The sequence below is a fragment of the Agelaius phoeniceus genome, chromosome Z (genome assembly GCF_051311805.1).
Source record: "Agelaius phoeniceus isolate bAgePho1 chromosome Z, bAgePho1.hap1, whole genome shotgun sequence".
In the NCBI taxonomy this organism is placed as follows: domain Eukaryota; kingdom Metazoa; phylum Chordata; class Aves; order Passeriformes; family Icteridae; genus Agelaius; species Agelaius phoeniceus.
The window spans coordinates 53406565-53550743 of NC_135303.1; the positions used below are offsets into that span (position 1 = coordinate 53406565).

A 144179-nucleotide genomic window follows, 5' to 3' on the forward strand; every position below is an offset into this window, starting at 1 on the left:
GGTGTTTTGATAATGGTGAAATCTGGGTGGATGTGACCAGAGAGGCATAGAGTGCTGTTATTAGATTTTGCCATTAAACAAACCCTTCCAGAGTAAGATTTCAGCAGAATTTAAGGAAAGAAGATTAGGAAATTTAAAAAAAAACAGCCAATAACCAAGGAACAAAGACTGCTCATCATCTTTCATTAAACTAAGTGTTTTAAAAAAATTACCTAACTGTCACAGAAAACCAGCAGATCCACCTACAAGACTTGTGCAGAAGAAAATAATTCTGCCTTTAACTGGTGCCTTGTCTTCCATGAAGTTGGGTAATGACATAGTCTGTCAAAATGTTTTTAAAAGCATAATGCTTTAGCCATTTTTGCTTGTGAAATTTTAAGCATCTCCCTGCCTATTTTACAGCTTTTCAGACTCTAATACTTGGAAGGAAAGGCTTGTTTTACAAGACTAAATTAAAACATTGATTGCTTCATTGTTTCTCAGATCATTTTTCCTAGTGGGCAAATCCTATTGTTTATTTCGAAAATAAACCTTAAAAATCAGACCTGTAGTCTGCTATTTTTCTTGTGCTTACTAATTTCTATTTGTGAATCTATTTCCTGGTTTCATACTAAAAGCAATTCTCTTCCATTTATTTTTGCAGTTATGAGTCCTAAGAGAAAAAGCATTCTGCTTCTTACCATTGCTACTTCCATCAATTTGCCTTTTCTGTATCTTGTATCTAGCAACACAGCTCAAAATTTCCACTTGGTGCAAAATAATGCAAGAATATTGTTGTTCCACACTTGCAATATCCAATTAAAAGAATCATAATTTCTGAGCATGTGGATCAAAATGCTGATGCTAGTACATTTTACATGGGAATAATGGCTTCTTTGCTACACTGCAGGACCTATTTTAAAATGCATTTTCTTCTGAAACTGTGGTTAATGTTTATGTAAATTGTAGAAATGTTCTCAAAGAGAAACAGGGCATAAGCTGAGAAAATGGTGTCCCTGGAGATCAATGTAATGATTGTGGTGAGATCAGTGCCAGGGAGAAATATAAATTTCTGTGCTGTGGTGAAAATCTTTCTTCAATTATTTAAATCTCCCTTAAATCCTATTTTTAGACCTAAATTTAATTTAAATGGGGCAATGGACCTTGTTCAAGCATAAGGAAGAATTTCTCTTCAAGAATCTGTCTGGTCTCATTTGGACATCTGTGCATTGCAGAGATGTGTATGAATGTGATTCAGCTTTTCTCCAGAGACAATCACCTACCTAAGACAGTGGTGATGAACTAACTTTTGGAATACTCTCTACAGTTTCAGATATGCCTGTAACTAATAATGTGTTATCCTCTGAACTAGAAAGAAAAGAGGGGAGTGAATAAAAAATATTAAATGTTAAATTAATTTTAAATAGAAGCACTGTTTTACCATTGCCTTGGTTTTACACACAGAAACATGTGTTATGTTAAACTAGAAGGATGAGAAACCTGAAAAACCTCAGTTCTGCCTATTTAAATCAGATACTTACATAGGTATTGAATTTTTAACTTAATTTTCTATCCTAACTTCCAGATTCTTACTGGTCTAACTTTATATGTTCAGTTTTTACAAGGGAATCAATTTTTTTCTTTTAACATGCATTGTAACTCACAGTGAATACAAATAAAAGTCTGCTAGATTTTCTCTTACTATGCACAGGAGATAGTGTACTTCAATATAAAAGGGTAAGTAGAAAAATGATAAATATGGATGAAAAAACTGGAGAAACAAGTGGAAAAATAAAGATTTCATGCTGAAAACTGTCAGTTTTTCAACATAAAACTACTAGGCCAGGGATAAACCCTGCATTAACTGACCCTGTGTTTAGTGAGCCGGTGAGATTAAAAAAGCCTTTTTCCTGAGTCCTCAAGAACTGACAATCTCTTCTCTAGATAAAGCCTTTAGGTGTTCAGAGAGGAATCTGAGCATCTTACAGCCCCTGAACAGGTAGGGTTTCCTAACATGGCCTTAGCACAGAGTAAGGAGAGGGAGGATGTAACAAATACAGTTTGCAATCTTTTTGCTCCTTCGCCTTCCCTAGAAAAGGACTAAGCCTGTCTCTTTGTTACCATTTGATGAGGATTCAAGCTTGGATTCTGTTGCTGGACTTTGGCTTCTCTATTCCATACAGAAACAGAGGGGTACGTCTGGTCCCTCCATTCTTCACCCCTGTTTGTTATTTGAGCTACTCTTGGCCTTTGGTCCACAGCAACAGATAGCAGCCTGAAGGCCAGGTCAATTGCAACTCCAGGTTAATACCTGGTCTCCTGCTCCTTTCTCCCTCCTAGTCAGGAGCAGCTGCAGATGGCTGTGCCTCTTGCTAGCTTGCATAACTCTCAAACACCCACTCCCTTACTATTTTGAGAAGAAGACCCACCCATGTTCCCCTTCAATAATCACCTGAGCCCTATCCAGCATGATAATTACACCACTCTCATGAAAGACAGAAGAATGCTTCTGGAAGCCCAGCAATATTGGATTACCTTCATGAAGTGCAGCTGGGCTGTAGCAACAAATTATTTGTCAATAAGTACAGTTTGTCAACAAGTACAGCTGAAAATAAACTGTGGCAGAACCAGACTGCACTTGAAGGTCCCATCAAGTTCTCTTCTTTACGCTCTCACAGACGAAACAAATACTTTCTAACATAGCTTCAAGAGCCCTCTCTTTTATACTGCATATTATGTTTTGGCATCTGAGCACTAGACAAGATGTTCTAGGTTGAGACTGAAAGTAAATATCTCAAACTAATGTCCTCCTTCAGAGGTCAAGTGTATCATGACTTTTTAAAACACATCTGATAAGTAGATTACAAACCACAGCTGAATTTGTGAGCAAGAAACATTCTGCATGGACTCACAGAGTTGAGTGGTCAGAAATTTCCAAGCTTAAAGTACAACAGAACATAAATCACTAAGAAGTGGCCTATTAGAGGCTACTAGAGGCCTATTGGAGCCTAAGAGGCTATTGCACTTTTGTGCATTCTTACACAAAATACCTGTCATACTGCAAACACAATCTACCTCACAGATTCTGGTCAGGCAGGAGGTTATTTCAACAGGCAGAAAGGAGAAAGGTTCAGTCCTCCATCCGTACGAACCATGGCATAGCACAGCTCTACTAGGGTTTGCATACATTTACAGCATATACAAACTGCTGTGAAGGGGAGCAGAGCAGCATCTTTATAGAAGGGAAATGTGTTTCAGCAGATGTACCCATTTCTTCCTGATAGCCCAGAAATGTGAACTCACAGCCCTCTTCTGTCCAGCTTCTCCATCTGTGTTGCTGCTGTGTCCTTTTGACCACACCAAGGCCTGCTTTCACATACCGGCCAGAAAGTAGTTTTGGTTTGGACATTGCTAGAAGATTCAGAAAAAGTTGGTGCTTAGTCTCTCAACTTAAGCAGAAAGTCAAAGGCTTGAAGTTTTGAAATTTATTACCATCTAATTGAAGGGTTTGGAGGGGGGTTTGTTTTGGTCAATCTTGTTCATATTTAAAGAAAGTCACGCCACCTTGAAGGTAGGATGACTGAAACAAATACAGCAGAATTTTACTGTCACAACCCCACACTTGTTCCAGCCAAGTTCCAACTTCAAACCAATTTCAAATTTCTTTCATGATGTTACAACTACTTCAACATCAAGCAGTTAGTTCTGTCTTTCTTCTTTTCACATGTGGGACACTTCTGCCTTGGTCTCTGCAGCTGGTCTATCCCTCTGCACCCCGCACAGTAAAATCCTCCATATACTCAAAATCTTGCATGGCCTTTTAAATGTGTAATTGTTTGAATTTCTCTTGGAGGAGGTGATAATGTGTCAACTTTGAATAGAAATGGAGATATTTTTAATGTGAATACTCTTCTAATGATAGGTGTTAATTAAGGTATCACTAAAAGCAGCACTCTTCATAAGTAGCTGCAGCACATAATATTGATCCAGGGAACAGAGTATGTGTTTTTCAGTGTTGATAAACAAAGGATACAATCAAGATGTCTACTCATTCCCCTTGCCTACCCTTCATTCTCTGCTCTCTTCACCAGATAGGACTATATGAGGTTTCAGAGAGGACGTATCTAGATGTAGATCATGGAATTTTTCTTTGGTGATGCCAACAAGATACAGCTGCATTCCAATTTATGTGGACTGCACTGGGTCACAAAATGTGTATGCATTGGCATTGCATAAGCACACCTGGAGCTTCAGAGCACCCTTTAAATATGTCAACCTTCAGAGATGGTATTCAATGGGTTATTATGTATTATACTGGAAGAAGCCAGGGGCAGAGAGACAGAGTCCCTTGCACAATGAAATTGAGATTATAACCCCCAATGTACCACTTGAGGCTGGCAGTATTGCTATTAATTTCCAAGTAAGAAATAAGCATAACCAGGAGATTGCTGCATAAATGAAAAACAACTAAAAACATCCTCTTCTATGCTTAAGCAGGCATGCTACCTGTTGAAGAGAACTTAAGGCTTTGACAGTCCTGCTAGAAACCCAAGTGCCTTTCAAAGCCAAACTGAAGTTACTGCCAAAGAGAATCTCAGTAAATGGCCTTTTTCTGGGACAAAGCCCCACTTATTCAAATAAAATAATTTCCTTTGAAAATAATTTTGATCCAGGCATAACAGTATTAGTAAATTTTATGTTTGCATGGGAAATGTGCCCTCACGTTGTACTTGGAAAAACAGTAAGCTCTGAAAAACACATCCTTGGATGTCCTGTGCATGCACTTAAGGTTATTTGTACAAGAAGGATTGGGGAGTTTTGGCTACTGCCTATACAAAATGGTTGTTTCTTGTTCTAAGAATCTATTGATTTGTCAATGTCCTACAAATCCAAGTAGGCAGAGTTACTGGAACAGCCAGTACAAACACTTCCAGGACAGTGCTTATATCTATTTACAACCTGCCTACAACTTCTGTTTATCTGTTTGAATTGTTACGGCTCCCATCTCCGTTCCTGCCCAGAGAGAAGGCAACATAAGAACACCCCTGTGCCAAGTTTCTTCAACTTCTCTTTGAAGTATTTCTTTGGGACTGTACCACTATGCTTAAATGCAGGGCTTTTGGATAGAAATAGCACCTTCCACAGCACCTTCTTCACCTGACACTGACAGCATTAACTGATATCAGAAAGTCATGAGATTGATCATTAAACTTCATCCACTAGAGAAATTTAAATGACATTGAGGAGGTAAAAGCCTTAAAAGTATTTCTCTTCAGTATTGGTCATTTTTTGTCCATCTTCACAGAAACTGACAGAAAAAAATTTACGGTTGCCCTTTTATGAATATTGCCTGCAGAGAGAACACATAACAGTTAAACTCTTACCTGGTTTTAAGAAAAAACCCAGCTGTACAATAGGCAAAACAAGGTTGTGCACAGGGTGGAAATGAAATGAAAAGCAAAAATAAAGCCCTGTCATGTATGTACCAACTGCTACTTATGTCCTGCAGAACAGCTGTTTGCAATCTAGATTTAACTCATACTTCAGGAAGAGCTATTGAGATTTTGCAGGTACTCTCTACTAAGAAGAAAAGTAAAAGATTAAGTTAGTGTTAAAAATGCATATCAAGATATCATGACAGCGTTTCAAGGAATTTTCAAGTACCAACTCTAGGTTTTTTCCTTCAGCCCAAAATATCATAATTGAAGAGTCTAGGTGAATAAACAGAGATTTAACACCCCCTTCCCCCCTATTTTTAAGCACATACATTTAAATACATCATAACACTATTAAAGTTTGAAAACAGCAGCTCCGGAAGAGGAAGAAGGAAAGCTTTTTTGGGAGAAGGGTTAAGGAATAAAAGGAATAAAAGATTAACAAAGAGAGATATTATTATTGCCTTTTTGATGTTTATTTCATGTCTGAATATGCCACCCTTTCAGCTTTGCCTCTTCCTAAAATAAGAGTCACAGGACAGCCTGCAGCACTCACCTGCAGCAAGTCTCTACAAGACTCAGGCTCTTTATCAATTCACAAAGTATCAACTTACAATCCTTGCCATTTTTCATAGTAAAGTAATTGTCCATAAAGCCTACAACATCAACATATGTACTTGTTGATGCTGCACCTACAACAAATTCAACACCACTGGTTCTTAGCAATCTTAGCATATATTAACAAGTATCACTATGCTGCTGCCTATTGTTGTATTTTTAAAATGAGGTGTTTTTTCCTCACTCTACTGAAAAAGTAGTAGTACTCACTAATATTCAACGTGATGGTGACTAAATATAGAGGGTAGAAAGTCATCAGTGAACTGAAGAATAATTTAAGAAAGTTAAAGGGACAATTATTTACATTCTAAGATGAGTACACTGAAAGTTCCATTTCCAAAGAACACACATCCCAAGTAATAATAAGCCTTACAGCTGACCCACTAGGATTTGCTTCTCTAATTTCACAAGGTATGGCTAATAAGAAAATATTTTCCACTACTCTGTACCTCATCTAGGTCAAATATGGATTATTTTAGCAATGACAAGAAAAACAGTTTTCTGATATTCCAAACACTGATGTGCAAAACCAGCAGTCCTTGATTGAAGTCACACCAAGTTTTTTATACCGTATATGTCTTTGTTTCATCATTATGAATTTTTAGCTGAATTTTACTTGGAACTTGTGTTACTCAGTTGGTGTCAATTATCCAAAGGGCCTAAGTCCATCTCTGTTACAAAATACTGAGTTCTTTCATATATGTGCATATAGACAAACAAGAATCAAGATATAAATCATCTTGAATCAAGATATCTTGGCTGAAGTAATGCCTGATATGTGATAATAGGGTGCAGTGGATACTTTTGCTATAAAAATTGTTCCACGTTCAGGTAACCTATCTTCAAACTTTTGGAAAAACTTTGATAATTGTTTTTCTCATCTTATATTTGAAATACATCTGCTATTAGGTGGTTTCAGAACAGCAGGCAGAGCTCACATCTCACTTGCACAAAAAATTTACTAAGGAGCTTAGCATTCATTAGGAAAGACCATGAATACTAATATGGTGAGACGGCACAAATTAGAAATTGTCTGTGGTATACCCAGATGTAATTTTTAAAACAGCTAAAAGGAGCACAGAACTCACAGCTCTGCTGAACACTTTCTAGAGTTATTATTTTCCATTTAAAAATCAGTTTCTCTGGTGTACTTGCTTCTTACCTACTGTGAAGTACATGTGACTTTTTACATTTCCACTCTTCAGACAATCTTTTCCTCCTCCATTACAAGAAAATTGCACAGGTTTGTTATTAAACTATACAACTGTTCACACACTTTAAAGTTCAGACCCTCTTTGTTAAGTTTTCTCATGGTAATAGAGACAATGGTGGATGGGGTCAGCAAGCCTATAACTGCAAATGGGACATCACAATAATGTTTTGTTTTAAGGCTGAAGTGGTGACCCTTCATGCAAAGAACTGTCTGCAGAGCCAGCACGCTCTGAGGAATCAGCACTCTCGGGTGCCTCACTGAAGTGCCTCCACACTAATGTGCATAGCCCAGGGGATGGACAGGCAGTCACAATTCTGGGTGCAGTTGGAGGACTGTGACCCCCTTGGGGTCACAAAGAGATTTGCGGGGATGCTACACACAACTGGAGTGCTGCAATTGATGGACGCAGGCTCTCTTGATTGAGAGCCAAAATTGAGTCAACCAGATTTCAAGTGTTAGTAATAAGTGCTTGTAATGGAAACAATAACAGCTCTGTTAAAGTCTTTAAGTTCTAATCAGCAAACACTCAGCTGGCATGGGAAGTGGGTTTTTTTTGGCTCATTAATTGCATGAATGTCTGGGCTGGGACGCCAACCATGAAGAGACAGCAAAGCAAGCTCTGCTTTGGATACAACATGAGCATTCATCAGAGAGACCTGGTATAATTGTTGATGTTTGCTTCTACATATTTTGGCAAAAGAAAAGATGGAAAATGGTTTCTTCTTAACCTGACCTGATGTTAACTTGGGTGCTAACATAATAGAACCATGGAATGGCTTGTGTTGGAAAGGACCTTAAAGATCATCTAGTTCCAATCCTGTGGAATTGGAACTTAGCTTATAGGGCAAAGTTTTAAAACCCATGGTTAAGGAAAACTGAGCAGAACTATAAATAAATATAAATAAATCCCATAAAAGTAAAATAAAGTAAAATAAAGTATATTTAAAAGAATATTAAAATAGTATTTCTTCAGTACTGACAAACAAATATGTTCTATTTAAAAGTCATGACATTTTCTGATTATTCTTGTTAAGGTAGATAAGGAAATACATGAGACATATTTCATAAACAGTAATTTATTAAAGCAAACAGTTTCATTTTCTTAATAAAATGTGCTAATCACCTGAAAAAAGTCATCAATATATAGGTTTTTTGCATTTATTTTTACTGTGTTGACTTTGCAAAGTAAGTGTTTGCATAGATTTCACAGGTTTCTATTATTACTGTCTAAACAGCCTATTCTTCTGAAGTTCTTTAGTATTATTTGGAACATTGTGCTTCATATTAAATATCACAGATAGAACAATACAACAATAATTGCATTTTATGACACTGGAATAACTGGTTCTCAAGTCAAACCCAAAACTTGTTTACAAGCAAAGGTAAATAAATAAGTCTTACCCTTCTCATTCTGAACAAAGCAAGAGTCTTTTCAGAGCTCTACCAAGTTCTCCACTATGCCTTTTCTTGCTTTATTTGTCAACATTTTAGCTGGAAAAATTCTGAAAGATATCTGCACCCTCAAGCCAGTTCCGGAAACATGACAGCCCTTTGTCTCTGATCTGCTTTCTTCCCTTGTCAGTAATGACTTCGCCAGTTTGTTTCACAATCACCAGTTTAGGAATTGCTGTTATGTTGTATTTCTTCTTCAGATCACTGTGGGAAAAAAATTAAAAATAAAACACACCATTAGGAGCATTTTAAGAAAACCCCTAGTGTCTTTACAAAGGCTACTCTGGTCAGGACACATGGGAGAGCAGAAGTGATGAGTGCCTGGGCTTCCTCAGAGTTTGAAGCAGAGCACTGGGCACTGTAAGGAGATGAACAAGGCTGTAGCTGGAAGCCTACACAGTGAAATGTAGCTCTGAGAGTTAAGAGAGCTGCAGCATCCTTCCTGTAAATGCTCATCACTGCTGCCTGCAGTTTCCACAGGAGCAGAGGCTCTTGGAGATGTAAAAGATGTCCATAGAAGCAAAGTTTGATATACTCTTCCATCTGTTTTTTTGCTAGCCCAAAACAGATGTAATTCTGGGTCCATTTTACAGCACAGGAGAAGGATCTCACTTAGATTAGTATTTGATATTCATTCCCCTACAAATACACTTGAGTGTCCCATAGTGCTACTTCCTGCAATCACCATTAAAGAAAGCATGATACATCATCTTTTTGTGTAAATGGAGGAGACTGAAGGTACTCCTTAAACTCCCTCAGAGAAACAAGCCTTCTACAGACAGAAAAGTGAGCAATCAAAATATTTGGAATAAGAACCACCTGTCTGTGTTGCCAGAGAAAAAAATTTCAACACCTCCTCTGCACCTTTAGAAGAACCAGAGGACAGACACAAAACAGGCAGTAACAGAATAGCCAAATTCCAAAACACAACATCTCTCTCAAAACATACTTAAAATACTAAATGGAAATATGCTGCCTGAGCGCCATCACCACAAGCAAGAACATTTGCTGTATGACGTTCAAACACCACAGAAATTTGAGTAGGAAAAAAATGTAGACATTGCTAAAAAATGCTTTACACTAATACATAGGCATTCTCAATGATTTCCTGGGAGGAAAAAAAATACTGAAAGATAAGACTGAAATGAAATACTGACCCAGATAAGGCATACCTGAAACATGCCTTCCCTTCTCTATTTTTCCTTAAGAGAAGAAAAATCAACAGGTGAAGCATACTGCTCTGCTGTTTTGTAGGCTGAGCAATAATGCAGAAAATACTATGGAAGCAGCAATAATGTGTATGGACCAGGTTTGCTTCCTCAGTAAATTGTGACATACAAGCAATCAACCAACAATCCCCACAGACCTTTCCAAAATCTGCTAAAACAGGTGAAAAAAACACATTCCAAAGCAAGTATGCATAGAAGCCATGTAAAACTACTATCACCTTGTTATAGGTAGATAAGGAGACACTTGCCTGTCACAATTAAGGGATGACTATTGTGTGAGTATTAAGAAAAGTTTTAGTGATGTGTAGTTATGCTATTAGAGTTTAGATGTCCTCTGTTCTCCCCATAGCTCCCTTTCCCCCTGCCCAGTATTGTGACCATGAGACAGCCTGGGTTGTCTATGTGGTAAATAGGTATGATTCGTGCTGACAAAATTGAAACAGTAATCAATATTGATACAGTAATTAATATTTGAAAATAGTAAAACAGTTAAAAGGTGTAATGCCAAGAAAGAAAGGGAGAGGAGGGGTTCCACCCCCCCACACACCCCTTTCCTGCAGATGTTCAAGGCAGGAAAAAGAAAGAGATAACAGTTACTAAAAATTAACAGAAAGGAAAATTTGGTTGGGTCCCAGGAAAATGTTAATTATATGAGATTTATTGCTTTGATGCTTAAATATAATATTATGTTAGTTTTGGCTTACATTATACTAGCTCGGTGCGCATGTGTAACTCAAAGCTGAATTAAAGGACATTGAGGAAGAGGAGAGGCCTTCATCAGAGATGACCCTCAAAGAATGATGCAACCATCTGAAAGAGTGGAGGAGATTGCGCAGTAAAGGTGGTGATGAGGGCAGAGGTAGAAATGTGATGAATCAAAAATGGGAGGAGATGGCATTGACATATGGCATAAAAGGGGGAATTTTCGCTTGACAAGCTTGTATGTGAGGTGGCAGGGGTTCAAGGACCCTGCACTCCGTACCTCACACTGTTATTTTTTTTTTTGCTTATGTGCTATTATTGGAACCAAATTATCCCTTATTTAAACCAAATTATATTGTCAATATTTCAAGTGTATCTGATTTTATATATTCCAAGCTATTCAATTAAAATTGCTGCTACCTTTAATATTGTTTGGGTTTTTTTTTTGATGATGGGATAATTGGGCAAATATAACATCTAGGACAGGTAAAAAGAAGGCTGCACATGTGTCCTTTGCATGGGGCAGTTGGGAATGGAAAAGCTTGGTGCTTAAGGGGTGCAGCATGGCAACACCTGACCTCTAATCAAGTTACAAGAAAGCACTTTCCACTGACAAATGGCAAAGAGGAGCTGACTGACAGACTTTGGGAGGGGCCAGGGCTGGCTGATGCAATGCCCAGGGGTATAAAAGACTGAGCATCCCTCTTGAAGACTAACTGGCTATATGGTATGCACATATCCCATGTAGCCAGTGCTGCAGCTTTTTCCTTAGGCAGTCCTTTGTTGTATTTTTGTTAAGGTTTAATAAACCTTTTTAAATTTTCAAAGTGAGCAGCTGTTTCTCACAACCTCATACCACCTGAATGACAAACAAGATGGGTGGAAGACTTATTGGTGAACGATAAACACAATTGTATCAATCACAGACAGAGCACAAGGAGACTGAAGATACGGAATTTGCCATGGAGACTGGAATCTTACACATCACTTTCCTAAGGGAGTGCATATATCCAGCCCAGCATGGCACCTTGTTCAGAGAGCCTTAGGGCAGAAGGTTGCCTGCATCAAACCAGACTGAAGCATGCACAGATTTTGCTCACATTTGTGCGCAGCTTTCAAGATCGGTGGACCTGAAGAAGGCTCAGAAAGAGTTCTGCAGACAGTGCTTCTTAATCACTTGGTACATAGGTACATGTGCTTACAAAAATGACTTTTTAAAAGTTATTAATATCATTTTCTCTGATAGGAACCTAAAATGTCATGATTCACCTCCACAAACCACATATGTCCCATGGGACTAACTCCAATGGCAACTCATGGTATCATTAAACCATAAATAGAAATAAAAACCCATGACATTAAGACTGAGGCAAACTGGAAGGCATAGCCATTGTTAGATCTTGTTATTCTTATGAGAAGGTTGGATGAAAGTTTCTGAGAGCACAGGTTTTGTATTTCTAGAAAATACTGACATTAGCTGGGAGCTAGTTTTCTTCACAGCATCCTTCATGGTGTGTGCCAAAACAGCACTGATAACACACAAGTAATTTAGCTATTGCTGAACAGTTCTTATGCAGCACCAGGGCCTTTTCTGCTTCTTGCGCTACCATGCCAGTGAGTAGGATGGTGGTGCTCAAGAATCAGTGAGGAGGCACAGCTGGGACAGCTGATCTCAAACGACCAAAGGATGTTCCATACCATGTAACACTATGATTAGCTGTAAAAGCTGACGAAAGAAGGGAGGAGGGACCAACATTCAGAGCCAGGAGATTTATTTTTCCATGCAGTCATTACAGGATGAGGCTATCCTGTGCTGGAAGCTGTTAAATATCTGTCAGTGAATGGGAATTAGTGAATGAATTTCATTTCTTGATTTGCCTGTGTATCTTTACTTCTGCTTTATCTATCAAACTGTTTTTATTTCAACCCCTAAGTGTTCTCACTTTGACCATCCACATTCCCTCCCCCATCCCGTGGGGGCAGGGAGTGACCCAGCAGCTGTCTGGGTCAGGCAGAGCCTACCCAGACTGAGCCACAACACAAGTCTCTTTATATAAGGGTTTAAGATCTATGGGCAAGAGCAGTCCTGAGATGAAGACAACATGGGACAGATATAATATAATCTTGGGAACATAAATGGTAAATTTTATACACGTGTGTAATGTGATATCTGAAAACACTTGAATTATAACAGCTTTCACTTGGAAGTGCAGTCATGTGAAAGTGATGGGCTTCTTGCTCATCTGCTTCTAGTAGTATGTCCTGTAATACCACTGTAAGTATTTTCTTTTAGCTGTGAAATTTCTGCATTGTTAAATCTTAAGTCATAAGCATGCATGTCACATGCTTGGGATTAAATTTTAAAGTGTCTGCTGAGATTTTGCAATAGCAATCTAAAAACTCTAAGAACTAGGCAATTGCTCTTAACTGCTCAGATAGTTAACATTATTCTATCTTTGTTTTTTAACACCCCATCCTCCCCAGTATTTCTGCAGGTGCCAATCTACCCTCATACGTAAAGCTTCCTAATATAAAATGTACATATAACCTTTTCATTTTCTTTTTATGGGCATTTTCCATGATTCTAATTTTTACTGAGCTGTACAGGACAACTCAGTAAATACCTGCCTATCTGGAAGCCTGCAAGAACTACTGTACACACCAGGCACCCTCACAAAAACTGATGCCTTTCATCACAAGATTCAGTACAAACACAGCAGAATGTCTTTGTGTGCCATTATCAAATCATCAGTCCTATTTAACACCCTTTGTTGTTGACGTTCTGTCCAACACCTGCTTTTCCTCTCTACTACCTTCTTTCTCTTCCAAGTGTTCACTTCCTACCAGGCTGTCTTCACACTCCAAGAATCAAAATACTGCACCTCAGGCAACAAAAAAATTTACATCAACCTCAGACAGTAAAAGGATCAGAAGCAGTATTTCCTAATCATGCCACAGACCACATAGGGTAGTAAATGTGCAGTCCCACCTCTGGGAAATAGCCAGGACTGACAGCATGGAAGAGTCTGGAGGTCCTGCTTTGAATTCAGTATTCTGTTTCTCTGAAGGTAGGCTTGACACTGCAGTGTTAGGCTCTACAAACTACAAGAATGAATGCTGGCTATTTCTTAAGAAAAATTAATCACCGATGCTTCTGTTCTTGAAAAGTATTTTGGATGGCGTACTTAAAATTGGTTCTCATGTCTAGAAGAGACATCAGTCTATGCTGCAATTATGTATCTTAAACAATGAAGCAACCAGCTAGGATATCTTAACCTCACTGAAGATATTAAATGCCTTCTTTACACAGTCAAAATAACAATAGCCAATTCAATTAATTGCAATGGAACTTTAAAAATAATAATGAAATTTAAAATATTATTAATACAATTATCTTACCCATTTTGTAAAAATTATATTCTTAAATAAGAATATTCTGGCCAGTACCTAGCCAGAATTATAGTTTGGAGTAGTGACTACACATCTGCACTAAGTCTATGATGATTAACCAGTACCCCTGACACCAAACTACCAGTTAATCCAGTCTAAGCACCTCGAAGAGCTCCACACAGTCCTTCATTGTTACACACAAGAAACACAACTCCAAAAACATTGCTTGTTCATATCCCTCTCCATTCTGTTCTTCAGTAACCACTGTGATCTCACATCATCGGCAGGACAAGCCATGCTTCTCAACAGAACTGTGAAGGACATTACAGGATGCCACAGAAAAGCCAATTAAACAATCTCTTTGCCTCCACTCTGCATTAGTTGAGCAAGAGCAGTCAGAAATAGACCTCTAATCCACAGAGGATGAAGCTGTAAGCACATTCCCATGGGCCATGCTGAACAGCTTGCTGGGTGTGGGGACTTCAAGGGCTGCATTTGCTGATGGAAATCTGCCTGCATTCTATTATGTTTAGTAGATATCAAATACAATTACTGCCGGGGAAGATTGTAGAGAACTATGCAAAACAATATTCAAGCCAGTGGGAAAAAGATCTAAAATAAATTGGTAGTGGGCATCCAGAAATGAGCCAGGAATGGATGAAATTGTTCCTGGCTTCAAGTAATTTGCTCTTGAGTTTGTCAAACTGCACTGGAAAAACAAGACTAGCCAACATGCTCCCTGTTGAGTGAATAGCTGGGGTGTTACATACCAGGTAGCATACTGGGGTCGATCTAGAATTAAAAGGAAAGATAGAAGTTACTAGAAGCACTAGAAAAGATTCCTTTCTTAAAATAATTGATTTGGCTGCAAGTTTTATTACCCAAACTCCATTTAAAAGTCATATTACCTTCTTGGCTGGTACCACCTGGAAAAAAAAAATTTCTACAATCAACTCATTTAAAGAGACGGGGGAAAAATCTCTTTATCAATATTTACATGTATTTCAGGACTCCAGTTACAGGCATTTCAGTAATCCTGAACATCTTACTTGTCCTCCTGTAATCCCAGTTTAAACGTATAGGAGCTAAATCAGATTTCTAAAAGTCATCCAAATGAGGCTCCATCCTTGACTTAGGTCATCAAAACACTTCTTGGTATCATCCTTCACCCTGTTACTTACACACGTGCCCTTTCCTTTTGCTGTTTTCATGAGCAAGCTGCCTACAGGAATGTCACTTTGGAAACGGAACAGCACAGGAGTTCTGCACCCCAGTACCAGGTGCAGTATGCCACCGCTAAACTCCAGCTGATACTGTATCTGTCTGAAATTCTTCACAGTTTCCTCTGCTTAAAGTAGTTCAGTTACAAGTTTTGCTGCGTCTTCATTTGCCTTTTTCCCAGAGCACTAACCTAGACAATGCAGACCAACCTTAGTAACAATTACCACCGTGCTGAAAAGCAATCACTTGATCCTCACTTGCCATTCGTTTTTACCTCGCTCATCTCTTTAACACATGGGGTCTTTACTCTCTGACTCTTGTTCACAGACCTTTTAGCTTCCAAAGGAGGTGCGCAAGCCCGCGTTCTTTACGTGTGGGACGAGCTAAAACCCGCGACCCAGCGGTGTGACAGCCAGCGGCGGGCGCACGGCCGCAGCCTGGGCTCCAGGCGCCCCAGCGGGAAGGCAGGCGCGGGCTAGCGGGGCACAGGCGGGGGTTCGCGGCAGCTGCTGTGTCAGGGCTGTCCGAGCGCCCCTCCGCTCCCTCCCGGCCCTCGGGGCAGCGGCGCTGGGGTGGCCGCCGGTACTCACTGCTTGTAGGGGTCGTGGAAGGGCAGCGCCAGCCAGTCCCCGTGCATGGCGCGCATGTAGCCCAGCATCTCCTCGGCGCTGTGGTCGGAGGAGATGAAGACGACCTCGAAGGGGGCGGGCGGCTCGCTCTCCTCCAGTAGCTCCGTGTAGAAGTCACAGAGGACGGGGGTGAAGTCGCGGCACGGCGAGCACCAGCCGGCGGAGAAGTACAAGCCCACGACTTTGTTCTGCAGGGCCTCTTCGGGGTCCACGCTGCGGCCATCCTTGCTGACCAGGAGCCGCCCGCTGAACACATCCACCATGCTGGCACGGCCGCGGGCCCGAGCGCTCCCCAGGCACCCTCCCTCCTGCCCCCGGCGCCGCCACACCGCCGCGACACCGCCGCCCTGCCATGGCAGCGCCGCCGCCGCCCCTTTATAGCGCCCGCCACCGCCCGGGCCCGCCCAGCGCCCCGCGCAGCCACGGAGACGCGGCCGCTTCCCCCTGGCCCTCCGAGCGCCTCCTCCCTCCATAGGAGCTCGGGGCAGCTCGAGGATTGCTCGGGGTGCCGGACCTGCCGTAAATTCAAACAGCAATCCCGTGCGCCTGGCCCCTTCACTCGCCATGGAGCTCACCGCCTCTCTCCTGGAGGTCTGACCACCAGCCTCAGTAATTTTGACAATAAAATTTTTATTATCAGGCGTCCTGCCCTTTCTTCTTTTTTTTCGCAGCATTAAAATTATCTGAATTCTGGATATGAAAGGAGCTGTCTATTCTCTGTCCCAGTAGATAAGAGGAATTCTCATTTTATTCCAGTGCACTTATCATGTGTTTGGGTTGAATAATGCTTTTTTCCTCCAGCTGACATTGAGTTAGAAATTAATAAAAATTGTATTACAAATAAGAAATCTTTTTTCCTGTGTAAAGCAAACTGCAAAAATGGAAATGAAAGATGATTTGGTGGTAGGGCTATTAAATTACAGTTTAATTAAAGGATCATCACGGTAGGGTGATAATCAAACTTGGTACATTTTCTCCTTTCCATGAACTGTGCAAAACCCAATTAAAGAGAATTTGTCTTAAAAAAAATTATCAGTATCCCCCAAAATAAATTCTAGTGTTTATAATGGATACTTCAAGTGTTTAATGAAGCTAGCTTAAAATTATTTCACATTAAAATGGTGTGTACAAATTCATTCTAGGATTTACTCTTCAGTTTTTCCCCTGTTTTAATCTGCAGCCTCTCAAAAATCTGTCAATTTTACTTACAGAAAAGATAAAATCGTGACAAATATGTATTATGATTCAAATACTTAACACTAGAATGGAATGGTCCTTAGTTATGAAAAGTACTTGCTTGGGTAAATTGCAACCAAGTTTATAGTGAAATTAAAGTCCAGTTTCTACATCTGATCATCTTCTGACCATAGAGTATGAACAGTGAGAACAGTGATACTTCAAGACAGAATTCCAGTTTAAATTTGCATAGGAATAAACTGAGCACAAGTATTCTCCCCTACATTTATTTCCTTTTGAGGTCTTTTTGAAACATGCTTTTCTTCCATTGACTTGACAAAAAATTTTTGTTTGTCTATGTTCTGTCCTCAGTGGAAAAGGATATGGTCTTGTTTAAAATAGTTGAAGATGTGAGAGAAAAGAGAGAAAACCCAAAGATGAACCTCAGAAGTAACACAGCAATCTTGGGGTTTTTTTCAGTAGGCTCATCAAAACTGGTTGTAGGGTCACTTTGAATTGGGAGCTGCATTCCTGCCATTTCTCTTACCCCTTATGAAGATTTATTGCTAATTAAAAGACTGTTTGTTTCTTGTGCAGAAGTTCACACATTTAAAAGAAAATAGTTCGTTCATCATTGTTTTCTAAGAGATTCTTTTGAATTAATCTTTACAGAGCAGACCTTTTTATTTATTTCCAAGTATATCTAGACTAATATGTTACTTCAATTCTAATATTCAACTGGAAAACCAAAAACATTGCTTAGGTGTTTAAAAAGTAGCTTTTATTCAAATACTGTATTTCTCCACTTTTCATGGAGAGGTAAACTATGTTTTTTCAAACCTCATCTGCTTCCAGTACAGAAGTGACATTTAAAACAATCTAGTCCTCCCATCTGTCACATCTCCTATCAATCCTTTCTCCAACTTTTGAATGCTGTTTTGTGCATTTCCCCACTTCAAAATTCCTCTGGATGTCAAAAGTAGAAGACAAAAGGAGCTTTGAAGGTTGCCTGTTCTTAAAATAGCACAGGTGAGAAATTAGGCTCGCCTGAGTTTTTGATTTGCCTTACTGTCTGCTTTTGTGAGACCATTGTGAAATAGGATGGAGACAAAGCATTTGGAGCCTGTAGAATCACCAAAAAAATGGAAAAATAAGTTTCCATACAAGTTCAGGCTACCATAGGTTCATTCTTGATATTCCTACCAATTTCTCTTTCCATCGGTGGTGAAAGTGTATTTTCTCAGGTACTATGAGTGGAAGCAATGACCCAAGGAACTTCCAACTGTTCCATCTGTACAGATTAGAAAGCTGGTTAGCCAGAAACAGAGCTATGCCATGAGAAAAGAAAATACTGAGATTGTCTTTGAGACCTCTAGGTACAGAGAAAAAAGTTGATAACTACACGCATCTCCCTGGGGAGAAGAGCTGGATGTACATGACTGTGATATTAAATCTCTTGAAGCTCATTGAGGAATAGCTACTAGGCATGAGGAACCAGACACCTTCCCTCAGGATGCTTAAGGCAATCAACTCTCTAAACATATCAAAGATTCACTGAAAATGCTGCATAACACAGAAAATCTTGTCTTGCACCTGCCATTGAATTGGCTACAGGGACATTTCTCCATGACACTAACATGCACCAATAAGAAATTCCTCGCTTTATGATTCATACCAAAGAGACTCAGACCTGTTCCAGTTAGAAATGTCTTCTAGGACTGTTCTTGTTAGTGATGTTAACACTGTGGTGATTTATTCCATCCCCAGTATCCCCTTGGACTGGAAATATTGGAGCTTCTTTACACAGAACCTGTGGTCCTGTCTCAAGGTAGTGTGTTGGCTGTGATGTGACACTATCAGAAAATCTGCACACAATGCTCATCCAGTGGAAGCCTCTGGGGAATTCCAGGATAAAATTAAACAAAAACTTCCTACCACAAAAAATTTGGCTTATGATTTTGCTAGAAAAGATCTTCTTGTTATTGAATTTACTATACTATTTTTAAGGTAACAGTATTTAGTCCTGTCTTTAATCTAAGCTGAAGACTTTTAGTTTATTTGTGCTCACTTTGCAAAGATTATCCTACTTTCCTTGTGAGTTGTGCTTCAATTAACACTGAAGTTAATTACATATCCAGATTTTGACACACAATTGAGAATTTAAAAAAGAAAATATGAAGAGTCTGAATCATAAACTCTTGCTTTTAATGACATACGGCAGCATGCTGAGATAGACCTGTAGAAGAAATGAACTGGAAGTAAAAAATGTTCAAACTTGCTGACTCCTAAGTAATATAAGAAAATACAATAAATACAATATGTGCTCAGAGCAAAATAATTCCATACACCCATGGTGGCAGAGTTAATGTCTCTGTAAGCTATACACAAGATAAAGTGTGAGAAGGTTCTGAAAGCCTGTCTAGGTCTTTAAGGAACATACCCATTGCTCTCTCCTTCATGTACCTTCTTCATAGCTGGCACAGGTCTGAGTAGTGAATTTGACCCAATAAATATTTGCAATAAAGAGTCTCTTAAAACTCATGTTATATGCATGATGCTGGATTTTTAAATGAAAAGGTATAGGGCACCAAGTTTCAATCTAGTTATAATTCTTAGGCATTCTGTAGGAACTGCCATCATTACACAGTTGATGTTGGCAGGCTGTATATCCATACAGTGAGAAGCCATGAGGCAAAAGCTGACTAAATTCACTCAAAGGAGAGTGTGACGTGGTTGAGGGCTTATTGACTCTGTGGACAATTAATCATTAATGCACCATCTAGTTAATTATAACCCGATGAAAACATGCAAATGACAAAACTAATAAAGATAAACTCTGGTTGGGCAATACTGCATGTAGTGCAATCCCTGAAGAAGTCATATTAGCAATTGGCCTTGGTGAATCCCATTATGAGTGACTATTAGCCAAACAGAAAATCAGAACAGAATAAAGGAAACACATCAGTGGATTGAAGAGTTAAATTTGTAGCAATCATTGATAAAATTTTGTAAAATAGCTGGGTTTTTTAAAATTCCTTTTCATAATACATAAAAATATGCTTTACAGGAGAGAGTTATAATCTGAGTTATTGGTGAGAAAGAGGCAAAGTTACTCACCACAGTGTATACAGTGAAAAAAAGGAATAGCAAGTTTCTTGATCTCAACCCAACACATTAACCAATGAGCTGGGGAAAGAAGCCAGTGCACAAAGAACTACTGAGCCAAAAATAATTCAATTTCACTATACACAGCTTGCCAACTAAAGTAGTTATTGCATATTCATAGCATTCCTTAGAGCTGACACATTCGGAACACCTTTTCCTCAGCTGGGTTCAGGATCTTATGACATAGTCAGCAGTGATACAGATATGTAGTGAATGCTCCCTCGTGATTGTTCTTGGAGCTGCTTCCCCTCCATAACCTCCAAACACAAAAGAAATAATACCAGCTTTTCTCCAGTAGGAAAAGTAATCAAATAAGAAGCACACTTTTTATTTTAATTACTTACTATTTTATTAATTTTATTTCAACTCTTTGGTGCCTATTGCTGCAGATATCAAGGGTTGCCTGTTAGGGAATCTTACTTTTCCTTCCTAAGAGATACTGGGATGTAGCTTAGTATTCTTACCACAAAGACATCCACCATCATCAAGAATGAATGAGAGCTGTAGCAGCTACCAAATAACCAAAACATTTTAGTACAGAAGATACTGTAAGGTATATCTCCTTTTCTTCTGTTTTCCTTTTTTTAAGCAACAGATCATTAGCAATAAGAGGCAATAATTATCAGAGAACACTGTGCTGGTGAGGCCTGACTTTGGGTCCTGTGTGCAGTTTTGGATTCCACAATATAAAAAGGCATTAAGCTATCAGAGAGCATCCAAAGGAGGGCAACAAGGATGGTGAAGGGCCTTAAGGGGAAACCTCATGATGAGTGGCTGAGGTCACTTGGTCTGTTCAGCCTGGAGCAGACTGAGGGGAGATCTCATTGCAGGAATGGCCTGAAATTGTGTCAGGGGAGGTTTAGGTTGGATATTAAGATAAGGTTCTTATCCCAGAGGGTGGTTGGGCACTGAAACGGGTTCCCCAGGGAAGTGGTCACAGCACCAGCCTGACAGAGTTCATGAAGCTTGGACAATGCTCTCATGCAAGGACAGGGTGTCCTATCCAGGGCCTGGAGATAGACTCAACGATCCTTGTGAGCCCCTTACAAATCAGGATATTCTTTAGTTCTACAATAGCAATTTTTAAGTAAACATTTGCAACATTAGGTCTGGATCCCAGTTTAATAAGCATTGTTGATGTAAATAAATAGCACATATGGAAAGGGTGAAAGAATGCTCTTAAAAATGTTTAAAAATTAGCTGGATTTGAGAGTTTTCAAGGAATATTTTTTCTTTTAATCAGGAAATACTGCAGCCTATTAACAGATTCCTACTATGCAAAAAGTCTGTGATAGGAAGTGCAGCAATAATGGGTACATTCTTTCTATTTTACAGATTTTGAATTTAGGAAAGGTGTATGAACTTCTCCTTGCAGTACAACAAGCCTGATTCAATGATCCTTTACATCTAACTTTATCCTGAGTAGTGTATCTCAAATTACCAAGTGCTAGATAGTCTAAATATCAGTGCTGTAACTTTTTGACTTCCAAATAGGTGTGCCAGGGAAACAATGCAGTGTAATCTAATACAGCAGCAGCTGCATGGCAACAAGAAACAACATTTTCACCTGCAGAAATGGAAAAATACCGTGGTAAAATTCTGCACTAGTTCATTTGAGTTCAGTCACACTTTTCACTTCACTCTAGCCTCTTGGCAGTTAATGTAGTAAAGAGGACATTTAGGGTTTTTTTTTTGTCTGAAGAGACCTCTGACTAGATGTATTCCTTTCAGGTTCAGAGTCATCCAGCACTAGATCCTGCATTTATGTGCCTTATGAGAAGTGTAAAGCTGCTTTTGAGTCTTTGTGCAGAATCTAGGTCAGTGCCCTACAGTTGCTAGCAACCGCCACTTAATTCTAATTTTTTTCAGAGTTTTGGTTGAAGAAAAATGTCAGATTGACACAATCACTCTGCTGCAAGGAGGGGCTCCATAAGTATAATAGCAGTTTCAGTTGCTTTAATGAATTTGATAGGTGCATACAAAAGTAATTGGCATCTGCACAACCTCTTCTGACAAAACTTGAATAGAGTCTTCAGTTGTGGAAGGGACAGCCTGCATCTACTTCTGCCCACCTTGTTAGCAGCCTCTCTTCTAGCTAGATTAAATGACTTCATTAAACCTTGTACTTCAGGTGATCATTTATTAGCAAAAAAAGGACTGGGTCTAGAGAAGCCAGTGCAAGTTTTACAGTGCTGAAGCTAGAATACTGTTCTGCCAATAACCAAGCTGCCAATGCAGCTGTGTGGCAGCTGGTAGCAGGAGTTCATATTGAGAGTTTTGGCAGAGCACATTCACCTCATTGCAGTCACTTTTCTCATGGGTTTGTAGATAGCCTCCTAAGACTTTTCAGTATAGCATGCTCCTTTTCACAAGAAAGCTGTGGTTTTGCTGTTTGAATTAAGGGAATGTTCTTTTAAGGCTGGCATTCACTGTCACTTACATTGTACATGTTTTATCTAGCCACTGTAAAATCCCAAAGACCTTCCCCTTACACAGACATACACAGAATATGTAACATTCTGTAGCCTGTAGTACCATGTGCTCTGATTTTAGAACCATTAGAAGCACAGAAATAATTGAGAAAGTGATGTCACTAAATAGGCTGAAGTCTCCACTAGAACCCCTCCCCAAAAAGTAGCCTAAGAAAGCCATTTTCTGTTCCTTTGGTTGACTGTGAATTAAAAAACAATGACTGTACTTTAGAGCTCTGAAATGACAATTAACTGCAGAGAATGACAGATGTCAAAGATTCAGGTTGCACATGCTTGTTTCTGTGCCTCAAGAACATTGACTTTCATGTAGTTTTCATGGCCAATCCCTGCCCATAGCGGGGGGTTTGGAACTAGATGATCTTACAGTCTCTTTCAATCCAAGACTTTTTATGATTCTATCCTTTTCAATTACATAGAAAATCATCTTGGGGCAAGGAAAAGAGAAATCATATGTAAGTTGATTAGAGTTGAGTAGAATAAATCCTTATGCTATTGTGGTGAGTTAACCTTGCACGACTGTCAGAAGCCCACTCAGTTGCTCTCTCAGTCTCCCTCCTCAACAGAACTGGGGGAGAAAAATGTTGAGAAAGTTCATCAGTTGAGATGAAAACACAAACATTCTTTACTAAGAACCATTGAAGGTAGGGCAGACTTAACCAAGGAAAAAATAATTTTTTGCAAATTAAAAATAGGAGTAGGATGGTAACAAAGAAAGACCATGCCAAAAATATCTTCCTCCCACCCCTCTTTTTCCGAAGCTCAACTTTGCTCCTGAATTTTCTAACCTCCTCCTCCTGCCCAGCTGGTGCAAAGAACTAGAAAATAGGGGTAGTGGTCTGCTCATAATACTCCATCTCTGCTGCTCCTTCATGTAAACACAAAACTGTTAGAGTTGGAGGGGACCTCTGCAGATCAGCCAGTCCTCTAGCCAGTCAGCTAGAGCAGGTGAGAGCCGCCCATCCCGGCTGTGCAGAGGGCTCGGCCGAGGGGCCCCTTCGCCCCGGAGAAGCCGCAGCCACACGAAGGACCCGGGGGTGCCGTGGGCTGCCACAGGATGCCCCGAGGGCTCCCAGACCCCGCTCCGGGGCACGGCAGCGCGGTACGACAGAGCCGCAGCGCTGCAAGGGACGGCCTCAAACTGGGGCCTGCAAGGGAGGCACCTGGGCATCCCCACTGCCCACAGGCACATCCATCCACGGCATTCCGTACATTCCCTGTGCCGTGGGGGCACGGCAGCCACAGGGGAGCCTCAAGAAGACCAGATGGAGGGGAGCAATGAGACGTCTCTTGTCTAGAAAGTGATATGCTTCCACGTAACCCCTGCCACTCTCTCCTTGTCATCCCACACATGCTCCCTTCCCTTCCCTTCCCTTCCCTTCCCTTCCCTTCCCTTCCCTTCCCTTCCCTTCCCTTCCCTTCCCTTCCCTTCCCTTCCCTTCCCTTCCCTTCCCTTCCCTTCCCTTCCCTTCCCTTCCCTTCCCTTCCCTTCCCTTCCCTTCCCTTCCCTTCCCTTCCCTTCCCTTCCCTTCCCTTCCCTTCCCTTCCCTTCCCTTCCCTTCCCTTCCCTTCCCTTCCCCCCACCACTTCCTTCCCTTTTACTATAAAATAATTTTTTTTTTTGCACCAACATCTAACCTCATTTGTTTTTAATCATGTTTTTGGGTGTATTTCCAATTTTCAAAGTGGAAATTAGATCTCTGTGTATAAAATAAATCTCTGTGTATAAATTTAACTCTCTAAGTCTCTGTGTATAAAAATGGAAAGTCTATTTTATACAGAGAGATTAATTTCCTTTGCTCTTCTGGGTTTAAACCAGATTTTAACGGGGCTCCAGGAGAACTTCTGCTCCAATGACTGGAGCACCTTTTTCCCCTTCCTTTGCCCTGGCCTTGGTGTCAGCAGGGCTGTTGCTCTCACATAATCTCACTTTTCTCTCACAGCTGTCTTGCAGCATTTTGTACCCTTTCTCTAATAAGCTTTCCAGAGGCAGCACTAATAGCTTGGCTAATGTGATCAGCAGTGTCCTGTAGTGGGACTGTTGAGGCTGGCTGTGTCCTACACAAGGGCAGCAGAAGCTGTTTTCTCACAAAGGCCACTCCTACAACTTCTCTACTCCAACACTTGACATGTACACCCAATACCCCTATTTTAAATTCTTGCATCCCAGTAACTTCATCCCAAAACTTCTTCTATGGTTGAAACAATTCAGAAGAGGAATTACTTGAACACAATCATCTTCATATTAAAGAAATTGTTAAGGCTGCTAACTATGAAAAAATGGCTGCTCCAGGCATACTTCTGGGGCTAAACTACAGGAACAGATCACTGTGAACAGGACATAGAGAAGATGCAGAAAATTGGGTCCAGGATGCAAAGACCTCAATGCTGTTTATGTCACCTGCCACTAGAAGGCTGGATTTGTTTTCTACATAAACAGTATTAAAAGTATTAAAGCCTCAAAGTAGCAGTCTTTGATGTTCACAGTAAAACCACATTTAGTCCTGCATCTCCGAGTGGCTCTGACAGACATTCTTCCTGTGAGATGGCCCTGGATCTTGAATAGAAGTAACAGAGTGAGACAGGACTTTCCCAGTACCAGAGCATCAAGACAGAGCCTTCCTTATGTTGTTAATCCCATTGCAAGGAGAGCACTAGAGCATGGGTCAGGACCAACCTTAATCTGGTCCAGTCAAGAAAGGATCACTGCTTCAGAACTGAGTATTTATACCCTTACAGCTCTTGTCCAAAGGCCAGTAAAAAGCAGGTTCATTTGCTGCCATACCTTTCAGGAGCCTCCTACCCCAGTGCCATCCCAAAGGCAGTTTAGGATTTCAGTCAGTTGGCAGGTAATTTTTTACTCCATAGCACGATTTTCTCTGGTGCTTACTATGCACCTTTACTCTGCCACTCAAGAGTACTGACTAATCCCAGTTAAGAAAACCAAAATTAACTTTGAAATTGCATTTGTTATTTCCAAAATGTTTTTAGTGATATAATTAGGTAGTTTACAGAAAAGCAGATTTCTGAAGAATTCAAATTTCTGCCTCTGGCAGGGTAGTGAATACATTTTTTTATTAATTGACTCAAAAGGACACAGCTATCAGCAATTCTTATCTTTGCAATCTTGAACCTATACTGAGTGCAAAAAATGTTTGTACTCTACAGAGGAGCATCTCAAAACAAAGAATGAAATGCACAGGCTTTCTGCAGTAATGTTTTTAGCACTCTTCAGATACTTTCTTCCTTCCACATACAAATGCATTCTTTAAAATTTGAAGCAATTCAGACCTCCATTTCATGCTTTTGTATTATCTGGAGGAGTATGACTAGATAGTATCAATTAGTAGTAATTTTAGGTAGTTGTAGTTTTGTCATCTGCTAGAGTGGTATTTGTTGAACTAAATATTCAGAATTTTGTAGAACATCTGGTATTATTTTGGGCCATTTACCTGCATAATTTGATTATATTTTAAATATGACAATTTTCATGTTAAACCAAATCTGTGGAAGCCAAAATGCTAAGAATCTTCTCCTGTGCACACTGCTAGTCTTGTAATATCAAGTTAAAGGCTAGGATAATGTTTGGATTTACAACATTAAAAAGCACTACCTATTGCAGTTAATCTTAATTTTCTTTTCTTCTCGGTAAAATTATATAATATGAGCATCTTCCTGTTAAATCTTCCTGACAGTTTTTTAGAATAAAATCTTATTCTCAGTTCCGAATCAGTAGAGAATGGATCCTTATATTGTTTGGATTTTTTCCCCCCTACCATCAGAAGTTCTGAATCAGAGTGGTTAGGTTTTCGGCCTCACTTTTTCACAAAACTGCACTATAACTCCCTTTTTTATTTTTTGTCTATCAGCTACTGAGTAGACAATACACTGAGCTGCAGTAATAATAATAGAAGAGGATTTTGTGTCAGGCAGAATGACATCCTTTTGAGGCATAACCTGAATTAAATTAAAAATGCTGGAGAATATTGAGGATTCCCAGCAAAACAGAGTTCCAAATTTCCATAATGAAATGTGTGGCATCCTATCAAAAAGTTACTTGTAAAAACTGCTGTTGCCATTCTTCCAACACTAAGCACAACCTTTTAATCACTTTATCTTCTCTAGTGCTTCTGCTGTTAGTGCTGATTTGTTTTGTTCTTACAGCTTAAAAGGTTAATGTTTCGTAATTCATTAAATCAATGGAAGTTTAAGTTAGACATCTGCCTCTGTAAGCTAAAAATAACGAGGAGCTAGTGAACAGTGTGCAAAATCAAACAAATTAGTGACAGCTTTTATCCAGTGGTAAAGGTCTTTATGAAGATAATTTAATCAGTCATCCCCCAGTCCATTTCAAAGCTGAATACATCATGTGTAGCTAGTTAGTGCCACAGGAACAAAACGCATCAGCTCAAAACTCAGATGAGTGCTGCCCTGACACTGAGTAATCTTCCATAAAAGAAAGAGAAGAATAAGACCACTCTCTCCTCAGTGGCTGTTTACAAGGAATCACTTTGATCAACAAGAATGTGTGTTTAAAGTAGTGTGAAGTTGTGTTGAGTCGGTTTTTTTTTTTTTAATAAAAAAAAAAATTGCCTCTCATCTCTCAGATCTGGGTAGAACATCCTTAGGAAGTGACAAGATTATGCAAATCAAAGTAAACATGAAGACGTCCATGTTCATTACTTAAATCAGCTTCAAACAGATCAGTCTGTAGACCTGAGGAACAAAAGCATCAAAATACTAAAAAAGGGTCTGTAAAAGTGAGACTCCATTGAATATAAACAAATTTAAGGATTAATTGCATGGGGGTGGGTGGAACCAGTGTCAAAACATAGAGGTACTTAAACTGTGAGGTTGCAAAACCATTCACACAAGTTGCATACAAGTGAAGGTAAGCAAATCATTACTGATTTCAGAAGAAAAATGTGCAGAGATCTGTAATGAACATCTGTGTAGAATAGGGAAGTGTTGACACCACCTCACTTACACTGCTGAGATCTCAGCTACTTCCTGTTATATACACACAGGTGGACATTGGGCATATACAGCTCTGCACTCTGTTTGGAAATCAGGAAACTCACAAGACAATGGGAAGAGCAGAGCTTAAAAAAAATCCTGAGTAGTTTGATAACTTCCTCAGGTTGTAAATCCTGAAATGAATTAAATTGGTAAGGTACTGATACTGGTGAAGAGGTTAAGTGATGTAACATGCTAAGGCAGGAACTTACTGAAAGAAAAATGAGTCAGATTGAAAATAATGCTTCAAAGTTTGTAAAATAGTAAAAATCTTTTATTATCTAGTGCTTGAGGATGAAAGAACACACCTCTAATTTCCTTCAGCTATTTTTACTTCTTTTGTACCCTAATGATCTTAAATTACAGCAGCCCAACCTCCTCCAAAATATCCTTACTGAACTTTATCCTTTCCAGAAAGCAGTAGTCCCCTGAAGTCATCAATGGCTCCACTGCTTATAGCATGAATATAAAAAGAAATTATGTCAAAATAAGCAACTCAGTGGGCAAATAGCTTTTTTTTCCCATGAAAATTTAACCTGTTCATATTGACAAGGAGGAACCTGACAGATGTGAAAATACAATACAGCAGCATTAACACAACAGCTCTGAGTAAGACCCCATCACCCTCTTAAATCTGAGGGACATTACTGTCTACACAGCACTGACATTTCAGATGCTTGTAAGTCAGCTTGTAAGCAACCAGCTCTCAGGAGCGAGTTCATTACTGCAGTGATAGACAACAAAAATATCCTTGCTTCTATAAGCCTTCTCTTTTTCTCTATACAGAGGAAGATGCCACCAAACTGAGGGTGGTTTATTAGTGGTAATACAGAACAGGTTCAGGCATTAGTCACAAAGTGTAAGTATCTGTTGTTAACTACAATTTAACAGACTGATCACAGAGACAAACACCTACTTTATGCAGGTGCAAAGACTTTTTGGAGCAAAGTCTTAGACTCTCCTTAATCACAGATGTACACAATATAAATCTTCACTGGGAGCAGTGTCAGAGGCAATAGGATACAATAAACTGGATGATGAAATAAGGGAAAAGGCTTGGGTATGCATGCTGGCATTCTCCATATTCTCCACGTTCTTCAGTATATGACTAAATGAGCTTGGTGCCAAAAACATGTTTTAGAATCACAGAATCATTTAGGTTGGAAGAGATCCTTCAGATCATTGAGTCCAACTGTTAACCTAACACTACAAAGTTCACCACTATACCACATCCTTTAAGTGCCATGCACCCTTTATTATCAGAAAAGTAATAAAGAATATATGTTCAATATGGGAAGCCTGCCTTAGTAATTAAACCACATCAAGTCTTCAAAACAACTTAGAAGACTTTAGAAAATCCACAACATGGTAGGTAATGTTATCTTCTTTCCTCATCACCTCCAATTTGCATCAACTTTGTTTTTTATCACCATTACAATACACTTTATTAACTTTTAAACTGCTTTAATTCAAAGTAAATTAATGTACCACCAAAACACTGAAAGACTGTGAAATGCTTCTGCAGTTCCCCACTGCTGAGACATTTTGTGTGCTCTGGAAATAGAGACTGCTTCACAGATCTGCACAGTCCCTGGTGGGGGGGGCAGTTTTCTGTGTTTATTAAATACAATTTAACAGTAAACTTTTCCTTAGGCAAGTTCCATCTTGCAAGCAAACATATTTCATAGGGCAAGTATTATACCAACATACATGGCTCAACATTAAAATAATAAAACTCTTCAATCAGAAAAATGAAGAAACTGCTTCTTCAAAATCTGAAATCACATCTCTGTGTTTTGCTCATGAGAACAAAGTTTACAGGCATAAGTTGCACATAAAGGGTTTATTTTAAATGTTTTAAGGATAGAGTTACATCATAATTATAAAAATTACTTACAGAATTAAGTAACAATTTAAAGTGTTTATACTTCTAAATGCAGAGAACAGGGAACTGTCTACATTGTTGAAAATAAAATAAAAATAAAGAAACCAAGCTCTAAAGATGAATTAATTACCTAATTTAAAAATGTGAACACGAAGACCTCTGAACTATACACATACCAAGAACCATCCAAATTGCACTAATGATGTAAAATACAAAAAGCACAGCATTTTCAAGGAACCAGAAACTGTTTTTACCATAATTCTTTTCCCTGATGCAACTAGACAATTCTCTCTGAAGACAAAGCCCCTATGTTTAAACAATCCATTTAAAGAATGCTTCTACCTATTCCAACAAAAAGGGTTTTCCCCATCTCTACTCCAACATAGTTTAGGGTTTGGCACTCAAAAGAAAGAAGAAGAATGTAGTGTTCTGCTATTCAACTGAAATTTTATTTTTTTCTTCAACAGAATACATGGTCCCTTCAAATGCTGTATGACACATACAACTGGAAAATTACCTTCCGTTGGCACTATGCTCGTCTCACCGGTGCATTTAATCCTACTAACAACCATTAAAACAGCACAATAAGCAAATTCACAAAAAACTGAACACAAAATAAAAACAGAACAAAACAAAAACCTAAACATTTTAACATGCAACTTTAGTTTGTTACATTGAATGTTCTAACCCTCTAAGCATGCAAAAAAGGATGGTCTGCATTTAAGTTGGTTTTTTTTTCCCTTTTAAGTTTTACATGGCAGCCTGACATCACACACACACACACACACAATATACAACAATACTACAGCAGGTAAATGTGAAAGGTGAATAACTTTTTATACAAAGATCCATGGCTTGTGCCATCACAAGCCCTATGTGATTTTGGAAAGTAATGTTGAACCCCTATAACAAGGAACCAACATTTAGTTACCAGGGTAACGCAAGCACTGCATGCAGATCTGAAACATGAGCCTAAAACAAAGCCCAAAGCAGATGGGCAGGGAGTGGAATTAGTCTCAAGCCTCAAAACTGTGGTTTAAGCTATCAAAAAAAAAAACCAACCAAACCCAAAAAAACAAAACAAAACAAAATATCCCCAAAGAAACCCCAAGTGAAAATATCCACACAACAGACAAACGGGGACATCCAAAAATGACAGTGAAATTTACAGTTTGTAGATTATACTCTAATTGTCAGAATACATAGTGTATTCAATAGGCTTGCAGAAAACCCACAAATGCAAGCCTAATGCTAGAAGTGTTCCAGTAGACCTAAATCTCAGATATTCCAAACAAACCTCTTACTCCTCAGATATATAGCCCCAAGCTCAGTGTGCTAGGTAATCCATGTATCTTGTGTGTAATTAATACACTCACTCATTCCTGTGCCACAAATGTCGACTTGGGCTCATGGAGCCAGGCTCAGCTTTGAGATTTACATGCAGGACTCTTAAGAGTCAATAGAAAACACAACAGATCTGCAGGATGAAAACACTGTGTTGCAAATCTGCTCACTTTGTTCAAACACAAGAAACATTTACGACTCAGCTACTTACTGCATAAGGACTGCATCAGAAGCTATTCACTGAAAGACAATAGCCTGCCTTTGGTTGCCCATGATGAAATACTGGACATAATGCAATATAGTAGCAATGGACAAAGAATTAAGGTATCATATTTATATGGAGAGTATTTATTACCATTCAACAGCGTAATGAGGCACAAGACTTAAGGCTAAAATATGAAATCAGGCAAAAAAATGGACAGAAAGGGGCTTAAACCACTGAGTCTTCAATATCAGGAATACCCACAACAGAGGTCATCTGCACCTCTGTCCTCTGATTAACAGCTCCTGCATTCTTCCACTAATGGCACACAGCTGGATATCAGGGTATTTGTTCCTTCCATCAACAGTGTTAACTGTCTTCACATTCTGTACTTCTGTGAAGCAATTCTTGAAACTTGCAGAGCTCTGCCTTACTGTAACATGACAACCTTGTTGCTGTGCTGCATTGTTGTTCCAATTCCATTGTTTTTAAAAGCTGCCACACTTAAGGAAACCCTAATTTTCATTTACAACTATCTTGCAAGATTATAACCATGAAAAGATTTTGCAGTTGTGGGCTGCTATTTACATCCACAATCTAATGCAGATGACTGAACCACTGAGACTGCCTTATAGCTTCCATTAGATAGTACACCACTGGCATGCAGAACTCTAGTGTTCATAGAATGAAATTAATGTTAACAGCATACCTCAAAGCAAGTACAATGTACACCACAAAAGGCAACAACAGGTTTAAACTGTAGATTTTTCCAGACACTCCTTAAGTGGAAAAGCCAGAAAAAGAATAAACCGGGAAGATGCCTTCTTGAACCAAAATTATTAAAAGCAAACCAAACAAAGGAATGCAACAGACTGAGCAGAAGGCAACAAATGCTTCTCTTTCTCTAAAGTTACATCTTCACTGTAAAAGGACAACCCCTCCCACTCCCCTGGTGTGAGATTGTATTTACCATGTAAAATATTAACTACTGTTAAGCTTCTAAGTCCACACACAGACATTCAGGTTGCTAGGTTTTGATTTTAAATAAGAGACTACTGATGCCAATGCGTAGTCTAAAGTCTTCTGAAGTAGCATATATACTGTTAGAGTTGTGGCACCAAGCACTTGGGTTTTGCTAAGAAGTGTGTATAACAAACAAAGAAAGAAGTACGACATTTAGGATTGAAGGCAGCCTTGTTGCATGTATTTTACTGGTTCCTACAACTTGTAAATATGGGCCATTAACCTGCATATTCTAATTAACTGGTTATACAGATTAAATGTAATTTTATAGTTTAATGCCTTTTCACTGAAAGGTGCGTAATCCAAACACTTGATATCCTACTGCCCTGTGACTAGTAAAAAATGCACAAGCATTTCCACGCACTGCAAGTTCTTAAAAAGCTAAATTTGAAATAAAGTGTAGAAACACAGCAGATTGATGTTACTTGGGTTAGGCACTCCTTGATACTGCACAAACGGTTTAAACCTTTCAAAAAAGTCACCTCTGTCCCAACCCTGAAGACAAGGACTGCCAGTATCCAAGAAATTAAATTTAATGTTACAAAAGAAGGCGTATCAAAATATCAAACTACACTTGCATGTGGCAGTTGAACAAGTGAGTGCAAGATTGAAGAAAAAGTCAAAATCTATGAAAAAATTTAGATTAATGATTACAACACTAGATCAACTTTACACAGCTTGAATTTGCAGCTGTTCTTTGCTTTTAACTCCCTCCTGCCCAAACATACTGACTTCCTTCAAGAAAAGGAGTTCTCTTACACAAAATGTGTCATGTTTGTATTACTCAGAACAAAACAGTTTTGCTGGCAGAGATTGTGGGTTCGCAGGGACATTTAAGCTTTCGTTAAACTGGAAAGCAGTCAAGTCTTTGTGTCTATAAATTTTACATTTAATAGTTCCACAAATTTGGCAAAAGTTCATGATGATGTCTAGGATGTCTTCACCAAATCGTAGACATAAATATGGAAATCATCATCAAACTTGATGAAATAGACAGATGGTTTGGCTTCAACTTGATGAATGACCATTCCAGTCCTTTTCGAGCCATCTTCTTTGGCATATTCCACTTGTTTGCCTACCAGGCTGTCCACAACTTCACCTGGTTCCCGTTCTGCAGGAGGTGAATCATCTGTAACATAAACACAGCAGGCTTTAGTAGACATTTTAATAAAATTTTGCACTATGAAAGACAACTGCACAGTCATCTTTAAAACTCATACAAAACAATTAGAATTTGTAAACAGATTACTTAATTTCATTCAGACAAGCATTTAACAGTTGCCATGCTTGTAGAAAGTAGTTGCAGAAAAAGTTTTTAAGCAATGCTGTCTTCAGTTTTATTAAAACAAAAATAGCACTTTGGTAAGAGCAGTAATACTTTGACAGGAGGTTGTATCCACAAGTTGTAGAAAATGGCTGTAGATAGCTGAATTTAAGCTATGAGCAGAAAAAGGCATTGGACCTACTTAGCAGAAAGGTACCCTAATTTAACTTCCCTCTTCCCACACACATTATTCAAAGGTTCAATACGTGCATTTAACTACAACAGAAGCATCTCTTCTGAAATGGTACTAGGTGTCAACTCCTAATTAAAAGGGACTTTTTACTCCATATTTGAGTAATTTTGGTAAAGTCTGACTGTATTATTTTCCTCTCTGGCAAAACCTAACCAGACAATCCCTATGCTAAATCTGGATTATGAAAGGTGTGATTTGTAACATGCCAAGTGACTGGATACAAGCCAATTACAGAAAATGATAAAGGGTAAAAAGTACTGTATGGAGAACTGAAAGCTAACCACATCTTCTTTCTCAACTCCTCTTCTTGGATTCCTAATTCAGATAAACTTGTAGTTTGTATTCTACAGGAAAATTTTCTAAAGCAATTGCAATATCTGATGTCGCTTTTATTCTGGAAATCATAAGCTTTTAAATTAATAACTTAGTTACAAGTTTGTATTAAGAATCCCTTACAGACTCTACCAATTTTATTTTGAGTTTTGAGAGTTGTGAAAAAACTCTCAAAGGAGAAAAAAAAAAAACCAACAGGGAATGAATAGACTGGCTTGCATTTGCACTTTGAAAGTCTTGCAAACAGAAGGTTTTTGTTTTTCAGTTCCTCTATAAATGCATTGTCACGCATAGTTATTATTCTATTAGTATGAGTTTTATATTTCTTGGCAAAGATGCAAGTTCAACTCCTACATTTTCACTTAGAAGTGTAGGCCAAGTTTGAGTATCAGATCCAGCAATATATTTTCCCCTCACAAAAAGAAAAAAGGTTAAAGCAAATTACCTATTATTTGGTCTCCTCACATGTGCAGAACCTATATTTGATAAGGGACAGTACCCTAGAAATTTTATTTATAACATTATGGCAAGTTCCACCAAATTTATAGAAGTATTTTCAGATATTCTAAAATCTGATTTTGAATAATACTACTCCAAAATACTAACATCCAATTGTTGAGTCAAGGACATGATTCAAAATATCTGGAAAGCATTCACATTCAGGAAAGGAAGCAAATACTTAGAAGTGTTTAGAAAATCAGTAAGCAATAATCTTTTGGCAAGCACAGAGGGTAAAGTGCACTAAAACCAATTAAGATTTAAATGGAAAGAAAGCATATAAGCTTTCCCTACTCTCAAGGTGGAAGAAAGCAAAGCAGACTTAAAATACATTCCTAGTCCGTTTTGATGGTTAATACAAAGAACAAGTTATTTTAACATTCAAATCTGAAAGAGCTTGTTTTATTTCTTTAAGAAGGGGAAGGTCACTTTTCTCCGTTAACATTTGTGGTGCTTTCTTTAAAGCATCAGAGATGTTGCTTTTTGCTCGAGCCAGAGGAGAGGGTCATCTAAACACAGATCATTAACACAGAGATTATGCAAATAAGTGCCACTTTTTTATTCTGCCAGTAGATCATTACCAGTGGTGCATCTGAAAGAAGATGATCTCAAACTCAACAAATTACTAATTGGATAACTGTAGTGGTTGGCTACATAGTGCTTTGCATATGTGTTAGTTACAATAATTTTCTTTAAATCCCAGATAGCTTCTATCAGAAAGGGCTTTGTAACACAGGAGAAGTAAACCCAAAGTATTCTTTATAATCTCTTTCTTTGAACTGACTATCTAAATCTCTAGAATAATACTGATCCTGTGAAAAGCCTCCTAAAATTATGGAAGTCCTGAAGAAGACTACTTCCAAAATGACAGGAAAGATACTAAGAGGAAATCTTTTCTTATTAGTGTTACAAAATGTGAGAGAAAATCAAATTTCAAAAAATAAGTACTTCTTTCTCACAAGCAACTACTGGAAGACTTCTGGCTTGTAAATTTCCACTAAAAAACCAAAATGTAAAGTCTTTCACGGTAGCACACGCATATTTTCAGCAGAATTAAGATTAATTATGAAAAGGTATTACCCTGCATATGTCACTGCTACGAAGAGTTAAATATTTCAGCAGTTAACACAGATGTTCTTTCTTGTACTACTATATTTGTTAGCTGTGATACTTTGAAAAAAAAATTAAATGGAACATCAAATATGATGGTTTGTCAGCTGTCTTGACCATAAATAAACCACAGCTAAATGTTTAACAAAAAAAGCTGTCAAAAGAAAAGAGTAATTGGCCTACTTACTTGAATCAGGCATAATGCGAAGGTCACCTTCTTTATAATCATCTAAGAGCTGGTACATGTACAAGACGGGATCTTTCTCGTAGGTAATATAAAACCACGTGTTCATAATAGGAGCTCGAGCCAAAACCATCCCCCTCCATTCATCTTTTGAGCCATCCTCTGTCTCAAACATATGTTCCACGGCTTTACCAATCATTGTGTCTGCCAGGTGGGCATCACTAATTCGAGACGAAGCTGAAACGACAGCATTTCAGAAATTCATTCAAAATGTGTCTTTGTAAAAATAATCTTTATGCTGATTAATGCACAAATCTTATTGGCAGTTAGTAAATTCACACACAAAACAAATAGTGTCCATTCCAGAGAGTTTAGTGCTGCAGACCTAAGAACATCAGAATGTTGTTAAAATAATTATGAATTATTGTACTCCCTGTGATTAAACAATCACAATGTAAGCTCACAGGAGATCAATCAAGCAGCAAAGACTCTGTACTTTAACTAGACACTGGGCAGGGAGAGGCAGAAACAAAAGGCCTATCTCAAGGCAGTTCTATGATGGTATTAATTCAACTTTGGGGATGGTTCCTCGTAACGCCACCCTACAGACTGTAACCAATTCCTTTGCAGCTAGAAGAGGCAAGAGGCTTTTTCTATTTACAAACTAGTGTTTACTTGAGTAGATATCAAACTTGGTGGATTGAAAAACCTGCAGTTTAACAATCCAAGTGCTAATTCTGAAAAACAAAAAGCATTATAACTCATCAGGTTAATTCACTTAGAAAATGTCTTCCAGCCATTATTATAAGTACATGGTGGTTGTACAAGAAAAAATGTAACCTTATTACTGTTAGACACACAAAATAGACAACACAGTCTAGATGGCTTTTGAGTTGGAATTTTAACGGAAATATCAATGTTAATCTGAAAACTACAGAACGTACTGCATACTACTTTAAAGACAGAGACAGCAACTGCACTCACTAGCATCATCAAAATTTGTTGGAATAGAAAAAAAATCAAAGCACTTAGATTACCTGCTATGAGACAAAAATGAAATTGAGCAGTAACATTTAAGTGGTCATGGGTTATCCTGGGGGAAGTCTGCAGGGATTAGTGGAAAACATTTGGTGATAAATGTCAGCCAATATGTGTATTTATTTAGGAGAAAAAACCCAAACACTTACCAACTCTGTCTGGAAGAACTTCAAGTGCTGAAACTCTTTCATCTTTGTGAAGTTCTAGTCCATACACACAATCAAATCCATCATACTTTATGAGATAGAGCGAGGGATTTACAGGAACTTGATCAAGAACTGTGCCCTTCCATTGTGTTACAGGTCCACTTCCTTCTTTCCATCCGTGCTGTATCCTGCAGCCTACAATGTTTCTTCGTGGCTGAGAGATAGGTTTGCTTGGTCCCACATTGTTTCTATGCTTTCTGTACACAGATACAAACATTAATATTAAACAGGTACATACATAATCTGCCTCAGAAAATAGCTGTATGCTTTTACATGACAATATATTTATAGTTTAGCACACCTTATTCAAATTAGGTCATCAAGCTTATCAAACTTTATTGGAAAAAAAGAAAAACATACTTAGAAGTAGTGACACATTTTTGACATGCTGTATAAGGTCAGTTTCCTAGCAGTAAATTCTAAATGTAGTTTGCTTAAGCCAAAATAACAAATCCTATCCCTTGCTACACTGAATGTCAAAAGTGAAACTCACCTGATCAAATCTCAAAACACAAGGTTACCTGGTAACTGTAGTAGTAACCTGTAGTTACTACTACAACTTTACTACCTTGTTACTCTCTGCAGAACAGTAAACAACTCCTTTCCAGAAGGAAGAAGTCAGTGCAAGCATTATGTGGCTGACTGAAATTCTTTCAAAATGTTTGTTTTCCCTAAAACAGACCTATTTTCACCTGAAGAAAATTTTGGCTCCTTCATTTACAGGTAATTTTGATTCCATGTAGTTTTAAAGACACATGACAGCAACAACACTTCCATATTTAATATGGAAAATTAAAAACTGCATGTAATGTAAATGGCCAGAGAGGGGATACTCCTTTTTGTGGAAAACGGATCAAGTAACTTTTTTGTCCTTCTGATATTTTCATGGAATTGGCATGAAAATTCCCTCTGGTAAGTAACAGTTGCTATTCTGATGAACTGTAATGTAAGCTATTTGACAGTTCCAAATCACTGAAAGTGTTATACAAGTTTTGTTTTATCCAGCTATCAAAAACACAATTTTGAACACAAATGGAAAAAACTAAGGGGCATTATGACAATATACAAAATTCTCCTGGATATCAACTAGTTGTAAAACAAATTTTTGAGCTACTGCTTGTAGCACACATCATTTCAATGGCAGTAATATGTACACACAACTAGCTTAAAAGTAACATCTAAAAGATGATCAGTTGCAGAAGGCAATATTGTTCCTTAGATTAGAGATAGTGATCAAAGAAAAAGGTCTCCAGATATGATTAATGCTCTCATAGAAGTCCCTATATGATCCAAAAAATACAGATAACAATCATACCACTGAAATCCTGGAAGCAGTATTTCAGAATAATACACTCACAATATGATATTGGAATGTTTAATGCTGTATCACAACTGTAATCATAACTAGATAAAAACAAGAAACACAATTAACTTCAGTACTTATCCCACCTCCAGACGTTAATTCACCATGAAGATCTTAGCAAGGGTATTTTCAAATTTCACTTTTGTTATCATTTGAGGTTTCCAAAGATCAGGCTGCAGTTTTGCATTCCTAACTTTGATTAACACAGATAACTGGAACAGGTTTGAGTTCCTATAAAGAAAAACTCTCCCACAAAGCTGGATCTAATTTTATGCAAAAACTAGAATGTATTTTCAGATTCTAGCTCTATTCAAGTATATATATATATATATATATGTGTGTGTTTTTAATTGTAGTAAGTGTCAGTAATAGCTTACTATTACAGAATAAGTTCAGAGATCAGGTTCTCAGCACAAAATTGAGTTTGTTTTGTATTCAATTCATTTAATTAGTGCTAATGGAACACTGCTTCATTCTGAAGGGAATAAAAACTAGTAGAAATAAAAAAAGTTTAAACTGACATTGCTTTGTCTAGTTTAAGCAGTTTATGTTGCTCATCATTTCATCTTTGAAAAAAAGTTATAATGCTATTGATATTCAACCTCACAGTCAACTTTACTTTCTGCCTACAAAGCATAATCCACTTTAATATTTAATTTGGAACAATAAGGTAGAAAGCTTTACACTCATTCTAAAAAAAGATGGAAGGAGATAACATAACTGAGTTCAAACAGGTTTAAAATGCCTCATAGAGCAAAGATTATTAGGAATTTAATTACAAATCAAGTACCAGCTACATGTACTTGTAGTTCAAATTTTTGTTTGAAGGTTGCATAACTGAACAGCTGCTCACTTCTCATTTGAAGCTGTTCATACTATAACAAATTAGATACTCAAACTAGTAAATTATCAAGGAAAACCTACTTCTTGTATCTGAACATGGTAAGAAAGCAAACAAAAGTTTCTAACTATTAGTAAGTTATGAATGTACTTCTATGTAAGACAACCAAGTAACCAAATCTCCTTTCCTCAACAGCGTGTCATTTTTGTAATAAATCAAGTTACTCAGTAACCTTCTATGATGTTCTATCCAGAACATCCAACACAATTTTTCCTTCTCTTTCATTAAAACAGTATTTAAAATTTCCACAGACATTTGCTCTTGAATATTTGAAAACAATAAGACATGTAAGAAATGAAGCCAGGATAAACAGAAAATAGCAAGTCCTGGACGTAGTTCTTGACACATCAGACATATCATCATTGTAAACGGCCCTTCGATTCCCAAAAGTTTCTGATCCTCTTCTTTATCTTGCAGGCTGTATGCTGTTAAATAAAAACCTAATGCGAAAAAGTTTCATTATCAGAACCAGATATTTTGGAAATGTTCTAAAGACTACACAGCCAGAAGGAAATCTGCTCAGATGTTAAAGCTGTGTTTATATGGTCCTTACACAAACTTTAATTTGGCTACTGCTATCTGGGAAGCCAACATATTTCAGAACTTCAGAGGACTGCTAGCAGAAAAATCAGCTATTACCAGAGAGTTGTGCTTAAAACACAAACTAGCATTTATAAAAATAGGAATGGCAATGCCCAGTAACCTACAAAGTTACTCATTTAAGTTTCGTTGATTGTTTTTTATCCTTATCATGTCATCTCAGAAAAACACCAAAAGAAAAAAAAAACAAAAACAGAAGGATGAAAGAAAATGACATCTCTCAGATATGCAAAACATGCACAACTGTGAAAAACTGGAATGAAAATGATAAAACATTATAGAAGCAGTACAGTAGCAGTGGTCAGTATGCCTTCAAATCTCTCATGGTACAAAGCAAGTTACAGAAAACAGGATACAAAACTTAATACAACTGTGATCTTATTAATGTCTATGACTAATAACATAATGGTGATCTGAGAATTGTTATTAACTACTTTTCGGAATATTCAGACTATGAGGCATGTTAATTAACACAGAAGTTTTGAAGTATATTCTGTATACTCCCTCAAAAGCAAAAAAAATCATTAAGTTGTGAATTTCAGCTCTAGATGCTGCAGAAGCCAAGAGCATGTTACATTAAAGTAGTATCAAAATGTCAAAATGTTTAAGTTCACTTGTAATAAATTGCAATTGTAACCTACACCTCCGAGTCTCTGAATTGCTGACTACAAGAAATCTGGAGAGCCTATGAAGAAAGGATTGTTTCATACCTGTGCTAGATCTTGCACTATCCTAATACACTAAGCATGGAAAGAATGACATTTGTGAGTTTATTGATTGATCTGATGCCAGTGAGGTCAGCTTCATATTGGCAGAGATCACCACTACTCAGTGACAGAGCGCTTGGAAGAACTGTCCTAAAACCACTGGAATCATCTCCAAAAGGCTCAACGGTTGTGGGCCCCTCTTTCCTTTAAAGAAAAGGGTATTGTCTGACAAATAGTTAACTACTATTTAAAGAGTTCAGAAGGCTCATCCACACTGCTCATTCCATCACAGCCTCACTTACTGAGTCATGACTTGCTCCTTCCTCTGCCATAAACCTTCTGAAATAAACCTTTAAAATCTCAATGGCCTTTGAGTACTAGTAGGCTTCCTTTTCTTTTTCCTTAAATGAGGACATAACTATATAAATAGCTAAATCAGTGACAAAGTACATTACTAACTCACAGTCGATCATGTTGGCTCAGAGTAGTGTCAGCATACAGTATTACATCATATTCATATCCTACTCATTTACGGTAAACAATAAACAATGTTCCACTACTACACCTCATTCTCAGGCAGCACACAAGAAGTCACCTTGGCTTGGTACAAAAAAACCTTAACTAAGTAATAAAAAATTGAACTAGGCTAAGTTAACATAAAACTAAGCTGGATGCTTAAGTTAAATACCTCAAAATTATGTCTCAAGATCAAAACTTCTTATGTCCCACAAAAGCTTTTATGCTAATAAATTTACAGCCTATTTAGTTATTTAAATAAGTGTATATTAACACAACAATAAAGACAAATCTAGCCACCCTCAAGTACAAAAGGCAACCCACCTCTGATAGTCTTCCCATCATACACTCCTTTCTCTGAGCGGTTGAAAGAGAACAAGAGAAATTAAAGTTTAACCAACTCTACCTGCCCTAGACAAAAAATGTTTCTCTTTGCCTTCTATGAAGATAGACAAGAATGGATAATGATGAGCTGGTGGAAGGCATCAGAGTAGTTTAACATCAAGTGCTGTCTCTGGGAAACAGTTAACATGTTAATAGTGATTAACTAGATTAATTGTGGAAAATACACCTGCCAAACAAATTGCTTGTGATTGATACACACTATATGACTTTACACTTACAAACAGCTGGTAACATTTCAAGTTTCCAACTTACCCAGCTTAGATTTCTCTCACCAGATACAGCCAGATATGGTATCTTGCTGCATGACACTAAGACCAATTATATCCAGAAGTTACCTCTACTTTCACACAGCTACTCACCAGTGTTCAGCTGCTACTATTTAAAATGTCAAAGATGGAAAAATACATGCCATGAAAGTGTAGCAAAAGCAGGTATCCTTCCTTCACATACTAACACCAACTTCCTTACAGAAGTATTTCAGTACATTCTTTATTTTTAAAAAACGAAAAATCTTTTCCAACACTACAGTTATAGTGCTATCTATGATTAGATATATCTGAGATACCTTCCCAACTGGGTTCTTAGTAAGGATGATTTGCAGTTTTTTTTGATCTTGTGACTGCATGAACTCTGTGCCAGAGAACAGACATCCTACAGTAGACATGGCTAAGCTAGGCTTGAAAATCCTTCTCTACAGATTCCAGAAGAATTTCGAAATTGTATTAAAAAATATAGTATTAACAGTCAAAAGAACATTTAAAACTTTATCTGTGGGGCTTTCTTTACCCTACTACCCTCCTGAAAGGATTAGAAGTCTGACTCTACACACATACACAGACTGAATATTATTCCACAGTTTTCAAAAAGAAGAGTGGAACAATCAGATATATTTCTAGAACAGTACTTCCAGTTACTGAGAGCTATTCTTTAGTAAATACATTAACAACTTACTTGTGGGATGTTCTTTTCTTCATCATGCTGGCAGACACTCCTGCATGACCTACAATATAAAAGATGTTGGAATTACTGAAAAATAATTTAAGAACTTACACAAAAGCCATCATATTGAATGTCAAAATGTAAAGAATCCAAACACTTCATGTTATGACTGATCAGTGAAAAGGCTCTAGAGAGGAAAAGGCTCTAAAGAGGTAGACATTGGCTACTTGCACATGAATCTGGGGTGGACTGAACTTGGCTGGATGCCGGGTACTGGCAAAGCTGCTCTATCTCTTCTCTCAGCTGGACAAAGGAGAGAAAATACAACCAAATCTTCCTGGGTCAAGAGAGGGTCAGAGAGGAATCACTCACCATTCACCATCAGTGGCAAAGGGAATATTAATTTATTACCAAGCAAGTCAGAGTAAGACAATGAGAAATACAGCTAAATCTTAAAAATACCTTCCTCACAGCTCTCCCTTCTTCCTGGGCCTAACTTCACTCCCAATTTTTTTCTACCTCCTCTCTCCCTGGTAGCACAAGTGGACAGGGAACAAAGGTGCAGTCAGTTAATCACATGTTGCCTCTGCTGCTTCTTTCTTTCTTTCTTTCTTTCTCCTCAGGGTTAGGGTTAGTTCTCCCTCCTCAGGGGAAGGACTCATACTTTTTCCCCACTGAAGTGTGGGGCCCCTCCCACAGGAGACAGTTCTCCAAACTTCTCCAATATGAATCCATCTCAGGGGCTACAGTTCTTGGCAAACAGCTCCAGTATGGATCTCTTCCACAGTGTGCCATCCTTCTGGAACAGGCTGCTCTGCAGTGAGCCCCCCCCAGGGTCACAAGACCTGCTCCAGCATGGGCTCTTCTCTCATGGGGCCACAGATCCAGCCAGGAAACCTGCCCCAGTGCAGACTTCCTGCAGGCTCAGACTCCTTCATCCACCCACCCCAGTGTAGGGTCCTCCATGCACTGCAGGGGCACAGCTGCTTCACCATGATTTTCACCACTGTCTGCACTGGACTCTCTGCTCCAGGGCCTGAAACACCTCCTCCCTCTCCTTCTGCAGTCACCTTGGAGTCTGCAGGGCTGCTACGCTTACATAGTTTCACTCCTCTCCCGTAACTGCTATGGGGCATAATCTTTCCCCCGTTCTTAAATACAATGCCCAGTGGCACTACCCACCCCAAACAGTCCCCTCATGGCATTAATTTTCACAAATAGCAGCTGCCTGGAAATCTGCAATCACTGACAGGCTCAGCTTTGGCTGTTGGCAGATCCATCTTGGAGCCGGCTGGCACTGGCTTTCTTGGACACAGGAGAAGCTTCTACCTACTTCTCACTGAAGTCACCCTTGCACCTCCCATGGCACCTTGCCATGCAAACCCAACACAGAAGCTCAGTTAACGAGTGACAGCAACTATTAAAATGGAAGTTGAACTAAACACAACAGAGACAGTAGTTGCAATGGTGAATCAGCAACAATAGTGAATCACCAGGCTGTTTTAAGCTTCCATCCTTGAGTTAGTAAAAGGAGATGCCAATACACATCATCCTGAGTTAGCAAGACCAGCACTACCTGCATCTAACACAGCACATAAAAAAGTAAAAATAAATGAATTTTTACTGAGAGAAGAGCACTGCACTCAACCCAGTGATAACTTGGGATGAATATGAAAAATGGAAACCTTTTAATAAGATGAAATGAGGAAAGCAGAAATCAGGCTTCCGCTGGAAGAGAGCTGCTTATGAGCAGCCGTGAAGAATTCAGGAGAGGAAATATGCAAGATCAAAATGACAGAAAAACACGTTCAAAAGAACACTGTACATTAAAGGTAATGTGCACAGGTAGAAAAATAAAAATTAGTGATTAGAATGAAAACTGCAGCCTCAGATCACAGTCAAAGGCCACCTGCACAGGGATCATTTACTGGGGTTGACTGAAACAGCCCTTGTTAAAGTGATGGCTGATGGTGACTACATGGCCAGAAGATAACTGACCTTGATCCTGATTCTCCCTGTCTTCCTCACTGTACTGCCTTTGAATAGTATGGAGTTAAAATTTCTTCACAGCAGCTTGTTTTGGGCTGTTTTGGATTTTTTGCTTCTTGGTTGCCATATCTAAAACAGTCTGGTCACAGTGCTGGACTGAACCATGTATAACTCTAAAGGCTCGTGTTTATGTACAAACATGCCTAGAATTTTAACTAGGAATGCTTGAATTAACATTTGCAGAGAAGTGCTTTAATTTCTCTATAGGCTTAAACAAACCAATTCTTTTAAATTTACACTATGTGCATGTTCCAAGCATATCTAGAATTACATACATATTGAAGAGAATCACACAGGAGTCAAGCAGTGACAGTACCAATAATCTTTAAAGTCTTCATAAGTATTTTATTATTTTAATTTTTGTATGCGAAATTTAAGAGGGCATACACAAAGTTACAGAAATGGCAGAATTAATATAATTAATTAATAATTAAAATAATCTTATGTTTAGTATATTCAAGCTTGCATCAAATAGTCAGGAATCTCCATTTCCAACAGTAATGATATCTGAAGTGTTCTTAATTTTTAAAAATTAGGCCTTGTCTGTCAATTACTGCAGTAAAGATCCTTCTTGCAATTTTTGACTGTTACAAAAACAAATTAAATTGAGTATTTGTAAGAGCTTAGCTGGAAAGACAAAAAAAGCATCACAAAAAGTTTGATTAGAAACCTGTAAGGCTTTAGGACTTTATTACAACCTGTAAAAAAACTTTCTAAGCATAATTTCAGTTACGTCTCTGTACATGAGGCTGTGTTCTATGATATGTAATACAAATTTTAAAAAATTATTAAAAATATGGTGATGTTTTATTTTAAAAGAAGTAATTTCTTCAAATCCAAGAACTGTTCTTACAAGATAGAGAAACTTCATCAACAGAAGATGAACATATGTACTTAACATTTTACATTTCCAGCTAATGAGAGAAAAGTAAGATTTTGGCTAAAGTAGCTCAAGTAAAAACACAGCAAAACAACAGAATGGTGCAGCGCAAGAATTTGCTTTCTGTCCACCTCTCAAGGACTCTGTAACCTGTAAGAAGGGAGATATGAAGGATTTATCTTTCAAAGTCAAGAACTGAAAAACACTAGATTGACACAGAAGGAAGATTTACTCCAACATTTGCAGTAAGTACAGAAGAGAAGTTATGCCGACCTCCGGGAACGGGATTTTGCTGATTCCTAAGTTTTCACTTTGGGATCTTCAAATTTTGTTAAGATTCAACTTGTTCACTGATGTGATGAGCTCTATACCAAAGGCAACATAGACAACTAAGTACTACTCATCATCTTAAGTCGGTATCTTAAGAGAGCTCCCAGTTTAATACATGAAGTGATGGCATTGGTATGTTTAATAAATATATCAATAGCAAGTATTTGAAGATCCTAGGTTAAACACACTCTTGTACTAACCAGATGCCAATTTGCCACAATTTGCCCTCTTAATTTGCACTGAATTCAGATAGGTCTCATAGAGAAGTAAACTCGTTTTAAGGATATATTGGGTTATACTATTGAATTGCTTGGCTACCATAGTGGGTCTAATGCTGGCCAAATGCCAGTCCACCCACTAGAATTACTTACTCATTTTCTGCCGTGAGATAAGGATTAGAAGGAGAGCAAAGCAGGCTCAAACTTCAAAAGGTATAAAGAAAACTTTATTAACACAATTAAAAGAAAAATAGAAAGAAATCAGAATAAACCTTCAGAACAGTTCACCTCTCACCACACCCTCTTTTCTTTTCCACTGGGAAAGAGACAGAGTAAAAACACAAAGCCTGGGACTTTCAGTCAGTTTACCACCTCTAAAATAGTCTTTCTTCAGTTCTCTCAGGGAGAGGAGTCCCTCTTGCCATGCCATGGAGACTTTTCCACAAGAAACAGTCCCCTCATGGCTTTAATTTTCACAAATAGCAGCTGGAAATCTGCAATCATTAAGTCCCTCCCACGTTTTGGTAGTTTTTTCCATAACTATCACCACAGGTGAGTCATTTCAGCTTATTGGGGTACAATTTTAAGGATGAGTTGTTCTAGTATAGAAACAAAAGTTCTCTTCTTTTATCTCTGGAAACAGAGGTTTTCTTCTTCCATCTCTGGGTAAAGGTTTCTCATCTGTCTCATCTCTCTCTGTTCAAGCTACTTCAACATCTGCTTGCTTCAACACTGGTGCCTCTGCTCAATGTGGCTAGAACACTACATCCCGCCAGCGCATTCCATGAGTTACAGGGGGGGAAAAAAGTCTGATCTATCAATTATATCTTCACCATAGCCATACAAGACAATTTCAGCCCAAGACTAAGGCATCTCCTCATTCTACTTCCATCTCCTCCTTTACTGACCTTGGTGTCTCTATGTTGTTTTCTCTATGTGTCTTCACCCTTTCCTTCTCTCTCACTTGAGAGAGGATTGATGACGGCAAGTTTCATCTGTACACTAAAAATGTTAACATCTTGCCCGGGCTGTGGATAGCCATATGATCTTTGCTGGGCAGTGGCCACTCTGGTTGCATGGCTGTTTTCTGGTCCCTGCTGCATTAAATTCCAGTTGCAGGAGCTGATTTCTGTGTGGGGCTGCAGAGCCATCTCTGCTTTTAGCCACATGATTTTTCTGCTGCACCAGCAGAGTGGCTCAGTGGCTCATGGCTGTAACGGAGCCTGGCTTGGCTCCATCCAAAGCCGAATGGAGCTGGCATGGTCCACTGGCCATGGTTGGAACTCGGTGGCAGCAGAATCTCAGCCAAGCTGTGCTGCAGGCCAGGCTGGCCGGGCTGTGTGGCAGAGCAGGGCCGGACTGGCCTGGCCACACCACACAGCAGAGTGAGGCCTTGCCTGGCTAGCATCCAGTAACCTGATGGAAGGCTAGAAGCAAGAGAGCTTTTCCCAGGATTTGTTCATTTTTAAACTCGTTTTCCACAGAGGCATTTTCAGCTCTTTTAAGTGGTTTAACAGGTTGTCAATATTCACACTAGCCAACTGATTGGTTTTGTCAGGTCCAAAGGAAGCTGCCAAGGTCCTTACAGGCAATCACTTCCATAGCTCATGGATTTTTTTCTTAACTAAAACCTAAACTATGTTAAACCATAATAGCTACACAATTGTAGAAATTGCAACAAGAGTTTCTCTGTCCTCTACAGCAGCTCTGGACATGGGGAGAGGACAGTGCAGAATCTTAGGTTTAACATATTCTAGTCAGAAGGTCAAAATCAGAACTATCTGCCTCCTGAATTCATCTTGGTCCACAAGAATGGAGCAGGTGGACAACATGACCCAGCCATGGGCACTCCGAGACCAGAGAGCCAAACATGTCCTGGGCTGCATCCAAAACAGTGTGGGCAGCAGGGGCAGGGAGGGGACTCAGCCCCTCTGTTCTGGTAAGACCCCAAATGGAACACTGGATCCAGGGGTCCTAGCACTGAGCAGGCCTGCTGGAATCAGGTCACAGAAGGCCACAAATATTACTGGAGGGCTGGAGCACCTGCTGTATGAACAAACGTGAGAGTTGGGATTGTTTGGCCTGGAGAAGAGAAGGCTCTGAAGAGACCTTATTGCAGCCTTCTAGTACGTGAAGGGGGCCTATAAGAAATATATGGACAGACTTTTTAGAAGGGCCTGTTGCAACAGGACACAAGGTAATGATTTTAAAATGGAGAAGATTAGCTATAAGAAGTTTTTGTACATTGAATGTGGTGAAATACTAGCACAGGTTGCCCAGAGTTGGTGGTTGCCCCATCCCTGGAAGTGTCCAAGTCTTCACTGCAACTTCAGTAGCCTTGTGTCCATTCATTGGTTCAGAGAGCACAGTGAAGCACTTTATTAAGTTCTAGCAAATTAATTGTGACTTTAAAAGGATTATGAATAAATTTTCTGTCTTCTGAAGCATGATTTCAAATTTGGGGCATAGTAATGACTGGGGATATTCTATTTTAAAAAATGACCTTTAAAAGGTTCCTTTCATATAAAACTATTTTATTTTTTTATGACTAAGAGCACGGAAACATATTTTTTGTAACAGAAATTGACCACAAACTCCAGCTTCCAGATAAAAGCAGCAGAATTAAAAATTCAACTGTCATATGGTGTTTTGTCATACTTGTGTTTTCTGAGGCTCATTAATTCAACCCCTTCCATTAAACCCTTAAAATTCAACAGCAAAACTAGAAATCATGTTTCTGAACTTTACTCCAGACAAAGATAAAGAAATAGGGTATGACAAGACTAAAAAAATAACTGTTCAGGATGTTGGCTTCAAGGGAAATATACACATCATTTCAGCTGGGGCTATAGGAGAATAAGAAGAAGGATAGGAGAAAGTTACTGGCAATGTTTTGCTATTGTGACATGAGTTAGTACCCTCCATGCAATCCATGAAAATCAGACAGGCTCTCCAGAAAACAGCAACCATATTTTACTTCTCTGAATATCTCCTATGTTTACAACAGGCAGCAAAACCTAGATGTTTTGAAGTTGTATTCCAGAATCATCAGTGTGAATAGCAGTAATTCCACTCTGTATCTGGAGACTATTTCAGAATTACTTTCAGGGACCTAAGAAACACTTCAGTGTGCTGATTCACACCTGGTATTGCTCAACCTCAACTTATGAGTTTGAAGAAGGGAGGTCTTTTAATTGAAGTAGGTCAGAAGTACAGACATAAGCCAAATTCTAACTCTGCACAAAAGATTTCACTGCAATTCTAAGCAATTCACATCCATGTTCTCTTTTCTTAGCTAATAAAGACAATACTGAAACAATTTACACTTGATTTACAAGTGGAAAAGCTACAAATGCTCATATATTATTCAATTATTATATGCCCATATATGTGTTAAAAGTTTTCTTTACTAAGAGAGTACTTTTTTGTTTTCAAAACATCTAGTAAAGGCTTTACAATTGTTCCTGACCATCATGCATGTTATGATTTGTGGTGAGGAAGCAATCACCGACAAGTGAGTCCAAATGAAATGTAATTTATTAACTGACAGAGCAAGTGATAATAGGCAAATTACAGCACTGGGTGCAGCCAGGCAGTCTCCGCTCCACCAAGGGCTCACACACACCCGGCGGTTCAGGCCTCTCTTTTATCTATTGTGGTGCCGTAGTTTCCGGTCTTTCCTGCGTCTGCGCCAGTAGTTGCTAGGGGTCTTTTTCTGCCTTCTGGTGGTTGTTTGGAGGAAGGCTCCTGTCCTCTCTCTCAGAGTTTTGATGACCCGGCAATAGCCTTTACCATATATAGGTGTGTGGCTGCATGTAGTTACATATTGCATATTCAGCTTTTCAACATACTAGCTTGTGACATATTGCAGTTTAAGCCTTATGACATTTTGCAACATATTAGCCTGTTACATTTATCTTGTGGTCTTTCATCGGCTTTCCTTTTTTTTTTTTAATAGACTTGATGAACAAACTTGAGAAATTAACCCATTACAATGCAGTTCAGGATTTGTATGCATGCAGGATATGTATGCATCACAATGCAGTTAGGATTCTGTATCTCTGGAACAACACTGCTAAGAAAGACTCCAGAGGACCATGCCTTTCACTTATACAGCACTATACAGGTGATCATTAGATTTAGAAGTGTCAATTGAGTTAACACAGAGTAATCACATCTTACTTTACAGTCGAATATACAGTACATTAACTTTTTTTAAAAGGCTGTATTTCTCTTATATTTGGGACAGCAATACACTAATTAGAGAGACAGGGAGGCACACTGCCAAGAGCACCTGTCTGATTCACAGAAACTACATCATGGAAAGCAACTCTATACTTTGACAAACTCCAAGAGTCTGCAGCCATGTACTCTACTGTTCTGTAAAAATTAAATATCTACCTTACCTTCTTTGCCCCACCTTCAATCCTACCTCTTGTTTCTCAAAAAGGAACTACATAAAAATTATGTTTCCCAGAGAGAGATTTCAAAAGCCTAGATATTATAAATCACAAATATCTCTTCTTTTACACCTAGTTAACAATCTATAAAGCCATTTCCATCTTAAGCAGACAGACAGGACAGCTGAAAATTGTCTTTATCAACAATGCTACCAACCTGCAGTTTCACTGATTGATAAGTCTCTACAACAGGATGAAATCAAAGCCAGTTGAAAAATGCTTTGTTAATGCATCAAGTTTTGCCCTATATGAATCTGTGACACTACCACCAGTTTATCTCTAACCTCCAGACTGTTTTTTGCTACCTACCCATATATGATCCTAAAATCCAACAATTTTATTATTTTACATTATTAACATATCCAATATAAAATACATAGACTATTTCCACTCTTTCACTGTATCTTTTTATTTTTTTTTCCTCCTGATAAAGACTATATTACTGCTGTATTATTCAATCTCAGATAACAGAAATTTTATAGGCAAGACTTAAAATTCTAATTTCTACTTAAGATGTAGCTATTCTGGAACCCTATGTGCTGTTTGTAAGTTTCTTGGAAAGCGGCAACCACCATTAAAAATGGAAGGCAGTAAATAAGATATTTGTATCCATAATGCTGTAAAGCTCAACAAATCTCATTAAAAAGTTACTTCTTAAAGTACAACTTTTTTTCTTTTTTAACAGCTGTTCTAGGTAATCTCAGAGATTCTCTTAAGTTTACCTAGTTCAGCCCTATGATGGGGGAAGGCACTTTTTACTAGATCAAGTTGCTTAATATCCCTTTGAACATAACCTTAAATATTTCCAACAAGGAGCCACTCACATTTGGGTAACCTGTTCCTGTGTTTCACCACACATACTCACTGTAAAAAATTTCTTCTGTATACTCAAACCTAACTGTACTCTCTGTTTAAAACAATTGCCCCATGTACTGTCACTGAAGGCTTTGGTAAATAGCCTTTCTCTGTCTTCCTTGTAAGTACCACTTAAAAACTAAAAGGATGCACTTCCTGGAGCCTCCACTTTTCCCGGCTGAACAACTGCAACTCTCAGCCTTTTCTCATGAGAGGAGCTCCAGCCATTTAGTCACTTATGGCCATCCTCTGGACCTACTCTCTTTTCCGTCTGAAGCCATTTTCTCTTGTCCTGTCATTACAAGAGCTTGTAAATAGCTCCTCTACGGCAATTTTTGAAGTCTCCTTCAGGTAACAGCGGGCCATAATTAGGTCACCTTGAGGCCTTCTCTCTCCAGGCTGAACAACCACCTGTTCTTGTGGGACAGGTGCTCCAGACCTCAGATTATCTTCATGGCCCTCCTTCTGGATTCATTCCAACTGATCCAGACCATTCTTATATTAGGAGCCCCAGAGCTGGATGCAGAACTCCAGGTGGTGTCTCATTGGAGTGGACCAGAAAGGCAGTAACACATCCATCAACCTGCTAGTCATGCTGCTTTTGATGCAGCCCAGGATGTGAGAGGCCACTGGGGCTGTGAGTGTCTACGTGACCATGACCCTGATGGGTCATGTTGAGCTTCGTATTTGCCAACACCCCCAAATCCTTCTTGTCAAGGCTGTCTTCAGTCCATTCTCTGTCCACGATATACTTGTGCTTGGAATTGCCCCAGCACAAATGCAGCCCCTGGCACCTGGCTTTGTTGAACATCCCAAGGCATGCAGGGCCCACCTCTCAATCCTGTCCAGGTTCTTCTGGATAGCATTCCTTCCCTCCAGCATGCTGACTGCAACACACAGCTTGGTGTCATCAGCAAACCTGCTGAGAGTGCACCCAATCCCACCATCCCTACCACTGAATAAGACGTTAAACAATGCTGCTCCCAATACTGACACCTGAGGAGCTCCAGTCATCACTGTCTCCATTTGGTTACTGAACCAAGCATTTAAGACTTTGCAAGGGATCTCTCCTTTGAAACCCTAGCTCTTACTTGAAAGATAACTGCATTACTTTTGGAATCAGTACATGTTTCAAATAAGTGACAGCAAATTTTAACACAGTCTCAGGTAAAATAAAAGTTTGAAAGTCTCCAAAGGGTTACTGAGAAATCCTCCAGTATCAGTTCCACTTTTCAATGAATCAAATGTGTACTTGGCAGCACCTAAATCATCTATTGCATAGGTATTTTAGAAGTTATCTGAGCTTTCCCAATTGCACTTGTCAGTTGGTTTCTTGAGAGTTTCATAAAAGCTACAATTCACAATGGTTGGTGATAAAAAATTATGTTGCTTTCCCCACACAGGTCACTGATAAATACCTTTTGACACAACACAAAATAGGACAGTCAGATCTGTACTGCTACATTTACATTTAAATTTACTACTTAATTTTTTAGTTTGTCTTTTCAAGCCATGATCTTCTAGAATAAAAGCAAATTTTCTTTTAAAACAGGAATGCTGACATCTAAAATTATTAACATGTGCAGAAAATCATTCACATATTTAAGAAGTCAGTAAAGCAATAATGCTTTTCATCCATTAAAAGCAAAGAAAACCATTCAGAAAGAACACCTCACCTGCATCAGCTCTGGACCGCTGACCTGGTGATTTTCCAAATGGGGTCTTCATTCATCTGTGTTTAAGTGAGCAGCAAAGCTGCTGGACTAGGGTGAAAATCCAGTTCTTTCCAACTTCCAGGATATCTTCTTTTTAGTCTTAGGATGAGACAACCACTTATTAATCCACCATTCAATCAACAACTTGTCCTTCTTCAAATGCAGAAGATGCTTTTTCAATTATAGTTCTCTGAAAAACAAAACAGATGAAGTTTATAAGTAGCTTGATTTTGAAACAAAAATATTCCATCTTAACCAAGTCCCACCTAATGTTTGTTTTCATATGCAACAGGATATTCCTTCATATTTTATTATTCTGAAAATATTCAGCAACATAGGACATATATGGCTAAACAAATACAAGGGCTCCTACTTTTATCTCTTAATAACAGTATATTTCCAGGTCACTATGTCAATTACAAAGACAAAGGAAAGCTTCTTAAAAACCATTGAGCTTAACACAGGGAGGTATGACTACTAACTTAGAGAAACTGTATTATCTTTACTGGGTTAAAGTACCAATCTAAGTATCTAACCAATCTATTTGGTTAGAAATAATATGCTCCCACTCACATAGCAGAATAACTTTGCCTCACACAAGTTTAAAAAAGACTGGTGAAAAAAATGCAACACAAAAGCTTTTAAAAGCACTGATTTCACTGCAATGACTGCTCATACCAGCAATTTGTTGAGCAGGTCAATAGTTCATAGATCTGATGATTCACAGATCTCTTTAAGTTTTGGCAATTCTTTCCACCTAAGATCATCAAATTCCTAAAGCACTTAGTCATCACATTCCTCTAGATAAGGGAGGTAACTGAGGACAATTTTTAAATACATTTTTCAGGATTTAATAACAGAAAATTTTTACTGTGTGAAAAAAATCTAAGCATTACAGGTTAATTTATTTCAGAATAACATTTCTGGGCCAGAAACATTTATGTATAAGAATTCACTACTTCAGTGTTGCTTACAAAAGAGGCAAGTGAGATCAGATCACTTCCTTAAGAAATGTCACTGCTAATCTGTGAGAGATGAGGTCGGTCTAATCTGTGAGTCAGCACTGTCTTCCCACTTTTACTTCAGTTTTGGAAACTGTTGTCAATTTTCATACAGGGGTTAAAACCTGAAGAATGCCCCTAACTAGTGATCTAGACAAGGGAAAAAATATAGCTTAAGCTAACGCCTTACTGAATAATGGAACATAAAGGTGACAAATCTTGAGGTATGGTAAAACTGTTACACAGAAAAATGCATTTACATCTAACGCTTGACAATTCTTTCATGAATTGTACCCATTTACTTCTTGGAACAATACAGCAACAAAGAGCAATACACCTAGGAAAAATCGGTAGGGAGCAATCTGCAAATTTTAGAAAGAACTAACTTAAGCAATTTACAGTCAGGAAGTCATAAGAACTTGTGAAATTAAAAAATTATTTACAGAAACATACCAGTTTTCCACATTTCATCTCATCCTGAAATCTACCAGTGTATACCCAACAATGCTGAATGCTACCATGGCAACAATATTCAACAATATTCCAACAGGAAACAATTAGTTTGCTTAACTACTTTACTAGAAATACAGCATAAGGATTATTTTTCTACTGAACTCAGATGTATTCTCCTATGGACCAAAACACATTAATATAGAACCATCACAGATTATGAAAAACCAACTCTAAAACTGTAGCACTTCTGTGATATAGTACCATGCTCAGTCTCACAGATACTGCATAAAAATACAAGAGCTAACTATTCTCCTCCAGAAAAGCTATTAGTTGAGAAGTAACTGTAATCTTGTATTATATCTTCTGATCTAAAAACCCCCGCAAAACTAAAAGAACATCCCTCCAAAACATAAACCAACCATCACTACCTTCACAAGTCCACAAAATGTGAAAAATCTTCAGATTTAGAAAATAATACACCCTTTTACAGTAAGCTGTTGAACTATTATTCAAGGGAAGTATTTTGTAACACCAGTATTACACACTTCCCCCTCACAAGATTTCCAATTCATAGTGAAAATATAAAGTACTAGATATTTTGATTGCACTGCTTATGCAGTTATGTATAGAAAAATAACTAAACCACAACAAAAGATATGGTTTTCTACCAGTTTTTTTAATAGAATATTCCCAAATTTGAAATCATGTTTTGGAGACAGAGAATTTATTCATAATCCTTTTAAAGTCACAATTAATTTGCTAGCAATTAATAAAGTGCTTCACTATGCTCTCTGAACCAATGGATGGACACAAGGCTACTGAAGTTAAAACCAGATCTAGCTGTTTAAACTGATTTTCTAGAAACTAAGCCAGTAACTGTTACCAGTTCAAAGCCCTACTGAAGATGAAACTCTGCTTTCCTAACACTAGTATTCTGAATTCAATACATTTCACTTGCATAGCAACAGTTTTGAAGTTACTAGCAATGAGGCATAAAACCTCATTTTCTGAAAACAAATTGATGCACTTTAAGATCACTGAATTTTAAGAATATGTAAGTTAAGTCTTTGATTACAAATACACTAAACTCTGTATAACTTAGGATTCCTAAAAGTGATAAATGACAAAATATCAGACTTAATGCCAACATGCAAATATCTTGATATCCTAATACAGAAAATCATAAAGAGAAGATAATTAAGTCATAAAATGAAAAATCTTTTACTGCAACTCTCAAGAAATGTCATGCTTCACATAAAGGTAGGAAACCCAAAACCAAAACACACTTCTGATGCACTCAGTCGCAATAACCTATTCGGTGTAGAAAGAGCAGATATTCCTTGTTTGGCAATATGTAAGATGACCTATGAAACAATCAACTTTTTAAAGTCATTCTGTTGATAGTGGCAGATACACTAAAGTAAATCCAACATAAGTAGGGGTTTTTTGGATACAAAGTGACACATCCAAATCAACTTTACAGACGAGTCTTTAAGACTGTCAGTAACTTCTGGAAGAGAAGTGCGACTGCCTGCTTGTCAGACACCCATTTCTTCAACACCCAACAGCACAGGTCATGATCAGTGCAGCTGCGGGTTTCACTTAAAAGACAGACATTGTTTCGACTTGTGAGCTGCTACTCACCAGTCCAGGTGTGTTGCTCATCTGTTTTTACAAGCCTTTCTACACAAAAGCACACTTTAGGAAAAAGTGTGGAAATTGAAGACTACTTTGTCTGATAGTAGCCTAATTATTGCAGAGTGTTTCAGAGGCTATTAAGTGTTAGATTAAAAACACTAGCATTACAAATTGTCAATCACACCAGTTCTATTTGAGAATAGTGAATCATACTATCAAAATAGTATCAAAATAGGCAGAAAGACATGATATAAGGACAGAAAAAAAAAGTCATGAAAAAAAATGTTTTGCAGTATAAAGGGAAATTATGGAAAAAACAACATGCACAGACTTCTTACTGTGAAATATCTTATCCCCTTTCTAAAAACTTAATTGTTTACAAACATTAAAATGTTTATATGAGCTTTTAACTCCATGAAAATAAGTGTAACGACCTAAATTAATTCTCTAGCTTAAATTTTACTTAACATTCATGTCTGTATTTCCATAAAATTGCATGCATTTCACTGCAACACATGGCACAATGCTGTTTAGTGAAAGCTTCATTGCTCTGCTATCCACTGAAGAGGGATGCAAGCAGACAAAACCAATGATAATTAATGCTGACACCAAGCATCACAATTTTAAGTGCCTCACTCCTAACCAGCATATTTAAATTTTACCATCATGAACACAGAAGGAAGTATTTGCTGAGGAAATGCTTTAGGGGTAGAGAAGTTTGGAAAGAGAGGAAGGGTAATTGCATGTATTGCTTGCATTTAGATGATACAATTTCTGCCGAAAGTGGCAGGCTTGCACTTTCTCAGCTCTGTTCCAGCTGTCAGAGCCACCAGTGATCAGGCCTTCTGGCACCACCTGGTGGGCTTTAATATTTTTACTTTGCTATCTAAAACACTTCTGTATACAACTCACTCAGAACTTCCACTGCTAGCTGCTCAGGGGAGGACCAGCGCTTCACAAAAATGTTCTGGGGAAGGAGTCATTCTAAACTGAAATGCATAAACTAAATTCCTGGGTAAGCAATTGTGACTTTCATAAATTAGGTCAGAGCTACTGCTATATATTTCAGATGAAGTAGTAGTATAGTTTATTCCAGCACTAACAAGCTGGATGAAGAATGTTATTCAGCATGTTAGTCTTTTATTCAGACTCCCTAATCCTTACCATATGAGCAGAAAGGATCATGCTCAGCAAGTCTCCTGCACCTACCTCTTCAAAGGCAATTTTACTGTTAAGATTTCTCCTAAGTAATGATTACAATAAAAATATGCTGGTTTTAGTTTGTTACTGTTGGGTTTCTTTTTTCATTACCTAATAAAAAAATCCTAAATGCTTTCCTGTGGTACAAGAATTCAGCAACTCAAATTACAAATTTTTGAAATATCTTACCAGCTGAATCAGTATATTAGTTATTAGGAACTTCTTTTATTCTATACTAGGGATTTGTGTAGGTAGTAAGATCTGGTGTCTGAGAAGAAAGTACAGTTACAGTATGTGGAATCTGAAGATAAAAGTGATTTGCAGCTGACAGCTATGGAAAAAATACTTTTCAGAAACATGTTTATGAACTGAAAGACCCCAAATCACGTACAACTACCACTCCACTATCATGGCCTCTGCAGTTTTACCTCTACCCAGAGAGGTGCTGTCTACAATTGTACAGAAACAAACAGCACTGATGTGCAACTGTGTATGCATATACACAAACACACCTATGCCACTGCACTGGTACTGCTCTATGGGGCTTTGACCTGGTCTAGGGAAAAAAGTCCCTGCCAATAGCAGAACAGTTAGACTAGATGTTCTTTAAATGCCCCTTCTAACACAAACTACTTTCATGACAGACATAAAACTCACAAAATTCAAAGTTAACTCCACATTGCAATGCCATAGTGATGAACTGCAGATTATTCAGGAGAAGACTAGAAGAATCTGAAATTTGTGCACACTGTCTTCTGTTGTCAAGGTGTCTTTAAAATTCAAGAGACAGAACACTGCAATTTCTAATTATTTACTAAAAAATTTTAGCATAAACAAATGGGCAAGTTATTTACCATAATGAAAAACAGCATAAAAAGGTTTGCTGGTAAGTTCTTGGGGCTGTAGGGAGGGGGTGGAGCTCAGAATTGCATGGGTGTGGCTATTCTATATCATCTACACGAGCACTGCAGGGCACAGCCCTGGGGGAAAGAAAAGGTAAGTACCCCGCAGAAATGACACAACTTTGTTTACCTCTTTTCAGAGAGGTTGCTGGAATCAGCTGAGTGGACACTGCCCTCTCTTGCCACTCTGATCCACTCCTGTCCCTGAGGAGAATGCAGCTCTGGGTGTCAAACACAGCTGAGCCCAGTGGAACAGTTAAAAGCCCTGGTGCTGCTCGGAACCTGTGGAAACCCAGGGAACCAAGCCCTAGCAGAGTGAAGAGGGCACAGGCAGAGGCACTGGGGTGGGAGTCAGCCACGGGGAACAAAGCAGTGGCATAGCACAATGTGAATGATCCTGCTTTCAGGGGTCTGTCACTGTTTTTCATTGTCTCAGACCTGCAGGACAGGGAGAGCCAACTGTGGGGAGAACCTGCCATCTTGTCTTTGTCCTAGCTGCCACAGAGAACTACATGGAGGTGGTGAACACCTGTTTTTGTCTATAATGTACCTTCTCTTCTTGTATACTTTTGTTATAATATTGCTGCTATTACTGTGCATTTCTTATTCCACTGCTGTTCGCTTTCACTAAATTGTGATCTTAACCCATAGTCTCTGTCTTCATCAGGAAGAAGGTGAGAGGCTTATTTGGAGTTTAATTTGTGGCTGGTGTCAAATCACTATTCATTGGTGTCCACTGTGAGCCACAAAAGGGTTGAAATAACTTTGATCTAAGAATCTGTCTTATTAGGTACAAAATTCGCTAGTTACAGCTGCTCTATTTGTTCATGGAGGTGTGATATTTAACCCTGCATATATTCCTATACATGCTCCCCATGATGCTATTTTTAGAGTAGGGAGAAGGATCAGGATTGCTTTGTTGCTGTACTGTGTGACATGATAACATCAATGGCAATAAAGGTCATCTGGGATGTGCGTTCAGTGCTGTTCACTGGTCCTGGCCTTGGCTGCTACCTCTGAAGATTCATTACTAATAACACCCAGCCTGTAGAAGGGCCAGAGAACAATGATTTTTCTCAGCCTTTCACCCTTTTTTCCTCCTTTGAGCCTCCTACAACAGTTTTTGAGAATCTTGAATTCCATTTGGATGTTAAAGAAAGCATATTCTAATTGCAATGTCTGCCAAATTTCTTCAGTGCAGTCTAGAATAAGTGAAATTTAGAATAAATTACGTCTACACAATGTTTTGAGTCAGCATAGACACATTTAGGGAAGCTGCTCAGTGAACTGCCCTGAACAGTCTGAGTAGTCTGGGCTGAACAGTCATGACTAGTATAGGATAAAATAAGCCAGCTTTTAAAGGAGCATGCTGCTCCAGTGGTTTGGAAGTTCACCCCTGAAAAAGAGGGGACCTTGATAAAGTGGCAAAATATTTGAAAGAAAAATGCTGTGACAGCTCCAGAGAGGTGTAAAGTTATGCAACTTACTGACACTTGTCAGACACTGCTTGTGTGTCTGACAGCATGCCCAGGGAAAGGAGAAGAAAGCAGAGCAGCAGGCAGCAAGGCAACTCAAACTGCAGCTGAACCAGAGGAACAACCCATGCCAGCAGCAGCTGCCCCTGTTCAGAAGAAAAAATTCAAGAACAAATCCAATCACATGGTGAGGGATGAGGATCCTCAAAACCAGAGGAAGAGACAGGGCTGGAGATAATCGTCTGATCCCTATCCATGGGTGAGCTCTGAGATACACAAAAAGATTACAGCCACCAGCCTGGTGAGCCCTGCTCACCTGGCTGCTTGATGTTGGGATATAGTGGCAAATGGTGCAACACTAGATGGCAATGAAGCCAAGCAATTAGGATCCCTGTCCTGGAACACAGGCATTGACCAGAGGATTTAGAAAAGACCAGAAACTCTCAGTCTCTGCAAGTAACTCCTGCCACATCTGATGGAGAGGTATTTTTGCACAGATGACCTTTTAATGCACCAACACAAGTGGAACACCATGGAGGCAAGGTATCCAATACCTGAGAGAATTAGTTGTAATGGAGGTAATCTGTAAGATTCAAATAATGAGCAGTCCCCTATAAATACTGATGAATCCAATGTGCGCAAAACATGTGGTGAAGTTCCTAGAGAGTGTGCCAGTGTCACATGCCAACTCACTGGCAGAGAAGTCATAGAGGGAAGGAGGAAAAAAAAGCGAACAATTTGGCTACCAGACTCCAGCTATATAAAGAAACTATCTCCATCTGTGAAATGATTGTCCAAGGACTTACAACAATGTAATGGGAAAATTAAAGAGGAACAACAACAATTTAAAAAAGACTACCCAAAATTTAAGGAGGAAATGTCCCATGCCCTGCCAGTACAGATCAGAGCTCCTGCTATTAGGCAGCAGGTGCTCCCCAGCTAGAGAGAGAGGGTACACACCACAAGGTAATCTGTGGTTCTAGATGCATGACCACTGAGAACACGTGAGGAAGTAGGATGGAAAACCCACCTCTGCTCTAGCAGCACTTCTGCTGAGATGAAGAATAAACACCACATTAAACTCTTTGATAATAAATGCAGCTCCCGTTTTCCTTGGTCAAGACCTCAGAGGGATTAAAAAGGCTGATGTTATTTCTGATCCTCTTGAAGGGACCTCCAGGTCATATTTACAAGAAACCAGTAACAAGTACCATGACCAGACCAAGAGATGCCCTGCCTCTAAACAGGAGGGGGAAAGGAATGATCACGTCTACTGGAATGTGGATCTGATGCCCCGGCACATAAGACACATAAGAATATAAGGCTTTAATTGGCACTAACACACTGATGCCATCAAGGTATCTTGGGGCAGAATCCATCTCTATTTCTGGCGTGACAGGGGGATCCCAACAGTTGACTGAAGTAAGCATGACTGGAAACGAATGACAAGAACAATCCCTCAGGAATCTGTGGCTCTGGGTGCCAAGAAGAGCAGAGTCCAGAGGAGTTGAGTGGAGATGTCAAAAGTAGTGTCACTGGTTCAAGAAGCCACCAGGAATGATACAGTGGTTCAGTGTCACATGGATGGCCTTGCTTTTGGGGGTGTTTCTGCCATTGTTTTCTGTTGTCTTGGGCTTGGGGACAGGTAAAGCTGGCTGTGAAGAGCACCTGCCATCTTGTCTTTGTCCAAGGAAACCCCACAGCACTGAGTGCAGGAACAGCCACCTGTCTTTACCCTGGTGGCCAGGCAAAGGTAAGTCATGGTGATGAACACCTGTTTTTGTGTGTAAAGCCTTCTCATTTTCTATACTTTTGTTATCAGCATTGCTACTATTACTGTATGTTTCTTATTCCACTCCTGTTTCCTTTCAGTAATTGTTATGTCAACCCATAGCATCTGCCTTTCCCTCCTCTCTTACTAGAAGGGCAGGGAGAAGAGACGTGTCTTATTTGGAGTATAGTTTCCAGCTGGTGTTAAACCACCACAGTTATGAGGGTAAGAGTAAAACCAGGAAAGCTGACATAACTTAGGAATCCTAAAATAAATTTGGTAACACTATAGTAGAACAATAACTATGAACAGTAATTATGTTGAAGAATTATCCCAAAGGTTTAGAACTACATGGGTAGCTTTAAAAAGGGTACTATTCTTTCAGAAGGCTGCTATCTCAGGCAACAGTTTGAGCAAGTTTCATTAAACCTATCATCTTTTAGCACATGTCCTTACCATAGCTCTCTTAAAGTTAGGAACAGTGATCAAGGTGAAAGGTGTATTTATTTTGTTTTAATTAACTTGAAATACTAGTATACTCTTACAAGATCACATGTAGATGGTAACCTGTGAATACTGCATTCAAAAGTTCTTACACACATGAAAAATAAAGATGAATGGAAAGAACAGACAGAGAGAAATCCTAGAATTGCAATTTCCATTGTTTCCTATCCAGCCTTTTTACTTTCTCAATTAGCAAAATGTAGCAGTTAGAGAACCCAGTAGAGTTTGTGCTTTACTTCCATTACATTTCCTTCATGTTATACCATTAAAGCAGCTTTCTCACTTAATCCAGTTCAGCATTACAATGGGTTTAACTTTAAATAAACTCTGACAGTGTGTATTTGGGTTAATTTGTAAATACAGCAGTAAAAACTTCATTAGAGCTGGGATTACAAAACAGTACTTTAAACAAATGGGCAAGTTATTTACCATTATCTTTTTTAATTTCAGAGACTTAATAACACCTTTATAGGATCAGAGTATTACCTTGCAAGACTAATTTTCACAATTCCCTCACTACACTTCTAAACTGCAATAAAAGCACCAGTGAAGAGGTCAGGAGGGCACAGGATTCTCAGTCCCCATGTTAGAATGCAGACTGTTCTGATTTAAGAAAAAAGCATTATAGGCTGAATGATAAAAAGATGTTCTTTTCACCAAGCTTATAAGTAATTTTTGGTGTCGACATCTACATGTATTTTAGCATACCCTTATGCTTACATATATTTGTATGCACATGTATTTGCAGTATTCCTCATCATTGTGGGAGATTCAAGGTACTAAAAATAAGAGTCTTCTTATCTGCATTAGAACACCCATTCATCAACAGCATGAAAAACCAAAAAACCCAAGGAAATAGGACCTTTCATGGTCTACTGAGAAACACCAAACATCCAGAACACAGAGTAATCATGTTAGACTCTACCATGCAGGAGAACTGCTTAAAATTACAGGAAGAACACATTAGATCACATTTGATAGCAAGAGTGGATGTTCCTTGAAAAGCCCTGGATTCCTGGGAGAAAAATCAATTTCAGAATTCTAAGCACTATGCAAATAAGGACAGGGTTTGTCTTAAAATGTTCACATATAAATATGTATTGTAGTTTAAAATGAGTAAAATCCATAGGTGAAAAAGTGCCCGTGAGATGTAGAACTTCCCCATTGTTTTCCAGCCCAATATAAGAGTCAATAGACCTAACTAGTGCCACATCACTGAAATTGATTACTGAAGTTCACCTTTAGGGACTCAAGGTCTTTCCAAACAGCAAGAAGTACTTTCCTGAAAATTTAGGTATCTAGAATCCAGTGCCTACTCTCCTGAAACATAGCAAGGGGTCACTTTCTAAAGTGTCTAGATCCTACTGCATACAAAGAATAGAATTATTTCATACTTTCTGGACAACTACGAATTAAGATTATGTCATCTTGATTTTCCTCTGACTGGCTTGATATTTTATGCCACACCTCAGGATATAGCAGAACATGAATGTGGAATTCTGGCCTCAAGAATGCTATTGTTTTCACCTGCCATTTGGGTACTCCTCAGAAAGATCATCTGGCTTGCTTCCTTTGTGGGTCCTTTAGTGTGGAAGGTAACATTTTCAACATACTTGAACACAAAACAAATAGCAAGTATATATGACCACAAAACAACTACTTTTTAGCTTCAGGGTTACAAAGGCCCAGGCTGTACCAGCCTAGGCTTTTGGGGTTTTTTCTTTTGTTGGTTTTTTGAGTTTTTTGGTTATTCTTTATAATGGGGAAATGAAAAAAAAAACAAACAACCCTTACTACAAATTGCCTAAAGAATACTAGCAAACAAAACCAGAGGTTGAAGCATGATCCATTAGACACCTGGAATTATCAGTTCCTTCCACGTGGGTAAGAATCTCAACATAACCTGTGAAAAGCTCCATTGTTAACTTGCATTATCTGTCAACATACTTGAAGAAATCACTGTGTAGGAAACTTTAATATGCAGTTATTGTAAGGAAACCCTACTCTAGAGGTTCACAGAACTGTGAGCTCAATGTACAGACATTCTTCTCATAAACGGATTTCTTTTTGAGGGCTCTTGTAGCTCAAACACAGATGGAAATTAAGCTCTAAACTACCACTTCTCTTCCTCCAACAGCTCCAATGAGAAAGGGACAAAAAGGCAGAGATTATGGATTGAGACAACAATTCACTAGAAAAACAGCAATGAGCTAAGGAACACAAACAGTAGTAGCAACAATAACAGTACAATAACAATACTAATAACAGCAGAATAGAAAAGAGGGTGATCACATGCAAAAAATGCTTATAGAAGTCCAACTGACCCAGTGTTAACACGTCCAGTGACACACAGATTCCTTAGACAAAGGAGAATATCGTAGACTTTACCACAGCCACCATCTTCTTCCCTGAGCCCAAGACAATGAAAAACAATGGTAGACAAATCATCTTGGGAAGTTTAGGAAGGAGGTTGACACACTTGAATGCATCCAGAAGAGTGCAACAAGGCTGGTGAAGAGCTTGGTACACAAGCCCGATGAAGAACAGCTGAGGGAGTTGGGGGTATTTGGCCTGGAGAAAAGGAGGCTCAGGGGTGACCTTTATCACTTTCTACAACTTCCTGAAAGGTGGCTGGAGGTAGCTAGGGATTGGTCTTTTCTCCCACAAGAACAAGAGGACACAGTCTTAAGCTGCACCAGGGGAAGTTTAAGTTAGACATTAGAAAAAATTCTTCCCTACAAGAGTGACTGGGCACTGGAATTGTCTGCCCAGGGAAGTGGTGGAGTGGAGTCACCATCCCTGGATGTGTTTTAGAAAAGACTAGATGTAGCACTCTGTCCCATGGTTTAGTTGATGAGGAGGTGTTATGTCAGAGGTTGGACTTGATAATCTCAAAAGGTCTTTTCCAGTCCAGCTCACTCTGTGATTCTGTCTCCACCCATGCTCCTTCCTCAGGCCTAAGACAAAAACCATAATGTACAAATCCCCCAGCTGGACTGCCCACACACTACTCTGTTGGCTCCTTTGCTCTCCTGAAAAAACAGAACAAAATAAAGGCAGTTCTGCATCATGTTCTTTTTTTCTCCAATTTAAAGCCATGCCCTCTAATAATGATGTGGGTGCTATAAAATAACCTGGCCCTGCCCACACAGTTCCAGGTTCCATCTCCCTCCTGGCAACTGTGATGAAATTAACTCTGTCCTAGCCAAAATTAGGACAAGTGTGAAATTAAGATCATAGAATAAGGATGGAGAATTACAGATCAGAAGTTTCAATGTGCCTTAACTGTTAACAAGGGAGGGAGTAAGGGAGAATACAGAGGATTCTGTATTGGCATGCTCTTTCTTTTATTGGTGGTATGTATATGAGCAGTTCCTTCCCATGCATTTTACTACAGTGGGAATTTTTGTCCTGATGCATTAACCAGGATGTGCTAATCAGATCTTACCTCTGCCAGGCCTAGAATTAGCACGTTCATGTCACAAATTGTCTCCTTCTGTACCTGACCTCAAGTTTCCACTGTGATGCTTTATTTTACAGACAAGTACCTTCTGTGGCCTTGACAGTCTGAGACAGGAAACTGTGCTCTTTAAGTCCTTACACCTTACACCCCGTGGCTCAAATACTGCCCTCCAGGGACTTTGTTCTTCAGGTCATAGATTGGACACAAGCGTGATGTATACGAAGCAACAGAAGAAGAAAAGACAGAAGCAATAACATGAACAGTCATACAATGTACAGTAGCTATCCAAATCATTAAAAATGCAAATCCAATGGCAATCATCACCCCAAGTCTCATTAGCCACTTCCCCTACCCTCTGAGTCCCAAGGATCAAAGTACTGACATAATCCAGGAACTGGTACTAACTCCTAGAAAACTGTCTTGGTCTTGGAGTGATCGGCAGCAATTTCTTTTAATTCTGCCTTGGGCTTTTTCAGTCAATGCCACTGCATTGTGAACAGTGATATAACATTCAGTTTTATTAAGATTTAACATTCCACATACCCCTTGCTCACTTAATAATAACATATCTAAAGCCCTTTTAGACACTTTTTTGGACTTGCAAGTTAAGGTCTCTGAACACATACCTCATCCAGTCACTGAGGGTATGTATCTTCAACATAAAAGGTTCTCATGCAAAACAGAAACCAGCTCTCATACAAAAGGTTCTCATGCAAACACATCAGTCCACTGGGCCCATACTCTATTTCTGCAGGGGACAGAGTACAGCTCCGGAGAAGGGCAGAAGAAGACAGGGAGAGGGATCCTTCCTCACTCTGGGCTTCTTGGTGGTGGGCATCCCCAAGTCGTTCTTCCAGGGGTACCACCTATATGGTCCAAGTTCACACACAAAATCACAAGGTTGGAAGTGACCTTTAAAAACATTGAGTCCAACCCATGCCCTAACACCTCAGCTAGACCATGGCACTGAGGGCCACATCCAATCTTGTTTAAAACACATGCAGGGATGGTGACTCCACCACCTCCCTGGGCAGGCCATTCCAGTACTTTATCGTCCTTTCTGCAAAAACTTCTTCCTAATATCCAACCTATATTTCCCTTGGTGCAGCTTGAGACTGTGTCCCCTGGTTCTGTCAGTTGCTGTCTGGAGAAAGAGACCAACTCCACCTGACTACAGCCACCTTTCAGGGAGTTGTAGAGAGTGATAAGGTCACCCCCGAGTCTCCTTTTCTCCAGGCTAAACACCCCCAGCTCCCTCAGTCATTCCTCACAGGGTTTGTGTTCCAAGCCCCTCACCAGACTCGTTGCCTCCTCTGGATGCACTCAACTGTCTCAATGTCCTTCCCAAACTGAGGGCCCAGAACTGGACACAGCACTCAAGGTGTGCCCTCACCAGTGCCAGTACAGGGGAAGAATCACCTCCCTGCTCCTGCTGGCCACATATTCCTGACACAGGCCAGGATGCCCTTGGCCTTCTTGGCCCCCAGGGCACACTGCTGGCTCATGTTCAGCCGGCTGTGGACCAGCACCCCTGGGTCCCTTTCTGCCTGGGCACTGTCCAGCCACACCATCCCCAGCCTATAACGCTGCAGGGGGTTATTGTGGCCAAAATGCAGGACTCGGCACTTGGAGTTATTAAACTTCATCCTGTTAGACTCTGCCCATCCATCCAACCATTCCAGGTGTCTCTGCAGAGCCCTCCTACCCTCCACAACAGATCCAGACACACTCCCAGCTTAATGTTGTCTGCAAATTTACCATGAAAGACTCAACACCCTCATGCATGTAGTCAGTAAAAATATTGAACAGAACTGGCCCCAGCACAGACCCCTGAGGGACACCCCTGGTGACTGGCCCCAGCTGGATGCAGCACCATTCACCAGAACTCTCTGGGCCTGTCCATCCAGCCATTTCCTAACCCAGCAAGGAGTGCTCCTGTCCAAGCCGTGGGCTGCCAGCTTTCCCAGGAGTGTGCTCTGGGAGACAGTGTCAAAGGCCTTGCTGAAGTCCAGGTACAACATCCACAGCCTTTCCTGCATCCACCAGGCAGGTCACCTGGTCATAAAAGGAGACCAGGTTGGTCAAACATGACCCCTTCATGTTGGCTGGGTCTGATATCCTGGCCATCCTGTAAGGGCTGTGTGATGACACTCAGTATAAACTGCTCCATTACTACTGAGTAAGGTACAATGGGTGTCACACTGGCCAGCTTCCAGCCATCTGGACCCTCCCCAGTGAGCCAGGACTGTTGGTAAATGATGGACAGAGGCTTTGCAAGCTCATCTGCCAGCTCCCTCATCACCCTGGGATGGATCCCATATGGTCCCACAGATTTATGAACATCCAAGCAGCTCAGCATTCTCTTGACTGCCTCCTCTTGGATAACAGGGGGACCATTCTGCTCCCTGACACCATCTACCAACCCAGGAGGACAGTTGTCCTGAGGACAAGCCATCTTCCCACTAAAGACAAAGGCAAAGAAGGTGTTAAGCACCTCTGCCTTCTCCTCATCTGAAGTTACTAAGTTCCCTTCTGCATCCAATAGAGAACAAAGGTTGGTCTTACCCTTCCTTTTACCATTAATATATTTGTAAAAACATTCATTATTATCTTTTACAAAAGTTACCAAATTAAGTTCAAACTGAGCTTTGGCCTCCCCAGTTTTTTTCCTACACGCCCTAGCAAGCCCCTTAAATACCTCCTGAGAAACTTGACCCTCCTTCCAAAGATGATACATCCTCTTTTTTTTTCCTTAGTTCCTTCAAAACCTCGTTGCCCATCCAGGCTGGACATTTGCGTCATAGATTCATCTTTTGGAACACAGGGAGAGTCTGTTCCCATGCCCTCAAGATCTCTGTTTTGAAGCATGCCCACCTTTCCTCGACTCCTTTGTTTTTAAGGGCTACTTCCCAAGGAACTCTCTGAATAAGTCTCCTAAACACGCCAAAGTTTACCTTCCTGCAGAAGTCCAATGTAAAAGTTGCACGTATGCATGGCAGCATACCCCCTTGAGATCTGTGTTTGACTGATGATAACTCTATGAGCAGTTGCCTTCTTTCACACACTTTGGTACAGTAGGAATCCTTGGATGCATTAACCAGGATGTACTAACAAGGTTTTGCCTCCTCCAGGCCTAGAATTAGCATCTTCTTGTTGCAACTTCCTCCATTTTCTACTATCTAAATTTGCTGCTGTGCAAGTTTACCTTATGGTTGAGGCCTGGACAGGCAATTGTGCTCTTAAACTGTGCCCTTACATTTGGGTTATATCAGAATCACTTTCTACATTAAAAATTAACTTAAGTCGTGACTTTGTATTCTTTTAAGAAAATAAGGGCTGTTAATGGAAGTAGAAACCCAATAGCATGTTTTTCATCAAGTAACATGTAAAGAATCTTGCTTCACAACATGTACGTTAAAACTATGAGACAGTTTTCCCTGATCTTATTTCAGCATACTCTGTGCTAAGAACACTGTAAATAAAACAGAGCCCATGATCAAACATCAGATCTGAAACAGGAACTGCTGTTGCCCAAGCTGTTGAAACTCCAAGATAGCAATGTTTTGATTTTAGATTTCTTATTTCAGAGCAATAAAAAAAATTGCTCAAAGAATACAAAAACTAAACACAAAACAAAGCAGCAGTGTACAATACGGAGTATCCTAAAAACAATCTAAAATACCTGAACCTGATCTAAAGATTAAATTTGAGAAAAATACAATTCAGAGATCAAATCCCTAAAAACAGCAAGCTCAAGCTTTTGCCTACAGACCCCTAGTTGATAAGTTAAAGAAGGCTTCTAAATTACTTTTACATTTTTAAAGACTTTTTCTATAGAACTCAAGGAAAATTTTCTTTTTCTCCAAATCATGTAAATCAGTATTAGCACTTTCTTAGTAGGATCTTTTAAACTTGCTGTGATGCACTGCCACTTAATAAGAGTTCAACAACTACTAAGGGGAAAGTTGAGCAACCCTTACACTTGCTTAATTCTAATTGCATAGCTTTTTTATAAAAATACAGTTCATTATTTCCATGTTCATTTGAGTTCTGCTCCTCTCACATTCACAACATTTTAAGTACATACATAATGACCATTTAAGAGATGAGGTAAGCCTTAACAGGCACACAACAGCAGTCGCTAGTGGTACCACATAAGCCCATTCAAATGCTTCTATGGAGGGTATCAGGTTAACAAGTCTGTGCCACCAGCAGCATGTAGGCTTGCCTGGCTGCCCACATTTACCATACACTGGTTACCCTTCCAGACTGGAAGGTCTCTTTACCTCTCAAAACCACTTGTCACACTACAGCCGCTAAAGCTATCTGCCACTATGAAATATTCAATTAAAGTAAGCCAAGAAGTCTCTCACTTGAAAACACCTTACTCCTCAACCACTGCCTTACATTCTCTCTTTAATCCTCTCCCTGACTTCAGCCTTGCTCTTACTTGCATTTAAGTCATTCTACCATTGCTTCACAGGAAAAATCCTTCAGTCATTTCAACATAACCAGTTCAATCAGTTGCTCAACTTTTTTTGCAGTTCCTCATACCAATAATCTTGGGATTCCTGCAGCATTTTTTTCTATCCTAGGCTGTTTGCAAAACCAGCCAAAGCTAATAGTACACTGTTCTCTGTGGCTTCTCACTGAGGGCTATTTGTCACAAATAAAATTCATAGCCATCACTCTGAAAAACTACATTTCAGTCAACATCAGAAGCATTAAAAAAACATAAAGCAGATCACAGACCACAAACCAAAAAAGTCTCAGTGGTCGTCTTCACCAGTGCAACAAGTAACACTCAAATTACAGTTGCAATCCTATTCAGCCCACACCATGCTGCACAGAAAACATGGGGATTTACTAAGCTCTGTTGCAGTGGGTCTTTGGTTAAGTATGCATAAACAAGAATTGTTCAATGCTTATTTCTTTGAGTTGAAGTGATCCATTAGCAGTTCACAAATTTTTTTCCACTTATAAAAACCTATGCCCTTAACAAAGATATATTCTTTATACTTATCAATTTCACATCTTTGATACAAAATCTGACATATTAATCAAGAACAATACAGTTTCTTTCCAAAAGAAAAAATTCAGCTTTTCCTAACTATATAATTATAAAGAAACTTAAGAAATTTTGATTGAAGTTTCATTATGAATTTTCTTTTAAAATTTTGAGGCCACATCCAGGCTAAGAAGTACTAATGACAACCACAAGCAGTCAAAAGGAACTGCAAATAAGCAGTACCACAAAATTCTTAAATGCCTGCTTAAGAACCACTCCCCAAATACACTCATCTTACTAGTTCAAAATGCAATAAAAGGAAGCCATTTTAATCCCTCAATTTACACCATGTTCTGACCAGCTCTTTTCACCATTTTGTTAGTAGACTGATGTTTCACTATGCACTCTTAAAACCAACGAACCCTTTCTGCCTTTCATCCAAGGATGTCTGATTTATAATTAATTAGGCCATACAAATTAAAGGAAGTGCTATAGCAAATATTCAGTTCATCAACTAATAATGAAAAAAACCCACAGAATCATTAGGGTCCGAAAAGACCTCCAAAATTAATTGTCCTTTGACAGAACACCATCTTGTTTGTCAACTAGACTGTAGCACTAAGTGCTACATCCAGTCATTTCTTTCACAATTTCCAGGGTAGCCTATGACTATGCCTCCAAAAGTATTTGTAGCTTAGTTCACTAACATGCATCATAGAGAAGTACTAGATCAAACATGTTTGTCAGAAAACTGATATCTGACAAGTCATGTCATACATCATTTTCCCTTATTTATTCAAAAGTTTTAGCCAGTCAACAGCAACATGCAGGGCACGCATAAGCCCATACACTGCAATTTCTTGAAATCTAAAAGAGAAAATGTTTTTTAAATATTATTTGAAGTATTACTTAAGCTGTTTTATTGCTTTTGTACTTTATATGAAAACAGTATTTTCCATAACTGTATATAAAACTCAACTGATTACACACTTGATCTTATACTACTACTCGCAACTTTCAGAACAAAAGAGGCAGTACAGAACTTAAAAGCATTTTTCAAATTTCCTTGCAGTCATCATCTATCAGGAATACAACTAATTAAAACTAATTCTGGTCAGAATGTAATGCAACCACATGCATCCATGCAAGTGAAAGCAAGAGAAAGAAATGCTCACTAGTTAATTCAAGTGATCTCTTTGTTTTATGGCTTTAAAAGGCAGAACGACTCTAAGCCCAGAGAAACTTATCTACTATAACTGACCCCAACATGCAATTATCACATGTCAAAAATTATACACTTTGCATACATTAAGCAAAAGACAGTCTGAAGCTACTCAGAATTAGTAAGGTAGCAAATATTTCTAGATAAAGAGCATGAAGTTATTTTGCCAGCAGAATAATTAAAGAGGATTATGAGCTTTAGATCTACAGGAGATCCATTCCTTTCCTATGTACACAGGGAATAGTTTCCCTTTTACAGGAAGCATTCATATAAAATTCTTCTTTCTGACTTGCTTACTACTCATTGCTTTACTGAAATATAGTTACAAATCTGTACTACAATTATTAACTACATAGGAGTTTCTTCGCTGTTTTTTGCAGCTAAAGTTCTCAGAGCAGAAATAGTTGTCTTTCTTAGGTTTTTTATTTCCAAGAGTATCTTTTATCACAGTTAAACCAAGACTTTTTCTACTCTCTAAAGCACGTAATCTGTGACAATAAAATCTACTGATATTAGAAATGCTTCAGGCATTTTCAATATCATTTCAGAGGCCAAATATTCCAGCTTTAAATAATGCACTGCACATTTAGCCCAGTTTTCCAGCAACTCAGCATCTTCCTTTTATTTTTCTGTATTGTTAAGATCTGAAGATTTAGCAGATGTCCCTGCTCTAAAGAAAGATGTGGTTAAAAAGAAACCTGACTTCTCTTCCTCCAATTTCCCAGGACACTGGCTATTAAATTATAACTTCCTGACAAGCTGGTGAATTTTATTTCCTCTATTACATTCCGTGCTAGGTTTGGCTGGGGTAGAGTTAATTTTCTGGTTGGTACCGGGCTGTGTTTTGGATTTCTGCTGAACACAGGGTTGGTAACACAGCAATGGGTTTATTATTGTTGAGCAGACTTACACAGGCCTAAGGCCTCTTATGCTTTTTGTACTACCATGTTGTTGAGGAAACTGGGGGTACGTGGGAGGTTGGGATGGGACACAGCCAGGACAGGTAACGCGAACTGACCAAAAGGATGTTCCTTACCCTATGACATCATGCTCAGGATGTAAAGGTGGGGGGTAGAAGAAAGGGTTGGGGGACATTGGAGTGATGTCATTTGTCTTGCCAAGTAACCATTATGTGTGACGTGACCCTGCTCTCCTGGGGAATGCTGAACACCTACCTGGCCATCAGAAACAGTAATTAAATCCTTGTTTTGCTTTGCTTGTTTGGATGGCTTTTGCTTTCCCTATAAAACTGCCTTTCTCTCAACCCACGAGTTTTCTGGCTTTTACCCTTCCAATTCTCCCCCTGACCCTGCTGGTGTGGGAGTGAGCAAGTGGCTGCATGGAGCTTAGTTGTATTTATTTGGTTGCCAGCTGTATTTAACCATAACACAAGCCTTAACACTTAGTTCTACTAACATGCGGGTAGTTCAGTGACCCAATACAGGAAAATAATCCTGGCCCTCAAACCAAGTTGAATTTATCACGCCATTATGAATTTATCACTTCATAATGTCCAATTCTCTTCCACATCTTCAACATCATTCAAACGTTATACTGGCTTTTCTGGGTAATAGTAGAGGATCATTTTCACATCAACACCAGCCAATAACCAAGGACAAAGTCATGACTGACAAATCTGGTGGCTTTCTACAGTTTTGGCACTTGAAGGAAGAGTGACTAACATCATCTACCTGGACTTGTGTGAAGTATTAGCTACTGTCCTGCACAGCACCCTTGTCTCTAATCTCAAAAGACATGATTTGATAGATTAGACAACTTAATGAGTACAAAATTTGCTGAAGGGCGGCACTCAAAAAGGCTGTGGTCAACAGTTCAATATCCAAGAGGACAGCAGTGATAAGTGGGGTCCTCAGGGGTCACTACTGGGATCTGAATTGCTCATCATCTTTGTCAGCAACACAGCCAGTGGGATCAAATGCACCCTCATCAAATTTTCTGAAGACTCCAAGCTGTGTAGGGCAGCTTCCCTCCATATGCTGGAGGGAAGTGCTCCATCCAGAGGGACATGGACAGGCTTAAGAGGTGGGTCTGTGGGAAACTCATGAAGTTCAAGATGGCCAAGTGCAAGGTGCTGTACTTGGGTTGAAGCAATCCCAAGCAGGAATACAGACATTGGGCAGACAATCAGTTGAAGAGCAGCCACAGAGAGAAGGACTTGGGGGTGTTGGTGGATAAGAGGCAGATCAATATGACTCAGTAATGTGTGTTTGCAGTCAAGAGAACCAATCACATCCCGGGCTGCATCAAAAGTAGCATGACCAGCAAGTCTGGGAAGATGATATTACCTATCTAGTCCACTCTCACAAGTGGACTAGAGAGCTAATACCATCTGCATGGTATGCACCTGGAATACTGCATCCAGATCTGTCCCCCAGCAGAGACAAAAACACAGACATGACCTGTTGGAAGGAAGTCCCAAGGAGGGCCACTGAGCTGCAAGGTCAGGCTGAGAGAGTTGGGGTTGTTCCGCCTGGGAAGAGAAGGCTTTGGGGCAACTTTACAGCAGTCTTTCAGTAGCTGAAGAGGACCTACAAGAAGGCTGGAGAAAGACTTTTTATCAAGGTAAGTAGTAACAGGACATGAGAGAGTGGCTTCAAAGAGAGAATAGGTTTAGATTAGGTATCAGGAAGAAATTTACTTCGCAGATGGTGAGGCACAAGAACAGGCTGCTCAGAAAAGTTGTGGATGCTCTATCTTTGGAAGTGCTCAAGGCCAGGCTGTATGATGCTTTGAGCATCCTGATCTAGTGGAAGGTGGGGCAGGGGGGGGGAACAAGATGACCTTTAGGGTCCCTTCAAATTCTGTGATTTTTAAGATCCCTATAGCCTTATACCATAAAAAACCTGCTATGCCAAAAAAAAACCCCTCTAAATTAACTAAACCGAACCCTCAGCCCAGTTTTCTTCAACATCTTTATTAAAGACTTGGATGCATGACTCAAATGGATACTAAATAAGTTTGACAGGGACATTAAATTAGGAGATGTTGATTTCCTCAAGGAGCGAGAGACATCTTGACAATTAGAGAGGTGGGCGATCACCAAACCTGTTAACAAGGGCAAGTACTGACTTCTCCACCTGGGACAACCCTGGACATGTGTACAGACTAAGGAACAAGAGGCTGGAGATCAGCACTGTGGAAAGGGACCTGGGGGCACTAGTCAAAAGAACTTGAATGTAAGTCAGCAGTGCCCTGGCAGCCAGGAGGGCCAGCCTGGGGTGCATCAGGCACAGCACTGCCAAGAGAGGAAGGAGACTGCCTCACTCCGCTCTGTACTGCACTGGTTCAGCCTCACCTTGAGTGCTGTGTGTAGTTTTGGGAGCAACAATATTAAAAAAAGACATTAAGCTATTAGAGAGCATCCAAAAGAGAACCAGAAGGATGGTGAAGGGTCTGGAGGGGAAGCCTTATGATTGGTCTTTTCAGCCTGGAGGAGACTTGAGGGAAAACTTCGTTGCAGTCTACAACTGTGGCATGAGGGGAAGTGGAGGAGAAGGTACCAACCTTTTCACTCTCATGACCACAGGCAGACCTTGACCAAACAGCAAGAAGCTCAGCCAGGGGAGGCTTAGGATGGATATCAGGAAAAGGTTTTTCCTGATATCCATCCTAAAAAAAAGAGGGTGACTGGGCACTGGAACAGACTCCCCAGGGAAGGGGTCACAGCACCAAATCTGTCTAGTTCAAGAAGCATTTGGACAACTCTCTCAGGCAAGCACAGGGTGTGATTCTTGGGGATGGTCTTGTGGAGGGCTAGAAGCTGGATGTGATGATCCTGATGTATCCCTTCCAGCTCAGCATATTCTAGAATTTCGTGATTTAGTTTTATCAGCATTTTCTTTTAGTAGCTTTTAAAAAACATGTTACCAACTTAAATAAAACCAAAACAACAGTTTTCTCAAATTACATCTACCTTATTAATCTATAGCTTTTCCAATTACTCTTGTACTACTCTGTACAGTGAAAGCTTCAAAGGGATTTTCGTCCTGCCTGTAAAATGTATAATAAAATACAATCTTAGAGAACTAGGCCTTAAAAGTCCTCAATATTATCATCTCTTCTGTTGTTTATTTGATGGTAGGTTAAATTTAATATAGCTAAAGCAAATTTTTCAAGTCTTGTATTTTCTATTTACCATTTAGCTAGACTTTCTATTTTTATTTTTAAAATACACTGACTAAAATTATTCTCTGTAAGCATGCTTTCATTTTATCTTTCAAATTATTAATGGAACTTTAATGAAAACTAACCCAAGGACACACTAAACATGGTTTATCAGGACTCAGGAGATCATGCAACAAGTCATTACCTATAAACAGCTTCTACAGCTCAAGAAACTTATTTTCATGACAAAAACTACCTCTGAGCACACACCTATAATTTATTACTTACATTTATAGCTCTCGTAAGTATAGGTTACACTAAGACATGTTTTCATCTGAAGAAGTTTAGCTGACTGATGAAAACAATATCTTTTATGACACAACTCTCTCACAATACTTCACTGTATTTAAGAAAAAAACTTCTGAGATATAAGGTTTTGTCTTCACTTACAGATGCTTATGGAGCAAAAATATTTTTTTTTTTAAAAATGCATTGAATAAATGATGAAGTAAGAACAAATTTCCAGACAGACATTCTGGTATACACATGCATCTATAAACTCACCACATTTTACAAGTATACCTCAACACCTGCATCATCGACACAGAAAAATTAACGTAATGACCTTCAACAACAACGATTTCTCCATTTTGCCTTCATAAATTTTAATAGCAGTGATAGAGTGGACACCTATCAACCCTCAGGCATTCAGCAGTAAAAAGTGCCTTGTTATTTCTAATAAGCAAAACAATCCAAGATGGGGATCAATTAATTATAGTTTTTTATATCTGTTTCCTAAAATGCACTAAAAGATCACCAGTTATATAGAGCTTACATTAGCATCACACAAACTGAGAAATCCCCTTCAAATAATTATAGACAAATTTTCATCATACCAACCCACTGATGGCAGATACTTCTGCTGGGAAGATCAACCTTTGGTAGAAAACTCTGTAAATAATCAGACATACTATGCTTCAGTAAAACTTGCGACTATTTAATTGTCCACAGCTGCACAACCTTTCGACTTGCACCCTAATTTAACTATCAGGAATAGAAGTCAGTAGAGTGAAAGTAACATAAAAACGACATTTATACTTAGTTTCATGTAGAGCATAAGCAGAAAGTTTTTAATAGTTCTCTGAACTCAGGAACTTGCTTAGCATCTGTAATGCCAGTATGGACACGATACACTGAGCGATTTTTTCAACAGCACTGAAAATGCAGATGTACATAATCATGTTATTGTCCCCCTCTCCTACCAAATAAATGAACCAAAGACCAGTTGGTCTTTCTACCTCTGGAATTTAAAAAATGCACAAAGAAGGACAAAGGGAATGACATTACTTTCAACAGAAGAAAGGTGTACTTTAATCATGCTTTATCTATTTTTCATTCTATTTTTTCCATCAAAAAGGCATTAGTGAAACTAATAAAACATCCAGCCTACTATTGTTGTGTAGGAATTAATCCACCTCTGTCCAGAGGTTTTAAAAGTTCTCAGTCTTCCCATAAAGAACAGATAGTTGCACCTGCAAGAGATGATCATCTCAGCTGGCACAGCTTAATCAGCTCACAGATCAAGGCTTCTTCCATTTTCTGGGCCATTACATCAATTGGAAAGAGTTTGGGAACCTGCGATCAGAACTTCCTTAATTTTATTTATATGTTGCTCTATATGGTCCTAAAATTCTTCAGAAAAAGTGGCAGAAAACCTCTATTAAATGCCATTCCTAAAGGCATCATACATCAGTGGTTATTAGGTTTGCATCCAAAAAACACTGATTTTTAAAAGCCAAACCTCAAGTCATATGGGTGGATTACAAGTAAGAAGCTGTGATAACATTACATAGTCACTAAGCTAGACATCAGCTGCTGACTGCAATTAAAAATAGGCATAGGATTTTGCCTGACAAAGAACTGCTAGTTATCAACATGCACAGGTGAAAAAAAACCCAAAAACAACCCACTGACAAAAACAGTGATAAATGAAAGAAAAATAAGATTAATGAGGCAAAAGAAAGTAGAAAATAACATAACCAGATCCAGAATGCAAAAACAAAAACAAAAAAGCTCAATTAACTCCAGTTTTTAAGTTTACGCTCACACTAAATATGTTTGTGAGATTCACAAAAACTTTCAGGGTAAAGGAAAACTGTAGGACTGCAACTTTAAGCATTCATAAATAAATAACCCAGAAAACAAAGGAAAGTTCTCCAGAAAATAATTTCAGAAAACCTTGTAGGCTTAGTCTGGCGTTTTACAAGGTATTAACAGTGAAGCTGTGCAAAAGCAGAGCATTTTACTAAAATTAAACTGATTAAAATGTAATAGTTTCTTATTTGATCTGCTTCCCACATAGACAATATTACAACCAGATTAAATATTTGGCTAAGGACTCATTGACATTTTGACATATGCTTGCCCTTTGAAGCATTCCTTGCTTGTCTCTTGGTTCAAAAAATAAATTCCAAAAATTAAACACAAAAATTCAAAAGAAAATTTCATATATCTGGTATTAAAACATACACATTTTGGCTGTTCTACTGACTAGGAATGAAGCTAATGAAGGGATAAAAGAACTGATTCATGCCAAATAAGCTTACAAGAGCTTCCTTAAAAAAAACCAAAAACCAAACAAATAAAAAACCCAACAAATGAAATATGCTTTTTAACATAAACTTTCAAGTTCTACACTAAATCATGCAGTGGTTTTTAAATAAATTTCTAGACTGTTTTCTTTCTAATAGCTAAGAACAAATGTATCAGTTTTCTTATACATACAGATGGTAGAGCAAAACTAATTTTGAAAAAAAAATTCCCATTACTGCAACATTATGCAGACTTTAGAAAAAGAACAATAAAGACACACATAGCACATTTTAAAAGACTTTTCTTATAGCTCTTGTCTACTCTTCTCTCAAGCAGCATGAAAAAGCACAATCTCTTTTATTAATGAATTATTTGCCTATGCTAACAGAACACAGGGTTCAATTTCAGTACTTTTCTGTTCTTCTACTATGGAATCATCATCAGCTATCAAAGTTTAGCCAAACACTTTTAAAAACAGTGACAATGTTTACAATATACTTAGTAATACAAAGGTATTATTTCTTTTTACTATACTGCTACAATTCTTCCTATGACTTTGCACAATATACCAAGACACTGAAGTACAATTTCTTTTTAAACCACCCTCTTACAGGCAGTGCAAAAATACTTGCTGATTTAACCTGGTGTATGTTCTAACCTACGGCCTGATCATTTCATACTTACATGGTCCTCCATGCTTAAAGCAATCTTACAAAATAAGGCTCTTTAAAAAAATATAAAGAAGAGATCTATCTAGTACTTATTCAAAGTCATGATAACCTCCCTTACATCACTCTATCCAAAGGTAAATTTTAACCCACTCCTAATTGTTCAATCTACTGCAAATACCTTTGCATTTAACCGCAGGGCAAGAACCTGCACCGCTGGCACAACAATGAACTGTCACAGGCTTGTGTAACCATCCAAAGCAGCACACTTTTACATCATGGCAAATGCGAACTGGGTTCGTTTTTCAGTTGATGATCACAGGGATGGAACACATCTCTACAAGAGCAGGTTGAGAGATGGGGTTGCTCCGCCTGGAAAGAGAAGGCTTTGGGTAACTTTATGGCAGCCTTTCAGCTGCTGAAGAGGACCTACAGGAAGGCTGGAGAAAGACACTTTATCAAGGCAAGGAGCAACAGGACATGAGGGACAGGCTTCAAAGTAAGAGAGAATAGGTTTAGATTAGGTATCAGGAAGAAATTCTTTACTGTGCAGACGATGGGGCACTGGAGCAGGCTGCTCAGAAAAGCTGTGGATGCCTCCTCCCTGGAAGTGTAAAGTCTGCCTCAATAAGCCCTTGGGCATCCTGGTCTAGTGGAAGGTGTACCTGTCTATGGCAGAGGAGCTGGAACTAGGTGATCTTTAAGATCCATTCCAAACCAAACCACTCTGTGGTTCTAGAACTTTCTTTCCTGGTAGACAACTATCCTCCCCTCCCTCCAATTAAAAAACCCAAAAACTCATGAACAAAAATAACAGCTGCCCAGGATATGACAGCAGCACTGCACAATCACTGTGCTTGTTACCATTCTATGGTGAATGCAAGTGAACTTTAAGTTTTATAATGCAATTATTCTGTTAGTCATGCTCTTACAGAAAGAAGTGACACAAATAATTTATTATAGCTCTAAGCAAGTGTACCGAATTTGGTTTGGGAACATTTACAAGAAGTCTCTGGAAACCATGGAGAAAAACATCTATTTAAGAAAGTGAGGCACTTCACTGTTCTCTGCTTGCGTCTCTTCAAGGAGTATACCTCAGTTCACCTCTGTCAGAAGACTAGGTTTAATTCCTATTGTGCTAGTCAGAGAAAGATTGCTCCAAAGCCAAAAGGATCACTCCAACATTCTGGAAGAGCAAGCCTAGGGCAAACATACCAACACTACTGTTAGAAAGTAATGGAGTGGTAAGTTACTGCACTTATAAGTCTGTTAGGTTCAGTAATCATGGCAAATCAAACTCCTGCGTTTACAACTCTTGGAAAGGCTGCCTGATCTTTCCAAGCATCATTTTAAGTACATCACAACCACTTCCCCACAATGCAGGCTAGCAGCATGGCTACACACACCTGCAAACACGGAGGGAATACAAACAGCACAGCTTTTAGGGGCAGGGGGATGATCTCCGTTGGATGGAGCACTTTTAGGCTGTGCATCATAAGTACCAAATTATTCTTTGATGTGTTTGAGTATCCTGAGAAGATGCCACTGCAATACTAAATTAAACCCAGGCATAATAAAAGAAAAATCCTAAAACAAATGTAAGAATTTGTGACACAAACACTTGTAAAAAAAATTCTTGTGCAACACAACCACCTACCAACTTCTAATGCAAACAAAGTGCATAAACATTCAAGATTCTTATAAGGATATTATTCACAGCATTGACTAGAATATCAAAATTTAATTGTTAAGAACCCCAATCTAAGTAACCAGTGAGAATATTGGCATGTAAGTAGTAGTAATTCAGCACTTGAAAAAAAAAAGCAGGACTGCAAAATACTGAAAAGGGATAAGGTTAGAAAACAGTTACCTACATTAGAGCTTTCTATACAACCAAAACTATGACAAGATTAGCCACAAGATCATTTATTCAAAGATTACAGACACATGTATCCAAACTTCTCCCATAACCAACATCACAGTAGCTACAAAATAACAGACAGTTTTTTATAAATCAGATACTAACTTGGACTTCCACTGGACACAAACACTGATTGCACCTATTCTAATAAAAATGTAGCTCTGTTTCTTAAATCAGCTGACAGCAGGAAGAGGAATTAAGAGTGAAAGTATTGATAAACTTTGGCCTTTTCTAGACAGAAGAAAGACACATTTTTTACAAATTACTGCAATGAAGGAGCAAACAATACCATTTTTGCAAACTGAAGCATGATCACACTGAATACTAAATGCATATTCGAAGCATAGGAAAATTTCTTATTACATACCTCGTTTTAAAAAAACCTTATATAGTTAGACAATTGAAATCAATAGCATTTTTCATCCTATCTTTGCAATGACCAGGGAAAAAAACCCTAAAAATAAAAAACTGAAATAAGGATTCAGAGAAAATTATCTCTTGGCTTTAATCTACAGTTTGAAAAAACTGAGCAGCCAGTCTTAAACCAAATTTGTCTTACCTATTTTTTTCACATTCAGCCATTTTAGCTTATATTAAATCAGTTCTCAAATGCATCCATGTAACAGTCTACAGTGGAATCATAAGCCACTTAAGTGAAAATACTTGCTGTTACACATGGCAATCTCTTGCCATGGCTACTAATGAAAAATGAGATATTAGTTTTTCCAGATCTATGGCAGAATATTCACTCACTGTTTAAAAATCCTGGCCTAAAGAGATTATCACATTTAAATGGTGAATAGCTGCCACAGATGTCAAAGTTGTAATCTGCATAAGAGCAACTCACTGAAAACAAAATTCAGCATTCTATAATGTAAGCTCCAATTGCAGCTAACTACACTGGTTTCTGTAAGTCTGGAGGGTCAGTGAAAAAACAAAAATTTACTTTAAAAGAAGATAAATTAGCTGTAGAAAATTTATGTCAGATATTTGCAATATTAATTTAAATATTTCAGTCAGAACTGGATTCATCATCAAAGACAATGGTACCTTATTAAATCACCAATCATACATTCTGCTCTAAGATGAGAACCATCAGCACTGTGATGTACCATGGTGTGTTCTTTGCTTGAGTACTGTTCTTTCCCATTTTTGGTGAAAAAACACAACACATCCTGCATAAGTGTGTATGTGTGTGTCAGTGTGAGTGTTGTTAAGGAGCAAGACAGCAGAGAGATAAGTTCAAATGTGAAACCAGTGACTCTCCCTAAAAGTTGCAGAGACATCAGAACACACCAACCCTCATACCACTAGTATTTCTTAAAAGGCACAGAAGAAAAATGCACAAAATATTACTTTGGATTTTATGGTATTACGAAATATTACTTTTGATGATGGTATCTACATACTCAGGAAACGAATTAGCAGATGTGACGTATTTAAGCAGATGACAAACTATTTCAAGCTACTCTGGGAAGTTATTTACTGGACTGTGAAAAAATGAACTTTAAGACAACATCTGCATGCATGTGAGTATAGCTGACTTAAAACACTATGCTGTCCTCATTCTCTAGCTACAGAAGGTAACAAAATCATGGCAAGAAGGAAGTCAAAGCTTCCAGAATGACAATCACCTTGGAATTACTTGTTTACTGTACTGTGTCTGACCCACAGTAAACCTGCCTTCCTTTCTTCAACTTTGGTGGTTAAGTTGTAATCGAAACAACTGCTGCTCTGAAACTATTCTACTGTGCACAAACAGAAATTAAATGAGAAAGTAAATTATGATAGAACTTGGAGGTAGAAGTTCTAGCAAGAGCAACAGATAAACGAAGTCTCTTTTTTTGCTTTATAATCTAATTTTCTCTTTGAAAAGTTTTATATATGATCTGAACTAGATTCTCCAATAAACACTTAAGTGTATTTCCTGAGATTCTGCATTAACCTAGGTATTGGTAATAACAACAATCCTCCCAAAAAACACACACATCCCTCTTCCCTTTTGAAAATGCACATGCTTATTTGTAGGGAGGACTAAATTGTCCTGTGGTCCTTGAAGCAAAGTTGAGTCTACTCAACTGGGCAGCAGAGAATGGAAAATATAGCAACTGAAGAGAAAAAGTGAGGCATCTTCCAGCAAAAAGGATCTCAGGAAGCAGAATATTCTTCCCCATAAAACCAGGTGAGGCTTTCTAGGAGTCTGTCGTGGAGATAATCAAAGCACACACTACAACAACCACACCTCTGCCCTTTTAGCTCATGCCAGCGCATATTGCACCACCGTCACCCAAACACAAACTCTCCAAGAAATGTGATTAGAGGCTTAAGTACAATCAAAACCTGGGATGCTTATTCACACCATCACTCTTCCTTCTTCAATTAAATTATACCTAAGAGCAAAAGAAAAAGCCTGCCTCAAACAAATCCATGCAAATTCAGTTCTTCAAGTTTCTAGCCTAGAATGTCTGTAATGCAATGTCCATTTCATTTCTGGTTAGCCAAGGTTACAGCACCGGAAAAAGTACTTTTCATCCACTGTTAATACAGCCACATATCCCTACTGCCAGGAAGTAACATTAACCTGTCTGATCTCTTTCCATACAAGCCATAGGTATAAACACTGTAAACACAGTGCTGGGCTTTAAGATTCTTCCTTTTGTTTCTTTCTCTCGGGGAATTTTCTCCCGTATGTGTTGCTAGGAGACAGTAACGACTGGGTACTTACGAGGGACAAGAGAAGTGGCCACAGCTCAAGGGAGGGGTCCAGCTGGCTACTCTCCCTGGGTTTCTCTAGGAAAGACAGAAATGCCACGAGAATTGTGCTGCAAAGAGAAGGGGCTGGGGCAGCTCCTAGCTCTCTTGCACTTGGCTTTGGAGGAGGACGGTTGGAGCTGCTACTTGGAGGAGGGAATTCACGGCCGCCGCTGGGGCCCAGCCCAGTCCTGCTTCTCTGCTGGTGAGAGCACACACTGAACTAGGACCTCATTATCAACCAACCAACCTCACTAAAAAAGGGACTTTTCACCATCTGGTGAGGTGCCTCAGGAGAAAACCCCGGGAAGCCAACTGCTTTCCCTTCCCAAGGAGCCTCTTCCCTGCCTTGCTCAGAGCCAGGCTGCCACTTCCCCGCCCCCGCCATTTTGGTTTTCCTGCTACTGTTCTGAGATTTTGCTACATTGTAGCACTGCACCCCCGAATATCCAGAATGCCCCGTGGTTCCAGCTGCAGCTGCTAAGTTTCTGATAAATCTCATCCACCACTCCGGTACTTTGCTAATCCCTACCTTCCCAGTTTACTGCTCCGATATCCCTGCTACAGCTCCTTCTGCTATCCAGAGGGGGCACCAGGATGCCTGCCCCTGGGGGTTCCTAAAGGAAACCCCTTTTCCCTCCCTTGCTACGGACTCCGCCCGCCACTGTCTGCGCGGGCGGACCCGCGCACAGCGCCCCCTGCAGGCGCGGGGGAACCACGGCACCCGCCGGGCCTGCCGAGAGCCAGCAGCGCCCCCTGCCGGCTGCCACCGGAACTGCACCAATGGCGAGAGCGCTTGAAGAGTGGGAGGAGACTCCCATGGGATTTCTGCTCTTGTTTGCTGTCGCTGCCACTGTTGTTGGCTTGCCTTGCTATACACACTAGTAAAGAGCTGTTATTTCATTTCTCATATCTTTGCCTGAAAGCCCCTTAATTTCAAAATTATAACAATTCAGAAGGAAGGGCATAATATTTTGCATTCCAAGGGACACTCCTGCCTTCCTTAGCAGACACCTGTCTTTCAAACCAAGACACACAGGTATGCGAAAGGCATACTGAAGGCAGGAGCAAAACTTCCCCTGACTTGAACAGATAGGAAAATCCACTTTCCCTCAGGTCTTCTGTCCGGCACCTAACAGTATGTATGCTTTACTGACAAAAAGGAGTGCAGAAGACAGAGATGTAATTCACCTGAGATGTACTCCTGCAGTCTAGGAAATGAAAATTTCTGTGCTTATTCACTCCTCCCTTCAGCAGTAGGGAGAGATGACCCAGAGCCCAGCTGCTCTGCCTATCATCAAACAACCCTAAGAATATGCAACAATCTGTGGTTTCCAGGTATATTGAATGTCTGCATATCCCTTAACCCTAAAAGCACTCAAAAACAGATGTCTGTGAAGTCACATGAAAGTCAGAATCTATTGTTAAGCTGCTTTTGAAGGCATACTTGTCAGAGTACAAATTTTGGCCCATCATATCTCACAAAATCTCAGCACCACCACAATATCTCATTTTTAGCTCCACTGACACCTAAGCAATTAATGGGTTTGTAGGCCATCTTTCACCAACAAGACAAAGAACTTCTGAAGAAAAAAGTAATTACATCAATTCAACAAAGCTCTCTGCGACTGGAATGCTTTGAGAAGAAAGGAGTACATTGATCTCTAACTTGTTTACCTCCTTTCTAGCTTCATTGTGATGTTTAGCTCATTGTCTAGACCATACGTGGTTATTAAACATGATAGGCAAGCAATTGTCCAAAATCAGTCAACTCTTTTCCAAGTATAATTTTATGAGTTACACAAACTACAAATTTGAAGCATTATTTTTACTAATTTTTATAATTCCTAGAAAATGAAAGAAAGACAGTCTAATCTGCAGACACTTTTAAGTGCACAATTAAAACCAGAACTAAGTTATAGATATGCAGCAGAATACACATAATACTTCCCAGTCCATGGCAGGTACTTAACCTTTGCTTACTAAAGAACCCGAAGCAGAGCTCCAGACTTCAGCAAACATCATGTTTGTCAAGGTATACAGAAAAGTTAATCAACAAAACTTTATGGAATTTTCGCTAGAGAACTAATCTAGAACATGTTTTTTCTTGTGCTACTCAGCTCACAAAAATAATTAAATCTAGAAAGGTGAAAATTTCTCTATTCAAAAATTTCAACTTAAATCACAAGACAATATACTGGACTTGAGCTGCCTTGATTCTATGTAACTAGCAATAACTTCCATTTAGGAAACACAAACACTAAATTAGTAAAACTGAAACAGTTCTGAAACACATAATTACTTGATTTTAATGAATCAAATAGACCAAAAGTTTGACATCTAATGACTCTTTATGTCCTTATCCACCTAGGGTAAGAAATCATAATCTAGCACAGCTCTCTTTTACATTTAAACTGGATTAAAAGAAATTCATGGGAAAAGAAGTTGGGCAGATGGGTTTTGCCTGTTCTGTTGTTGTTTATGGGTTTTTTTGAACTCTGTGTTGGTGACACTTTACAGACCTCACCATGATGGCACAGACCAGCTAGAATAGCTTAGTATACTACGAAGTAGTAACTAATTGATACAGCTCCATGTTGTCCAAAATGCCATATGGAACAGACGGTCGTGAGTTCAGCACCCCTTCTGTGAAAGTCAAGTATTTACTATATCACTGGAATCCACAGAACTGCTTTTGAAATAAGCACCTACTCTCACCAGTATCTGTAGGTGCACAACTTGAATAGTGTATCGGAATATTCCACAATAACATCAGAAAATCACACTAAAAAACCACCAACCAACTAAAAAAAACTCCAAACTGAACCCAATCAAAGAGCTAATCAAGTTTTAGACATTTTTAAGTCTTATCAAAAAGAGTATGAATTCATCAAAATATTTCAAGAACCTCTCAACCAAGGTGCAATAACTGCAAAAATTAAAATACAATAAGGTAACAGTTACAGCTAGTAGACACCACAGGTAATCATTACTATTTCTATATACTTCATTTTGTGGAGTCATTCCAATAGTGAAGTTTCCAAGTCAGTCATTCAAGACCTCATTTAACACAGATTTACAGCAGTTTCACAACATATGTCACAGAAAGTAAATAAGAAAAAATATAACCAGGATTTGTAGAACTATCCTCCACAAACTGAAAGGCATTCACCTCCTGAATTCTGTATGTCTTTAGCAAATTCACATGTTACTATATAACAGCAAGTTAACTTCAGCCACCACATGGTGAAAGCAGTTAGCTCAAATTATTCCACTATTGTTTGAAATGGATCAGCGAGGAGGCCCTTTTGTCTCTAGAATCAACTGTTCATAGCTAAATGCAAACCAGTTAACCACACTGTTTTAAGGATCTCAATATATATTCACATCAGAGGGAAGCAAGTCTACACATTCATAAAGCAAAGTCAGATTCCCCATTCTTTTAAGGCAGGTAGCACAATGGCAGCTAGATAGCATCTGGACAGCAAGTGGGATACATCTTGATATACAGGAGACACTCATTATGAGAACCAGTGTCAAGAAAGATCAGCACTCAGCCTTCCATCATAAAATCACTAACCTCTAAAGAGCAGTAGGAGAAGGAACACAAGAAAAACAACAAACAAAAAAGTTCTCTCACACCTGTCATGAGAAACAAGCTATCTAACCACACAACAGGAAACAACTTTCTGTAAGAGCATTCTCTTTTGGTTCAGCTTCAATGCACAGCTTTCGAAGATGGTTTTCTAAACCAGTTTGTTGAATTGGTTTTAGTCACCTATGAAAACATACTGCCATGCCACACCATCAAGAAATCAAAGTTTGAACTTTCTCTTACCAAGTCAAAAAAAAAAAAAAGGATACAAGAAAAACAAAATGGAATGATGAGAAGTATGCAGCAAAAGGCTTCAAAGGCTTCATTCTTTGGAAACGGGAAAAAAGGTTAAAAAATGGTGTTTAGCTTCAGTAAATAGAATCCTTCTAAAAATATTTAATTTGTCAAACATTAAGCAAATCATGCATTACATTAACACACAGCTCTTGCATCAGCTATTGGTTTACAGATCTGAATATGTCAAAGAGTGCAGTCTGGCAACAGATAGCAAGGAAAGATACTGGGTAAGAAGAGGGTGAAAGAATATTTGGACTGAGAAAATATTAAGTACTGAATAAGAATGTACTAAATGTTTATTACCTTTAGGACTGTATGTTACTTGGTAATTTCATAAATATTTAGAACTACAGCAAGTCATGATTTACTTGATTAAAGATCTACTGAAAAGCATGTCTACTTTGAAAAAACAGTCAATTTCTAACTTCTTCCAGCAAGCTGATCACAGAGACTGCATTTACTGCAGTCTTCCTTTTCCTCAGTCTCATTTGCCAAACAGTTTCTGAAAAGAAGGCTTTACTAGTCTCAGGTTTTTAATTTGGTTGAATACAGCCTAGCATAACTCACAAAGGCAAAAACACTGGAGGGTCTTCACTAAGTGAAGATGCAGAGATTTGGCAGGTACTTCAACTACATCTGCTCCTTTTGGGCTCTCATGACCCACAATACTGATTTTTGACTAAATCAACACAACCAAGACAGGAAGAAAAACCTTTTGAGTGTCACAGAAAATAATGCAAGGTGAAGTAAAGATGCTACAGAGGCAAGAAACTTCACAAAGATGATGAAATAGAGACAAATGTTACAGAATAAAATTTAGCTCTAGCAACAAAACTGCAATGTAGCAAAGTTAAACTGTGTTGTGAATGGCTTATTTTTATTCTATTTTGCTCTTCAGCCTAAGAATTGGCTTAAGCATCTGAAGACGTATTTGGAGGGAGGAGCTGCACACTTCAATGCATTTCACATTTTTAGTAGGTGAGCATAATTTCAAAATGCAGTAGTTATCACAATAAATGACAAATTAACTACAACTGGTAAAACTATTCTGGTTTAGGCAATATTGCCTTCAGACTGAAAAATGTAAAAAAAAAAAAGTAACTGCCTGTTGCAGGAATCTACTGATGTATCAGGCTATAGACTTTTGCTCTAACTTTTCCATCTAGAATTAAAACAGTTGCCTCAGAAGCCATGACGTAGATACACATTCCAAAATGATACTGTAATTTGGATGACTTAAGTTTTATCTTATTGTAAGCTCCTTCTATATATTATTTTCTCCATAATCAATGTTTGCTAATCACTGCTTATTAATGGGGATGGAAAAAGCAGCAGAAAGAAGTATTCATATGCAGTATTTAATTCGCCATTTCTATCTCAGTAAAAGCTGCAAGATTGTGCCATTCCAATGCTTCTCCACTAGAAGCTTCTAAAGCAAAGCAGACAAAAGACGACATAGCTAGGACATTTGTTACTTAAGAGCAGTGCTCAGAAACCTATGGCTATCCATGTGTATAAATAAAGAATGTATCTTTAAGTATGATCCTTGAAAAATTAAACACTTGGAACTACAGTAACAAGTCTAGAAGGCAAATATAAAGCATCATGCCATAACACTTTCAGCATTCACCCTTAATTTACAAACTAGAAATAAAACTGTTTCATGGCAGATCACTTTAGATACGCTCGAACTACCTTCAAGTGTTTTGGTTTTACGTCACAAGCAGCAAAAATAAAAGCCATGTTTATCAAAGCCAGAAGGGGGTGCTCTGAATAACTGAGGTGGAGGGTACTGAACTAAGCATTTGCCTTGCACTACTAAAGAGGTCAAAAGCATGCTGTCTTGTTTTCATTTGGGAGCTCACTTAACTTCACGTTACCATGCCTTTTTTACAAAAAACCAAACAAATAAACAAGCAATAACAACAACATAAAAACCCAAAATAAAAAAAATCTGAAATCACTCCTTTTAGGAAAAAGGAAATGCTTCGGTTTGTACTATTGTCATCAAAGAGCAAATTAATTTGTGACAGAAAGCTAGCAACACGAAGACCTGACAAGTGTAAATTCCCGTTTACGTACTCCATGTTTCGCAAGCTGTTTAAGGTACTAACAAGGAGATACAGAAAATGCGAAACAGCCAAAACGCCGATTTTACGGGTTTTAACTACACAATGCCTATTCTGACATAACTAGTTCAGATCTCTTTAATGTGATTGTCCAGAGCTGACCCCTTATACCGAATTGTCCTGAAACGAAAGAAAAGGCCCTAGTTCATTCTGCCAAGTGTAACACAGTATTCTCATCTCTGCCAGCACTTTGGTGCATCCGCCACCCCCCACCCAACACGAGAAAAAGATACGCACATTCCAATCAAGCCTCTCTCAGCGGGGCTCACCCAGTTCCCCCCCTCCTTCCCTCCCTTCCTCCCTCGCCCCAGGCCTTGCCAGGTTCCCAAATCACCTCTGATTTTAGGTTTCATTTTGTTGTAAACAGCAAAACGAAAGGAGAAAGCTTCCAAAGCGAGGATCCTTACCCTTGAAATCCCGCCATGCGCGCAAATAAGGAGGGTGAATTGGTTTTCCTCTCTTTTTTTTTTTTTTTTTTTTTTGACGGGCGATGAAGGGGGAAGGGGGAAGAAACAAAAGCCTACACGGAGGAGCAGCTAAGCAGCGGAGACTGAGGGAGAAGGCGGAGACCCTGGTGGAGGAGCAGGGCGAGCGTCAGCCATGTTGTGTGTGTGTGTGTTGGTCCAGTATTTACAAACCTGCAGCTGCAGCAGCGCTTGGAGCCTGGGAGAGAGAGGGGAACGCAGGGAGGGAGAGGGAAGGGAGGAGGGAGGAAAGGAGCGAGGGAGGAGGGGAAAGCGGCACAGCAGACAAAGGATCGCAGCAGCGCAGAGCGAGCGGGGCGCGCACACACCGCGCCGGCGCTGTCTCCCGCGGCCCCGGCTCCCCCGCCGCCCTCACGCCCCCCTCGTCCCGCTTTCCCGCCTCCACCTCCCCGGGGAAAGGCTTATCCGCCAGCAGCCCCTCGGCGGGCCCCAGCCCGCACACAATAGCTCCGCAGCGGGGAAAGGGGGAGGGCACCGCTCCCCTACGGGCGGATGCGGCGCGGGGCCGTGCCGGGGGAGGGCGGCAGAGCCCCGGAGCCCGGAAGGGCGGGGGGGTTGCCAAGCAGCCAGGGAGCTTGCGGGGAAAGGGAGAACAGAGACGACACCTCCAGACCGGAGCCTCCGCGGCCCCGATGCCGCCCGCGGCTTCCGGGCGGAGAGGGCGGGGGATCCACGAAGTGAGAGGCCCGAGGGAGGCGAGGCGCGGTCGGCCTGGGAGCGCCGGTTCCCCCACAGCGACTCCCTCCGGCTCTGCCCGGTACTGGGCCGGGCCAGGCCAAGGGCGGCGCGACAGGCTGCGCTCCCCCCGTCCCCTCCCTAGCCCCGGTCGCTCACCTGCTGGCGGGGCGGGCGCCCGGGGGTGCCAGGGCTGCCGCTCAGCCCCTCCCAGCCGGGCCGCTCAGCTTCTCTGCGGCGGCGGCAGCAGCGGCGGCGGGCACGGCCGCTCCCCTCGTCTCGCTTGTCCCCCTCCGCGGCCGCTGCCTCCAGCTCGCCTCTGCCACATTTGGATCCCCCTCTCCCTACGCGATCTCCGCCGCCAGGATAGAGGCCTCCTCACCTTCCTGCCAAATAGTGAGCCGCCCGCATCGCGCCGTTCAAAACACAGGGCCGGGGCCCGCCCTCCTCCCCCGCGCTGGCCCCCCCTGGCGGCGCGCAGGCGCACTGCGCCGCCCCGACTGCGGCGGGCAGCCCCACCCGGGCCGCCATGGGCGGCAGCGCGGCCTGCGGGGCGCGGGTGGCGCACGGCGTGCCCCAGGTCACCCTCCTGCTCTCAGTAGGCACAGAGAGCCACTGGGCCGTGTCTGAATGTCCTGTGCTGGGAGGGACCCACAAGGATCATCGAGTCCAGCTCTCAGCCCTGCACGGGACACGAGTCACACAATGTGCCTAAGTACATTGTGCAAACGCTTATTGAATTCTGCCAGGGTTGGTGCTGAAGAAGGTCAAGAGTGTGGTGCAGCTGCCAGAAGGCAGGCTAGCACTTAACCTGAGCAGGGAAAGTATTTGTAAATAATACAAGCGAACAACTGCATTTTTGTATGAAATTGTCTTCTCATTTCAAGAGAGGCGACGTTACTGGGAGAAAGAAGGTGTAGTTCCTTCACAACTTAAAGGTTTCCCTGAAAACGTGTTGATCTATGCAATAAGGACATGAAAAAAGGTGGGGAAGCCTTCAAAAATCTGTGCTGAACAAAAGCACTAGTTAAAAATTCTTTCCCCCTCTTGAAGGGCTGTCATCCCTGCCCCTGGCAGGCTGAGGGACAGTACTTGAGGGAGCAGTAATGGAAAACCTGCAAGTAATCAAGACTTGTTCAGCAATTGACAGACCATAAGAAGATGCCATCTTTTCAACTGTTAGTATTAGATGCCAGGACATCTAGGAGAAAATTAGTATGTTTCTTAATCCTAATGGGGAGTGTTTTCTAATTCATGAAGCATGCATGATCTAGATGGAGTGGAACACAAGGAAGAAATTTGGTGAGCCATACCAGTGTAATATGTGATGTAAAGTAATTCATGCTTGTGTGGAAAATGTATAAAATAAAAATTGTAAAATAAATTATACATATAACAAAAATCCAAAGAGCCTCAGACCATGGACAGCCCAGAGGCAGATTACTACAAAGAAGTTGCAAAACTCCTGGTGGCAGCAGGAAAGAATGCCTCCTTAGCAAGTAAGAAGACATATCTGCTGCGGAGATGGGCTTCCTCTGGAACCATCCAGGAACATCCAAGAATGATCAGCACTTGGTAAGTATCATCAATCAAGATAGCTGAAGTCGTCAAGAACATATGTCTGAGTACAGACTTCTCTTGACCTGATCAGCGCCCCACCACCACTCAGCCACCACACAGCGATTGTCCAGCCCTGTACAGTGAAAAGAAACTTCATGCATATGAGGGGTGACAGAAGGAGTGGGGGCACCTCTGCCTCAGGCAGAAAAAACTGTATAAACCAGCCCTGCTGGAAATGGCATTTGTGAACAGAAGGAGGTCTGATGTGCTAGAGGTCAGATCCAGGTTCACCAAGCGCCGATCCTGGGCTCCATGCTGTCTCTTTGGCTTTGGCTTCCGAGGACCGAATTTTCGGTCGCGAAAATAAAATCTTTCGCTATTATTATTAATTTGGATTTCTTGCTGATCATTTATAACACCAGAAATTTTCAGATGAAACTGTCTAAGGCATTAATTAGGAGAGGGAAAAAAAAAGTAAAATAATCTGGAAATATATTGATGAAAATATGATACAGTGTCATCAAATTCTAGTCTGTCATTTTGGTAAATCTTTAAAGCACAGACCTCTAAGATCCATTCATACTGTCATGCTCACAGCAAAATGGGAAACATCAGTAAGATTGTTACCTTTTGACAAATTTGTCTAATAATGAAAGCAGTTGGATAGCTGATCTGCCATAACAAATCATACTGGTACCTTTTTCTGAAGCAAGGCTTGGCAAGAAATTAAGTCAGCTTGGGGAAGGGAAGATTTTGTTCAAAGAACGGACATTTGGGATTTCTTAGTTCAACAGTAGCAAATGCACAGGGTAGTATCCAAGTTCCCAAGTCACACTTACAGATCACATCATTCACGAAGTCTGTGCCTGTGACAGAAAGTAAAATATGGGTATGTGAAGGTACAGACGCACATAACTTTGCTTAAAATTCTTATTGGCAGAACAGAAGAATCTTATTTTTAGTTTCTCCCTTGTTGTTTTCACATCTCTTAATTTCATCCAAGGAACTGTGTCCCCAGTAATTCCTATGATAAAAGGGTTCTGAGATTCTGAGAGATTATTCATTTGCAATTTAAAGGAAGAAACTTCTGAGAAAGAAAGAGAGTGAGAAACAATGAAGTAGGGGACAAAGATTGGTAAAGATGTGGGTACAAGTTAATAATGCTGTACCATCTGTGTCGGATTGTAAAATCTGTAACCAGCTTTGCATATCATTAGATAAGCAATCATTGGCTAAATTTTCCTGAAATTAAAATAGACATAGAGTAATAGAATTGCGTAGCTAGGAAAGGACCTTCAAAAGTTGTGTAGTCCAATGCCCCTTCAATGAGCAGAGACATCTTCAACTAGACGTTGCTTCAGCTCAGTTTGCTCAGAGCCTCATTTGTCTGACCTTGAGTGTTTTCAGGGATCAGGGCTCTGTCCCCTCTCTGGGCAACCTGTGCCAGTGTTTCACCACCCTAATTGTAAAAAATTGCTTCCTACGATCTCTAAATCCCCACTCAGTATATAATCATTGCCCCTTGTACAGCTGTTACAGCTACTGCTAAAAGGTCTGTCCCTGTCTTTATTACAACCTTTGCTTAAGTACTGAAAGCCCACTTTGGGGCCTCCCTAGTGCCTTCTCTTCCTCAGGCTGAACCATCCCAAATCTTGCAGCCTTCCCTTATGCAGAGGTACTTCATCCCTTTGACCATTTCTGTATCCCTCATCTGGAGTCACTCCAACAGGTCCATGTCCTCCCTGTGCTGGGACCCCAGAGCTGGATGCAGGGTTCCAGGTGGGCTCTCAGCAGAGCAGAGCAGAGGGGCAGAATCCCCTCCCTCCCCTGCTGCCCACGCTGCTTTGAATGCAGCCCAGGACACGTTTGGCTCTCTGGGCTGGGAGTGCCCATGGCTGGGTCATGTCCAGCCTCTCACCCACCAGCACCCCCAAGTCCTTCTGGGCAGGGCTGCTCTGCATCTGTTCATCCCCAGCCTGGATTGATACTGCAGGTTGCCCTGATTGAGGTGCAGCACCTGGAACTTGGTCTTTTTAAACCTCATGAAATTCACATGTTTGCTGAGCTTGTCCAGGTCCTTAAGAATGGTATCTTATCCCTTAGTTGTGTCAGTTGCATCACTCAGCTTGGTGTTTGCAGATATGCTGAGGGTGCACTTGATCTCACAGTCTGTAACTTTGATGAAGACGTTAAACAGGACTTGTCCCTTGAGGGACACCATTTGTCACCAACCTCCATCTGGACACTGAGCTTCTGAACACTATTCTGTGGATGCAAGCATCCCACCAATTCCTCATCTACTGAACAGTCCACCCATCAAATCATGCATGACTGCTCAGACAGCGAGAATACATAGATCTGAATATATGGTGTGGGACATACTCCATCATGGAAGGATATTAACAGCTAGTTAATATCCCAGCTAGTTAATAATGGAAGGATAGTAACAGCTTCTCAGTAGCAGCTGTGGTGCCATTTTTTCTGAAAGGATTTAATGGTACTAGGATGTATTAGTTCTTTTGAGCTGTCATTGACTGTAGCAGGATGCTCTGCCTAAGTGGGGGTAAATAGCTCAAACCTTTCTCTATTTGTAAAAGTTATCAGTGGTAGATAGAGAAGGGATTCATGTTGCTTTTGGTTTTGAAGAATGCTGAAGCCAGTCTGAGTCTTTTATCCCAAAACTAAACATTCTGAGGATGTAAAAACCAGTGTTCTGACAATAACTGACATTGCTGAGGAGGCTGCAGACAAAGATCCTGATAAAGAAACCAGCAAGTGATTACACTGTAATCGATTTAAAGGTGCTGAGCTAAATGCTGCTGAGCTGACATAACTGGCCTAGAAACATGTAATTTACAGTCAATGACTTTGTACTATGAAAGCCCAGTCCCTCTTCTTCCAGGAGGAACTTGCAGCACAGTCCTTCTAGGAGTACATGTGGAGATTGAGTGCTGATGTCACACTCCCTTGAGTGCTGATGTCCCTCAGGGTTACTTTGCCCACGGTCTTTGGTTTGGATAAGTAGCATGAGTCTCCATTCAATAATTATTTAGCTAGCTTCAAAATTATTGATTTAACAAATAGCGCACTCAGCTAGTAGTTACAGTCCTGACTGAAGTCTTTTAGTCTAATCACTATCATCAATTAAAGTAACTGATTTACTTTCTTCATATAGATGTGTTTGGTTTGTCATCCTCAATCTTGCAGCACAAAGTCATATAAGTTTTGATCACACCTATGTAGTCCTTTAGACATAATCATTAATTAAATCTGTGACTAGGATTGGATCCAGCACACCCAGACTTCTCTCTGAGAAGGAGTTCAGAAAGCAAGGGAGTCTTTTCTGAACCCTCTGTCACAATGAGAAGGTCTCTCTGTTTAACTTTGTCTGAAGCTTCCATTCAGACCACAACATATAAGAACCAATTCTAGTCTTCCTACACTTTGTCAGTTCAGATGTTTCTGTACCCAGGAAGCCAGACCAAAATATGCATTGCCAATAACTCCAGTTACCATGCTCACCCAGAAGCCTTTACATTGTACCACAGGTCCTGTTCCTCAGTTTATGAGCCACAGAACATAAATGGGATGTAGCTGCTTTTCAAATGAAATAGTATTTGAGTCCAACGAGGTCTTGTTCCTGAAGTCATCACGCCACATGTGAAATCAAGAAAGTAATTTCTGTGGTCCCAGGAGCAAGGACTGAATTCAGTCCTGCACACACTCCTGACACTGTAGTTCTGTTATGCTGTTGGAGGGGGCAGGAGCAGTTTAAAAGGAAAACTGTAACTACTGTTAATCCTGAACTGTGTCAGGGTTGTAGTTGTTTTCTTCTCTTGGAAAGAATGGGAGAGTCATTACTTTGGAAAACCCTCACAGAAAAGGATCCTCAGTGCTATCAAGCCATTCCTTGCTTCAGGATCTGAAGTGTGATGATCCCTGAGGCACAGGAGATCACTTGATTTAAGAAGCTCTTGTGAAACTGACTGCCCATCAAGGCCATTTGTTCTTCCTTCTGAATTGCTAAGAGCTTCTCCCTGACTGTAGGTGGGGCAGGGCAAATTGAACTGTGTAACCCTTGCAGCTTTGGATCTGACCTTCTGCTTCAGCCAGACTGTGGATTCCTTGGCGCAAGCTTGGAGCTCTCATGTCCATTCAGGTTTTCTGAGGAAATGTTGGAGATCATGTGTGTCCAGAGAAGCCTAAGACTATGTGGCTATCTGACAACTAATTAGGCTAGGCAATACAAGCCCTCAGATGCTGGCCAAAGCAAACCCAGATACTATATTTTGTACTAAATAGTCTTCCTTATGGAAGAGACTCAGCAATATTTCTTCAACTGCAGGAGGAGTAGTTCTATCAGAAGTCTTCCTTTAATATTGTCTCCTTCTTGTCATCTGTGAACCAGGGAAACAAAAAAGAATGTGGGGGAACATTTCAAAATTCCCTGCTAAAAAAAGCACAAGGTTGCAAGTTCTTTTCACATGGCCATGGTGAACTGTTGTTTGTGCTCCTAACTTTTTGGTTCCATTAGGGTGAAAAGCCTTCCACTAGAGCTTGGCAAGTATAACATGACATAATGTGACTTTTTTGTTACAACATAAGACAAAGAAACTTTAATTCCTGAAGACCTTTAGAACAGTCTTCATCTTGCTTCCTTAGGAGTACCTTAAGAGTCATGAAGAGCTCAATTTGGCATCATCACATTGTGAACTCAAAAACCAGCTTAATTCAGTTATTAGTATCCTGTTTTTTTACAAAATGTTGTACAAAAACTTCTTGGAATGTTTAATGCTCTAAATGCTGCTCAGTTTCTCTGGGAACAGAATGGCTGAAATCTCCCACAGGCTTTGAAGGCTGTTGGGGTGCTCTTGGTAGGAACCATGTTCCCCCCAGCTCCAGAAACATTTTCTTTTTCTAGGAATTATCAGCAGTCAGTCTTGAATAAACAAATTGATTATTGACTTGATGGTAGACTCAAGAACTCTTGGAATCCAAGTTGTTGTTGTGAATTTGAAGGGGAAATGCTACCTTGCCTCTGAGCCTGATTTTCAATCCGCATCCTTAAATACTGGGATTAGTCAGCTGGTTGTTTTAATTTTCTTTAAGGGACTAAGGGGACTTAATTGCTGTATTAAAGGGTAGTTTTAATTGACTCTCTGGAAAATTTGTCTGTTCCAAGCTAGTTGTTATAAAGCTGATATAGAAGTTATTTAAAATTAAAGGAAACAGAGGCCTCCTAGTGTGTTTACTGAATGACATAGTCGCAACATTTGTGTATTATCACATCTATGGGAACCAAATACCTGTCTTCTAACAATTTAAGTAAAACAACAATAAGGTTCAAATATTGGTGATTTATATTAAAACTTGTCTTTTGAAAAATTTATCTATGTATGCATCAGAACATGGTGAATAAAGCTCAGCCTAAAGAGATTCTCCAACTGCTACAGAACTGAAGCTCAGGATCTATCAGAGATGTCTATCATGTGCTAACAGAGAGAGTGACTTCTGATCAATGTGTTTAATTTCTAGGCTTACAGTGAATCTGCTTAGAATTGAAACATATAAAAAGTAAAAAACAAACTAAACTATGTTCAAAATAAACTAAATTAGAACTTCAGTTTGAAGCAAAATCTAAAAACTAACTGAAATTTTAGAGGTTTGATAGGGAAGCTTTTGTAGCCAAATGAATTATTTTTCTTATAGCTCAGTCTCAATTTGTGATTACATTTTTCTTACTATTAACAAAAGTCTTCATTTTTACTGGTGTAGTTACATCCCTTTTATAAGTGAATGATCTATTACTAAGTGTCAAGGAATGATAAACTACTGAAGGAGAAGGAGTCTAATGTGCTTTGAGAGAAGAATCACAGATATTAACAGATTATCTTTTAAAACAGATAAATATTTCTGTCATATGAGATGACATCCTGCTTCACAGACTTACTTTGATCACAGCAAGAGACAGTGCCCAGTGGAACATACTACTATTGCAGAAATTTAAACCCTTTTCCTCCCACTCTTATATCTTCCCTCCTCACTTTCATACACATATATCCAAAATAAGTAGTTGCCAGCCTTTTGCAGAACAAAGTATAGCATTTTTTTCACTGATTTCCATATAGGTAGAGGAAATTAATCTCTATGACAGAAAAGGAAGATACTTCAAAATACACTTTTTGTTCATGATTTCCATTATATGGGCATTGAAACATGAGCAGTTTTATTAACAATTTATTTTGCAAATATATGACATCATTTCCATTCTGATAATTTTTATTTTAAAAGAGTTACACAAGCACTTGAGATTCATGTGGTCTCTGTGCCATGTTCTTTAAGGCTTTCCAGGGGAATCAAACAATAATATTAAAAAAGTACACAGCAGGAAGAAAAAGAAAGAAAACCACTGTGACCAATCTTGGGAAAAAAGGCATGTCACCTCAACTTATTAATAGCCTTCAAGGAATATAGGAAGACTGTTATTTCAAAGATTTAGTACTGAAAGGAGAAGAAAAATTATGAAATACTTTTAAGAAGGGCAAATGTATTTCTATGCAAGATAGAAAATACAATGTAGATAATCTTGTGTGATTTTCCTCCCAGTAGTGTTGGATTAATTAGGACTTAAAAGGTATTTTCCAGTTCCATTATTAGCATATCTCGTTCTGTTTCAATTTTTCATAGTATTTTCTATGAAAACTTGTACTTTACTTGTAAATTGTGCTTTATATTTATTATTTTCATTTGTTCATTCACTTTTTATGTGTGCTGTCTTCATTACCTAATTTATTTTGCTTTAAGTACAGCCATGTCACTTCCAGTTCAGATGTGTTTGCTAATTCTTACACATGGTTAGTATAAAGAGGAAAGTGGGCTTTACTGTGTTCTGTATTGATACTGAAGATGCAGTATGTATAAAACTTGGTAAGATCAACATTTTAGTGGTCTCTGCTGTGATGGTCTAGGGATCCAAATTAGTCTGTTTTTATAGTAATACTTATCCAGTAAGCTCTGAGTAGGACGATGAATATGAAAAGAAATAGCAACCTGTGGACGACTAGGTGCACTTAAACTCAGACATAACACATCCACCTTCATAAAACCTGCAACCATCTAAAACATATGCTTGCATAAAAGCCTCAATTACTTTATACTCAGCTGCACTTGCAACAGAACCTGGAAAGAAATTAAGAAAGAGTAACACAAGGGAAAAGTAGTTTGCAAGGCTCAGCATGGAGAGAAGAATTTAAGGAAAACCTATGTAAAATTCATACAATATGAAGTGATACCTCATACAGTTATTTTATACCACTCTGTTTTGAAAATCTATTAAGAATTCATAAAACATATTTAAAGCACGAACTTCATTTCCGCACAACCCTGTGAGACTCATTAGGGACAAGCTTCCTGAAGCCCATACAGCAAACAGAACCAAATCACACCAGAACAATTGATAGAAGACATACCCACAGAACTTCACAGCTATTTCAATAGGTACCTCCCAGCACAGAAACATCAAAATATACTAATTCTATATATGGATTTAGTGGAATGTGATCCATTCCATTGCACCCATCATGTGTCTTCATGGAAACAATGTGCTGTTCTGCTGAACAAACACTGCTTTTCACCATTGAACCAGTTGATAAAGGATGGAGACATCCATTTAGTAGTAGTATTTTCACAAAATAACTGTCCTTTGTGCCTTAATATTTTTCCTCTGGGGAGAGTAAAAACAAAATACCTTCTAAACCACACTTGGGAGCAAACATTTATACAAGGGGACTAAAAGTTTCTAACTGAATTTAATTATAAAATTGGATTTTGACATAGTATCATAGAATTATTTTGGTTGGAAAAGACCTTTAAGATCAAGTTTAGCCACTAGCCTAGCACAGCCAGGTCCACCATTAATTAAGTCTCTGTGTCACACCTACATATCTTCTAAAAACATCCAGTGGTAGTGACTCCTACCATTTCCCTGGGCAGCCTGTTCCAGAGCCTGACAACCCTTTTAGTGAAGAAATTGTTCCTAATTTGTTTCTCTCTATATATGTAATCTAAAATTTCACTTCAGATACTCCCTTCTAGCGCTTACTCTCCTCTATCACTTGCTATTGTTTGCTTGGTGCAGAGCATTGTTTTTTTCTAGTTTTTTATGTTAATGTGTACAACTCAGTTAAATTTAATGTAAATGTTCTTAGCATGATAGATGCAATTTTTGTTTGGTTGCTCAAAAGATCTTAATCTTATTTCTGATCTTAATCTTGATTTCTCCCACAACTTCCTCTTGCACTGGCAGATGCAGTAAAGGAAATTTTTATGTAAGCACCTGTTAGTGGTACTGTGAATGAACATTCTTGTGAGCACAATTGCCTAGATAAAGATTCTTAAGGCTTTCCTGTGCTTTTTCTGCCAGACTTAACCAAACTATGGCATACACTGACTGTTCATATAATGAAATTCTCTAGTCTACAGTCTAAAAATAATTGTTTCCAATCTGTTTATATTTAATAATATTATCGGAGTAGTCAGCCTGAGTACTCTTTCATTTTCTGAAGCCAGCGAGCAGCAGTCAGCCTATATGTATTTCTAGTACACAGTTAATATGGAGAATAAAGATCACTTTGTAAATCTTGAGAAGATTTAAGGGAGCTCATTAACTTACAGAGATTCTCAGCACCTTCATTTAAAATATTTTCCTTTCCTCTTAACTCAAAAGGAAACCATCAAAACTTAACATCTAGGTTAATTCCAGAAAGCAGATAGTTAATGATCACCAAAATCCCCAATGGTAGTATTTAGTGATCACCATAATTGCAGAACAGTTTCTTACATTTTTTCCTGAGGCTTACCTGTGCATTTTAAATATCTTGAATATTTCCAGGAACTGTATACATTAAAAACTGAAATTCACATGAACATCTCACAGCTGAGTAGATCTCTCTAAAATGCATTTTCTTGCAGCCTTCCATGAATATGCATTTTTGGAATATGCTGATAATGATTGACAAAATTTCACAGTGTTATTTCAGATCCAACATATAAATTTGTGATCTGGGAACATATCTCTTGATATCAGAGTTGATTAGTTTACTCTTTCTACTATTTTCTATACCCTGTAGAATCTATAATACAGATGGTTACAAAGCAAATCCATCATGTTTTTAAAAAACACAAAGGATTGTCATTCAAATATTTAATTGTGGAAAACATATTCCTGTCTAAGCAGAGTTAGATTTTCACCTCTTTTTTTTTTTTAAGTTCTGCTTTAGCTTTCATTCACAGTGATAAAAAATATACAATATGAAATAATGCAATCATTGGGAAGAACAAATAATATGCCACAAATTGAAATTGAATCAATATTGAAAAAGGCAGGAAAGTTGCTTTGAACTGTTCCAGCTTGAGGTGTTAATGAATCAAATGGATCTGAAATAAGCTAGCCAGCCTACCAGCAAAGATACTGCAAACAAAAAGAACAAAGAAAATTGTTCAAAAAATACTGAGGTAAAATTTTCCTGGTTTCAATATAGAGTAGATTTGCTTTCATTAAGAAAGAAAAGTAATTTGTAAGCTCCTGCTGTTAGGAGATGTTCAGAGTTAACTCCCAAAAAAGCTTATAATTCAATGAAGACTTCGCTGCTTACAGAAATCATCAATCTTTGCAACAGAATAGTATCTGAATATCTTGGGATTTATGACGTGATTTTTATGTAGTGTAGCAGGATTGAGGAAGGTAATCCGTGAAGTTTGTTTACCTATGGTTCCTGAGAATCAAAAGATACCATTTTTGTTCACTTAGGGAGAAAATAAATCTTTGCTACTTGTGTAGACAACTTACGAATCAGAGAAAACAAGTAACATGGATTGTCCAATAGCAGCATCAACATCCATCCTGTTTGGGAGGTGGGCATGCCAGCTGGGGATTTAGATTGCAACTACATATGTGTCTGTAGTGGGGCTGAAGCAATTGCTACCTCTGTCTTCATGCTCACTGACAGATAACACAGACAATACAAAGAACAAAAATTTTCTGTTCCCCTTGCAGTTACTAAAGAGAGCTTAAAGAGTAACTGGCAAAATAGATAAAGAAATTTAGGAGTAGACACACAGATGCAAAACTGAAACTAGTGGATAAGTGGATAAACAGATCATGAGGAATATAGTTAGTGGCTTTTGTGGCAAAGGAGGCTTGGTAGTCTATGTACCTTGCCCTTTGCACTGTCCTCTGAATCCTGTAAAGACACCTCACAGCACACTAAGTGGCACCTGATGCTTGACAGATGACACAGCTCATGGACACACACTTCTTGAGTGCACTTGTGAGTGTGAATGATAGTGTGGGTGAAATTGATTTTACTGTAAAATAAATAAACCTTTTCTTCTTATAAGGTCTCATCTTGAGCTTTGCAGCAAGGGTTGCAATATTATTTCAAATATAGAGATCCATTAGGAAAGGGAATGTTGAATAAGGAAAGAATATAAGGAAATTAGGAAGGAAATTAGACTGCAGATAAATAAACTGAGGCCTCTTATGTCTGTTAGTTCACTTGACTGGAAAACAGCTCCCTTAAGGCTCCTCCAGTAAGTCTGAATTGCAGTGAAAGTGTAGTTGAAACACAAATGCATGTTCTAGCATGATAATTAATTAAACTTGTCTAACCAACAGTGATGTTGTGTAAAACGGGGGTGCTGAATGAGCACAAAAGGGATGTTGAGGTTAAAGCCCCTCATTTCACCAGACGTAGATCCCATAATCCATCTCCAAGATACCTATTTACTTAGATAAATTGTCAGATTATTTATGCTAGAGTCTACCTATTGCTGTGTAACCACCTTCTTGAAAATTTGCTTTGGCTGTTCATAATGGAAATGGAAAAATGGAGGAACAATTATATAATGAAGAGTCACTTTTGGCAGGTGAGGTAAATTCAACATAATTTACTGAGAACCTGTTTTCCTTCACAAGTGGGGTCTTTTTTTGCCATATGTATGTGCTTTGTTTTAATTATGTGATATCTAAACTTGTGCTTGTAAGCAGCTTCTTCAAGGTGATTTTGGGTGTGTTGTAGCTTTGACCATCCAAACACTTCTCAGAGGTACACAGTGAAAGGACAAGAGACAGCAGTCATAAATTAGAGCAGTGAAAATTCTGACTCTTTATAAACAGCAGTTTGTTTCTGGTAAAGAGATCAGACCCCAGAATGAGCTGCCCAGAAACTGGAATTTCCATCTTCAGAGATTTTCAAAACTTGACAAGTCCCTGAGCAGCTCTGTCTAAGTTTGAAGTTAGCTCTGCTTTGAATACTTCAGAGGTCCCCTCCCACGTAATTTTCTCTATGAACATGTTAAGAATTTCTCCATGATCGTGTTAAGAAGATTCTAGTTATTTAATGTCTCCATTCTGGTTCAGGGCTGAGCATCCTTCTCTGTGGAGGCAATTCTGAGCTTTCTTAAACAACTTCTGAGAACTGCTCATATAGATGCTCAACACAGAAACATTATTTTCCTATCAATAAGAAATATCAGGAAAGTGCCACCCTACAATTTTCTAATAAAGTCAAAACAGTACTAATATTAAAAAAAAATGTAAAAAGACAGGAAAACAAATGTTGTTCAGAAATATTTCAGATCATTAAAGTGGAGTCTCCCATAAATTCAAATAAGATGTAACTTTTGCTCTGTAGACACCTGTTCCTTTCTTCTGCATCCTTCTAAAAAAGTGTTCACAGCAGCAGACCCTCAGAGCAAGCATTAAACTATAGGCAGCCACATTAGTTGAAGAGAAAAGATAACTTCCCTTCTGTACCAACTCTTTATGAGTGTGGGAACCAGTTTCATCCTTCTGCTCTGAGTTGCTTGAAACCAAGGGCTTGGGTTCACCTCATCTGGTCAAGGAGCATGAGATGCAGAGCAAAATAAGAAGTAATACAGTTAATTATATAGATATTTTTAAAGATACAGTGCTAATGCAGTTAATTTTCATATTATAAGCAATTATTTTTTTACTGGCAGCATATAATTTTAAGTTGCTGCACAAGCTTATTGAAAACACAGTATCTGAATTAGAGTTTGTAATTATTTGTGAATTTAATCCAGAACCTATTATTAACACTTGCAGAATATAAGGAATTATATTTTCTTCAAATCCTTGACTTCAACAGCATCATAATCCTGTGATAAACAGGTTTTAGGTAAATGCTCAAAGTCAGACAATTCTCATTCAGGCCTGAATAATTTCAGACTTTCGTTATGTACCTGTTGCCATCAATGCAGAAAAGTTTAGATTTTTTTAAGGTACTTCTATAGTGCTGAAGCAGCCCATTTTGAAAATCTGAGGCAAAAGTAATTTTCCTTTGACTCTTCTTTAACCAAGTGATTTGTGAATGGATGCACTTCACTTTTCTAGAGATCATGATTTGATTAAACTTATAGGTTGGTGTCGGGGGCGGGGGGTTGTGGTGAAGCTCTGTTAATTTGTGTGTTGTTTTCTTTCCCTGCTATTATCAGATTACTCTTAGGAAAATAAAAAGGAAATATGTTGTGACTTGCAATAAGTGAATTTGACCATAGTGTAAGAAGCTGAAGTTATTTGGCAAATATTAATTCAAGACTTATTTTAAGAAAGCGTGGATAATGGACTGGTTTAAATCATTCTTACAATGATTTCAGGTAAAAAAAAATCAAAAGTCATGTCTCTGTTTAATTCAAATTCATATTATCTGATGATCAAAGATGGGTTCACTGCCATTAATCTATTAAATATGTTGATTGTTCATTTCCCAGTTAGAGTCACGTTATGAGTATCACATGTTTGTGTATCAGAAATAAAATTAAAAATTCATGTTTCTTTCTTTATAATATCTTAAACTAACTTAAAAGTTAGCAATGTTTTACTGATTCTTGGACATAGGATGAGACCTATAGCAGTTTAAGGAAGCTAGTCTACATAAACAAGATTTTACCAGAAACATGTTTTTTCTGGGACTTCTGAGGAACAGTAGGTAAATAAAGATTCATTAACAGCCAAGAAAACATATGAAAGTCACATATAACAGCAGTAAACAGTCTCTTACTTCATACAATGTGAAATAAATATGTAAATTCAATACTGAAATTTATGCCATAAAGTTGGGAATTTACCTCTTCCAGTCTGAATTATTCTATGATTCTGTGGCAGTAAGTCAGCCTGTTGGGGAGGTAATTTCACTGGGTATACTTAATTTGCAATAATAAACTCTAGAGAAATCTTGGGCCACTTGCAGATGAATACCTCTGAAGAACAGAGTGTAGTGACAGAGAAAAAACATCCCAATACCTTTTATCTGCATATTATTTACATACAAGTACCTAACCTTTAATATGTATGTGGACATTATTAATAGCAAATTAATAATCTGTGTGAGGCAAACTTTTTTTTCCTTTTTTGCTTTTTAAGCTATCTTCTGACTCCTGCTTTCAGAAAACCTTAGCTTATTTTTCAGATATTCTCCCAATATCTTCTGGTCCTCTTACTTCCAGTTAGCCTAGAAAAGACAAATTATGGCTATACAATATAAAGCTTTGCTGAACTTCTCAGCACATTGGAAATAGATATATTATCTGGCATGAACCGATGCCTTTATTAGTATGTAATATTTGTATCAAAGCTATGTGATTTACATGTATGTAACTAACTTACTAATACCTGTGTAATAAGCTCAGGGGACTTAGTAGGTAGTTTATGCATTCTAGAAGTTACAGTTATAGCAGGAGAAGTTCAGCAACGTGGAGTGATGGGTTCTGCCCTTGTGTCACAGCTCCAGGCAGTGCTGCTGGCTGGGGTCAGAGTGGCTGGAAAGCAGCTCAGTGGAAAAGGACCTGGGGTGCTGGTTCAATGGCTGAACATGAGCCAGCTGTGCCCAGGTGGCCTTCATGGCTATAAAGAAGGCCAATGGAATCCTGGCCGGTGGCCAGCAGGACCAGGGCAGTGATTGTCCCCCTGGTCTTGGCACTGATGAGGCAACACCTTGAATCTTGCGTTCAGTTCTGGGCCCCTCCACCCATGAAAAACACTGAGGTGCTGGAGAGTGTCCAGAGAAGGGCAATGGACCTGCTGAAGGGTCTGGAGCACAAGTCCTCAGAGGGCAGCTGAGGGAGCCGGGGATGTTTATGCTGGAGGAGACCCAAGGGTGATCTTTCTGCTTTCTGAAAGGAAGATGTGATTAAGTGGGCATGGATCTCTTCTGCCACATAACAAATAACAAAACAGGAGGAAATGGCCTCAAGTTGTGCCAGGGGACATTTAGATTGGATATTGGGAAAAAATTCTTCCTTGAAAGAGTTACCAAGCACTGGTACAGGCTGCCCAGGAAAATGGTTGAATCACCATCTCTGGAGGTATTCAAAAGACATGTAGATGTGATTGTTAAGGATGTGCTTTTGTGGTGGACTTGTTAGTGTCACATTCATGGTTGAACTCAATGATCTTAAAGATGTTTTCCCACCTAAATGATTCCATGATTCTAAATTATAGATGAGAGATCGTATCTTTGGTAACAGCTTTAAAAAAAAAATCTTCAAATTCATATCTGTCTCCTAAACCTACCTTCATTTACATATGGTTTGTAATCTCTACTATGTAGTAAAGAGGATACTTTATGAGTTAACAATAGTATCCAATCCCTTCCATTAGTAGCAGATCAAAGCTTCATCTTGCAAAATTTTTTTTAAGTAGGTGTTGGCATGAGAGAGCATCATTGTTTGTCTTGTGTAAGAGTACTCACTGCAAACACATCCTCATCACCTCATTGTTTCCCAGATCAAATTGATGCAGAAGTGTCTGGCCAGGTGTATTGGATTTTCACCCCAGTAGTAAGAAGATGGACTATTTCTGTGGCTGACATCAGGCCAAACCTCTGCACCCTTTTCAAACTAATGTAAGTTTTATATCAATGTGTCTTTTAATAATGTATAATTTTCGATCTACAAGCTGAGTAATCTGGACAACAAATTCATGTGTTGCAGGAAAGTAATCTTACCACTAGAATAGAGAACTACTCTTATAACTGTCTTAATGAGAAACAATTGCGTCAGTTCACAGTTAATTTTTGTGCCTTTTTTTTAAAAAAGTAAAATAACTGTAGAGATAATTGTGGAGCCCTGCACTGTTACTGAATTATGGAGAGTTAATTGCTTGAATTAATCATCAAGACTCAAGTAAGAAACAGTCTATCTATAATATGGAGAGATCTGAGAAGTTTCATTCATTTGAAAAACAAGGTCTCAATACTGCTCCTTGATTCCATTTTTGTATTCAGCAGCTGTTTGATGATAACATGATAAAGGACGGTTACATTTTCAGTAAATTATTCAGTAAATATGCATTGAGGAGGACTGGAGAGGTGTTTGGACTTAACTCATACTCCATTTTCTCAGGAAGGGCCTAAAGGCCTGAAAAGTGCTTGCACAACAACGAAAATTTATGACCAGTGAAATTGCACAACTTCTACACTCAGGATGTCCACAGACTTTTGGTAAACTCAATAAATCTGACAAGGCTATCTACAGGCTATCACTTTGCTAGACAGTCAAAAATTAATCTGAACTTGAAAGAAAATAAAAAAAACAAGACAGAAATATCCTATTCACATCTTTCATTCTCAGAAGATGTTTCAGAACTGGTTCAAATTAAGCTGAAGCAGTGCTGTCGCCAACTGGTCCTGTCTTTTTTCATCCTTTTGATGTGTACTCCTCCTTATTAGCCTGTGTTAGATCTAGTGACAGTGAAGTTGTGTGGTGTGTGGGAGCTGCATTTTCACTGAAAACATGTTGGTACAAAATACCAAGTTTTTTATTTGGATCATCATACTGGGAAGGGTGGGGAGGAAATAAGAAGAAAAATAAATGGTTAGACTGCTCCTTCTGACAGCAGCTGTGTATCTGGTTCATTTAACTCCAAAACTGCATGAAGAGAAGGAAAAAAAATATCTTTTTGGACAATATTTTGAATACATATGCACTTACCAATGTGTCTTTTATTACACTATGCTGAATTTAAAGGAAAGAAAAAATACTTGTATCCCACAGCAAATATTCATAACAGCATATAGTGCTGCAAAAAATCATGTAAATAACTTGACCTAATTAAGATCAGTCCACTCAGAGTAAGAAGCCTAAGAGATGAATCAAGATAGTGAAAAATGAGACGTGTTTTTCTTGGATTGGATTAGCCTTGTTTATCGGTAAAGAATTTTTAATTAGCTGTTAGACATTTAAACTAACTGTGAAGAGTAATTTGCACAATTTGCACAAATATTTGCTCCAAGACATAGTCATCTCCACTTAGGTGCAATTATATCTATTTTGGAAACAATGGACAGCCTTACTGTGGAGATCACTAGTGCTTTTCAATGTCATACATAATAAGATCAAAAAGTATATCTAAAATACAGTTGCTTCAGACAAGATTCTAAGGAATTACATATTTCTGAATACAAAAATACCTGATTTTGATGTTTTCAACTGTTGCACTTGATAAAATGTAATATAAAGGAAAAGTACACAATTTTAAAATATTTATTTACTTGGATATTTGACTTACCTACCACATCAATCTAGCATGGTCTAAAATAATCTAAATACTATTACAGTTTTGTAATTGTACTTAGGTCATCATACACATATTTCAAAAACAGTAAATTAAGACCCCACATGCCAAATTACCTGGTCTCACGTTAAGAGTATGGGAATTCAGCAGAAAATGAGACCCCTTGAGTTCCAGGTGGCCTTCAGAGATCAGAAGGCCTGATTATAACCGATTTAGCACTGTAAATCCGGTCAATTTCAAAAGAATTTGAAGCATAGGTGCAGTTTACCAGTCCAACATTATAGGTCTAGTTGCACTCAAAAAGTAATGTTCACAATCCAGATTCACAATAATCAGAAGCAACAGAAAAGCATGTTCAAGACTGCCAGTGATAAATGCACTAAAAATACAGAAAAAATACACAGTGTCACATCAGAAAGTTTTGTGAGAGATATTCTAATAGTGGTGTGTATATACATATATGAAAATTAATATTCTCAGGTGTGCTACAATGCAGTTGGAGGTGTAAACCTCACCTAAGGCCATCCCTTCAGGAGAGGAGAAAGAGGAGAGACATTGTCTATCAGTCAATGCCGAGCAGATAGAGATATTTTTCCCCTCCAGCGATGTTTTCCTCCTCCAGAGGTTTTTCCCCCTCCACGTGTTTTTCCCAATCCAGCCTTTTCTGCCCCAAGCCCACCTTTTATACTATAAATTTTGGCCTGGCCGTAGGGGACTGAACAATCAGTGGGGTGGGGTTTGATGACTTTGGTCATACATGTGTTGCATAACACATGTTCTTCATTTGCATCCCAAAGGATGCTTAAATTAATCTGTTAATGGGGCTTAATGAGAGTCTCAGTTACTTTTAGTCAGGTTTTATAGTTGACAAAAGAGGTAGAATAAACACTTTGGTCCTCCCTCACATACTGAGATTGCAGAAAAGGCTGCCTGACCTTTTTCAGTACAGTATGGTACAGCAGGTGCCATATTTTTGTATTTTTTCTGTGCCTCACTGAAACAACATCGGGTGGGAGTCTCCACTCCAGACATCATTCTGCTGTTAAGCCCTGCTTGAGCCAGAAGCATGATAACCAAATGGCCCAGCTCATGTTTTCCTCAACCAGCTTCTTCAATTCTGCGCCTGTCTTAAAGCAACACTGTACAATTCTGACTATTTACCACACCTGGGAACAGATTTTATAACCACACCAGAAATCTATCAAGTTAGTAGGATTTTCATTTACTGCAGAACTCATGTTTATACTCTGCTCAAACTTACTAATGCTAAAAGTGAATGATTCAAAAACTTGGAAAAAAATTCAATTATATTGAATTACCACCGTCCTATATTGAAACCAGCAGTCAGGACTGCTGCTGTTGTGTAATTACTTTAATGGCCCAGAAAATAAATACCAGTTCAGGTGATGTGATAAACAAAGTATCAAATCTCTTGCTTCTTTATCCCAATGGCACTCTGCTGCATTTAGCATGGTGCAATTTTTTTCATACAACATTAGTATTAAGACTTACAAATACAATATTTTTTCCAAGTACTGCAGGAAAAGGATAAATGGGATCAAGTGGTAATACATTGTACTTTGTCTTGTATGACTTTCAGAGGCCCTCTCTGCTGCTCTCTCACTCCTCCTCAAGACAGCAGGAGGAAATAAGATGGAAAAGTCTGAGATACAAGCTGTTTAACCAGAAAAGAAAACATTGCACATGGAAACAAAGCAAAAAATGGGAATTATTCACTACTTCCCATTGTCAGGCAGATGTCTGTCCATTGCCTTGGAAGCTAGGCCTCAACTTACCTAGGGTTGCTATGAAAGCCAGCACTATAACACCTCCTGATTCTCCTTTTCCACAGTTTTATTGCTGAGCAGAATTTCATACCATTCAGGCTATCTCTTCTATCACTTGGAGACTGTTGTCCCTTGAGACTCTTGTCCAGCTGCAGCCTACCCTCCTTTGGTAGTTGAAGGCTGTTGGAGAGACAACCTTGATACTGTAGACCAAACACTGATGTGTTTTCAGTACTGTTCTAACCACAAATGCAAAGCTTAGCACTATAAGGGCTGTTCTGACAAAAACCAGCTCCGTCTCAGCCAGGCATTGTACATACATACTCTTCCTTTCTCTTCTGTCCTATATTTTAAGTGTCTGCATAGACCAAGTTTGATTTGAAATATGTATTTTCATTGTGTATATAATTTTGTGTAGTGTATTTGAGAAATTATGTGTTTTGAATAGTGCATAAATACTGTTTACAGATGTGCAAAGTTTGACATATTTTGGGGTTACTGAGAAATGTGTGACATCAAAAGTAAGATGAAAAGCTCCACTTTATCAAATAAGTTACATTCAGAAGTATAGACAACATAGAAATCTCAACTTCACAGTCTGTTTTCCAGCTGAAGGGATAATTTTTCTCAAACATTAAGACAACTTGCCATGTGATTTTATTCTGCATAGGATATGTTTATGTCAGCAAGTTAATGAGAAATTAGCTTTGCATTAAGATTTGAATTTATTAAAAGGACTGACAGAAAAGATGATAAACAAATGATATAATTTCTAGTGTCAGACAATAAGATGTCCATGAAATCCTAACTGATTCTGTGAATGTAATATTCTGTTAGTCAAGGCTAAAACTTGTTATTTTTGTCCCCCCACTGTTATGGCAGACTTCCTCTCCTCCATTATTATTAATGTATTCACCTCTCCATGAAAATTGTTACCTACAGCTGAAGATTAATTTGCAAAATTCTATTCACGTTGCACACACTTTGTGCCACCTTCTGCTTTTCCTGTCAGAGTCTAACATCTTTTGTAGCAAAAGCTAGAAGCATAGCTAAGTGCAGCTTAGGGTGATGGATACATTTGTCTCTTAATGCTCAAGTAGATATATGAATGCAAATTCCTGCTTGAATGGTCTCACACAGGGCCAAAATGGCCAAGTGCCACTCTGGAAGAAACAAGTGAGAAATCAAGATGTAAGTTACTTAGATTGCAGCAGATGTGGTATTATTTGGGGAGCATTAAAAACTTGGATGTAGGTTAGCACAGAAATAACTTAATTAAGAAGGTGGTGGAATCACATAAACACTGAAGATGGTTGCAAAAGAAAGATGTGTCTGCCAAGAACAAGCTAAGTACAGTGTAATGGTTTTTCCCAGGCAAATTTTCTACAGTTCAGTGAAAAATGTTTGGGAAAATGGAGAAAAATTTTAATGTTGTAATACAAGAGAAAAGTGATGCAAGTGATTTAAACTGCCTACAAAGTGTTACTGCAATGTGTTTTAGACCATTTTGAAATGGCATGAATGAAGTAGTCAAGGATAGCTCCAGGGAGATCAGGCTGGTCTCCACTTTAGGTGGCTGTCAAGCAGATTTCCACTGTTAGTCACTGAAGAGAACTTTTGTGAGCCTCCCTGTCTCTGGGATTCTCAAGGGGGCTTTAGTTTGTCTAACTCTCTGACTGCGTTCACCAAAAATATCTACAGGTATTATAGCTTGACAGCAAAAGTACTGATGAACTTCACGGTGAAGCTTTTCCAGCAAGCTTTATTTACATATCTGAAATAAACACCCTTATTAGGAATGGATACAATAGTGGTCCTGAATGCCAGATAAAATTATATAGATATTTGCATTTTTATATTTTTATATTTATGTATCTGTATATATGCCCATGCTGGAAAAACAGGTATCTGTTTAAAAAAAGAGGAGGGCCTAGTATAGAAATTATATCCTTGTTTTCACACAAACACCAGAAAACAGAAGAAAGGAACCCCAATATACAACTTCAGGAATAAATTGGAAGAGAAGCAGCATTTACCACTTGAAGCCAGATTGGTTGTGAAAAATCATACAGCAAAAGATCAAACTACCAGTCTTGCATTCAAATGTTATCCTTAGTGTGTAGTCATTAAATCTGGAAATCCACAGAGACATAAGGACACACAGATTCATATATGTATATGCTGATCTGAATTACCTGCTCTTTGATCCAATGACATCTTTCTCTTTTAAGAATGTTTAGAACCTTAAAATATCTCTATTTGTTTCACAGGTCCCACTACTGTTCTGCCTCTTGTGTGGTATATATGTGCTGTTGAGCAGAATAACTCTATCAATGCTTTTGTGATGACTGTTCTTTATCTTTAGTTACAGCCTTGACCATTCTTTTATGTGAGAAGAGTTTGAGCGTAGCTTGTCTCTAACTCCAGTGATCAAAGCACGTCTAGAGATTATGGAGAAATTGAAAAGACCTAACAAGAAGACATTCCTTATAAATGAAAGTAAGGCACAGAATTTAGGTGGAAGTTTCTGAGGACATTTTGCATTAAATATGCTGAAAGTGATAGACACAAAATTCACATTGTTGTGAGAAATCAAAAGAGGTGTTTGATGCTTTTGAATATCAATCAGAGGAGCATAAAGGACAACTGCACTCATGTCTTCTATTTTAAACCTGACAAAGTAATATTCAGATTTCTTTTCTATAAGCAGGTACTCACAGCTGCATGCTAGCTAGTTTGAATACAAGCTTCCACAAAAGTCTATAGCATGAAAACAAGACAGAAAAAAAGATACACTGTAGTACTATTAAAATGAAGAATTTGGTCAACCAGATTTACTGAGTAAAATCCTGGCTCCGTGTCAGACTTGGGAATTTTGCCAAAAATTTTAATAAGGTAAAAATTTCACTACTTGCATTCTATGATAGAAGAGGAAGGAAAGGAAAGGAAAATGAGATTAAAGAAAAAAGGGAAAGAAAACTCATACACATATTCAGCTCACATGTAAATTCATATGGCTATGGATTTAATGAATAATGACAACTGTTATTCTTTATCAACATAATTAATAAATTTTAATGAAGTTGTAGATTTATGTCTGTTTTATCTATTTTATACCTGTATTTAGAGGGTAAAACCAAGGAAAAGTCAGGTTGATGGCTTTCTGTGGAAGCAGTTTTTTTCAAGTGTGATATGAGAGTCTGGAGATTGAACAAGGATTAGTGTTGAAAGAAAATGTAGCAGGAATTCTGATAATCACCCTTTGTATTCAAGAATGCCATTGGTAAGGAATACCTGTGTATATGTGAATAGAATATCATGGTGAGTAATTTTTGTCTAAGTGGATGGATATTTTTGCTTGAGTATGCTATCAAGCCGTGAAAATTATTTATTTAAATCATCTGCCCATTTTAAGACATTTTTCCAATGTGAATAGAGTGCCTTAGTTCCTGTGCATGATTCACAAATGGCTACTAGTTTACAAGCTGCAGGATGATTACAGCAGCAGAACGCACTGATATTCTTCCTAGCTACACTGTTCCTTCTCCAAGAGTTTATTTTTTTTTTAATCTGCTATTGTTTTGGCAGTATGCTGTTATCCTTCAATATAAAGACTTCAGAGAAAGAGTGATTTATTTGTATTCATGATGATTATGTTGTCCTTAAAAAATGTTGTTTCGTCTTTGGCAAAGAAAAGGAAAATAATTTAGCTTCCTAGAACAACTTCAATCGCAGAAGTTCCTAGTGAGCTAGGAAGTATTAGGAGGAAAAGGAGACCCCACCCACTGCCTTGTCAGGACAGGAGATTAAAGAGATGGGAACCATGGTATCCATATGAGAGGCCTGTAAAAGAGGAAAGGGAGGTGCCAGCTCCAGTTTGGCCAGCTTCCTGAGCAGTACAGCAGGGTGACCCAGATCCTCAAGTAGAAACACTAGAATGAGAATGTGTTGTTGCAAGTGACTTAGTTGCTTTCTCCTTGTTAGAAACTCATGATCCTAATAGTGTGTGCTTTCCCCTCAGCAGAGCTAGGCAGCATTCTCATATCACACCTTGACTTTGTTTGGACCTAGCCACCATTTCAGGCGCTGGATTGGTAATGGATGGCAGCTTAGTATTCCTCCAATTTAAGTATGATTTTCACTCTTTTCTTTCCAAAATCATACCACAGACATAGTCCCCATCACTGAAGTAGGCTTTCCAAAGCTTAACAATGACGATTGCATGTTACTTACAATATTGGGACTAGACAAACATAGATTACTGGTGAGACACTCAGTAAACTGAAGAGTCCCCTGCTCTGACTCATGCTCCTTCCTGAATATGCTCTGGAAGGACACCTGAGATCAGCAGACTACCCTCATTCTACTTGGCATCTACAGCAGCACTCAGCTGCATGCCTGGGGTGACTTGATCCACATCACTCCTTGCCTGGTGACTTGGTTCCTGTATGATCTTTTGCTGTTAAACCAATTCTCCTACCTGAAGGACAACCAGCATGCCTCTTCCATGAGAGTACCATCAGGATTAATGATTCTTCATTCTTAGACTGGATCTTTACTCCCTTGAGTACCAGCGCAACTGGAAACAAAACAACAGCAAAACAAACAAAAAATCGAAAAAGAATACTTGAGAAAAAAAATATTTGGGGAAAAAAAAAGAAAGGAAGCCTTGAGTTTCCTAAGTGGAGCATACAGACACAGCATGTTGATGACCTCATATAAAATGAATATTTTTTTAAAAAGTTACCATGTTCTAGAAATCATTACATTAAATATGAGTAATAGGTCAGTAGCATGTAAGGAAATGTCCAAACTCAGAAGTCTGTTTAAATATTTCTTTTGTCTTCTGGCTACATTTTTAAGGTCTTAGTAGCAGTAGTTGTTTGTTAGCTGAAAAATTATTTCACATGTTCCATGTTTTAGTTACATGTGAAAACCTAAAGAGAAGTAAGAATTGCACATTAAACAAGCCTGATCCTTAACTCAGAAAGTTTATTAGTGTCTTGAATAAATACATAGATCTATTAATTTTTAATTTCAAATTTACATATTTTCTCATTAATTTATAAAGTATCTTTGACTTTTACAAGTTAAGGAACAGAAGTGTTTGGGAAGTAGCCCAGCGACCACTTTGCACTATCAAAAAAGTGCATGATTTTTGTGAGCCACGAGATTATCACAATGATAAAGCTCAAATACTGGAGTAGGGTGCTGGAGAAAAGCAAAATAGAACTGAGAGGCACAGGCAAAGTTGTTCTATTAATTTGCTATTCTGAGTTGCTGGGTACAGAAACATTTAGAGGAGAATACTTCAAGGAAAAGTGAGCTTGTAGTGTTAGTCATCAGCACACCTCTGTGAAAGAGCCTCTTTCGACACAGAAGCAGTAAAGGCTGCATCTCATTACTGCAACACTAGGAAAAACTGCAATCTTGAAAGGCAGAGTTACAAGTGGATATAATGGCAACAGGCACCCAACAGACTTGAGGAGAATCTAATGGAAAAGTGCTCTCATTAGCAGAGGCAAAGTTACTTCCACTCAACAGTTATTTCTCCACTTCCTACATGTCTTCAGTGTGTGAATTTAATGACTCTCACACCTGCAGCTGTGCCTCTTTTGTCTTGGAGGTGAAGGTGTAATGAGATAGAGTGGCTGTCAGATGATACAGGAAAGTTCATGCAGACGCCACTGTTTTAACCAGACATAGAATTAAACATTGGAACAAATATGAGGCAACACACATCTGCAGACATAATAGCTCATTTTAAGATTAGATGCAGGACTCACTATGTGAAGCCTGTGACGTGCTTTGTTCAGTGAGTCAGCGTAATTGCTGATTAATTAATTCTGATCTTTTAAATGAGTGTACTGTTGCTCTTTGGTACATAAAAACAAAACCAAAAGCAAAACAAAAACAAACAAACAAACAACAAAAAACAAAACAAAAAAGCTGGGAAAGAAAACACAGCCGTAGAGAAATCTGCAGAAAAATGTTTGCTAAAAATATGTAAATCAAGGATCCGAATCCTGGCAGCGTGCACTGTGCCTCTCTGGCACACATTGGTGAGCCTCAGAAAGAGAACTGTAAACCAAGTGGAGACCACCAGGGAAGCTGAGATTCCAAAGACAGTGCATCATTCCAGTACCCCCCGGGGGTTTGGTTGGTTGGTTGGTTTGTTTTGAGGTTGGTTGATTCATGGGCCATACTGAGCCTTGCATCCTGACCACAGCTGAGATGGCTTTCTGTTGCTGTGACCCAAGAGGTTTTCATGGACAAGACACTGGCCACTCTACTTTGGAAATGTTTCCAAAACAAATGCATTTAAAGTAGAGGAAATACAGAAATTTTGGCTCTCAACAGAAAATTTTAATCATATTCTGGAAAACTGGGCTTTCAATGGAAACAAGATTCCAGTGAAGTTACTACCATGAGTCCAAAAATGTCAGTGTGGAGTTTTCAAACCACATAGATCCACTTTGTACTAAATCCCCGTCCCAAACTGACATCTCCTGAGAAAGAGGGATCAAGTAGGATCTAGAGGATTTTTATTTAAGATGGAAATATCTGAGAAAAGTAAAGTTAAAGATTTCTGGAAAGTATGTTTTGTTTCATGATTTTCTGCTGGGGGATGGGGAGAGATGACAAGCCAACATAATCCCACCTAATTCCTGAGAATTCTTTCCTGATTAGTCACACTCCAGTCCAGGGAAGGGTCTCCTGCATTTCCATTTGTGAAACAAAGGGAGATCATGACTGTTATCTGAAAAGTGATAGCAGCATATGCTCTGGTGCAAAGGCACATCCCTCTCTTTATCTTCTAATTAATGGATGAAATGTGACTTTAAGGATCAGTGTGAACAGAAGTAAAAAGAGGTAAATACAGCTGACAACTGCTGATACATATATGAGTATTATACCAGGTTGTCATACAGTTGCAGGATTAAAGAGAATTTCAAAATTATACATGACAAAATTTCACACTTATATTCACAAAATTAAACCAAGCTAACATTTTCAGCTAGTCCTGTACCACCATAGCCAATGGGAGATTTATCAATTCGATCATTGTCATCTGTCTGGGACTGTAAAGTGAGGGCAAACCTGTACTAAATACCTTTATCAAAAGTTTCTCTAAATATATTGCAGTTCCTAGGTGAAGAATTTGGAAACTGACACATGCCTAAATGTTTAGGATGAGTAAACATTTACCTTGAAGTTTTGAGAGACAATACATGGAATGTGATTAATTTCAAAGCACGTCACTGTAAATAGAAAAAGAAGAAAATGCTCAGAAACTGGAAATGTACAGTAATCCTAACCACTCCATGATCCATTTTCACTGAAGTAGCTCATCAGATATTCAAGTCTTAACAAGTTTTGGGGAAAATTATGTCAGAGACTGAAGACACAGTAAGGTATCTTTGGTACAAAATAATTTATTTGAAAATACTGACTAAAATATCTTTCCCTGACTATGAGAAATTAAATGCTATGAGGAGGTTGTTCTTTTAAAGCTTATTAAACTTACTGGCTGATCAGATCACTCTGTAAGATTTTTTTCCTCAAGGTTGTGTTTCATCTGATTTTGTGACCACTGACCAATGAAACTTGCTGTCTACACAGTTCTAGCTCTGAAACAGATTTGGGTTTTCTGGATGGGAGACTTTGTCTGAGACTTCTTGTATTTTCAACTTAAACCATAACTTTACACAAATGCAAAGATGCAAGTGCAGATATTATCTGGAGGATGTTTTTGCTTTGCAATCTTTCTGATCAAATTTAAAAAGCAGTAAATCTACTTCCGATCTCCCCAGAAACTTCCCCTTCCCACCCCCTTTTATTTATTTTTTCCCCCCCACATCTTGATATTCTTTGTGAGTGGTTTGTGGGTCTAAGGAGTCCGCAGCAGTCTGATCAACCAAAGTACCAAAGGCAGGTATTTTGGTTGATCAGACTGCTGCGGACTCCTTAGGCAGGGTAAGGAGCAGCGTTTAGCAAGGAGCAGTGGCATAGGGAGGAGCAGTGGCATGGCTTGGAGGATCATCAGTTGAGCCTATTTGACTAGACACAGGCAGAAGGATTACTCTAACAGTAAATAATCTCTTACAAATAGCTTCCTGGAATTGTGCTTTGTGAGACCGTCACCATTTTGGAAGTTTTCAAGTTACCAAAAGTGTTGATGTTTCAAGCAATATTTGTAGCCAAAGGTGTATATTGAAGGATTCTATCAATGTTAGGGACAAAAGATTGGTGGAGTTTATTTGGCTGCCACTTAACAGCAAAAGTGATAGGTTCCTTCTAGGGAACAGGCACTTCATCCAAATGTGAGACTTCTGGTCTCACCTCTAGAAACCTTTGCTCTATCTCTTCCTCAAAATACATGCTGTATTTTGCTTTTGTTTTGTTCTCCCCGTTTGTTCTCCATTTTTTGCTTTCTCTTGGTGCTTTTATTTTAAGCAAAATGTTTGACCCATGCAAACAAAATTCAGTAAATCAGTAGGCTGCTGACCCAGGAGGAATGGAGTGATGTGACAGAAACAAAATTACTGCATAACTTAATGACATATAACTGGTGGTACTTCACTGTGCTGAATTTATATATATTCATAATGTAAATTCTTCACTATTTGACAAAGAGGCTGTAGTTCTGAACTTCATTTTTCCATCTTCTGTATTTTTTTTCCTTTCATAAGAAAATAAACTAATTAAAGAGTGAGGAGAATCCTCATTTAAATTATTAGCATCATTTTAGCAATCTAAGTTAAACAAAACAAAATTTTCTGCTCCTTCAAATCAGCTTAATTAATCCTGTGAGAACTAAATTAGTCTTTATGTTGACTGTGTTAAAGCCCCTTGTTAACTGGCAGAATCATAAGCTCATTATATGTCTCAGTGTTCATAAGAAATACAGAAATAAGATTTCCAAGTTACAGTTCTGAAAGTAGGAAAAAACCTATCTACTTCAAAATACTTATTAAAAAAAAAAAACATTAGAAACAAGCCCCCTAGTCTTTTACATCCTGTGGTTCAACTTTTTTCTCTTTACTTTTTTTTAAAGGGGAAATGTTTAACCTTTTTCTCTTCCAAAAATTAAAATCAGCTAAAAAAAAACCAAAATGCAAAACAAAACACAAAGCAAACAAACAAACAAAAAACACCAAAAAAAGCAGCTTTTTTTTTTTTACTGCTTAGAAGAATTGCATCTGATGAATAGATGTTTGGATCTATTTGGATTTTATTTGCAATTGCAGGTAATCAGGAGCTCTGATTCAAGTTTCTCTCATTGTCATAACAGAAAGAAAGCTGTGGTCATTGAGATCCTTTTTCTTTATCATGTTAGTGTTGTCTGGATCAAGGACTACTAATGAACTTTTTCTGCTTCTTCTGTTGTTTTCAATCATAGATTTCACAAAGATTTTAAAAAATTAATTTTTGAATTTAAAATAGTAATTTAATTGGAATAAGCCAGCAGGTCCAAAATTTGTTTGGGATAACAAGATAGACAGATGGGCTTGTAAAAAAGCATACAGACTAATCGATAAGTGTTGTTTCCATAGGTAATCATAAAAAAATCACCTCAGGTGATCTCTTTTTTTCCCTATAAAAAAAAAAAATCAGCTGAAAAAACTCTCATTTATTTGAGAAATGTCCTTCTGAAAAAAGGAATCAGCCAGCTCTTGCTGTAACCTTCAGACTTGATGTGGGGACAAAATTGACAAGAGAAATGACTTGATGCATAGTATTTGAATGTTGTGAAATTATAATTTTTCGTTTGTGTTCAAACTTGTTTCTTAGCATTGGAGTTCTTCTTTGAGAAACAATGGATCTTTAGCTGAGAAACAGGAGATTACTTGATAAAATTAATGGTGCTCTCACCTCTCAGTTCAAAAGATTTGTCACTTGCATGTTTTGTGGCTGTTACCACCTGGAGCAGCTTTCTCAGACTTTTTGTAAGAAGCTCTTGCCTGGTATGCAGGTAGGAACATAGAAACATGTTTAAATGTGGCAGTGTGATTTATCAGACTGGTGTATTTTCTGAAACAGCACTGATTGCAACAGTGATATACATAAGGTCAAATTTAAAAGGGCTTAAATTTGTAAGAGTTGAGGCACATCCTGTTTTTTCAAAACCGACATTGAGTTTAGAAAGAAGTGTTAGTCTTCCAGGGTTTTAGTTTGAACAACCTATGAGAAGCTTATAGAACCTAGAATCATAGAGAATCTCAATAGAATGGACCCATAAACCTCATTAAGTCCAACTCCCTGCAGGACTGTGACCATGTTCACAGGGGTTCCTCGATGAGGGAAGAGACGAGAATGTTGACTACATGCTTAGAAGGCTTGATTAATTATTTTATGATATATATATATTACATTATAACTATACTAAAAAGAAATAGAAGGAAAAGGTTAATCTCAGCAGGCTAGCTAAGAATAGAATAGAAAAGAATGATAACAAAAGGCAGCTCTCTTGGACTCTGTCCGAGATAGCTCGGCCTTGACTGGCCATTAATTATAAACGTCCAAGATGGGCCAATCAAAAATCCAACTGATGCATTCCACAGCAGCAGATAACCATTGTTTACATTTTGTTTCTGAGGCCTCAGCTTCTCAGAAGGGAAAAAAATCCTAAGAAAGGATTTTCACAAAAAGATGTCTACGACACAGGACTATGCAATGCTAGAGCATATATGCAGCTTTGTTCCATTTTCTCATGTTCTACTGCTGCTCACCAGAGAGGGGAGATCAGTATACCCCCGCACTGCCCACCTGAAGGAAGCTGCAGGGCGATGGGATCACCCCTCAGTCTTCTGTTCTCCAGGCTAATTAAACCAAGTGACCTCAGCTGCTCCTTGTAAATCTTGCCTTTGAGATCTCCTACTACCATGGTAACCCTCCTCTGCACTCCTGAAGAACTGAATGTCCTTCTCGTTTTGTGGCAACCAAACCAGCCCCCAGCACTCAAGGTGAGGCTGCCCCAGCTCAGAGCAGAGCAGGACAATCCCTTCCCTTGCCCAGCTGTGATGCTGTGCCTGATGCACCCCAGGACACACTTGGCCCTCCTGGCTGCCAGGGCACTGCTGACTCAGATTGGATTTGCCATCAGCCCAAGTCCCCCCACCCCCATCTCTTTCTGCAGGGCTGCCCTCTGGGGTCCCATCCCATAATTTGTATGTATAAGCAGAATTACCTTGCCCCAGGGGGAGAATCTGGCACTAGCTCCTGTTTAGTTTCAAGTGGTTGGTGATTTCCCAGCTCTTCAGATCTCTCTGTACAACCTCTCTGCCTTGGAGAGAGTCCATGGCTCCTCCTGTTTTAGTATCACTGGCTAGTTTAAAATCAACAGACTGGGAGTAGCCAGAAGATATACAGGAGATAAGTGAGTATTAGGGAACATTGGCCCCTGGAGCAGTTACCTGGTCTGGGAAAGACTGATAGGAGAACCAAAGAATTAGGACCAAATTAGCATGGAAGTGGAAGGGATCAATAACCGGTAGGAGATCCAACACTAAGAATTGTGTAATTTGGAACAATGAATGAGAATTTCTTTGGGTTTTGTATGTATAAATATGTGAAAAATGGGGTTAAAGAGCCCTGTGTGATTCAATAATTTTCTGCACAACCCAGGCATATGTGGATGAAATAATTTCTCTGGCACACCTTGGCCAGAATAACATCCTGGCCACAATAAAGTAATGCCTGAATTCTCTAACACTGAAAAGATGTTGGAGAGTTTCTGTTTTTCTTGCTGTTTTGGTGACGGTGTTACTCTTGGGGTCGGTTGTCCTGTGCAGGACCAGGAGTTGGACTTGATGATACTTGTGTGTCCCTTCCAACTCAGTGTGTTTTGTGATTCTGTGATAATGCTTAATGCTTTAGTAGGAGAGGCTCTTTGGTCTCACTAAAAAATGCAGAAGGCCACATATCACATGCACTTGATAAAGAGACGTACAAAATTATACGCTCTGCCCACTATGAAATGTACAACAAAGCAGTTGCCAAGAGCTTTGAATTTCAAGACAAGATGCTGGTTATACAAATAAATAGATAAACAAGACCGACTTTTATGTTTGGAAGTCAGGTCAATTCTAATGATGGAAACTCTGAAGTTAGTTAGTCTTCTATACATCCTAATAGTATAAAGGAAATTTAAAGGAAATCTGAAGTCTGAAGGAATATCACATAACTGATAGATGGTGTGAAACTTCTTTCAGTAAAATACTTTGGGTTTAAATGTCCTAGTAATTACAGAAAGTAATCAAGGTGCTGTTAAAATAAACATGCATGATGGGAACCCAAGTGAATACAAATCATATTTTAAAATAAAGGGAATTGGAAAAGAGTTGCTGGAGAAGGCAGTGTAGATAGATACACTATCCTGTATTGTACTGCTTGAATTTGCTATTTACATTCCTTTACACTGCATTGTGAGAGGTTCACCCTCCTGTAAAAATTTAAAAGTTTATAAGAACAATAGGAGACAAAGACAATAAGGCAAAGATTTACAGCCAGATACCTCTAGGAATTCAGCCAAGAGCACACCTGCTATTTTGGAAACACCCATTATATACCATTACCATTGCATCAGCCTGTTACATATTCATAAACAATTACACAGTAAACTTTTCCCCAAACTAGTTTACATGTTCCAAGAATTGTTTAGCATGGCCCCTCCTTGGGTCTGCCTTTTTAGAGCATTTCTATTCCTTGGCTGTGGTTTTAGTTCATTCTTATAATCACCTCCAGTTTTGGGCCTTCAGAAAGCTAGTGCTGATAGTTAGCCTATCAGTAGCAGGGTCCTCATCATATATTCCTTGGATATTATCCCAACCAAGCAGGCATTTTAACAAAAGCATATGTTTATCAACTATTTCTAAGTTTTAGTTAACAACAGAAATAAAAACTATATCCTTATAGCAAAGTTACTTTAACACCACACATATAGAATCCATTTTAATATTTGTGAAAAGCCAAAACTATAATATGTATCTATAACAACATGGTAATAACAGCCAGTAAATCAAATGCTACAGCTTGGGATGGCCTTCAGCCATGAGCAAGGGCTTTTGTGGCATTGGGGTCCCTGGGTTGATAGACAGGGACCTTCCCGTATCAGATTCCATCCGGAGCTGCTGGCATCTCCCTGGTCAGGAGCTGGGCTGTGAGAGGATCAGACCAATGAGCTGTTGAGACCTGGCAGTTTTGAACTCCCTCTATAAGAAGACTCTCAACAACAAGACAGGATGTTTGTCCCATGGAGCTTTGGGGTGTGTGTGGTCCCTGTCTCCAGCCACCGATCACTTGGAACATATGGAATTTAATGTAATAGGCTTTAACATAGCAAAATTATGCTCTTGATCATGAAGATCATCTTAATGTTAAAGATCCCAAATTAACAGTTAGAGTGCAAGTGCCTGACAGCATTTCTCTGGTAAATTATATGTTGAAGGATTCGTTATCCTTGGGAGTTAAATTCATGTGGAAATCAGCGAAGAGTTCTTTTGCCTTTGGCAATTTTTGAGTATAAGAAAGCCAAATCTTTAATAGGAGATGAATTTTAGCAAAAGAAGCAGGCTGTTGCTTCCTGTAAAGTAGAATTACACTAAAAAGAATATAATTAGTATTTGCATGCCTTGAGCCTAGTCATAAGTGCATCAAAATAGGGTAAATTATAGCAGTATGTAAGAATTTTCTAGCACTGTAATACTGCTAATGACATAACTGGTACCAACCACAAAGCATCAATTCATAAACAATACTAAGCTACAAAGAGACTTACAATAGAGACTTCCTATACAGCCAAGATGCAGGAATACACCTGAACAGTAGTTCAGGTAGAAAATCCAGGAAATGAGCACCTGGACACCAAACACAGGGAAAACAGAAAAATTCTGTAGAACAAAGAGGAAACCTTCCTGGTGAGACCCAGCTCCCAAAGTCAGATAAACAATCCTGGGTGATGAGATTCCTCAGCTTTTTATTATTGTTGTGCTGGAGGGATCAAGGAGCATAACACCACCAAAGGTGTTGAAATAAATCTGGAGCATGTTGTCTCCTTTTGATTTCAGCCTCTCTGCACCAAAGGGCTTTCAAGCCTGAGTAGCTGAACCTTGATTACTAAGACAGTGGAGAACTATAGTCATCAGTGCTGTTAGCATGGCATCAAGTCTTCATTTACAGCTGATTTCAGACAAGATTATTAAAAACTAATTTTGAAAATGCAGTGGTATTGATGGAGAGCAAATAAAAGCTAGCCATTGGCAAAGTGTATTTTTAGTCAGTGTTGGTATGAAGTCTTATGAAGTTTAGTCTTCATAACAGTTTTGTTATGAAGACTAAAACTGGTCTGATTTATTGATCTCCTATAGACCCTAGTGAAAGAAAGAAAAAAATATAAAGGAAAGCTAAAAGCTGGAGGAGTATCACATAGCTGTATGCAACCATTTACACTGTAGACTGTAGACAACCATTTGGGTAAAAGATATTGATTTTAAATATCAGATGAACTCCCTTGCTGTGCAGTTACCTTGATTTTTATTATTTTTGCCTTAAGAAGTCATGAACATCCCTCTGGTGATTGCTATTGTAAGGGTTATTATTCTCATTATTACCAGAGACATTAAAAAACATGCTACTACTTTTTATGTAGGGAGTTAAAGTTCTTAGCTATTCTGATAGTTTTCAAGAACTTTCCTGGAGTAACTTTGGTGGCATCTGGTAGCTTCAGTGGCTGAAGCCAGAAGAGGTGATCTGTATTGGGTTTTCATGGCAAGGTGTTGGGAGAAGGGAGATTTCAGGAGTGGTCTTTGTGAGAAAAGAGCAGCATCTGCCCAGGTGTTGGACAGAGCAAGCACCAGCTGGCTCCAAAACAGACCCACAGCTGCCCAAAGCTGAGACAATCAGTAGCACTGGTGGTTGACACCTCAGTGATGTCATGCTTATTATAGATTTTATAGCTATTTATAGAGTTAAAAATGACACACAGCAGCTCAGAGAGAGAAGATTGTGAAAAACACGAGGCTCTGCTGATACCTCAAGCATAGGAGTGTGGCAGAGCAGGTTCTTTCCCTGCAGCTCACTGAGGATCATGCTGGGGCAGATATTCGTGCTGCAGACCTTGGGACATCTGTCATGGTTTGGCCTTGCTGGCAGCTTATGCAGGTGCTTCCTTGCTTCCCCTCCCCTACACTCTCTGGAGGATAGAAGGGAGAATCTGGAGAACACAAAAACTCATTAGTTCAGATAAAAATGGTTTAATAATTGAAAGAAAATAAAATCTAATTATGCCCAGACTTTCCCCCAGAAGCAATCAGCACCTCTAGCCAACACCCCCCATATACTAGGCATGATGTTCTATGGTATGGAATAACAGTAAACTTTCACCAGTCTTTGATGCACCTTGGGGAAATTTGTGAAGGACTGTACTCCATGGAAGAGATCACTTCTGGTAGCCAGAAAAGAGCGTGATGAGAAAGAAATGGCAGAGACAAATCATAATGAGCAGACCACAGCCCCTGTTATTCTCTACATGGCTTTTGTCTGTGTGTGCATGTGTAGGAGTATGAATGAAGGAATGGAGATGAGCCCCCAAAGAAGAGGAAGGTGGGGGAAAGGAAGGTGGTTGTAGTCTTGTTTTTATTTCTTGTTACCCTGTTCTTAATTGGCAATACATTTCAATTAATTTTCTGGAAGATGATTCAGTTTTGGCCATGCTGGTGTTTGGTGACTGATCTCCCTGTCCTTATGTCAACCCATGGTCTTTTTCTTGGTACTGTGATCATCTGTCCTGTTGAGTAGGGGGAGTGGGAGACAGTTGGGTGGGAGGGTGGCAGTCAAGGTCAGCCTCTCACACTGTCTCATATAGCCTTGCTCTGTTATTCTCACTAACACCAGTGGGACCACAGTGCTTCCAGCATGATAAAAAGCCACGTACATTGCAGGTTAGGCATATTAGAAATACAAGTTTTCTATAGAAGACAGAAGTAGCCTAACTATGAATGCACTCATTTGCTGAGAAGAAAATAGTTTGTAGCTGCAAATTGATTTTTAAAAGCTTGCACTACCATGAAAATAGCTATTGCAACAGATAATTCTAGTAAAAAGATGCTTTTGTACCTGCTTTATTGCAATTAGTTGAAGTTAGGTCCTGCTATTGAGACATACTGCTAATGCACATGCTACTGAGAACACCCTTAGCTACAAGATTCAAAATACCAAACCTTCCCCCCCTACACCATTCCTAGTTATTTTGTATGATATAAAAACCTACTTTTTCATAGCTGTGATCAGATGCTTAAAATCTTCTTGTATGGTTGCCCTGGAAGCAGAAAGCTTACAAAAAACAGTGAGAAAGAAGGTGAAGCATGGGCATTTGTTTGTTACTTTCTGAATCATCAGGCTGACCAAACCCACAAAAGAAGTGTGATATATGTTATGGAATAATTTGTACCTGTGTAAAATATACATGAAATAAGTTGTGCTTGTATGAAAAATTCTTAAAGATTTAAAACCACAAACCACAGACAGAGATTGCTTCACAAATTGTTAAATCACAGACAGCAAGGAAGAGAAAAAACCTAATTAGCAAACGAAAAGATGTGGCTCCCTGGGAGATGGGCCCTTTCCTGGGACAGCCAGAGTCACTCAAGAGATGAATACCCGATAAGTATCTATGATCAAGATAGCCAGTCATCAAGGGTGTGCATCCCAATGCCAGGCTCCTGTAACTCCACATCAGCATTCATCACTTCCCAGAAAGGGTTTTGTCCAGCCCAGCACAGAGAAAAGGAAACTACGTGAATATGGGAAGCAAGGAGAAGAATAGGAGAAACCCAGGTGGAAAAAACCCAGGTGGAAAAAACCATATAAAACCAGCCCAGCAGAGACAGCATTTGTGAGCAGGGGATCCGAAGAGGTAGGGTTTGGATCGGTGTTCACCCAGCGCCAATCCCGGGCTTGACGCTGCCCCTTTGATTGTGGCTATCCGAGACTGAGTCTCAGTCACGAAATAAAACCCTTTTTTTTATTGATTATTGATTTGGCTTTATCATTTATTATTTATAACACAAGGAAGAAATTATCAAATGTGACTGTATGGACCTGAAGCAAAACTTCAGGTCACCAAGCCAGATTTAAGAGGAGCCCTACACATCAGCTAGCTTCCAGTTTTCATCTACCATTATGCTTTGTCCAAGGGAACAATAATGATAATTAAGACCACACCACCTTACAAAGGGTAGTTAAACTTTAAAATTACCTTTGTATGTAGCATAAACAAGTGTCTGAAAATCACAGTTATCTGAAACTTCCTCTTTGAACCTATGATAACTTTTAAAATTGCTGTGGTCTGACTCATACCTGGGAAGGCAGCCTTCTGGCCTGCTCAGTCCAAAAAATTCTACTTTTACAGACACAAAGAGCAATATTTTATTAAAAATCCATGTTTGTTGGAAAAAAAACCAACCCTATAATAAGGTTTTCTACAGTCTTATCTCACCTCTTACACTGTTTTTACAGAGCATTTTGTTTAAAATGGTAAGCAGTTCTTTAAATAGCTGGTTAGTTACTGTCCTGTAAGGATTATATTTTACTGCTTTGTGATCAGTTGCTGAAAAGACACTTAAACTTGTTTTATCATCTCAGAGTAATGTACAATCCTCTTCCTAAAAGGAACTAAATAATTTGCTTTTCCTGAAGCAAGATAACATTTAAAATCCTAATTTAAATATATATTATTTGATTTCTTTGATTGTGTTTTGTTTCTGCCTTGTTGAACACAGCACAGTCTGACAACAGATAAAATCTGAATTCAAAGGCAGGCAGCCAGTAGCAAAAGACACTTCTGGTAATTTGATCTTCCTGTTCCCAGTTTACTTGTTCTAACATTGCCCAGGAAACTCCTTGCTATCCTGTGCTGACATCAATCACTTAAAAAGTTCAGGAACTCCTTTCTGCAATAAAGTGAGATGGAGTTTTTCCCTGGCTTAGAGAAAAATGTCATTTTGGTTGCAACAAACTGTGAAGTGTGAAGAACTTTGTGAACATTTTCCTTGAAAATGGTGCTTTTTACTTTAACAATTTGTATGCACTTTATCTATCTTATTTAAGGATATTGTTTAATGTTTTTGCTCATTATTCATACTGACCAGATGGTAGGGGTATCAGGAACAAGATTTTAATTCTCAAAGGCGAGCTGGTACATTGTAATTATGCACTTCATAGAAGAGAGTGTACACATATAGTCCCCTTAAGTCCTTGTGATCCTCAGACTATTAGATGTAGTTTAAATCTCTACTATGCCCAACACAGAAGATTTTTGTTCTATTTTTGCATATCTACCATAGTTAAGTATAAAAATACTATATTATCCTATGTTATATTGGTATGCAAATAAATACTAGCATAAAATATACATATTAAAAACTTTAAAGAACAATCAAAATGTTTAAATTCATAAACAGGACTTCCCCCTTCATTACAGATGACAAACATATAAGATAATAAATAACTTCCCCATTACAGACATTGGAAACTCTCTAGTGAAATACATTTTTAATTAATAGGGGTACACCACACACCATTTATTTTCAAGGCCAGATTTTAAACAGTAGTGAGTTGGCTTGACACCTGATGGTATAAGGCAATATTTTTATACCCAAAAGGGTGACATAGCCTTTATCAGAGAAAGAGATGACTGAAATGCCTGTCCATATCAATTTGAATGTGGAAAACGAAGAGGCCCTGAAACAGGATACCACTTCTTCTCCACAAAAGAAACAGAAATTATTCACTAGTTACCAAAATATTGCAACATAATTTATATCAGGACCCTTCTATATGACGCTATTATTACTTCCTTACCCTTTCCAAAATGTCTGCATTGCAGGCAATTGCTGTGTTTTTTATTTTTATGATGATTCACCTTAAATACCCACCTGTTTTGTTGTATATGAGACCCATTGTTATCCTAACCCTGCAACACAAAATCAAAGAACTAACATACGAGTAACAACCAACAGTCACAGATTTCACAGGGCAGATAAGCATTTTTCTTTCCCTTCTGCCTTTTAAAGCTCACAGAGGGCAAAGAGATGAATTTTCAAGGATCTGACAAAAAGTACTGAGTGAAAAGGAAAAATGCACTAAATATGGTGATGTGGAAATTAGAATAGTTTTCCATAGTGGAAAAGCAGCCATCCAAGAAACCTGCTGAGATTAAAATCCTATTCATCATATTTGCAACTGGAGTTCCACCATGTTTTTCTAGCTGGGTCTTTGTGCTGGCACATAAGAGCTTGGTTGTTCATTTGGCTCCGGGTTGTTGCTGTGATCTTGGTCACATGAGGAGGATTTCGGCAGACTGTTCACATTCCTTTAAACTCTTGCATAATAGAAAGCAGTTGTTGAACATGCTGCTGAATACTCTGCTGTTCTTCTTCTAGCCTCTCCTTAGCATGGAGAATCTCCTCCTGCAGGGAAACGCCTTGTGAAGCCTTAGATGAAGCATTCAGACAGAGCAATTAACGTGAAGATTTACTTGTAACTTACTATCCAGTCACTTTCCGCTCTATCATTACAAATTCTAGTGAGCTCTTGCTCTCTGGTAAGCTGAAGTGCATGCAGAGTGCCCCCTGCACTGCAACAAACCCAAAGAGAAATCCACAAAAATACCCAGAGACAGAACTTCACAAAATAAAACTACACAGTCAGCTGGCAGAGTTGCAATGTTGAGCATGCCCTGTGCAAAGAAACATAAAAGAATGGATAATTAGTTCTGGTTTTGCAGGGGTCCAGTCTTTCATCATGTGATGCCTTTGCAAGACAGATGTTTACCTCAGGGTGACCACCAAGACTGAGAGTGGATTTAACTGAGAAGATGACAGTCTTTTTCTTTCCCTACTGGTGGTGCCCAGTGTTCCAGATCACATACCATAAAGGGACAATACATGTACAGACAGCTCCTCTTCTGTCCAGCCCCCCTCAGCCCCAGAGGTACATTCAGCCTTGCCAAGAAAGAGCCCTTCCTCATCCCCAGAAGTAGAGGAGGCAACACCATGAAGAGTCAGCTGTTGTTACAGGATGGGAGCAATCCTGTCTCCTGTCATCAGAAAGTACAGGACTGTGCCAGGTTGTGCGACTCAAACACAGCAGGTCTTTACTTCTCCACTTCTGCTTCCTAGGGGAAGGTCCTCATTTCCCAGTGTTGAAAGACTATGTGAGGGAGGCTGGGAAAAATTCAAGACAGTAGACATGTGATTGTTTAATCCAGGAAGAGCAGTTGACCTAAAGACTGTCTTTGGTTATGCTGGAATATGAGTTCATAATGTGTGACTGTCTAAGATGTCAGTAGCTGTATTCTGTTCTTGTTTTCTGTTGGATCACAGGTCCAGTAAGTCAGTTACATCTGAAGAAACTCAGGAAGAGACTAACTTATTAATGGATCAACATGACATCCTGGTGATGGTGTAATGAGTTAATGTCTTAGTTTGTTCATCAAGTTGCTAAAAAGACTATAAAAAGACTATATAAAAGACTATAATAGAAAAACCACAAGGATAGATGTAACCAGCTAATATGTTGCAAGATGAATATAACGGGCTATGTGCCTATATATGGTAAAGGCTATTGTAAGACCTCGAGGAAGAGGACGGGAGCCTTCGTCCAGGCAACCACCAGAAGGCAGAATAAGACCCCCTAGCAACTATCGGCGCAGACGCAGAGAACACCGGAAGGACACCCAGCAACAACAGATAAAAAGGAGGACTGAACTGCCAAGTGGTGTGGGCCGCTGGTGGAGCGGTGACTCCCCGGCTACACCCAGCGCTCCTTGGTGGGTGCAAGCCTTTTGTTGGCTTCAGCCAGTGCTGTGATTTGCCTATTATCGCTTGCTCTATCAATTAATAAATTACATTTCATTTGGACTCACTTGTCGGTGGTTGATTCCTCACCGCAACTTATAACAAATTGATGCCGTGACTCGGATCGGAAAAATTCTTGGAGAAGAGAACCTGCTGGGGAGGCGCCCCACCTCATGGTGGCCCCAAGGTGAGGGGGCCTCCCCAGGCCATTCTCCAGGACACCCGACCGATGAACCCAAATTTGATAATAGGCAAATTGAAGGCTGGCAACCCCATAATCTTTGTGCACGAAGTCCGGACGAGACGCAGCGAGGAGCGTGAGTATAAGCGGGGACAGCGTCCGGTTGGGTTGGGATCTCAGAGTGTGGCACTCCCGGAGTGCGGTGCGTGAGACGTCCTCTGGACGGTGCGAGTGCGGACTCCTTATAGTGCAGTTCCCAAGTACCTGCGAGGGACTGGGCCACGAACAGGGGGAAGTGAGAGAGTGTGTGGAAGAAGACGCTCCGGGAGGGGATAAGGGAAGAGCAAACCCTCTAAAGATACTCCGGAAGATGGGACAAGGGAAGAGCAAGCCCTCTAATCCCATGAAGAAAAGACCTCGCATAGGGCTCCCCTCAATACCTCCAGATAGCCCTTTAGGCTTGATGATTAAGTTCTGGGATGCTTATCCCTCCAGAAGGGGGAAGGACCGAGGGAAGATGATCCATTATTGTATGGAGGTTTGGGGAGGGAAACAGATCAGGGCAGATAGCCTTTACTGGACTGTGTTTGGAGCATTTGAGGATTGGATCTGTCAAGCTCTGAACACATATGTTAATTCAAAGGAACCATTTAGTGTGGAAGAAAGTGAATACGCTGCCCTGTGGACTGTTGGTGAGACCCGTTTTTCCTTATTTGTATTAAAATCTAAGAAAAAAAAGAAGAGATGAGGAGATAATTGGGAAATGCCTGATCTTTCTCCCTCACCTTATTTACCACCCCTACAAAATCCTGATGCACCACCCCCTCCTCCTCCTCCCCCGTTGCCACCTCCTGCACCCCCTATTTAAGACCTCGACAATTTTGAGTTAGAACCTGATTCTCCACGGGAAAGAAGGATAATAACTAGGAGCCAGTCTCAGCGAGATGCAGGTGAGGCTCCTTTACTTCCATTAAGAGAAGTAGGAATGGGCATGATTCCGAACCCCAATGCAGAACAACCAGGTCAGCCTGCTCAAATCCCAGGGGTAGGATATGTGACGGCTCCTTTGAATTCAGGGGATGTCAGGGAATTCAAGAAAGAAATGGGACATCTCTTGGATGATCCACTAGGGGTAGGGGAAAGGGTGGATCAATTCTTGGGACCTAATATATATACCTGGGATGAATTACAATCCATATTGGGAATTTTGTTCATACCTGAGGAACGGGGAATGATAAGAGCAGCTGGAATGAGAGTTTGGGACCAGGATCACCAACAGGGGCTGCATGGAGACATGAAATGGCCACTCCAGGCACTGTAGGCAGATTGGATATTCCCCCTTTTGAGGTAACCATTAAAAATCCCTAAAACTCCTGAAACTCCTATCAGGGTAAAGCAATACCCTCTATCCAGCGAAGGGAGGAAGGGATTAAAACCAGAAATTGAATGACTATTCCGGCAGGGTTTGCTTGAACCTTGTATGTCACTCTTCAATACTCCCCTACTATCTGATCAAAAATTGGATGGGAGCTATAGGTTAGTACATGGTTTGAGAGAAATTAATAAAAGAACAGTTGAGAGGTTCCCTGTGGTAGCCAATCCATATACCTTACTCAGTAAACTGGGGCCTGAGGACAAGTATTACACAGTGGTGGATCTTAAGGACACATTTTGGGCTTGCCCACTTAAGGAAACATCACGAGATTATTTTGCGTTTGAATGGGAAGACCCAGACACACACCACAAGCAACAACTTCGATGGACAGTATTGCCCCAGGGATTTACACAATCCCCTAATCTGTTCGGACAAGCACTAGAACAGATCCTGCAGGAATATCACCCCACCCCGAGGAAGGGACCACCTTAATTCAGTATATGGACAATTTGCTAATAGCAGGAAAAGAGGAAATATCAGTTAGAAAGGGAAGTATAAAGCTGTTAAACTTCCTTAGTCTCAAAGGGCTAAAAGTTTTGAAATCTAAATTGCAGTTTGTAGAAAAAGAGGTAAAATATTTAGGACACAGGCTAATTGAGGGAACAAAAAAGTTGGAACCTGACAGGGTCCAGGGTATACTCTCCCTTTGTGACCCAAGGAGTAAAAAGCAAGTTAGACAACTGTTGGGGTTATTTGGATATTGTAGACAGTGGATTGAAAATTTTAGTAGGAAAACCAAATTCCTGTATGATAAGCTCACAAAGGAGGGACTAGTTAAGTGGTCTAAGGAAGATGAGGAATGACTGGACACAATAAAGACGGAGCTGGTGAACGCTCTGGTTCTCAGCCTCTGCGACGTCAGAAAGCCTTTTTATCGGTTTGTCAATATAGATGAAGGTACTGCATATGGAGTATTAGCACAGAATTGGGCGGGGAGCAAAAAGCCTGTGGCATATCTTTCCAAATTATTGGATCCTGTTAGTCTGGGATGGCCAACTTGTCTCCAAGTAATAGGGGCAGCAGTGCTATTGGTGGAGGAAGCCAGCAGGGTTACCTTTGGAGCAGAGCTGCATGTACTATCTCAACATAATATTAGGGGAGTTTTACAACAAAGGGCTGAAAAGTGGATGACGGATGCGAGGCTCTTGAAGTATGAAGGGATACTAATAGCATCCCCAAAATTAAAATTAGGCACTACATCTCTTCAGAACCCGGCCCAGTTCCTTTATGGGGAACCTGAAGAAGAACTCACTCACGACTGTCTACAGAACATTGAGGAACAAAAGTTTGCCCCGACCTAGAAGAAGAGGAGTTAGAAATGGGAGATAGGCTGTTTGTGGACAGATCCTCTCGAGTAGTGGAAGGGAAAAGAAGGTCAGGGTATGCAATAGTGGATGGCAAAACCCTTTCAGTGGTAGAATCAGGACCCTTGTGCCCTAGCTGGTCAGCCCAGGCGTGCGAACTCCACGCTATCTTACGAGCTTTGGAATGGCTTAAGGGCAAAACTGGAACTATCTATACAGATTCCAAATATGTGTTTGGCATCGTGCACACTTTTGGAAAAATTTGGGAGGAAAGGGGATTAATCAATTCCCAGGGAAGGGGTTAATTCATGAGGAACTAATTCGAAGAACCCTTAAAGCCATAAGAGGCCCTGCGGAGATAGCGGTTGTACGTGTTAAGGGCCACCAAACAGGAATTGGAGCCACTACCAGAGGGAATAATTTAGCAGACCAGGAAGCTAAAAGAGCAGCTTTGATGATACTCCAAGAGCCAAGTAGTAGTATCATGGAATCTAGAGAAAATTGTCCTACATGTGGTAAAGATTTAGAGGAGACCCTCTGTTATGCTTGCTGGAAGACATTTGGGACCAAGGCTCTAAGGTGTTCTTGTGACAACCCAGAGAAAATCCATTGTTGATATCATGGCTCAAAATATATCCTAACTTTCTCTGCAAAGGAACAGGAAAAATTAAAGCAGATGGGAATACGAGAAAAAGATGGGAGTTGGTTGTTACAGGATGGGAGGGAAGTCGTCCCAAAGGCCTTAGCCTTAAGAATACTCCAGGCAATACATGAGAAAACACATTGAGGCACACAAGCATTAATTGATCAGTTTGCTATAAAATACATGTGTATTGGGTTACATAACTTGGCAAAGCAGATTACTCACTGGTACCTCATCTGTCAGAAGGTTAACAAACAGCACCAGAAGTCCTGGGTAATGGGGGGGAGGGAGTTGGCCCATAGACTGTTCTCTATGTACAGATAGATTTTACAGAATTACCTATAGTAGGACGATACAACTTATTGGTCCTGGTAGACCACCTGACCCACTTTGTAGAAGCCTTTCCCACTGCTCGAGCAACAACTCATGTGGTAGTTAAAACAATACTTGAGGAAATCATTCCCAGATATGGCTTAATTGAAGTAATAGACTCTGACAGAGGCCCTCATTTTGCTTCCAAGGTAGCAAAAGAAGTTTTTACTGCTTTAGGAACACAATGGCAATATCACACCCCATGGCACCCTCAGAGTTCGGGCAGAGTAGAGAGAATGAATGGAGAAATAAAGAGGCAATTGACTAAAATAATGATAGAAACAAGAATGTCCTGGCTCAAATGTTTACCACTGGCTTTACTGAATATCTGTACCCAGCCACGGACAGATGTAGGGATTTCCCCATTTAAGATGTTATATGGAATGCCATATGACATGGAGGCACTGGCAGATCATCCTTGCCTGGAGAATGTACAGATAAACCAATATCTAACCCATTTGATGAACAGGCGAAGGGAGCTCCGTGATAAAGGGTTACTAGTGCAGAGACCTCCCTTAGATGTTGCCCTCCATCAAATCAAACCTGGGGATAGTGTTGATTAAGACCTGGAAAGAAGCTTCCTTAACACCTCGTTGGGAAGGTCCATATGTGGTATTGCTTACCACAGAAACTGCCATTCGAATGGCTGAGAAAGGCTGGACTCATGCTAGTCGAGTAAAGGGACCAGTTGAATCTGAGCGCACATGGAAAGTAATGAGTCAGCCCGGAAATCTAAAAGTTAAGCTCAAAAGACACTAGTCCTCACCTAGATCAAGAGGACCTTTTTATTCTCCCCGGCAGGGACTGCGGAAAAACCAGAAACCAGCGTAGTGAATGTGTTGAACAGATTTCAGCCAGTTTGGCTTGGACTCTGAATATTAAGATATTGTACTGTGGAGATTTTAAAACAAAATGGGTGTATGGACAAATGGAACTACCAATGTGGCAGCCTGCCCAAATTGATGATAAATTGTGCCCAGAGGCGCGTGAGAGGGAGCAATTTTGCTGGAATCTCTTGGAAGAACGAATCCTCCAATGGTGTAGGGATATGCTATCTTTAGAGTCTGAAAGAGTAACCCTTCAAGACATACAATCAGACTATTTTTCAAAAAAATTCAAAACATTTGAACATTTAAAATGTACAAAATGCACCTTTTGTACCCCTTGGATCCTGCTTGAATGTGGTAAATGTAAAACACTAAAATGGATTTATGCTAGACGTTTATTTTATAATTTATGTGCAGAATGTTATCATGAACACCAGAGGAACTCTATGTGGGAAAGACAATTAGAAGCGTTTATTGGTGGGCCCAGGTCTGTTCAGAATATATATCAATTATTCGAGAACAGAGAACAAGCTTACTGGGCAGTCAACGCCAGCGAAATCTGCACATCTGTCACTCTTTTAGCTTATTGTAAAAAATTGCATATAATCACTTTTGAGTGTGATAAAAATGTATTTGTGCCTTATCCTCATTCTGTACTTAGCATTAAGTGGTATGCTGAAAACGAATATTGGCGCCAACGTCACCTACGGGTTTATTCCCAAAGACGAACAAAAAAATTATGGATGCTAGACGCAATGACAAAGGATTGTACTATATATTGCAGAATTGAGGGGTGGGAATGTTATCCTTTTGTATGCTTTTGTTTGCAGGATTTGCCAAAAACAGTGGTGGGTCCAATACCGCTGGGAAAGACCTCCGGCTGGTATTTATAGAGGGTGTTAAAAGGAGAATTGACAGCAACCATTCTAAGATTAGGGGAGTTTTTGGGGGAGTGGGTAAGATATGAATTTTAAAGGCAATAGGGAATCTTTACTAAGGGTCTAAATTCAGAGACATGTTGTTCTCATGCTAGTAAATCCACTCCCTTTGTAAAAAGAAGTACTGCCGGAAATGGATGCCCGGTATTATTGCAGTTCTCCTCTGGTAAAGGATAAAAATTGGGAACCGTATCGAGAAAGGCAAGAACAAAAGGGATCCCTAAGCAAATACCTCTGCTGCCGAGAAGATGGTTCACCCCGTGGCCCGATGCAACTGGATTGACAGGTGAGGCAGAGAGGAAAAGGCAAAGGGACCTGTGACCCATGGTGGGGCATGCTTACTGCCTCTCGAATACTGAAGATCCCTTGAGGACTAACACACTCTGGGAATCTGAAGGACAACTCCCCAGAGAAATCAAAGAGTATGTAAAATCTTTAGAGTAGGACCCCACCCTTTTTTGGCAAATCTGTGATAGGGGACATAGGAATAAGTAACTAGAAATATAGAGGGGGGGACAACATCCAATTCAAGTAGATATGAGATTCACTTAAATGTATTATAAGAGTTTTGTTTGCAGGACTGGATCCTCGAACGCTCCCACAACCTGTATATCCCAGTTTTTAAAGAAAGCAGCCAATCATCGAGCAGATCAGCAACTCTCAAGGAATCTTACAATAATGAAATCCAAGTGGCAATGGTACCTCTATGTGATCTTATTTTTAGGATCAATTAACAGAGGGCAGACTGATATGGAATACTACCCTTTCCAGCCATTTAAGTGGGTTCTACGCCACCTCTCAGATGAAATTGTTATCAAAGAAACTATTACATCAAACACCCCATCTTTTGAATTTATATTAAGGGACATTTTTCCCCTACGACTGCGATTTCCTCGTTTTGGAAAACAACCACTGTACCAAACAGTGTCCTGCTTCTAACCCAGGCAAAAATTACTGTAATTATCCTGGGTACAGGTACTGTGGATATTGGAGTTGTGAGACAATTGTAACAAGTAACAGATGGCAACCACAACAACCTGATAAGTTCCTGCAAGTCAAGTACACTCCCCGTGGCTGTCGTGAACCAGAGTTCGATGGTGGTAAACAGATATATACGCCCCAAGATGGGAGAAAGCACACTTGCACGGGTTATACTATGACAATTCTGCAACCAACCCATAAGAGTTGGGCCATGGGGAGAGTATGGTCGGTATTTGTTTGCGCCTTTCACAATATTTGGGTGAACATACAAATTGTCCGACTTTTACCATTGGTACCCCAACCAATTGGACCCAATCCAATTCTTACAGCAGGTGGGCCCAAAAAGGAAGCCACAGCTAGTCACAATGTTACTTTCAATAATCCCTTAGGGACTTCAGCTTTTTACGATCCGTTTCTTAGTGTATTAAATGCTACCTTTTTATCACTGAATCAAACTAACCCAAACCTTATGAAATCATGCTGGCTATGTTATGATGTGAAGCCCCCCTTTTATGAAGGTATCGCCCTCAATATCCCCTTTAACTACTCAACAACAGAGAATCTACACCAGTGCAGGTGGGACACTCCTCGGAGAGGAATTACCCTAAGTCAGGTCACAGGCCAAGGCAAATGTTTCGGTAATGCAACCTCAGCAAGGCGGACGGGCAATTTCTGCACCGAATTTATCATGCCTAAGAGTAAGAACTATAAATGGGCAATTCTGGCCACATCAGGAATGTGGGTTTGCCAGCAATCTGGGGTAAGCCCCTGTATACTCCTTGATAAATTTGAAAATGCTAACGATTTTTGTATTCAATTTTTGTATTAATTGTCCCAAAGGTCCTGTACCACAAGGAATAGGAGGTGTATCACCTCTTAGAAGAACCAGAACGAATCCAAAAAAGGGAGGTAATGATGGGAATAACCATAGCAATGCTCCTTGGTTTAGGTGCTACCAGTGCAATCACAGGTGTCTGAGCCCTTGCAACTCAACATCAAGGGCTCTCTCAACTACAGTTAACTATTGATGAGGACCTACAGAGAATAGAGAAATCAATTTCCTTCCTCGAAAAATCTCTCTCTTCACTTTCAGGAGCCACCCGGCAGAACAGACGAGGGTTAGACCTCTTGTTCATGCAGCAAGGAGGTCTATGTGCTGCTCTACAAGAAGAGTGTTGTTTTTACACGGACCATACCAGAGTGGTCCGAGACTCAATGGCTGAATTGAAGGAAAGGCTGGCACAAAGGAAGAGTGAAACAAGGACGTTTCGAGTCTTGGTTCAACCAATCCCCATGGTTAACCACCCTACTCTCTACAACAGCAGGACCAGCAATTATGCTAATTCATGGGCTAACTTTTGGACCTTGCATATTTGATAAAATACTTGAGATAGTGAAAGGAAGGTTAGAGGCAGCCCATCTCCTTTTAATCAGGACCAAATGTGAACCGATAGAAAATCTAGAATTCGGAGAGGAAGCCACCTTGAGTCAACTTGCATTAAAATGATTTGATGAACAAAATGGGTAAAAGAAAAGGGGGAATTGTAATGAGTTAATGTCTTAGTTTGTTCATCAAGTTGCTAAAAAGACTATAAAAAGGGGAAAAGCCAATAATAGAAAAACCACAAGGATAGATGTAACCAGCTAATATGTTGCAAGATGAATATAACGGGCTAATATATTGCAAAATAAATGTCATAGGGCCTGAACCTCAAACTGTCAGAAGCTAATATGCTGAAAGGCTAAATAAGCAATGTGTAACTATATGTAGCTATGTGCCTATATATGGTAAAGGCTATTAGGCTATTGTAAGACCTCGAGGAAGAGGATGGGAGCCTTCGTCCAGGCAACCAGCAGAAGGCAGAATAAGACCCCCTAGCAACTATCGGCGCAGATGCAGAGAACACCAGAAGGACACCCAGCAACAACAGGTAAAAAGGAGGACTGAACTACCGGGTGGTGTGGGCCGCTGGTGGAGCGGTGACTCCCCGGCTACACCCAGCGCTCCCGGGTGGGTGCAAGCCTTTTGTTGGCTTCAGCCAGTGCTGTGATTTGCCTATTATCGCTTGCTCTATCAATTAATAAATTACATTTCATTTGGACTCACTTGTCGGTGGTTGATTCCTCACCGCAACTTATAACAATGGGAACAGTACGGTCTCAGTTTAAGCTCCTGTGTGTAAAACCAAACCGCTGCCAAAGAGAGGATGCTCCTTCAGAATGCACTTGACTCCCAGGAAGCTTTTTTCTTTCACCAGATACCTGTCATGTCAAAACCCAAAAGGCTGAAGAAGGGTTTGCAAAAATCTGCAGGTGGGTGGTGTAGCATCTGAGACCCATCAGGGAGTGGTGAGGGACAGCAGGTATGATGGCACTGCCAACCCCCTGCTCCAGCCCAAGTTCTGCTGAAGAAAAGACCCAAAGCCACGTCTCATCTTGAAGTGCCTCCCCTCATTATAACTGCAGAAGGCTTTAAAGTGCCTGCCTTTACTGTGATAAAAGAAAGATGTCATAGTAATGATAAAGAAGCCTCGCCTCACATGGACCAATTATGATATTTTAAATATGTGGGGCTAATAAATCAATAAAAGAAAAAAGGGTTTGTTATCTTCCTACAAAACAAACTTTTTTTGGTGCAGTTCCTAATGTAGGAGTTTCATAATAATAAATTAGGGCTCAAGTAGATCTGTGGTGAAAAAATGTGCTTAGTATTTATGCAACTGTTCCATTCCTCCATGTCCACAAAACATAACTAAGAAGTTGAATAAAAACCCAAGTATAATATTTGAAAACAATTAAAACTGTTACTCAGAACAAGCAGTTAAATTGTTCTAACAGTTCCCTAGAGTATTTAGATAATAGAGGCTGTGTATCATGTTGGTATGCAGTATGAAAGAAAAAAAAGAAAATTGTTTTGCAGTAAGAACTGTGTTCAAAACACATATGAAAAGGATTCAAATGGAATGTGTGTAATACCCACAGCTGTACAACCTCATTTGGAAAAATTTTAGCCTTAGTTTATGGATCTCTCTCAGTCTCTTGTTTCCTTGTCATTCTCCAGCTTGGCTTTGAGCCAGGCTTTGTTTTCGTTTTTTTTCTTTCGGAGGATCCTGTGTAGTTCATGTCTTAAAAATAAAAGATTGCAAAAACAAATAAACAGCCTAGTATCAATTTAGTTTAATATGTCTGTCCATGATTTAGCATAATCCAGTGCCTGAGAGATGTCACTTTTATGATAAAATTTCTTGGAAGCAGACTCCCATTCAAGTTGATGTCTTTCTCTACATTGTATTTCACTTTTCTGTTTAGTAGGCAACAAGAAACACTGCAAAGTGTAGGCATTTACTATCTGAATGCCTGGTCCTAAATATCCAGTCCACATCCATTTGGCTAAGTTTTGCTTACATGATGTATGGTAATCAGTGAATGTTTGTACCTGAATGGTTGAACTTGTGAGTGAAATCAAAAACCAGTTTCTTCTGTAGCTGTGCTGAACATCTTTCAATACCCCAAGGAAGAGACATAACAACATATGAGATCATTGGCAAGGGATTCCCAGAACAGATCCAATGCAAGTCTGAAGCTGCACAAATAAGGATTATTCATATAACTTTTGTTTGGAAATTGAACTCCAGCATTGATGATTGTATAGCTAATGGCCTAACAATGTTGCTTGAAAGAAGTTGTTCACAAATTAATAGAAAAATTACAAATGAGAATTTAAAAACCCCCAAACTAGCAAGTTAGGATATGGGAAAAGTAGTTAGAAATTATACAACAATATATGGGTTAAAAAATCCACAAGAAGGTTATACGGCCATGGAAATGATTGCATTGTACTTGCTGATGTTAAGCTAAGGAACCACAGACAGAATCTGTGAATGATATCATATCACAAGTATATGATTGTAGATGTTGTACTATCTTTAAATATACCAAGTTTTAAAAATATGAATTTTAATACTTATTGAAATCTCTGCATAGGAGCTGTTTACATTGTTTGCTAAAGTCCACATTTACCCTGGAAGTTACTCAATTTGCTATTCTGAAATAGCTGTTAATGAGGGAGATATGAATAGAGTATTACAAGGATTTGCTTGCAGTTCTTAAAACTAATTTTTTTTCCCTGACCAATGGGAGGCAGTTTGAAATCTTAAATGTGTGTTGAGCAGTTATATAAAATGGCATCTTAGAAAATGTATGTAACTTGCTACATTTACTAACAAACACCTCCAAGCTGAAATGGTCAGGAAAAGATGAAAGAATCAACTAAACGTCAGTAGTCAAAGAACTTAAGTAAAACTAAATTAAATTTCTAATTGGATATCCTCTTCTAGTAGGAAAATGAGCCTTGAGCTTGTCCATGTAACCAGGTCATCTACTGTTTATTCTTATAAATCTTACAGACTTAATATAGCTGAGAGGAGCTAAGCTGAATTTGACAGTGATTCATGTACAAATACAGTTAAATCTTTGGATATTTATTGTGACCCTGCAGCTAGTGAAAGATAACTTTTTCTTTTTCTTCTTACAAATTCTGTGTGCATTCTTATTTGGCATTTATTAGTGGAGTCATTCAGGCAAAAGTATGAAGGCCCATCCTTTACTTGGCAGTGGTTTGTCTGGTTAAAAAAAGAATAGAGAAGAAACATGTAAGAGCACTAAAAAAGAGGTTAAACAACTGAACTCAAAATAATGAAGGAAAAAGGACTGGCTTTTAAGTTTCTGTAGTTGGTAGATAATTTTCTGTACAAAAGCTTGGTTGATTCTAATGCTATTTGTTTCCAGATATTGTTGGAATAAGTGAATAAGCAATTAAGAGAATAATTGCTGGGAAATACAATATTTCATTGGAGTGGTAAAACATTGAATGTATTTGGCAGCACATTATTGGAACCAAGGCAATTAGGAGAGGACATATTGACAATAAATAAATTTCAAACTTCTTCCATAAACAGCAGAAATCTTTCAGTGGAAATTCAGACAATCTATTCTCAAGAGCTGCAACAACTCATTTGAACAACACTTATTAAACATCACTCAGCCTTTAACAGGAAATCTCTTCAGCCCTCACTCAAGAACTGTTTTCATGAGGAATATGTGCTTTATCAACTCATTTTACAATGATTACTTCTTCAATATTCCTGCTCAATACACACAATTATTTTTTATCAAATACTTATCTGTAATTCAGCTGAAGACTCTTCCAAAAAGGGCTGAATCAGTTCATTCACTTCAGCTGCTGTTCAGTTAATACTTTAAGCTGATATATGCCAGTGTTTCTGTCAGAAGAATCAGTCCCACTCGCAGTTACCCACGACTGGCACCTACTCCCTTGCTCCAGCACAGTTGTCTGAGTTAAATACAAGGAACTATATAAGGAACTTTTGCATATCAAAAATAACAATTCTACTCATTTCTTCCTGTCACCTAGTTCCATGATGGACTTCACTGCATGGCTGCACAAATACTTGTGTAGGAGGAATGAGTAGGACTCCTTCTCTTGGCATTGCAAGACAACTGTGGGCATTCAAGCTTTAACAGCTTTAACATTCAAGCTTTGCTCTGATCACTCTAGTGAAGGTTTCCCAGTGTACACATGTTCAGAGTAGAGGTTGCAAAACCAGAAGAAGAATGTGTTTCTGCTGTTCAATATGAAGTCTGGATTCCCACCTAACTCACTATCATGATCAATTTAAGACAATCCTCCATAGTTTCCACAAATGCCTAGATTCTTCCCTCTATGGAGGGATTTAATTTCTAGTTAAGAGCTAGAGCAGTCATTGGACAAGTAGGATGTTTTTAGCTTCTGTGTCTTTCTATCAGTGCTTT

At 39.2% G+C, this 144179-nt stretch overlaps 2 protein-coding genes across 6 annotated transcripts; both read right to left on the minus strand.

The window, feature by feature from the left end:
- Positions 1-8314: 8314 nt before the first annotated feature.
- Positions 8315-16196, minus strand: NXNL2 (nucleoredoxin like 2). The gene is made up of 2 exons (XM_054652719.2): positions 15830-16196; positions 8315-8901 (listed from the first exon to the last, which is right to left on the minus strand). Exons 1-2 carry the CDS (start codon positions 16129-16131, stop codon positions 8733-8735), a joined length of 471 nt encoding a protein of 156 aa, XP_054508694.1. The 5' UTR covers positions 16132-16196; the 3' UTR covers positions 8315-8732.
- Positions 16197-29538: 13342 nt separating this feature from the next.
- On the minus strand, positions 29539-91384 carry SPIN1 (spindlin 1). 5 transcript variants are annotated; one of them, XM_054652557.2, is made up of 7 exons: positions 90798-90917; positions 90115-90278; positions 52954-53182; positions 42498-42546; positions 36998-37251; positions 35814-36047; positions 29539-33297 (listed from the first exon to the last, which is right to left on the minus strand). In XM_054652557.2, exons 3-7 carry the CDS (start codon positions 53003-53005, stop codon positions 33098-33100), a joined length of 789 nt encoding a protein of 262 aa, XP_054508532.1. In that variant the 5' UTR covers positions 53006-53182; positions 90115-90278; positions 90798-90917; the 3' UTR covers positions 29539-33097. The 5 variants fall into 5 exon arrangements, with proteins under 5 accessions (XP_054508532.1, XP_054508541.1, XP_054508538.1 ...); XM_054652566.2 differs by lacking the exons at positions 90115-90278; positions 90798-90917 and adding an exon at positions 91250-91384; XM_054652563.2 differs by lacking the exons at positions 90115-90278; positions 90798-90917 and adding an exon at positions 91027-91167.
- Between the last annotated feature and the right edge of the window lie 52795 nt (positions 91385-144179).

Bases quoted from the DNA above. Each gene is read 5' to 3' on its own strand.
- NXNL2 (XM_054652719.2), bottom strand. From the start codon at position 16,131: ATGGTGGATGTGTTCAGCGGGCGGCTCCTGGTCAGCAAGGATGGCCGC. The intron at 8,902-15,829 runs GTGAGTACCGGC...TTTTTCCCACAG, and splicing joins TTCCACGACCCCTACAAGCA to TGATCTGAAGAAGAAATACA.
- SPIN1 (XM_054652566.2), bottom strand. From the start codon at position 53,005: ATGAAGACCCCATTTGGAAAATCACCAGGTCAGCGGTCCAGAGCTGAT. The intron at 42,547-52,953 runs GTGAGGTGTTCT...TTTATATTGTAG, and splicing joins GCGGTCCAGAGCTGATGCAG to GTCATGCAGGAGTGTCTGCC. The intron at 37,252-42,497 runs GTAAGTTGTTAA...ATCTGTGTACAG, and splicing joins AAGAAAAGAACATCCCACAA to AAAGCATAGAAACAATGTGG.